Source organism: Papio anubis, chromosome 5, assembly GCF_008728515.1.
Source record: "Papio anubis isolate 15944 chromosome 5, Panubis1.0, whole genome shotgun sequence".
Taxonomy (NCBI): Eukaryota; Metazoa; Chordata; class Mammalia; order Primates; family Cercopithecidae; genus Papio; species Papio anubis.
In genome coordinates this window covers 56161-198394 of record NC_044980.1, presented here as the reverse complement: position 1 = coordinate 198394, position 142234 = coordinate 56161, and the positions used below count along the sequence as shown (strand labels likewise).

At 54.8% G+C, this 142234-nt stretch overlaps 2 protein-coding genes across 4 annotated transcripts; both read right to left on the bottom strand.

Annotated features, from left to right (window-relative positions):
• Positions 1-9731: 9731 nt before the first annotated feature.
• SLC6A3 (solute carrier family 6 member 3) lies at positions 9732-59932 on the bottom strand. Its single transcript, XM_003899462.4, has 15 exons — positions 59850-59932; positions 57440-57770; positions 55879-56010; positions 47643-47877; positions 39148-39286; positions 37520-37654; positions 32781-32884; positions 31383-31507; positions 28129-28241; positions 26590-26718; positions 25870-25969; positions 23046-23146; positions 19799-19966; positions 17819-17890; positions 9732-11518 (listed from the first exon to the last, which is right to left on the bottom strand). Exons 2-15 carry the CDS (start codon positions 57723-57725, stop codon positions 11495-11497), a joined length of 1863 nt encoding a protein of 620 aa, XP_003899511.1. The 5' UTR covers positions 57726-57770; positions 59850-59932; the 3' UTR covers positions 9732-11494.
• A 14976-nt stretch (positions 59933-74908) lies between these two features.
• LPCAT1 (lysophosphatidylcholine acyltransferase 1) lies at positions 74909-136532 on the bottom strand. Of its 3 annotated transcripts, none has more exons than XM_003899463.4 (14): positions 135999-136532; positions 115408-115550; positions 108452-108666; positions 103225-103337; positions 101407-101467; positions 96313-96371; positions 93915-93949; positions 92608-92662; positions 90557-90639; positions 87791-87916; positions 86840-86993; positions 83797-83895; positions 79708-79849; positions 74909-77328 (listed from the first exon to the last, which is right to left on the bottom strand). In XM_003899463.4, the coding sequence occupies exons 1-14, from the start codon at positions 136131-136133 to the stop codon at positions 77144-77146; spliced, it is 1605 nt and encodes a 534-aa protein (XP_003899512.1). In that variant the 5' UTR covers positions 136134-136532; the 3' UTR covers positions 74909-77143. The 3 variants fall into 3 exon arrangements, with proteins under 3 accessions (XP_003899512.1, XP_017814910.1, XP_021794909.1); XM_017959421.3 differs by lacking the exon at positions 135999-136532 and adding an exon at positions 116988-119142; XM_021939217.2 differs by lacking the exon at positions 135999-136532 and adding an exon at positions 116708-116981.
• Positions 136533-142234: the final 5702 nt, after the last annotated feature.

Below are 142234 nucleotides of genomic sequence, written 5' to 3'. Positions count from 1 at the left end.
TGCGGCTGTGGACTCGGGACTTTACTTCCTTGTTGGCCAGAGGCTGCATGAGCTTCCAGAGGCCACCTGCTCTTCCTGTCACCTGGGGCTCCCCAGCCCGGCCATGGGCTTCCTCAGAGCCACAGGGGAGGGACAGGCTCCAGAGAAATGAGCGTTGCAGTCCCGCATAACACAATCACGTTCCTCCACTCCCCTTTGCTGTGTTCTGTGGGTTAGAAGGTGGTTATCACTGGGACACCAAACAAGGGTGTCACCAGCAGGAGGTGGGGGGCCTTGGGAGTCTGGCTGCCACACAGGAGGAAATGACAGCTCCACTCTGTCACTGAACCTGAGCTCAGCAGTAGCCTTGAGTGTCCTGGCAGCCACGTGGGAAAGGGACTCTGCTCAGAACACACATGCGGGAGCAAAACACACTCCTGCTCTCCAGCCCAGCACCGAGCCCATCACAGGGGCAGGTGTCCTGGGCCTCCGGTCTCAAGGGCATCATTTCTGTGCAGGCAACAGTCACTGAACTGTCCTTTCACACCCTCTGGACACACAGACAACACAAGTGGTTCCCAGAAGCCTCTGTGTCCTGTCAGGAGGTAACAGGTGGGGGTGGCTGTCCTCTGTGTCCCATCAGTGGTGATAAGCAGGGGTGGCTGTCCCCTGTGTCCTGTCACATGGTGACAAGTGGGGATGACTGTCCCTCTGTGTCCTCCCAGGTGGTGACGGGGGGGTGGCTGTCCCCTCTGTCCTCCCAGGTGGTGACAGGTGGGGGTCGCTGTCCCCCTGTGTCCTCTTATATGGTGACAGGTGTGGGTGGCTTTCTTCTGTGTCCTCCCAGGTGGTGGCAGGTGGGGTTGAGTGTCCCATGTCCCATCAGGTGGTGACAGGTATAGGTGACTGTCCCTCTGTTGTCCTCCCAGGTGGTGACAGGTAGGGTGACTGTCCTGTGTCCTCCCAGGTGGTGACAGGTGGGGCGACTGTCCCCTGTGTCCTGTCAGTTGGGTGACAGGTGGGGGTGGCTGTCCTCTGTGTCCTGTCAGGTGGTGACAGGTGGGGTGACTGTCCTGTGTCCTCCCAGGTGGTAACAGGTGGGAGTAGCTTTCCTCTGTATCCTGTCGGGTGGTGGCAGGTGCAGGTGGCTGTCCTCTGTGTCATGACCCCACCTGTGTGATGGCAAGGCCAGGCTCATCTCCAGAAACCTCAGGTCAGCGATCCCCACTGAAGCCTTTTAACATCATGGCAGAATCTGGAAAGTCTGTTTTATTTCATTATCTGAAATACTTTTAAGAGCTGATAACAGTAGCATTAGACTGTTACATGGATCTGGGACATCTGTAGCACTGGTGCATAAACGTCAAAGCCATTTCCATCATTTAACTTGTCCAGTCCTTTCAGCAACCTTCTGTGCTGGGCGTGATGACCTGCTGTCTGCACAGATAAGAAAACTGAGGCACAGGTGCCAGGACCCTTTCCAAAAAGTGAGGGAGCCAGAGATTCTAACCCAGGGCCCCGGCCCCGAGCTCGCCCTTGCCCTCTCCCATCCACCTGCTCCCTCCACAACCCTGATGCCTGGCCCTGGGTGGAGAAAGTACAGGGAGGGCCTGCAGCTGCCCAGCAGTGTCCCAGCAACAGGACCCGGAGCAAACCAGGCCTCGGCATGGGTACGGGATGAACTCAGGGCACCGGTGGGCCGTTGGCTGTTTTTGGGTAACTGACCTACAGGTGATTTCTTTTTCCTCTTCTTTCTAAGCTTTAAAAATTACCATTGTGATATGATAGAACTTTTCAGAATTTTAGATACAGTTTCTCTGTGTGAACAAGGCTTAGAGGATATGAGAATGTTTCTGTAGCTTACAGGTCATAATACTATCTTTGAATACACATATTGAGAAGCCACTTAAATATTAACCTTTGATTCTGAACTAGGATGAGCTTAACGGTGGGGATCTGCAGGGCGTGGCTGGCTGGAGCCCGGGGCCGGCAGCCATGGCTGAGGGCATGTACTTCAAAAGGGGCATTTCTGTCCCACTAATACTGTGTAAATATGTACGCCATCCAAGTTTTAATCAAATAAAATGTTCTGTCTGATGGATCCCTTCATCTGTATGACAAACAGTTTTAAGTAAAGAGGATCTCGGCTTGCAGAATAAGTAAAATTGTTTAAATTCTAGATGAATGTGTTCAGTGCTTGATGGGCTAATGCTGGCTGGATTTGTGAAGGTCAGTCATATACATGGAAATTCTTCTGCATTCACCTTAGGAGAGCGATATTTTTAGGCAAATAGAGCTTGCAATATTTTCTTTCTATGCCACCTGCCCTCTTGGTGCCCGGCCCTGCGTCCTCAGAGGACTGTGGTGGGCTGGTGTCCTTGGAGAGGAGGCCTCTCCAGGACCACCAAGAGGGGGCTGTGGCCTAGGGTGAGCTCTTCTAGTGGCATGAGGGCCACCCTTTATTCATGTAAGCATTGTGAGGTGGGAAGGGAGGCCAGGCAGGGGAAGGGTAGAAGAACGCCTGTTGCTTGGGTTGGACACTCGATGAACTTTCACCGCTGGACATAGTGTGAACATCGGAGAGGCACGTTCAGCTATCACGTTCCACTCTCCCATTCCCCGGACCTCGAATTCAAGCCTGTGTAAGCAAAGGTTCTGTGCTGCCAGGCTGGGCCTTTGCCCAGGGAAGGCACAAGAGAGTGAACGCAGGGCCGGCCGCTGGGCCTGGTGACTGGGCTGCTCAGCAGTGCCCACAGGGCGTTCCTTGGGGTGTGGCCTGGGCCGAGGCAGTAGGCTCCCTTGGACAGGGCTGTGTCTGGCTCACATGAAGCTGCCCTCATGGAACGGAGTGGGGTGTTTGTGGTCCTGCTGCCGTTGGCTGGGCGCAGCCATCCCTGCCAGCTCCCCCGACCTGTGCCCTGGGCCCTGCTGCACCTGGATGGGTGGGGCTCTGGGGCTGGCGGGGGAGTGAGGCCACCAGTCTCCTCTGCTGTGGCTGGTGTGGGGGCCAGTGGGGCGCAGAGCTGCTCACCCGGCTGACTCCCCCTTGTGCCCTGCTGGCCTCTGAGCCGCTTCTCTGGGGCCTCTGTGAGTGCCGTGGCCATGAGGACCAAGTCTCTGCCCAGCCGGGGGGCGCCCCTGCCCCTGCCCTGCTGCAGCCTGGGCCACCAGGAATCCTGACGGATGCGGGGATGCAGCCACTGACACCCAAACACTGGGGCGTTTCACCCAAGTGTAAAAGTCTACACTTCCGGGCTTCTCAAACAAAAGAAAACAAAGGAAAACTTCAGATGCCCTGTTGATGGGCGTGCGTGGCCGCGCTGAGCCGCTCTTCAAAGCCAGCAGCATCTGTCTGGCCTGTGCTCTGCCCGCTGCCCACAGGTCCTGTCCTCTGGCTTGCCCTGTCCTCCCTGGCCGGCTGCGCTGGTGTCTGTGATGCTCTGTCCTCTCTGTGGAAGTGCAGGGCAGCACCTTAAAGGCTGAGCGCGTCCCACACAGTGGGGCTGGAGCTCGGCACCTGCGGTTCACCCCAAACACCGCCCTCCCGGTGTGCACAGCCGCTGCTGCCCCTGCTGCACCCCGACACGTGGGGAGCTGGTCTGAGCCTGCCGCACCTGCTCCCCTGTGATCTCCCTCTGCCACCCCCATCTCGGGCTCAATGCCCCTTCCTCAGTCTTCCCTGCCCGGGGCTGCTCTCCCGAACTCAGCAGAGCAAGGCTGGCCAGGAGTAAGGACAGGGGCGACCACAGGTCCCAGAAATCCTGAATCCAGGAAACCCCTCAGTCCGGGGCAGACTGGGATGGCCGACCACCCTGCCTAGGGGAGGGCCCTCCAAAGTCTTTGACTCTGAGCTAAGTTCTCTCTGCTTCTCTGAGTCTCTTTCTGTCTCTCTGCCCCTCTCTCTGTCTGAATATCTGCCTGCCTCTCCCACACACACCTGAGACACAGGTATCACAGAACAGCCCTTGGCCCTCTCTGCCAGTAGGGTGGTTCTCGGAGGTTCCTGTCCTCTGTGGGGATGCTGACAACTGTGGGTCATGGCTGGTGCCACGGTTCTCACTCTTGGCTGCACAGAGCAGCTAGGGGCTGCAGGTCAGGCCCTGCCTAGCTCAGCATGGCCCTGGTTCCCTTAAGTGACAGGCTGGGGTGAGGGGAGGAGGAGGCCAGGGTGTGACCATCGGTTTCATTTTTGCTTTCCCCCAGCTCCCTGAGTCAGGCACTGGCAGAGTGGCAGCTGGTTTGTAGGACACCCATCTGTCGGTAGGGCATGAGTACCCTCGGCTCTGTCCTGCTGGGAATCATGGGTCCTGGCCGTGGCACCAGGGCCGGCTGTGTTTGTGACCTGGTGCATCCTCAGGAGAAGGAGAGCAGGCGAGGCACCAGGGAACGTAGGATTTGCTAATGAATTGTGTTTCAAAAAAGGTGGGTTTTTTTCTGTTGTCAGACATCAGGAAACAGGTAGAGGCTGTGACCTTTGAGCCAGTCAAATGAATCCACAGAGATTAAAGGAGGATTGTGGAGTGAAAACCAAAACAAGCCAAACAGAGGAATCCGTTTACCCTTTCAGCCGCGTATTTCACTGTTGCCGAACCTTTATTAAAATGCTTCTCTCAAAGGAAACATTGTATAGTTTTTTCCGGCTTTAAAAACCCAGGCCGTGTGTCTAAAGGTCACTTGACGAAGAGCACAAATCCGATGGTAAAGTGCAGGGTGTAGAGGGTGGGCCTCCCGTCCAGCACCAAAGCGGGCTCTGGCGGGCTCATCCCTCCCAGGGAACTTGGGTTCTGCACGGACTTAGTGTGAGAAGAAAAGACTTCTTCAGACATTTTGAAGTTAACATATTTCATTTGTATTAAAGAGCGCAACCCTCCTTGGAGAACGAGTGCTAAATGCGGCATCCACACAGCCAGCCCTGTAGGGGAATTTGAGATTGGACCAGAATGGTAGATTTGTACATGTCATCCAGGACCTCCCATCCATCTGCAAATCTATCTATCCCTCCACCCACCCATCCACTCATCCATTCCTCCATCCATCATCCATCCGTCTGTCTATCCATGCATCCATCTATCCATCCACCCATGCATCCATTCCATCCATCCATCCATCCATCCACCTCCATCTATCCATCCACCCATCCATCCATCTATACATCCATCCATCCGTCCATCCATCCACACCTCCATCCATCCATCCTCCATCCATCCACCTCCATCCTATATCCATCCCTTTCATCTTCTTCATCCATCCATCCGTCCATCCATCCACACCTTCATCTATCCATCCACCCAAGCATCCATCTATCCATCCACTCATCCATTCATCTATCTATCCATCCATCCATCCATAACCTGCCCACACATCCATTCACCCATCCATCCATCCATCCATCCATCCATCCATCCATCCATCCATCCATTGCGTCCGTCATCCATCCGCCGTATTCATGCATCCATCCATCCACACCTCCATCATCCATCCCTCCATCCATCCATAACCTGCCCACACATCCATTCACCCATCTACCCATCCATCCATCCATCCATCCATCCATCCATCCATCCATCCACAAATCCACTGGTCCATCCATCCATTCATCCATCTATCCATCCATCTTCCATCCACCTATTCATTCATCCATCCATCACATACCCACCCACCCATCTGCCTATCCATCCATCCATCATCAACCCATCCGCTCATCCATCCATTCACCTACCCATTCATCTGTCCACCCATCCATCCATCTATTCATCCAGCCATCATCTGCCTGCCCATCCATCCAACTATCCATTTATCCATCCACGGCTGTGATCAGCCGTCCATGCCCCGGCCATCCTGCTCCGCCTTTTCCTGCTCATCGGCATCGCTTTCTTTAACAACTTTGTCCCGTCCGTCTGAGGGTGCTCCTCACCTGCTCCTCGGCGTCCATTCGTTCCATTTGCCCATCCATCCGTCCGGCTATCCACTCGTCCGTTTTGTTCGTCCAGCCATCCCGCCATCGTCCATTGTTAACCCACCTGTGCATTCATCAATCTGCTTATCCCTTTCTCTCTCTCCCACCCTTTTCTCTCTCTCCTTTCATCCATCCAGCCTTCCATCTATCCATTCATCCCTTATCTATCCACCCGTCTATCCACCCACCTGCCCCTTCACCCACCCATTCATTCATCCATCTGTAAACATATATTAAATGCCACTGTCTTCCATGTACCGGGCCTGTTCAAAACACTGGCTGAAGTGAGTGAGACTAACACAGTTCCTGCTGGGAAAAGAGACAATGAGTCATCTGCCTTCAATATGACACCTGCTGGAGAAGACCTGGGGAGAATGGGGGTTTCAAGGAACACTGGCCAAGGGCCAGAACCCGGAAGCTGGAGTGGGAGCAGACTTCCAGTGGTGATGTCTAGGGGAAGCTGACATGGCATAGGAGCTAGTGGGTTAAGGTTGGAAAGTTCATGGTGAGAACAAAAAGAAGGTAGTTCCAGATGAGGGAACAAGAGGAATTACAGGATAGGAAGGAGAGTGAAGCCTGGGAAGGCGTCCTAAGGGCTGGTAGTGTCTCAGATACCCAAACACCCAGGCAGGATGGACGTGCTTTCTCTAGCGCCCTGGGAACGTCCACCACAAACTGGGTGCTTGAAACAGCAGAAGTTTGTCATCTCACAGCTCTGGAGGCCAGAAGTTTGAAATCACGGTGTTGGCAGTGTTGGTTCCTGTTGAGGCTCTGGGGCAGCATCTGTTCTGTGTGTGTGTCTTCAGCCCCTGGTGACGGCTGGCAGCCCTCAGTGAGCCTTGGTTTGCAGGCGCATATCTTGATGTCTGCCTCCATTGTCACACGGCGGTCCTGTCCTGGTCTCTGTTTCACTGTCTGTCCTCCCCTTCCAAGGATACCAGTTGTGTTGGATTTAGGGTCTCAGTGTCTCTCCTCTTCTCTTATAGGGTCCCTGTCATATTGGATTTAGGGCCCACCCTACTCAGATATGACCTCGTCTTGTCTAATTGCATCTGCAACGACCTTATTTTCACATAAGGAGTCAGGACTTCAGCCTTCTCAGGGGATACAATTCAGCTTTTCCCACCACCCCACTAGCCAGTGCTGCAGCTCACGGACCCTTCCTGCCATGAGCGCCCACTCAGTGCTGGCCCTTCCTGCTGTTCCTAGTCTCGGCTTTTATGGCCACTGCACACGCCTCTCCATGTGTCTCCGTCAGGCATGCAGAGAGAACTGTGGGGCTTGTGATTGTCTCCCTTAGGTTGGAATCCTGCAGACTCTTGAGTGGAGATTGTTGTACTCCTGCCTCACTGGGACTCGCAGGAGAAAACCAGAAGGAGAGAGCGGGAAACAGGCCAAGGGAAGGGAGAGGCCGGAGCAGACGTGGTTTCAGGTGGGGTCCAGTGGTCCTGACGGGGACTCTGGACATACATCAGACTGCAGGTCTGGATGGGGGCTTTGACCTCAGGGTGGTCAGGGTCTGGCCCTGGGCCACCCTGGCACAGGCTTCAATTCCAGGAGCCCCTGAACGAGGGCCCAGCTGCCCAAGGCAGGCCCTGGGGGCTCCAGGTGTGAGCTGTTGGCATGGCACCTGCAGCAGGGGGGCGTGGCCACCCCCGAGGGTAAGGGGCACCCTATGTGACAACAGGGAGGGTGGGGAGCAGCAGTAAGACTGCAGGCAGGTTCAGCCCTCGTGGTTCTCCTGCCACGGAGTTCACTCACCCATCTGAAAGGTGCGAGTGTCCTTCCTGTCCACACACAGCCACACGGGGGCTCAGACTTTCCAAAGCCTGGCTGCTGTGATTGCGCTTCCGCGTCCTGTGGCGGCTGACTGCATTTCCAGGACTACCGGTGAGGTTGGGCCTCTTTTCATAGGTTTGTCGGCCACGTGGGCATTTTCCCTTGCTGGCAGTCATTCAAGGTTTCTGTCCACTTTTCTGATGGGGTGTCTGCCTCTTCCTTATGGACTTGTGGAGTTCTTTCTACATTCAGGGTGTAAGTGCCCCTCCCTCACCTGCTCCCTCAGCCACTCCCTGAGTAAATCACTCAGCGCGAGGACCCCGTGTGCACCTGCAGTATGTTATTCTGGTTGCCTGCAGAGCCTGCAAGCTCGCCAGCAGCCAGCGGGCATGGGGCTGGCACCAGATGCCATCCACAGCTCACATGCCAGAGAGGCGGGATCCCACATGTGGGTCCTCACTCCTCCCTGCTCGGGGACTGCTGTGCCTTTGTTTTGGGACTGGGGGAGGTCCTCAGCTGGTTCTTCCCCTGGTGCCCTGATCCTGGGTCCACCTGTGACCAGTCCCTGCAGACCCCACACCTCTGAGAAAGGCTTCAGTGGCATGGGCCTAGGCTGGACCATGACCCACTCAGCAAAGCCCAGCTGTCTCTGTGACCAATGGCCATCTGGGCCGGCCCCTGCTGCTGAGCTGCTGGGACCACAGGCAGAGGAGACCCACCCAGCCCCGGAGCCCACCTCTCCAATTGCTGGGGCTTAATACAGTTGCCCATGATGCTGTCAGAGTCCTTCAAGTCTCAGCCCACGTAGTGACTTATGGCCACCCACATAGTATCTACCAGGACCCCAGACCTGAGTTGTCAGCAGGGATCACACCTGGGGGCTCCAGGTGTGAACTGTTAGGGCAGCACCTGCAGCAGGGGGGTGTAGCCGCCCCGAGGGTAAGGGGCATCCTATGTGACAACGGGGAGGGTGGGGAGCACCAGTAAGGCTACAGGCAGGTTCAGCCCTCGTAGGCAGCACAGCACTTGTCCTGCCACAGAGTTCACACACCCACCTGAAAGGCGTGAGCGTCCTTCCTGTCCACATGCAGCCATGTGCGTGTGGCACCTGCTACAATGCAGCAGTAGCAGTGCTCCACGTGCTGCTGGGCACAGAGCCCTCGGTGTGGGGTGTGCCCTCAGGCAGTTCGGGGCAGGGCTGCAGGTGGGGCTGGCAGGAGTGGCACGTCTTATCACAGGTCACTGCCTGGAAGGGGTGGCTGCCATCCTATCACAGGTCATGCTGAGGGCACTGGCATTTACTCCAAGCACCAGGATAACTCTGGGGTTTCCTTGGGATGTGGCCTGATCTGTTGGTATCTAGAAGAATCCTTTAGGCCACAGAGCAACGAAAGACACTTGGACTGAGGGCCAGGAGCCACTAAGATCTGGGACGGGGCTTGGAAGGGGCTCTTGGGGTGGGCAGCGGCAGTGGCCAGGCAGTATGGTTGGAGTCTGGACACGTGGGGAGCCCACAAGAATGTTGACAGGCAGGTGAGGGGCTGGGGGAGAGTGGTGCAGGATGGCACGGAGGTCCAGCCTGAGCAAGTGGGCACAACATAAAGCAGGTGCCATGACCTGCCACAGGGGACCCTGCAGGAATGCGGACCTGGGTGAGGGTCACCACTGCACCCAACACTGTATGGGAGCCCAGGGAAGGGGAAACAGGTCACACCCAGCACATCTGCATGGGAGCCAGGGGAGGGGGGCAGATCACACCCAGCAACCTGTGTGGGAGCCTGGGGCGGGGGGCAGGTCACAGCCAGCACACCTGCGTGGGAGCATAGTGGATGTGTTACCTCTAACATCTAGGCTTTAGGGGAGGCCAGAAGGAGAGATGGGCAAGGGGCATCAGGTGAGGAAGGGCTTGCTTGGGTGGGCTGGGGTGGGGCGGAAGCTGACCTCAGGGTGTGAGCAGGTGAGCTCGGCCTGTGTAAATGGATGGCGCCCAGAGGAAACAAGGCAAGGAGGCTGAGGCAGTTTTTCCATTGTGGACGTCTTTTATTGTGCTTAGGGACCCACACGATGCTGACTAGAGAGAGGTCGACAGACACGGACAACACCTGGGTCGCTACACGGAGCCCCTCCCCAGAAGGCGATGGGGAAGCCATCCTCTGTGCTAAATGCAGCCGCCTGGCACTTCACAGGCTGACGGCTCCCACTGAGCATCACACTCCAGCCCCTGGAGCCCACGTCCACTTGCAGAGAACAGCCATGACTGGCCCTGCACGGACCCTGCCCTTGGGCAACACGCAGGCAGGCCCACCGACTCGAGGCACGAATTCAAACTATGGCATCCACCTTCCTGTCAGTGGCAGAGGGCAGCGTGCCGTGGAAAGCAGCTTTTGGCCAACATCCTTCACTCAGTATTGCTAATTATTCTTGTAAACAAAAACTGCAGTATCAGCAGGCAGGTTTGCAGATACTGCATTCTTGAATTTGTTTTGATTCACAGGTAAATATGATTTTAAAAAGCCATTCCCAAACATAGAAACTGTTGTTACTGATGTGACATGCACCTGAGAGAAATAAAATTCCAGTGGGGTCTCTTCCTGGAGGTCATGGCTCAAGGCCAGGCAGAGTGTGGTCTGCAGGCTGCCTGCATGGGGGCTCTGCATGCATCCTGGGGTAGTATACGCTCCTGTGGGGCCCTGCGTGCATCCGGGAATAGGACACTCTCCTGTGGGGTCCTGCATGCGTCCGGGAATAGGACACACTCCTGTGGGGCCCTGCATGCATCCGGGGATAGGACACACAGCTGTGGGGCCCTGCATGCATCCGGGGGTAGGACATGCTCCTGTGGGGTCCTGCATGTGTCCGGGAATAGGACACGCTCCTGTGGGGCCCTGCATGCATCCGGGAATAGGACACACAGCTGTGGGGCCCTGCATGCATCCGGGGGTAGTACACGCTCCTGCAGGGGCCCTGCATGCGTCTGGGAATAGGACACGCTCCTGTGGGGTCCTGCATGTGTCCGGGAATAGGACACGCTCCTGCCAGGGCTTTCCCTACACCGAAAGGACCCACAGGCTGCCCGAGTGGCAGTAGCCTGAGCTGGTTTCAAGGAGTTTTATTTCTCTCTGCTACAAGAACATAAACAGAATTTCCTGGTGAGACGTACCAGGACCCCTGTCCTCCAATGCCTCTGAACAGACTGCGACGTATCAACTGAACGCTCAGTTTCCAGCCTCTGCTGGGAGCCACGCGTCAGGAAAGGACTTGGCGTGAATCCGTGGTTTCCTCCATTTCACCTTCTGCACAGCTAAACCAAGCGGAACACTTGGCTTTTTAATATGGGCAAAGTAAATGGTCCAGGAAGCTACTGTGAGCACAGGGATTCTCGGATTCTCAGCACAGGTGCGTCTACAAGGATCGTGATCCCCGCCTGAGAACACAGTGCCCCTGGGGCAGCCTCGGAGCCGGGAGCCGGGAGCAGGGAGGGAGGGAGCCAGCCTCACACAGACGGCATGAAGTTAGACATTTTTCTGCCCTGCAGGGACGGGAATGGGGTGGACCTCACTGCACGGATCTACGTCTTTATTACAGCAACACAAGACACGGCGAGGCGCTCCCGGCACGGAAAGGTGTGAACAGTCAGAAGCGTCTTCTGCTTGGTTGTGTTTTCAGTAGAGGTTGAAGAGTAGAAGTTGCCCTCCTTTCTCTTGAAACTCAGATTTCCTTGGTTTGTTCGTGTCTCTCCCACTGCGGGATGACTCCCCGGGGTCTTCGTCTCTGCTCCCTCTACACCTTGAGCCAGTGGCGGAGCTGGAAAGAAAACAGGTTTATTCCGAAATGGAGAGTGTGGCTGCTGGGAGAAGGGCAGCCCTGGGGCGATGCCCCGTCTTGTGGCTAAGAGCAGCTGAAGGCAGTGAGCAGCCTGCAGCCTCCCGGCCACGTGCCCTGGGAGAGGGGGAGGCTCGTCGGGGGCCTGGACCAACACGCCCCTGACGGGTGCCAGGGACCCGATGCCTCGCTCAAACTTCTATAAATCAATTATTACTTGATTTTTTAAAAAGCTGTGAGACCGTGGTTGCCGTGGTGGCCATGGTGGCCTCTGGGGCATATTGATCAGCTGCTGAGCCTGAGAGATGCCGGGCACCCTCAATCCGAGGCTGGTTCCAGATTGTACCCCAGTGACTTGGGTGTGATGTGGTGATGTCACCTCTCCCCCAGGTCACCCCACTTTCCTGGGGGCCTCAGATGCTCCATCCAAGTGACACGCTACCTCTGCAGCTCCGTCTTGCTCTCTGCGACCCAGGCGGGTGCAGGAGCAGGGTGTCCTGACTGCTGAGGGACTGACGACATAGACAAGAGCAGTTATTTAGACCGCCAGCAAATGTCACTGCCTGCTATTATGCAGCCGTTAGTTCAGCCTGTTTGTGAGCACAAGCCCCTCGATAGCACTCAATGGCAAGAAGTGTGCTTCATAAACATTTCCAAACAGGGGCACGCAGGGCTGCTTCTGACAAAACTGCCAGCCATGGAAAGCCACTGAAGCTACCACTGGCCACATCACAGGTTCCTCCGGCCCCTCCACCGAAAGCCTGCAGGGACCTCCTCAGCCTGGGTGGGATCACACTGCAGGCCAGGGGTCTACCGGGGGCCTGGAGCAGCCACAGTTGACGCCAGCACAGGCAGCATCCAGGTGCAGCTCGGGGCTCAGTGAAGGAAGCTGGGGCAGGGAGCCTGGCCGGGACCCACAGCCAGGGGTGGCCCAGCGGCTGCAGCCCTAGAGCAGAGGTTCTGGGTGGCAGCCCCACTTCAGGCCAGCGATGAAGGAGCCATGCTTGGGACTCCGGCTGTGAGCCCCGTAGCCCCGGGGTGAAGCAGTTCTCTGTCCTGCCCTCTGACAAAAGCAGAAGGTCCCCCTCTGGAGGGAGGTGTGCTTGGGGGCTCCCAGATTCCCACAGATTAAGATCAAGCCATAAATGTAAAATAAAGACTAGAAACAGAAGACAGCAGCCCACTCTACGTGAGTCCCCAGAAACCAGACCTCAGTTTGATCCCAAAGGACCGGAGCTGTTGCAACAGATATTACAAGGGCCACACAGGGGACCCTTGAAAAAGTGACACATGCACATCACAGTGATGAGAATTTCACAAGAAACAGCAGAGCACACGCGGCTTCCAGAGATGAAGTAGGAAAGAGAATGGCCGGGATGCTGAACCGGGCAGGGCAGTGGGAAGCGGAGCATCCATAGCTGAGCTACGGTTTGTTTACATGACGGACGGTCAGGGACCAGTCACAGCAGGCGAAGCGTAGCTATGGACACAGACATTTCTGACCTAGACAGAATAACAGGGACCGAACAACCCCCAAATAAACAAAACACATACACCAATGGCCTTCCAGACTGTTGGCACCAGACCATAAGGGTCAGTGGTCCCTGAGGGGAGACAACAAGGAGCGCCCCCGACACCCTGCTCGCTGCCTCAAGGGAGTTTCCAGATTGCAGCACAGTGAGGGTGCAGCATGGTGCACTCCCTGGGTTGAGAGGCTGGAAAGGAGAGCGAGGGAAATGGAGGTGGCTGCAGTTTGCAGGCCAGAGCACCAGAGAGGAGGTGGCCACACAGAGAGAAGACCCGGGACGATGGCCCAGGACCCCCACTGAGGGTTCAGTCGCGCACACCCACTGTGTATGAGGAGGCTGGGGAGAGAACCACCTCTGATGCCCACACAGGGCTGGGCACAGTGCCTGCTCCTCCAGCCAGGAACAATCACGATTCTCGGGGATTTGCATGGAATGTGCACAGGGTCTTGCTTCAGTAGGGGTTGGTTAGGGCTACACCAAATGTTGAAGCCAAATAATACACTTTTTAGGAACCTAGGAATATCTAGAGATGTAACAAATGAAATTGTAAGAATGGCAAGGGAAAGATCAAGCTAGACTCAGAGACAGATGGGTGCAGGGCAGGCAGTTTCCACAGTGTCTACTTTTCCTGCTGTGGGCTCACAAGGGTCTGTTTGTTATGTAGACAAATTAATAATTTAAAATGGCCACATGTGGATTAATGATAAGAGTGTGCTACTCAACTGTGCACCTAAGATTCGAATGAAAACAAAATCTAAGTGAGGTAAGAGACCTGGAGGACCCGGGGCAAAGTGGATACACCAGAGCCTCATAACGGAAAACACAGAAAGGCAGACGGCAATCTTTCAACGTGTGGCTGCAAAATTCACGGAATGACAAGATTTGTGAATCCGCAGATGTGGCTACACAACATATCCAGAGAGGATAAATAAAAAAGAAACCCAGGTCCCGACACTCCACAGTGAACCCGCAACACGGAAATTACAGGAACTTTGGCCGTGTGCAGGGGTGAGGACAGAGCCCACCACAGAGCAGGCTCACAGGTCCACACATCTCAGCACAGCCGTAGAACACTGCTGCTTCCAAAACGCAGGGAGAGTCACCGTCAGCCTGGACCCCTGAGCCCACAACAGTGCTCTCGTGAATGAGAACAGCATAAAGATGTTCCCAGACACCAATAGCGAGGGAGGTTAGCAAGAGACCTCCTCAAAGGAATGTCTGAAGGATGCTTTTTGAAAAGCAAGAAAATGGTCCTAGAAGGAAAGAAGTCTATAACAAAAGTATGGAAACCAATAAATACCCAAGCATGCACATTAGTCCAAGGAACAGGATGAGTCCATACAAAATAATAACAGCAACGAGAACAGTAACAGTGTCTAATAACAGTGGGTTAAAAAGACAGAAATAGATCTCAGCAACCGTGGCATATTCATCAGTAGGAGGAAGATTTAAGTCCTCGTAATGGGATGGGGTTAAAATACGGTTTAACTGTAGAGTTTAAGTGAAATATGTATGGTACAACCTCAAGAGTAGCTATTAAAAGAATAGAATAAGGCCAGGCACAGTGGCTCACGGCTATAAACCCAGCATTCTGGGAGGCAGAGGTGGGCAGATCACTTGAGGTCAGGAGTTCGAGACCAGTCTGGCCAACACGATCAAACCCTGTCTCTACTAAAAACACAAAATTATCCAGGTGTGGTGGTGGGCGCCTGTAATCCCAGCCATTGAGAGGCCGAGGCAGGAAAATTGCTTGAACCCGGGAGGTGGAGGTTGCAGTGAGCAGAGATCACACCACTGCACTCCAGCCTGGGTGATGGAACAAGACTCCATCTCAAAATAAATAAATAAATAAATAAATAAATAAAAAATAAAGTATATAAGTTCTAAGCCAAGTAGAGAGAAATAAACAGAATAACAAAAATGAGTGAACCAAGAAAGAAAAATCAATCTATAAAAAGGCAAAAAGGGAGAAAAATAAACACTAAAAATGGGACAAATAGACTAGAAAGATAGTAGAATCAAGTTCAAATATATAAATAATCATAACAAATGTAAATGGATTAACCTGCCCAATTGTCAGAGTAAAAAATTCTAGGTGTATGCTGGGTTTGCAAAAGACACTTAAATCTTAAGATCGCTGCAAAGGTGAAAGTTAACAGATTGCAAAAGATATTTCAGGCAAACTCAAAAGACACCTGGTGCAACTGTATTCATCCCAGACAATCAGACTTTAAGACCAAAAGCATCATTAGGGGGCGAAGATGCGTTCACGTCAGCAGGAAGAGATGGTCATTCCAGACACGGATCAACCTCAGAAAACAGCCTCAGACTACAGAGAGCAAAACCAGATAGAACTGAGGGGAACAGCAGACAAATGTACTATCGAGGAAGAATATGCCACAGGCATCTCTCAATTACTCACGGTCAAGCACCCCTAAAATTGAGAAAGTGTAGACAACGTGGGTAACACGATATACAAGCCTACTCAAATGGACAGAAGCAGAACTGTGTATTGACAATTAGAGAATAGCACATTCATCTAAAAGATGTGCAACGTTTATCAAAGTTGATCAGGTGCAAGGCCCTAAAGAAGTCTCAATACATTTTATTTATTTGTTTATTTGTTTGTTTGTTTATTTTGAGATAGAGTCTTGCTCTGTCGCCCAGGCTGGAGTACAGTGGCGCGATCTCAGCTCACTGCAAGCTCCACCTCCCGGGTTCCCGCCATTCTCCTGCCTCAGCCTCCTGAGTAGCTGGGACTACAGGCGCCTGCCACCATGCCCGGCTAGTTTTTTTTTTTTTTTTTTTTTTTTTGTATTTTTAGTAGAGATGGGGTTTCAGGGTGTCAGCCAGAATGTTCTGTGATCCACTCGCCTAAGCCTTCCAAAGTGCTGGGATTACAGGCGTAAACCACCATGCCCGACCAATACATCTTAAATAATAGGTATCATGTGTGTTTGAGAACAATGAAATTAATTTGGAAATTAAAAACAAAAAGATGAGTAAAACATCCCCATATATTTGGCAATTTAAAAACAGACTTTTAAGCAAGTTATGAGTTGACAAAGTCACAATGGAAATTAAAATATACTTAGAACTAAAATATAAAGAAAAACGCTATGTAAAAAAATGTGGAATGCAGCACATGGAGTATTTTGAGGGAAATTCATAGCCTTGAGTGCTTACATTAGAAAAGAATAAAGGATGAAAATTAATAATCTAAAGTCCAAATTAAAAAGTTAGCAAAACTACAACAGAGTAGATCCAAGAAAAGCAGAGGAAGAAATGACAAAAACAGTAGCTGAGATTAATGCAACAGGACGCACAGCGAGAATCCCACATGAAGTCAAATTTGGATATCTGAGAAGACTAGCAAGATCCTATACAAAGTGTAAGACCCCCAGGTATAGGACTCTCAGAGGAGAGAGGCTGTGGTGGAGCTGGACCGGAGGCCAGTGGAGAAGGGCTGGCATCCCCTGGACGGATGGGGTGGGATGCCTGGACACTCCTCCTGTGTTTGGAGCAGGCAAGTCACTGAGAGGACAGAGGAAAGGGTGCCAAGGGAGGGAGGCAGAGCCCACACCAGAACCTGACTTGCTGGGAGGAGGAACAAGCTGGGCAGATGTGTGCCTAGAGGTGGCTTCTCCCCACTGCCTCCTGGCCTGTTCCCTGCTCAGCGTCTTGTTCTGCCTGACATCACCCCCCACCTCCCAGGCACACAGTGCCCCCTCCCTCTGCCTGCATCCTTGCTCTTGCCCCATGCTGGGCTCCTCAGGCAGGTCCATGCTGGGCTCCTCAGGCGTGAGCTCATGAGACCCCTGCTGGGAGAACTGTTTACAAGGACGAGGTGCAGAGAGGTGGCCAGAGGGAAGAGGCAGGTCCAAGGTGGGGCCGTGGTGCCCTCCACACTACGACCTTCTCTCCCCTTTGCTGTGCATTGGACTCTGCTGTCAGCATCAGGCTGACTTTAGTGTCTGGAATCAGGTCGGAGCTGAGGCCGCTCTGGGGTGGAGGAGGACACTGCCACAGGCCCAGGGCACAGCCCAGGCTCCTCTCCTGCTGGCCAGCTCTGTGATCTTGGGCACATTCCAGGGCCTCTCTGGGTCTCAGGGACCCTTGTGTAGAGAGAGTGGTGGGCTACCTCTTAGGGTTGTGGGAGTAAAAACACATCAAGTGTTTACTCTGTGTCTCAGGAATGTACCTGCTCCACTGCGTGCCATGAGTGTGTGCGCACACACCTGGATGGCTCCCAGGGTGCAGGAAACACCTGGTGTGACCATCCTCTCACTTGAAGCCCGCCCTAGGCTCCCAGGCCTCTCCCAGCCCCTCCAGGGCTCCCTGTGGCTCCCCATGGCCAGGCCCAAGCCTCCCCTCCACTGTCCCTCGTGCCCCCATGAGGCGGGCAGGTCCCTTGCTGGTCCTTAAGCTGGCTCAGCCGGCCCCACAGGGCACTGCTCCCATGGTCTGGGACATGCCCAGGTCTTTGCAAGGGCCATGCTTTCCTCAGGGGTGCGTGCAGACGCACCTCCCGGGGCCCCCGTGTCATGCGCCCCCGTCCCAGGTGCACGTCTCCATTGTCACCTGCCACTGCTGGCAGCCTGTCCTCATAGAGTGCATGCTGGCTGAGTAAATGAATACCATCTACACCAGCCTCGTCTACACCAGCCTCGGAGCCCTCTGGGGGCTAAGTACACCGAGCTTGGGATCATTCTGAATTCCCCTGAGAGAGGCCCAGCGGGGACCGCGACCTCACCGTGAACTGGCGCACCTCCCCTCTGTCCACCAGCTCGCGGTCCTTCTCGGGCGCGATGGCGTAGGCCAGTTTCTGAAAGAGAAGGAGAGTGCGGGGGCCAGTGCAGACCAGCACCCACCGCCAGCACCCACCACTGACTCACACTGCCAGGACCCTCACCTGCCAGCACCCTCACCACCAGCCCTCCTCACCTGCCAATGCCCACCCGCCAGCGTCCACACCACCAGCGCCCACCACTGACTTAACACTGCCAGTGCCCACACCGACCGGACAGCGGTCAGGCCCGAAGCGGACATCCTGACAGTCCCCTTAAAGTCTAGTGCAGAGCAGGACATCAGCATTTGAGCCCTCGCTTGAAATAAAACATGGTCCTGGAGATGGCCCTTGTCTCTAAGTCATCACATGTGCTGGGCTCTGAGTAAGAAAGTGCTCACACCCAGGTGGGCTGCGTCGGGGCCACCTGCAGCTGACATGTTCCAGGAGCACTTGCTTTTTGTCACCTGCAGCTCCTGGGGAGTGAATGCGGAACCTGCCTTTCTTTCACTGCCTGCCGCAGCAGCTCCTGGGGCCTGGATGGCACCAAGTCCTCCCAGAGCAGGCAGCATCTTCAGGAGCTCACACTCGGAGACCTGGATGTCTGTGTCTGGATCTCTGAGGCCAGGTGAACCTCTCCCAGGGACCCCTGTGTGTGGCTCCACCCTATGTCATCACCACAATTCCACTTGCACCTGGCTCAACTGCTGAGGTTTTACTTGGCTTATGTTCAGAGTTTGGCTGTGCGAGGGGTAAGGGCACTGGCTATTCAGGCCCACCGGGTTGCAGGCGTCCTCCAGCTCTGTGGTGACCTGGGCCCCGCCTCCCGAGTCCATCCAGCCTCCCAGAGGAGCTCTCTCCCTGCAGGGACTGCCTGGCTGCCCGCTCTTCCCCTGCGCTGGGTCCTGGCAGGTCAGCGCCTGGGGGTCTGAGAGGGACCGTCCACAGCAGGGTGTCATCAGCTTTCCTAGGGCCATGGCAGCCCCAGAGCCCCTCCCACTCCACAGAAGCCCCCAGCCACACACTGTGCTTTGCCTGCACTGGGCCCTGGCCTGGCCGGGCTGCTGGAGAGACGGGTTCAGTGCCAGCCTGGGAGCACCTGTGCATGTCTGAGCCCAGGGGACACCGTGTGGCCCTAAGGTGGATTCTTGAACACAGCAGGTGCCACTCCAGGGTTTTGGGGCTCAGGGCCAAGCCAGTTCTTTCCGAGAAAGGCTGGGATTTAAGGAAGCAGCTTTGGGGAGCTCCCAGTGGTGGGCTCTCAGGTGAGGGCAACCCTCTTCCAAGCAAGGCATGTCTTTGTGTCTTCCGGGAACCACAGAGCAGGGTGTTAAAGGAGGACCGCGTGACTGGTCCACCTGCCTTTCCTCCACACAAAGGTGGCAAAACCAAGCGAGGAAAGGAGATGCGTGTCAGGGACTCCACAGAGCTTCCTCCACTGCCTGGGGCTCCAGCTGCCCCTGTTCAGCCAAAGTGGGGCTCGGTCCTGGGGGGAACTAGGTCACCCCTGATTCTACTGCCCTCAGATGGCTGCTGTGTCCGCCCCACCACACACCATAGTGTGTAGGCATGCATGCACTCAGTACACACAAACACTCGGACACACATGTGAGCACAGGCGCACACACACGTGCACATGGAGACAGCACATACATACACGGAGATACAGTGGACATACATACAGGTACATGCACACATAGACACATACACACATAGACACATACACGTGGACATACATAAAGACACACACATGAATACACATACATATACACACCCATGGACACAGGTGTGCAGGTGGACACACACACACACTGTTGTGGTGGCCACCTCCAGTCTCCTCCTCTTGGTCACAGATGACCCAGGCAGGTGAGGACTGGGGCCACGGACAGCCACGGAGCCTTTCTGGTGGCCTCGCACTCAGGTGAAGGTGCCGCGTCCAATACCCACCTCTCGAAAGGACCCAGGCAGGCTGCAGAACTTGTAGGCCGCATAGATGGGCACCATGGCCATGGAGGACGTGGCGATGACCCAGCCCAGCGCGTTGGCCCAGTCGGGGAAGATGTAGGCTCCATAGTGGGGGGGCCTGAAGGTCACGATGCTGACCACGACCACGAACTGAAACCAGCAGACACAGGTCAGGCAGCTTTCAGCCGGCGGTGCCAGGACAAAGCAGGGATGGGGCAGGTACTTCATGGCAGAGGGTCTCTCAGCCCCTACAGCTGTGCACATGCAGAACCCGGCCAGGCCTGCAGACATGGCAGCAGGGCATCCCAGGCAATCTATGTCCTCCTGAGGCATGATCTAGCCTGTCCTGTCCTATCCTGTTCCCTCCCCTCCCCTCCCCTCCTGTTTTGTCCCCTCTCCTCCCCTCCCATCCTATCGTGTTCTATCCCATCCCATCCTGTTCTATTACACCAGATCCTGTCCTACCCCGTCCCATCCCATCCCATTCCTTCCTGCCCTATCCCACCTTGTTCTATTCCTTGCTTGAAATCACAACAAACACAAAACTGGCCACCAGCCCATCCACTGAATCTATGATCCATGGCCTGAAGACACAACTGTGACCGATGCAGGACCACCCTAGGGCCATCCGGGCTCCGTATCTCTACTCTTTCTAGAAGCAAATCTGATGAAGTCACAGACCTGTCTCAGAACCACCACCACGAAGGTAACACAGAGGGTGGGATGGATGCCACTTGGAGGGGCAGCTTCCCCCTCTCCGGAGGCTTCTCCTGAGGCAGCTCATGCATTTGTTCCTCCACTCCACAAACATGCACCGCCATCTAAAAAGATCCTCCACATGCACCTCACACCTGAATGTGTTCTGTGCACTCACATGTGTACTGCGTGCCTACATGTGTGTTCTGTGTACCTGAGTCCTTCCCAAGGAGACAAGGGAAGTTCTGATAGATATGGTTTATGATGTAGCTCAAAATGCATTTTTTTCCAAATTGTCCATTTTTCCTCAATTTCAGAAAAGTTAAAACATCCAAGCCTTGCACACGAAAAGCATGTTGGATGCATGTCTCATGCCAGTCTCAGCATCTTCTTCACACGCTGCTTCGAGCCACCTGCAGGTTTGGAGCTGGGTAGTGAAGGACTGGGATGGGGGTTAGGGTTGTGTCTGTCACGTGACCAAGGCCAGGGTGCGCAGCAATTTGGCGAGCAAAGCCAGCGTCCTGGGGCATCTGGGATTGGGGGCCGGCCTCCGCTGCGCAGAGAGCCCTGAGCACGCTTTAAAGACCACGCGTGCATCCCTGGACATGTCGGTCTTGTATATCTCACATGTAGGTATGGCTGTAACGTGCTTTCTTGTACTGTTCAACTTCTTGCTAGATACTGCTTTTCTTAGAAAGAACTATGCCTCCCCAGGCCACAGTCTGCCCATGTGAGTTGCCTTTGCTCCGGCATAATTTCCCTTTAGCAGTGCTGTGGCGTCATCTGCCACAGAGTCATCTGAACAAGTCTGGAGCGTGTACACCCCTTACAACCAGAGGCCAGCACACGCCAGAGGGCAGGGGACGACGCCACAGCCTGAAGAAATAGATGATAATACAGACATTGTGTTTCTGCTAAAATCAAAACTTCATAGGACTTGCACTGTAATACTAAATATAAAATGACATAGAGCAATGAAATGGTCATGTTTCTCTCAAGTTGGCAAAATGAAGTCCTGTTTCGTATAGTTTGTAGGTTTATCTAAAACTGTACAACATGTATTTCTGTATGAAGTTAGAAGATTTAGTCTAAGATCAGTAGAACATTTTATCTCCTAAGATCGAGGTCAGCCCTCTGGGCGTTAAGAGGAGACACCCCCTCAAGGGGAGCCGACGTCCTCATGCAGAACGGCTGTTTCAACTAAAGGCGGGGGAGAGCGGGAGGTGGGCGGGAGTCTGACTCTCTGGGAGGGCTTCCTCACTTTCTGCTGTGAACAGCCGTGTAGTCTGTGTCCTGTTAAAAGGCTGCCCCGTGCATCCAGGAGCCTTCAATGGGAGCCTCACAAGCACAGTTAACTGGGCTTGGAACACTTACGTGCAGTCATGCCACGCGGCCTGGAGCTCAGATACGGTGGAATTTCTACAAGATGCCGGGCGGCTTCTGTCACACTATGTCGAGCTTTTCCGGGATAGGGCCTGTCTCTCATCTCTTTCCTGTACCCTGGAACCTCTCTGCTTGCAACTACGGGGCTGTCCCACCTGCTGTGTGCAGGTGACGAGGGATCTCCACGCACGCAGGCCCTGCTGACCCCGGGACCAGCCTTGGTCCATGAGCGGGTGCGGCCTGAGTCCCCTGCCCTGTTTCAGGCCCCACCTCGTGCCTGCTGGACTCGGGAGGTGCTTCTCTCTGTGAACAGCTCACGGATGCTCTGCTTAGACCTGGGCAGTTCTTAGGTCTCCTGCCCAGACCAGGCGGCACAGCTTTGCTTTGTGAGCCTCTGGGCCTCTGTGGTTCAGCCGGGGAAGCACTGCAGGCAATCCCTAACGGATGGCCGTGGCCACGTGCCAACAAAACTCTATTTACAAACTCCCACGGCCTTGCCCGGTGGGCCCTGACTCAGCGGCCCGGCCCAGATGATAGAAGTAAGTGCCTACTGGACGCAGTGATGCTGCTGAGTCAGAGGGAGGCAACGGGACAGGGCCGAGGCCCCTGCTGAGCCAGAGGGAGGCCTGCGTGAGCAACGGGACAGGGCCAAGTCCCTTTTACTCTCAGGGTCTCTAGCACTCGGCACCCTCTGTCCCTGCCACCCCGGAAGCTCTAACTTCAACCTTGATCCTCACGGGTAGACGTGAGTGGATGGCCAGACTCACCTCCAGCTTCCCCTCCCAACACAGCGGCACAGCCCAAGTGCAGGCCTCACACGGGCTGTGGCAGGGGTCCAAGACCACCTGGGGCCACACCTGAGGTTTTCTTGGTGGGTCTAGAGGGTAGGGCGGAAGGCACCTTCAGGAGACTAGAGATGAGTTCGGGGACCAGCCTGCCCTTTTGGGCCGAGTCCTGAGGCCCCTGACTCCAGCCACGGTGAGCTCAGTCTCAAAGCAGCCTTTAGGGGCCCACCCCAGGTCCTGCCCGCAGCCTCCTGTGCACACAGTTTGCTCAAGCAACAACCCACATGCGGGCGCTGGACCTCGGGGCAGGTGCCAGAGTGGGGGCAGTGGGCAGGGGGAGGGGCAGGCGACCAGAGGTCCCTTACCAGGAGGAAGCAGGGGCTGACCAGCTTCCAGCACAGCCGCCAGTACAGGCTGGGCCGCTGCCCGGTCATCTGCTGGATGTCATCGCTGAACTGCCCGACGCCTGAGGGGAGAAGAGGCAGCATCAGCGCCCATCAGGGCAGTGCATTCCCCTGATGCTAGACACACGTGGGGGTCCTTGCTGACCCCCAAGGGTCCCACCTACCAGCCCCAGGCTCCGGCTGCACCCAGCCTCCTGTGGAAGGGGCCGGGCCACACCCCAGCCCACTGGGTGCCTCACTGACGGGTGGGAGCTCACATGTCCGCTCCACCCTGGAGACCCACCAGGAAGAGCCGCACCCCGGCAGGAGCTCCCCGCACCCCAGCAACAGCCCCTCGGGTCCTCCTCCTCATCCCACGGCTCTCCCTGCCTCCCTCTGCCACCGGTACTCCTTGTTCACTTAAAAAGATTGTGGTAAAATACATATAACATAAAACTTCCCATTTTAGCCATTTTTATGTGTAGAGTTCATAATGTATTAATACATTCACGTACTGTGTAACCATCACCACCACCATCTTCAGAACTCCATCTTCCAAAACGAAATTCTGCCCCCATGAAACGCCAACTCCTCCCGACCCCCAACCCCGGCCAGACCCCGGCACCATCTGCTTTTTGTCTGAATGAATGTGACTCCTGTGGGCACCTCCCGTCAGTGGAGTCACGCAGCACGGGGCCTCTGCGACTGGCTTACTCCCTGGAGAGTGTCCCTGAGGCCACCCAAGCTGCAGCCACCTCAGCATTCCCTTTCGTTTTAGGGCCGAACCATATTCCGTTGTGTAAGTATACTGTTACTGTGTCTTCAGAAAAGCTATTTCGAGAAACATAATAAACATTTTTTTCTCCCCAAAAGCAATTACCAGCAGTCTGCTTTAGAAAGGCCTATTTTTCTTTCACTGGTATCATCAAAGTTCTAGGAACTGACCATAAGACCTTAAGAGTGAGCTCTCCCCCCACATCTGGCCTGGTCTGTGACTCGTGTGCCCGCAGCTGATCTGCTGAGATCTGGGGCAAGTCTGGCAGTTGTCCCGTGTCCCCTCAGAAAGAAGCCTCCACGCGGAATCCCCTCTGCACACCCCACCCCGGCATCCGAGCCCTGGACATGAGAGATGGACGTGGGAGGCAGCGGGGATGCAGAGAGGTGAGGCCAGAAGAAGCCAAGGGGGGCGTCCCTAAGGCCCCTCAGCCCCCAGACCCTTCCTCCCGGGCCCCTGCCGGAGCAGGAGTCATCAGCTCCAAGACCTACAGGACCGCGGCGCACTGGAAGCCCGGCGTATTCCGCAGCTTACTAGAGCACAGATTGTGTTTGATTTAGATGAGAGGGGTGTGGATTTCTCTTTGGAAAAATAACACAGATCTCAGTCTTCGGAGGCTCAGTTCACCAGGGCCAGCTTCTCCCCATCTCCCGTGGTTCCAGAGGCCATGGCGCTGGTGAATTCCAGGCACTTTCTCCCTTCCTCTGTGAAGGTCTATGTTTTGTTCAGGGAACATGACAATGAAAGCGATAGACAAAGTATTGATTCCAGGCACCTGTGAAAGTACGACGACGTTGATATTTCCCTTTTCTGTACAGCAACACTGAAAACCAGCACTGAAAACAACATTCTCAGAATAGGAGCTATTTCTCTGATTTGTCTGAAAGCCAGGGCGTTTATCTGGCTATAAATTCCATGGCTCTGAGGCATGACCCCCTTGTTTGCAGGGGAGCTGGGCGTCCTCCAAAACTGGGGCTCACGCAGCACCACAGACGTTCAGCCGGATCCCCACATTTTTTTTTATTTTTTGAAACGGAGCCTCACTCTGTCGCCCAGGCTGGAGTGCAGTGGCACAGTCTTGGGTCACTGTAACCTCCGCCTTCCGGGTTCAAGCTGAATCATATTCTGTCGTAAGTACACCATCGCTGTGTCTTCAGAAAAGCTGCAGCCTCCCGAGTGGCTGGGATTATAGCCGTGCGCCACCTCGCCCGGATATTTTTTTTTTTTTTTTTTTTTTGGTAGAGATGGGGTTTCACCATGATGGCCAGGACAGTCTTGATCTCTTGACCTCGTGACCTGCCCACCTCAGCCTCCCAAAGTGCTGGGTCACAGGTCACCGCACCCAGCCTGCACGTTCATGGTGAGATGCCCGGGTTCAGCCTTGCCACCTCCCCGGAAGCGACCTGGCCAGGTGAGTGGAGCTGGCCCTCCGGCCCGTCTTACAGAAGAGAGAACTGAGGGGAGTCGAGGTGACTTGTCCAGGTGAGCACGCAGGGAAGGGGCAGCCCTGGCTCCAGGCTGGGTTTTCTGTTGCTGTTTAAACCCCTCGTGGACATCCCAGGACCCAGCTGGGGCAGACCAGTGGGCCAGGAGCTGCACCCGTTGGGGCATCCGTTGGAGAGCCGCCTGCTGGCCATCACGCCCCGACTGCTCTGGGGCTCTGGTCAGCAGGCAAGGCCATGACGGCACCTTTGAAATGCAGCATGTCACATCCCTGCTGAAACCCCCAGCATGGATCTGATTGTGTGGGATGGGCTCACCAGTGCCTCCAGCATGGAGGCGGAAGACGCCCGGCCACTGTGAACACCTCTGACCACAGTGTGTGTCTTCCGGCCGCCATCCAAGCTAAGCACCTCACTGATCCCATCGAAAGGACCAGGGCCAAGCCTCTCCCCTGTGCGGAGCTGTGATGATCACAACCCAGGCTTCCGGCAGCTGAAAGGTGTGTCCTCACAGCGGCTTTGTCAGAAGGGGAGTGGCACAGCCACCAAACAAGAGGGCGTGGGCCTGGCTCCCTCTCCCCAGACTCACCGTAGAACCAGGCCACTCCGATGGCTTCGATGAGCACTCCAAAGAGGATGGACGTGCCGGCTGCAAAATGGTCCAGGAGTGTGAAGACGTAGATGCCACCCTGGAAGAGAGGGAGTCTGTGGACCTGCAGAAGGGCTTTCCCCAAAGGTCAACCTGGCCCGGGACTCACTGTGCACACAAATGGTTTCACTCAGTGCAAACTCTGCTTTGAGTCCCTAAAATTCAATCCACATGCAGCTACTTAGGGCCACGTCCATCACAAAAAAATAAAAATAAAAATGACCTCTCCTTTCCCTTCCCAGGGCTTCGTGTGCAATTAGAAATAGAAGCAACCAAACGTGGAACTTGGCAGTGCCTCCCTTGGAGAGCACGTGGCCTGGGCTCCCCCTCCCATGTAGATAGGCTCTGCCACCCCCTCCCACATAGATGGGCTCTGCCACCACACCCCCAGTGTCCCCCAGTCCCCAAACCCTAGAGGGAGGCAGCTTCAGCCTCGGGCGCTTCTGGGGGAGCTGTCCCGGTGCTGAAGTGACTCTGGGACCAAGCTCCCATATGCAGTTACCCTGTGCACTGCTGTGAGTCACTCTCTGGGGTGGGTGGGGACGCAGCTTCCTGAAAGTGCTGTGGTTCTGTCTGGCCTGACAGTCCCAGCCAGGGCGCCCCGTGCCACATGTAAGGAGACATGACCAGGAGAAGGCGAAGCCGGCAAATGGTACGTACATTGGTGACACAGAACAGGGAGAGAAGGAAGGTCGCCAGGACGATGAAGAGCGTGAAGAGCTCACGGTGTCTATGCAGCAGCTGGAACTCGTCGATGAGCCCGGTGATCACCGACTCCATACCACCCATCTGCACACAGAGCACAGGGTCGGGCTGCAGGCTGGCAGCGCTCCTGTCCGCAGCCTGGGCCAAGATCTACTTGTCACCCAGGGGATGCACACCCAGAGAAGGACACGGAACAGGGGCCATGCGGCTGTCCAGGGTGCAGGACGCCTGGTAGTGAGGACAGCTATTGGTGAGGGCTTCTATGGCGGCACGACCACAAGAGAGAGGACCCAGAGGGACCACTCTATCCACGGTAGAGGGTTTGCAGCGTCTTCGATGTCTCTGGGTGGGTAAGATGCGGTGTGGCTAAAACACCACCACCCCGACCACTGCTGCTGCACAGGCTCGGCTCAGCCAGATTTTCCTGAGCAAGACGCGCCCCCCACGCAAAGCTTTTGGGTGCACCTGGCCCGGCCATTGGCTACACCTTCTCGATGGAGCCTCCCAACTCCAGGCATCCTCCTGTGAGATGCCATCCAGGCACCTGACTCCTACGTAGTGACCTTCTTCACCTTGCTCGGTCTCGGTCCAGGCCCCCCCTTCATGCTCCCATGTCAGGAACACGAGGCCTGTGGTCAACCCAAGAGCTGTGGCCGAGCTGGATAGGATATGAGTGGGGGCCAGGTGCATGACCCGCGTTTATAAGGAAAGGGATTCTGGGTACTTAGGTCCCCTGCAGCTGACAGGGAAGAAGGAGCCTGAGAAAGTCTAGCAGGCCCAGGGCTGATCGAGGGCTCCACCCGCCACCCCCAGCAGCTGGAGGTGCAGGGGCCACACACAAAGCATTCAGGGCCAGGCCTGGGGTTGGTGGGTGCCAGGAACTGCTGTTGCCCTCCACATTCCTCGTGGGGTCGCCGAGGGTTCCAGGGAAAGCCATGAGATATGAAGGACCTGCTGTGTGCCCTCCAAGGCCCCACCACTCTGGTGTCCTGAGCCAAGTCTTTGGTGGCTGGGGCCCTGCTGCACGTGCGTGCATGTGTGTGCGCATGTGTGCATGTGTGTGCGCGCATGTGTGTGTGCGTTTGTGCGTGCGCATGTATGTGTGAGTGCATGCATGCATGTGTGTGTTCATGTGTGTGTTCATGTATGTGTGTGCGTGCATTTGTGTATGTGTGTGTGCATGCGTTCGTGTATGTGTGTGTGCATGCATTTGTGTATGTGTGTGTACATGTATGTGCACATGTCCAGGATCTGTAGGTGGCTCAGGGCAGGTCACACGGGTACCCCAGAGTAGAGGGATAAAGGAAAAGTTAAACTCCAGTCACCACTCACCCCAGCCCCAAGAAAGGTCTCCCAAATAATCGCAGGGCTCGCCCAAGTTGAGCACAGGTCTGGGGGCCGTCCGTGAGCCCAGGGATCTTGCCTGGCCCTGGGAGGGCGGGGCCCCCTTGGGTGGAAGGAACCCAAGTGCCGAGCACAGGACAGGTTACTCACAGCACTGTCGATACCCAGGGTGAGCAGCATGATGAAGAAGACCACGGCCCAGGCCGAGGACAGCGGGAGCGTGGCGATGGCCTCCGGGTAGATGATGAAAATCAGCCCCGGCCCTGAAACAGAACCCACCCTGCTTGCCACAGAGCCCAGGCTGTGCTCTCCCCCCCATCCTGCCCCACCCCGCCCCGAGAGGCCAACACGGCCTGTCACAGGCCTGTAGAGACTAGGGCGGTGTGGCCCTGCTGAACAGCCTCCCTCCTGTGCATCCAGCAGACCCTGGCCTGGGACTCAGGAAAACAGAAACCCAGAACCGATGGGAGAGCTTTGGTTCATGCCCACCACCCAGCAATGGAGCTCCTGCAAATTACCTGTGTCCTCGCGGGTTATGGGGGCGCGGGGAGAAGGAGGGGCAGAAACAAGGGGAGGGCAGGAGGGATTTCCAGGCTGGTCCTGCCCTTCATCCCAGGGACACCTGCTAACGTCCTTCTAGTTAGTTTTCCCTGCACATATCATGTGATACACACGCAGGCACGTGCACGCACATATTTGTGCATTCAAACTCATCCATGCAAGAACACATCCACGTGTACACACACAAATAGACGCACGCACGGGCATGCACACACACACACACAAGAACACACACATCACACACGTCCACACTATTCAGTAGCCTAATTTCTAAATTTAGCAAAACATTAGGGATACGTTCCTGACCTCCGCCTTCCAGGCACACGAGGAAGCTGAGGTCCTTCCACCCTCCCATGAGGTTAGACATGGCTGCACTTGGCCAATGCGGTGTGAACCCACGATGAGCGGGTCCCTGTGAGTGAAGCTTGGTAGAGGAGTGTGTGGTTCCTTAACCACTGCCCCTGCCACGGCATCCCGGAGGCCACATCGAGACGGGCTCCTATCAGCTGGGGCCCTGAGGGCTCAGAGGAGCAGCACATCCTGACAGATACAGGGGCCCAGATGGTGGCTTCGAAGATAAGAGATAAACCTGCAACCTTGCTATCCCTGCAAGCTAGGGGCACGCCAGGTGAGGGGCGGCATGGCCAAGGTAGAGGAGGTGTCCCTGCACAGCTCTCTGGGGAGCTGACGCGTGCTTCCCGCTACCAGCAGGCAGACCTGAATGGAGGTGGAGGGGATAAGAGCGTGGCAGGCACGCGACCAAAGTCAATGCAATTTGGTCTCCGATGACCCCAAAGTAAAAACCAGTCCCATAGGCAATTGACCATTGACCATTTCAGAAGCCTTGCATCCTCCACTGGCTGGCACTGTCTCCAGAGCCCAATCTGCCTGCAACAGAGTCCCCTGTCCTCAGCAGGCACATGTCTGGCCCTAGCCTGCGGGAATAGGCCTGGGCCTGGCCTTTTAAATAATCAAAGGCCAGAGCCAGGGGCCGTTCCCAAAGGTCTTTCAGGGGCCTTACTGTCAGCCAAGCAGCGGGGTCAGACCTGGGCTCTCACAGCTCCCGGAGACCCTGGTGGACGGGGACAGTGTCCATGTAGGGTGGGGGAGGCAGGCTTGCCTGAGACGTTCCGGGGCTTGGATGGAACCAGCCAGGAGCCTGGGAAGATATTCATCAGCTCGGGGAACGTAATGTCAACACCCTTGCCTTCATTTCTGTACCTGAGTTAACATTTCACCCTGTTTTCTTGAGAATTACGCCTGTAAATGACATTTACTTTGCTTGTTATGCAATGCACAGAACATTCAACTTTATTTTCAGGGGTTAATAGAGGTTTCTGCAAACTATGCTAATTTATCATAATAAAGGGCAAAAAGAATGGAGAAAATGCATAAATGCGGCACCGAGTAAATTTCACTGCCCTGCATTTATATGCATGATGCTCCCTTCCTCTCGCTTTGACTGAATTTTTTTTTCCTAAAGGAAAGAACACGGGCTTCGGAGGCCCACCTCTGAGCTGCAGCTCCAGCCCCGACCCAGGCTTCCTGTTGCAAGCACGGAGGGGCTTTCAGGTCTCCGAGCCTGTTCCTACCTGCGGTGCGAGGGTCCTAGTGCCCCCCTCTGTGAGACTCAGATGGGGTCAAGGCTGCCCCCGCTTGGTGCTTGTGGCTCCCTGCCCTCACTGAGCCCCAACACCCAGGCAGAGCTCAGTCAGCGACAACACCCACACCAGACGGGCTTTTCTGAGCACAATCATTCCTCACAAATGTAGCCTCCCCACTACCCCCCACCCCCACCCCCAGAGAAGACAGTCCAGAGGAAGCAAGGATGGGGACGCAGGATGGGAGCCCACCCAACCCAGGGGCCCGTGTCTGGAGGGAAAGGGCCTCCTCCACATCCGTGTGGCAGAGCAGGCCTGGAGGCAGGTGGGGGTTCTGCTGGCTGACAGAGACAGAGAAGCCTCGGGACTCCCTGGAGCCCTCGGTTGGCCCAAGTTAGGGCTGCCAACGCCACAGCTTTCCACTGCAAGCACCAGAGCCGGGCAAGTGGCCCCGAGTGCCTGGACCTGCCCTCAGCCCCTGCATCTGTGCCCGTCCTGCCGGCTTCATCCTGCCTGGCTCACTTCGTGCTGTGGCTGAGGCCTCCCCGCCCTCAGCCCCTGCACCTGTGCCCGTCCTGCCGGCTTCATCCCACCTGGCTCACTTCCTGCTGCGGCTGAGGCCTCCCTGCAACTCACCTGAGCCTGCCCAAGACCTGGACCCCTCCCCACCCTCTCAGAGACAACTCGAGGCGTGCAGGGACACTCAGCGTCATGCATCGGCCTGGGCAGCAGGCAGGGCCACCCTGTGCTGGAGGCCTCAGGGATCTCCTGGCTGCTCTGTGGCCAAGCTGACGTTCGCGCCACCCCAGCCTGCCTCCAGGTGTTGCTGGAGCAGCTCATTTCTCCCCTTCCCTGAGCTGCACGTTCCCACACCACGTGGCAAGCAAACGTCTAGAGGGCCTCAGTGACAACATCCACGCCAGACCCTGGTGGCTCAGCCCCATGTGGCATCTGCAGGAGCAGCCGAGGGACCAAGGCACCAACCGTGCTGCTCAGTTGCATTTGGGCTTGAGGCTCCGCAGCCCAGGGTGGAGGGCCCGCGAGGGGCAGGGCAGGGAAGGCGCTGGGTTGGGGGCAGGTCTGTACTGGGTTGTGCCTCCTTCAAGAGTGAGGCAGCAACTCTCACTGACGTCGCTCAGGGCCCGTGCGTCTCCTTCCTCTTTCACAAGGAAAAAGGCTTTGCTGAGAGCTCGGCACCGGGGGCTACGCGGAGCAGGCCCAGGCGTGGCAGGAGGGGCTCACCGTCCTTGGCCACATCCCCGATGGGCACGCTGTGCTTCTGCGCCATGTACCCCAGGAAGGAGAAGACGACGAAGCCGGAGGAGAAGCTCGTCAGGGAGTTGATGGAGGTGGTGACTATCGCGTCCCTGGAAGAACAAGACAAGCCGTCTCAGGAACCAGCTGAGCTGCAGCAGCTGCAATTTTCCAGTCATTATTCTTAATTTACTGTGTCTGGGGAAGGGGGCGGGAGGTCTTTGGAGGGGCCGCTTTTCTCAGTGAGCACGGCCTTAGCAGCCTGGCAGAGCTGTCCTTGGACCACCTTGGCCCCCTGGCTGAGCTGCTCAAGGCTCAGCCATCAAGGCTCAGGGCGGGCAGAACAGACGACTGCCCCTGTGCCCCGCGAGTCCTGCTGTGGGCGCCTCACCCAAGGCAGAGCTTCCAGAACCTCCAGGAGCACACACCTCCTGGGGACCTTGCTAAGATGCAGATCCTGACTGGGGGGTTCTCATGGGGTCTCAGGGCCTGCGTTTCCCGTAAACTCCCAAGGGTGCTGGTGCTGCAGGCCTGGGGGCCCCACTCTGAGGGCTGAGAAACCAGAGGGCTGGAGGCAAGCAAGGGAGGAACAGGGAGGGTCCTGGGGTCGGACAGAGCACCAGCGTCCTCCTCCTGGGTTCCTGTGTGGCCTGTCGCCGGGGTGGAAGGACCCCACACACTTCATCTGCAGAGCACCTGGACCCAGGTGGACGGAGGTGGGCTGCAGGCAGGGGCTGCCTCGGGACCTGCCCTCCAGCGCCCACTCTCGGTGGAGCTTGTCTGTGGTCTCTGGCCATTCTGCTGCAAACACTGTCCTTGTATTTTTACTGTGTTTCTATCCGCATGATGTGGAAGAAAGTAAGCACAAGTCCATAAAGGTCAAAGAAAGCAGGTCCCAGATAAAATTCTGTTTCTGTTTTTAGGAGGATTTGGGGTCCAGCACGGGGCTTCAGGTGCCTGCTGGTAACACAGGGTGCACATGGGATGGGGGGACACACTCAGGGAGTTGTGAAGCTGGACCCTGAGCGAGGGGGGACAGAGACCCCGCTGGGGCTGGTGCGAGGGAGGAGGGTGTGTCCTTGTGCCAGGAGGGGCTGGCCTTGCTGCTCGGGGTCCTCAGTGGGGAATCTGGCCGCAGGTCAAACCTTGGCAGGTCCCTCCCTGGAGGCGACACACCCACGTGCTTCAGTGCCTTCTTTAAAGCTGAAATCAAAATCGTGTTGGGGGCTCCCTCCCTGTCGCTTCTGTCTGAAAGGCCACGCAGCTCCCACGCTTGCGGGTTCCGTTGATCCGCCCTGTCTTCATCCAGGAATGCGCTATTTCTGGAGGTCAGCGACCCGTCCCCAGTATCGACGAGGCCCCTGCCTAGCCCTGCTAGGGGCTCACCTGTAGCAGTTGTTGGTGAACTTGTTGTAGCTGGAGAAGGCGATCAGGACCCCAAACCCCACGCCCAGGGAGAAGCACACCTGGGTGGCCGCGTCGATCCAAACCTGCAGAGCCAGAGGGCAGTGAGAGGCTGTCCCAGGAGAACGCAGGACCCGAGCACCCTCCCCATCCCAGCCCCACGCTGAGGCCTCTAAACTCAACACCATCCTCAAGAGGCAAATGGCAGCAGCGCGACTGGTGGAAGACGCAGCCTCAGGAAGTGAACCCTCCCGGGTCAGCAGCCTGGAAGAGCCTGAGAAGCAGGGCGCTGTCCGTGTTCACTGATCTGGGATTCCCCATGGAGTGCCAGGGCAGCGATTCCACAGAACCAGAGATGCCCTGCTCCACAGCCCTCAGAACAGCACGGACCCATCCACACAGGACAACCGCAGCGTCCTAAAACCCTCAGAACAGCACGGACCCATCCACACAGGACAACCGCAGCGTCCTAAAACCCTCAGAACAGCACGGACCCATCCACACAGGACAACCGCAGTGTCCTAAAAACCCTCAGAACAGCACGGACCCATCCACACAGGACAACCGCAGTGTCCTAAAAACCCTCAGAACAGCACGGACCCATCCACACAGGACAACCGCAGTGTCCTAAAAACCCTCATAGAACAGCACGGACTCCATCCACACAGGACAACCGCAGTGTCCTAAAACCCCCAGAACAGCACTGGACCTATCCACACAGGGACAACCGCAGTGTCCTAAAAACCCTCAGAACAGCACGGACCCATCCACACAGGACACGATTGTGGAGCCATGATAGCCCTCAGAACAGCACAGACCCATCCACACAGGACAACCGCAGCGTACTAAAAATCCTCAGACCAGCACGGACCTATCCACATGCTGCATCATGGCGGCACCCTGATAGCTCTCGGAAAGTCATGAACTTATCCACACACGACATGCTGGCGGCGTCCTGATAGCCCTCAGAACAGCATGGACTCATCCACACTCACACCAGCCCTAGCGGGGTCTCCATCCTCCCTTGATCAGGGTCCGGCTTCACAACCCCCTGAGTGTGTCCCCCTGTCCCATGTGTGCCCTGCTGCATGACGGCAGTGCTCCGAAACCCCCAGAACAGCATAAACTCATCCACACGCTGCATGATGGTGGTGCCCTGATAACCCTCAGAACATCATGGATCAGCGACACACTGCATGATGGCGGCTTCCTGATAACCCTCAAAAAGGCATGGACTCATCCACATCCATATCCACGCTACATGATGATGGTGTCCTGATTGGACGCACACCAGCAATACCTGCTTTGTATTTTTCCCGAAACACGAGCAGTATAGGTGCACAGCGGCACCTGGGCATGGCCAGGAGCCCACCTGCAGCTTAGACGCTGGTGCTGTGCCTGCCCAACTTGGTGGATGGCACCCACGACTCTGGATGTGAAAGGAAAGGTGGGTGGGTCCATGATTGGACCACTGTGTATTTTAAAAAGTCAGCCACAACCTGCTAAGGTGAGGGCACTGTGGAGACCATTCAGTGACTCACATGCCCACCTTGCCCCTGCCTGGGCCTCGGATGGGGGAGAAGGAGCAGCCAAACCCCCTTGGAGGCATTTGAGGGACTAGTCAGCCAGGGCTGTTCCTGCAAGTCCATGAAGCCCATGGTACAGGCCTGTGGGCCAGGATGCTGAGACAGAGGCACCAGGTGCTCCTGCTGGGGAGGTCAGGTGGGTCTCAGGGCATCCCAGGTCCCAGGTCAAGCTTGCCTGAGCTTGACTGAACGAGGGAACTGGGTGCTGCAGAGGGGGCGGGGCCCTCTGTCCATCGGGCAGCATGTCATAGCCTCAAGGCCACCCCAGGTCCTGGGACAGTGGGTTTGGGGGCAGATGGCCATACCCTGCAGTCAGGGCTGTGCAGATGGCCAGTGTCTCAGCATGAGGGGAGGAGCCAAGCCAAGAGTGGCTGGGTGGGCAGTGGGTGGAGAGGTTCATACCCTAATGTGGCTCCCATGCTAGTCATCAGTCACCTGCCTGGCCAAGTGACTGCAGGCTGGATCAGGTGTCACAGGGGAACACCTGCCTCCTCCTCACCCTGAGCTGTGTGTGCAGCTCAGGCCTCTGCCCAGTGCCACCCCAGAGCCAGTGCCCACGGCTGCCTCCCTGGGCCTCACCTCATGCACTTACACTCCAGGACCTGGAATTGTCTTTTCCTTCCATTTCTTTCCTGATTTCTCTTCACTATACATCAACCCATCATCTAGTGTCTATCAATCACTCATCCATCTATCTGTCATCTATCACTGTCATCTATCAATCAATCACCAGTCTATCATCTATCTGTCATCTCTATAATCTATCAACCATATATCATCTATGAATATATGAAGTACATGCGTGTGTACATATCTATCGCCATCCATCCTGTTGTATATCCATCCTATCTACCTACCTACCTATCATCCATCCATCCACCCATCCATCATCCATCCATGCTGTCCAGCTACCTACCTATCATTCTATCCATCCACCCATCCATCCATCATCCAGCAATCCATCCATCATCCATCCACCCATCCATCATCCATCCATTATCCATCCATCCATCCTATCTAGCTACCTACCTATCATTCATCCACCCATTCACTCATTCATCCATCCATCCATCCATCCACATCCATCCATCCATCCATCCATGCTGTACAACTACCTACCTATCATTCATCCATCCACCCATCCATCCATCATCCAGCAATCCACCCATCATCCATCCACCCATCCATCATCCATCCATCCATCCTATCCAGCTACCCACCTATCATTCATCCACCCATTCACCATTCATCCATCCATCCATCCATCCATCCTGTATAACTACCTACCTATCATTCATCCATCCACCCATCCATCCATCTTCCAGCAATCCACCCATCATCCAGTAATCTAATCGACATCCGACCATCCATCCATCCATCTCGATTCAGCAATGCAATTTATTTCACCATCCAATCTATTCTATTCCATCCATCCATCCACCTACCCATCACCCATCCATCATCTATCCATCTACGCGATCCAGCTACCGCATTTATTTATTCATCTCATACACCATCCATCATCTACCAATCTACCTATCCATATCCATCCATCTTTATCCACCCATCTTATCATCTTATATCCATTATCCATCCGTCCATCCTATCCAGCTATCTACCTACCATTCATCCACTTATTCATCCATCCATCATCCATTCATCATCCATCCATCCATCTATCTACCCATCCATCATCCACCCATTCTATCCACCTACTTACCTATCAGTCATCCATTCATCCATCCTATCTATCCATTTTATCCACCTACTTAACTGTCATCCATACATCCATCCTATCCACCTACCTACCTACTCATCCATCCATCCATCCATCCATCCATCCGTCCATCCACCCGTCCATCCATGCATCCATCCACTCTATCCACCTACCTGCCTATCATCCAGCCAGCCAGCCAGCCAGCCAGCCTTCCATCCACCCATCCATCCATCCAATCTATTCACTCTCTCCACCTAATTTTTGACATCTCATCTGTGTAATTTGTTCTCCAATGGACATCTTTTCACATGCACTGGTGTTTGTTTTGCCTTCTCATGGGGCTGCCTATTTTTCCTGGCTGGAGCATTGTACTTGTGGCATTTTTGTTTGATTCTATAACACGTCCTGCTCCTGCAAATGCACCCCTTGACTTCACTTTGGCCTTTCTGGGGTCCTGACACACTGCTGGCTTCACGGTTTGTCCGGCTCCAGCTCTGCACTTGTGGGTCCCTGGCCACGACTGATTTTGCTGCCCTGGTTGTGCTCCTCTCTCTTCTGTGGCTCCCGTGGACCACATGCCTGCTGCACCTATGGCTCCTGTCTCCACAGGGGCTTCCCCTTCAGTGCTACAGACACACTTCCACCCCCACCCCCACCCAGCTGCTTTGCAGGCTCATAGGTGCCATGTCCAGGTGCCTTCTCCCACTGGACCTGTCAGCTACTACCTCCCTGGGGCTTCCTGGGAGGCTTGCAGCCATGCCTGCCTATCCTGTCTCTCTTCCTTCCCACTTCTGCCTTGGGTTTACACTTGCCTCATGACCCCAGACCTGGCACCACCGGCCCACCCACATAGGGCAGCACTTCTCAATGGCCTCCTGCCTCACACTCCAGCTGAGATGGCCCCACCCCTCTTGCTGCATCGTCCTCTCACAGCAACATGGACGCCCCTGGGTGGCTTTGGGGCCTGCCACCTCCTCCACCTAGTCCACCTGATTTCCAACAATGCCCGAAGTGAGCTGCCATTTTTGTCATGCCAGCCTTCCGCCAACGGCTGCTTCTGTTTCTGGGCCTGTTGGTCAGAAATGGTGCAGCCCCTTCTCTTCCCTTTCTTGACAAGGGACCCATCCCCCATGGCCCAACCAAGTCTCTCTCCAGGAGGCCTTCTCCAAACATTTTAACCCCGAATTATTTCTTCTTTTGCTGACCAAATCTGCAGCCTGACTCTAGATGGAGTTTTCGATGTAATCTGATTTAGATGACTCATACTGTATCATGGGTATTTGAGATTTGGCTTCCTGAGGAAAGAACCCTGGTTTCCGCAACTCTGATACATCTCAGCCCTGGCAGGCAATGAATATGGAAACCTGGGAACGTCAGAGCCCCTGTGGACTGTGAAGCAGTGAGCGGGTTGTACTCACAGACGCCTCGCAGAGCCGGTAGAAGTCGACGCTCAGGTACGCTCTGATGCCGTCTATAGCCCCAGGGAGGGTGACCCCACGCAGGAGCAGGGCAGTGAGGACCACGTATGGCATGGTGGCTGTGATCCACACCACCTGCAGGAGAGGACAGTGTCACCAGGCTGCACAGGTAGGGCCCTCGGTGGGAGCAGACACCGGCACATGGGCACTAGGTTGCCCTGACAGCTTGTCCTCTGACTGGGAGGCCCAGTTCCCAAACATCTCCTGGGACGCCAGCTCAGCAAATGCTCATTGGAGTGAGAAGGTCAAACGCTTTCCGTCCCGCACACCCTCCCAGGGATGGAATGGGAAGAACAGCTTGGCAGGGAAAGCACATTCCTTTTCTGCATTCGGTCCACCAGAGTAGCTGGGAGTGGCTGATGGGGGTTTTCTGATGCGTGGGATGAGTGGATTGACACTGGTGAATGGCACTGTGGGACGATGAAAGGTAGCTCTGGGCTGTGTCCCTGCGGGAGGCTCCCATGGCTGGTGCCATACTACACACACTATTCCAAGGGAGGGGCATACCTTGGTCAAAACTGGTTTTAAGAAAAAGTATTTATTTTGGCCGGGCGCGGTGGCTCAAGCCTGTAATCCCAGCACTTTGGGAGGCCGAGACGGGCGGATCACGAGGTCAGGAGATCGAGACCATCCTGGCGAATATGGTGAAACCCCGTCTCTACTAAAAAATACAAAAAACTAGCCGGGCGAGGTGGCGGGCGCCTGTGGTCCCAGCTACTCGGGAGGCTGAGGCAGGAGAATGGCGTAAGCCCGGGAGGCGGAGCTTGCAGTGGGCCGAGATCGCGCCACTGCACTCCAGCCTGGGCGACAGAGCGAGACTCCGTCTCAAAAAAAAAAAAAAAAAAAAGAAAAAGTATTTATTTTATTTATTTTTTTTTTTGAGATGGAGTTTCGCTCTTTTTGCCCAGGCTGGAGTGCAATGGCATGATCTCAGCTCACTGCAACCTGTGCCTCCTGGGTTCAAGCAATTCTCCTGCCTCAGCTTCCCATGTAGCTGGGATTACAGGCACATGCTACCACGCACGGCTAATTTTGTACTTTTAGTAGAGACAGGGTTTCATCATGTTGGCCAGGATGGTCTTGAACTCCTGACCTCAGGTCATCCACCTGCCTCAGCCTCCCAAAGTATTTTTATCAACAAAAAAAACCACGTTGTGTGTGCCCTCCTGCCAGAAACACTGCCGTGGGTGCTTCCCTCCTGAGGCCCTTCCCCAAACACAGCCACATATGGACCCAAAACCCGACGGTGCCCTGTGTCCACCCAGCCCAGCCACGGCCACGTGTCCACCTTCCCCCCACCCAGCCACGGCCATGTGTCTACCCAAGCCAACCCAGCACAGCCACAGGTGTACCCCCAACCATGGCCACGTGTACACTCCCAACCTGATCATGGCCACAGGTGTCCCCCAAACTCAACCATGGCCATGTGTCCACCCCAACCTGGCCATGGCCACATTTGTAGCACAAAACCCAACTGAGGCCACATGTGCATCTCCTGGCCAGCCACGGCCACATGTCCACTTGGTGGCCCCATGTCTACAGGCCCAGTTGGTGACCCTGAGCCTCACCTTCCCCGAGGTCTTCACACCCTTCCAGAGGCTGAAGTAGAGCAGCACGATGACCAGCACCAGGCAGGCTGTGAGCTGCCACCGTGGAGGCCCCAGGTCGTCGATGCCATGGCTCTGGTGGAGGTGCAGCACGCCACGCCTGCAGAGGGGAGTCAGCGGGGGCCTCTGTGGGTGGCTGTCAACCCACCTGGAACTGGACGGCTGAGCTTGCCCAGGGACCTGCCCTCCCCATCTCAGCAGGGCAGAAAACATCCAGTCTGATGGACAAGAGATGCCCTCCAGGGAGGTCTGGCCCACAGGCCCTGGCAGAGGTGTCAGGGCTGCCCTTGAAACCCGCGGAGCACATGGGAGGCCCAGGAAGCCCCGCCTCACCCTCTGCCCTTGGCACCTTTGCTCATTGGAGCTGGGGAGAGAAAGGGCACCTTGGGTTTTTGAAGAAAAGGAGCCACAGAAACCAAAAGAAAGTTGCTGAGCAATGCTGGGTACCCACTGCTGCCCACAGGATGGCCCCAGGGTCCCGCTCCAGGGATGAGGCTGAGCAAACTCTAGCAATAATACCAAGCACACAGCCTCCAGCCAGCACTGTTTTCTGAGGGGACGGTTCACGACACCTGCTCACAGCCCCTGCTGCTATGAGGATTCAATGAGGAACAGGTTTAGTGGATGACTCTGCTCCAGCAGGAATCACTCGCAGTTCCACTGTTTTTTGCAGGATCCCTCACAAAGGGCAGAACAGAGGGTGAGGGATGGAGCTGACCATCGGCCGTGCTCCTTGCTCCAGGCACAGACCCTGGGCCCCCTTTCTGTGGGAACTCATTCCATCCCGGTGACACTCTCTACGGGAGAACATGCACCAGGCTACGTGCAGCAGGCTGCGTCACCATTGCAGACGGTGACTTGAGGCCAAGACGACTGTAACAGCCGTGCCGCTGCCACCGTCGAGTCAGGAGCCGCAACACCCAGGAGCCGCGTTATGAGAGGAGCTCCCACTGCCCAGGTTTGCTTCTGTTGTGGGTCCACTGAGGTCCCCGGGAGATAACACCGGACACCCATGAGGGAGCCCGGCCGACTGCAGCCTCGGGAGCTTTCCACCAGCTGCGAGGCATTCCAGGGCCATGTCCCAGGAATTTGGCTCTTCACACTCCAGAATCATACCAGACACCCTGGCTGCTGCCAACAGGGAAGGCCCCACGAGCCCTGAAAGGGCTGGACAGTGCTTCCGTCCTATCCTGGAGGGTGTCCAGGCACAGGCCCCAGGTTGGCCGGGTGGACAGATGGCTGCACCACTGAAACCGTCACCACCATTCTCTGCTCTTCTCCGAGGGCAAGTCGCTCAGTCAGGAGGCTGTCTGTCACCCACACTGTGCAGGGGAAGTCGCCTGAGCCGGTGGAGGTCACGCCTGCCCTTCCTGGGGCAGTGGAGACTCCCAGGGCCTTCTTCTCACTCCGGCCACACACTAGGCTCTGCCCCTGCTGGCCGAGTCCCCATCGCTCTGCTCCCCCAGCAAGGCCTTACCACGGACAGCCTCTGAGGCCTCACAGCAACTTCATGCAGCCCGGACCACTCCTCACTCACTGCCCATGGTGTCACTGACCCCAGCATGCCACCAGCCCATGCCTTGGCAGCCTCGGTGCCTCGCACACACACATGCATGGATTACACACTCAGACCAGACAGCACACCCTCTCCTCTTTCCCATGTGCCTGGAGAAAAGGCAAACTCAGCCAATGCCCCTACGTGGCACAGGCCCTCCTGAACCTGAGGCGGAGGCCCAGGGAAAGTGCGCTGCCACTCTCGGGGCCTTCTCACAAGGTTGCGTCCACAGCATGCACAGCTGGCTCAGCATCAAACATGAAAGCAACTTCAGAAGCAGCACCTCAACACGCTGGGTCGAGCCCCTTCTCGAGATTAGAAAGTCACTGTGCTTTGAGGTTATTTGAAATCCCACAGACAATTTAGAGAACTGGACACTCCTGAGTGCTGTCAACCTGAGAAGAGGGGTCCTCACAGCTAACCACAGCATGGGAATCAGCCATGCCAGGAGCCGGGGAAAGCTGTGTGGCTCCCAGCATGTCCATGCTTCTGAGGGCAGGGTGGGCGAGACAATCAAAGGACGTCCGGGAAGGGGCATGGGGCTCACATGCAGGCATTTCATAAGCCATAAATAGTTGGGAGGACCAGAAAAGCATTGGCCCAAGGATGTTCACTGGGAGTGGAAAAGGCACGGCACCTCCCAATTTCTGCTGGGCTCTTTTTCCTGGTGAATTCTTCAATTGGGTGACAGTGGAGCCACTGGTGGTGATCCAGGCATGCTCGGGCCTCCCACGCATCATTGTGATGACCTCACAGCAGCCCTCTCACCCCGTTTTACCAAGAGGGAGCCAAGGCAATGAGGGGGTGAAACAAGCTTCCAAAGGATAAAATTGTGCCAAAGCACATTAACCTCCCATTAGAACAAATCTAACACTCTCTAAACAAGGACAACAACCACCAAGTACCCATTAGTATAAAACTCACCAAGTCTAGCATCTAATAAAAAATTACTAGACATGACAAGAAGCAAGAAATGTGTTCTACAACCAGAGGAAAATCAGTCAACAGCCACTTCACATGATATACAAAAATTAAACCAAAATGGATCAAAGAGCCAAATATAAGGGCTAAAACCATAAAACTCTTGGAAGAGAACATAGGGTAAATTTTCATAATCTTGGACTTGGCAATGGTTTCTTAGATATGACACAAAAGATGAATTGGACTTCATCAAAATTTAAAACTTTTGTGCATTGAAGGCTGCTATCAACAGAGTGAAAAGGAAAACTACAGAATGAGAGAAAGTATTTGCAAATCATCTATTAATCTGATAAGAGAATAATATCTAAAATATGTAAAGAACTCCAAAAACTCAACAACAAAAAAAACTGACAGCCCAATTCAAAAATAGGCAAAGGACTTGAATAGATATTGCTCCAAAGAAGGTATACAAATGGCCAATAAACACAAGAAGAGATGCCCAATAGTCTCTAATCATTATGGAAATAGAAATCAAAAACACAGTGAGAGACCACTTCACACCCATTAGGATGGCTATTATCAAAATAAACAAGCAGGAAGTTCTAAGTGTTGTCAAGGATGTGGGGAAATTGGAACCCTTGTTCTGATTTGCATCCACAGTGGGAAACAGTGTGGTGGTTCCTCAAAAAATTAAACACAGAATCATCACATGGCTCCAGCAATTCAACTTCTGGGTATCCACTCAAAAGCAGTGAAAGTAGGTACTCAATACTGAAGTTCACAGCAGCATGTTTTCACAGTAGCCAAAAGGTGGAAGCAACCCAAATGTCCATCAAGAGATAAATAGATCTGGCCAGGTGTGGTGGTTCACATTTGTAATCGCAGTGCTCTGGGAGGCTGAGGCGGGAGGATTACTTGAGCCCAGGAGTTTAAGACAGGCCTGGGCAACATGGCAAGACCCCACTTTATACAAAATTTTTAAAAATTAGCTGGATGTGGTGTCACATACCTGTAGTCCCAGCTACATGGGAATCTGAGGCAGGAGGATTGCTTGAGCCCAGAAGGTCAAGGCTGCAGTGAGCAGTGATCATACCACTGCACACTCCAGCCTGGACAACAGAGTGAGATCCTGTCTCTAAAAAGGAAAAAGATAAATGGATAAACAAAACATGATATATCCATACGATGGAATTGGAATATTATTTGGCCTTAAAAAGGAATGAAATTCTGGTTCTGAAATTCTTCAATAAACCTTGAAGACATATGCTAAGTAAAATAAGCCAGTCACAAAAAAATAAGTGATTCTACTCAGAGGAGGGACCTAGAGTAGACAAATTCACAGAGACAGAAAGTAGCTGCAGAAATGGTAGCTGCCAGGGGCTGTGGTGAGGGAGGATGGGGACTTAGTGTTTAATGGGGACAAAATTTCAGCTTTGGAGAAGGGGAAAGTTCCAATGGATGATAGTCATGGTTGCACAACATGTGAATGTACCTAATGACACTGAACTGTGCACTTAAAAATGGCTAAGATGGTAAACAATGCTATGTATAGTTTATCACAATAACCCCTCAAGAAGACAAAATATTTTTGTGTAAAGTCCAAGCTGAATCATGGCCAGCAAGTCTACACTACAAGAAATGTTAAAGGAAATGCTTTAGATGGAAGGAAGATGGTCTTAAATGGAAACCCTGATCTACATACAGGATCGGACAGCACTAAAGATTGTGACTATGCAAGTAAATATAAAAATTTAAAAAAAAAACTTCTTTTCTGTGTTAGATTTGTTCAAAATGTAAATGCTTAAAGCAGAAGCAGCAGCAAGGTGTCATGGAGTTGATACATACTGTAGAAATAAAATCTATGGCGACAATTGCACAAAGGACGTGAGGGAAACAGAAGTCTACTGTTGTAGGCCCTTCTGTTCTGTGAAACAGTATCACGTCACTTGAAGACAGACTGTGATAAGTTAAACGTCAATGTTGTAAATCCTATAAAATCCACGAAAAAATGAAAACAGAAAGCTATAGTTTATTAGCTAATAATGTTGATAAAATGAAAGCCTAAAAAATTAATTCAAAACAGGGAATAAACAGAGGAAACAAGAAACAAAGAAGAGATGGGGCAAAAAATTAGCACAATGAAAGACTTAAAGCCAGCCATGCTGACAATTATTGAATGGAAATTCTAATTTAAAAACAGAGATTGCCATATTGGATAAAAAGCACAACCAACCCGATGGTGTCTACAATAAATCCATTTTATATATAATGCCCATATAGTTTAAAAATAAAAGGCTGGAAAAGATAATACCAGACAAACAGCAATCATAAGAAAGTTGGGGTGGCCATATTACTGTCAGACAAAGTAGACTTCAGCATGAGAATCTAACCTGCAAGGATAGTTCAAATGGTCAAGTGGTCAATTCAAAGACTAATAATAATAAACATGTATGCACTTCAGAGCAGAGTTTCAAAATACATGAATGAAGCAAATACTGATAGAAGTGAAAAGAAATAGACAAATCTACAATTATAGTTGAGATTTCAGTACCCCTTTCTCAGTAACTGATAGAGTAAGTGGACAGAAAACCAGTAAGGATGTAGAAAACCTGAACAATACAATGACCTAACATGACCTCTCTGACATTTATGCAACTCTCCAACCAGACAGCATAATACATATTCTTTCTAGGCGCACGTGGAACATTCACCAATGTAAACCATCTAGTAGGTCATAAACAAGTCTCAATATATTTTAAAATATTAAAGATGTATAAGCACATCATCTTGCCAAAACAGAATTAAATTAGAAATCAATAACAAAAATATCTAGCAAACCTCCATACATTTCAAATTAAAAAACAAACTTCTGAAAATGCCCCATTAGTCAAATAGAAATCAAAAGAAGGATTAGGGAATACTTTGAACTGAATGAAATGAAAACACAGCATATCAAACTTTGTAGGATGCAGCTAATGCAGTCCCTTTGAGGCAAATTAATAGCTTTAATTTATAACTTTATAATTTATATTAGGCAGTGTTGATAAGTATTTATAGAAGTAGGGAAACCGTAAACTGGTCAGAGTTATGTGGTCCTGTGTTGGGGTTTTGAAATGAAAACACAGCATATCAAATTTGTGGGATGCAGCTAATCAGTAATCTCCAGGTTCCTACAGGGAAGGGGTTCCTTTCATTTCTCTGCAGGAACCATTTCTGCCACCTCCCTCTGGTGGGTGGGCTGCTGCCCAAGAAGGAAGTGGCAATGCAGGAAGGCTGGCTGGGACCCCTGGGGGCCAGGGGGCCAGCAACTCCCAAGGATACGTTTCATTTGCCAACCCTGAGGAACACTGGGTGCAGGAGCCAGCACCGCACATGGCATTCGTGGCATGTGGAGGAAGTGCTGTCAGTGGGGTAGCTCAGCAGCCTTTTCTGACTTAGGGCCCAGAAGACATGGCCAGCGTCTCACCCAGGCCTCACGGTTACTTCCTGAGGACCTGTAGTAAAAACGCACGATAAAGCCCTTTCAGATCTACTCCTGCTAATATCTTAGTTGTCAAATTTATGACACGGCATGTTTGGTACATTGTGTAGGAAACTCAGTCCCTTTTGTGGTTACCGACAAAGTCAGGCATACCCATTATCTAGGACAAAGAGCCGCACCACCATGCATCACAACCACTCTGGCCTTTGTGGCCTTTCATGGTGGAACATCCACTCCCTGACTACATGCGCCAGCAGGAACCTGACATCCTTCGTCCAGTGATCTGCTTTATAAAGTGGGTTCGAAATCCAGAAAACCCCCAGCAGACCTGAGCACGTTACGACTGTCCCCCTTGCTTCCCAAGAGTCACTGGGGCCTGTTTCAGGGGAGCCTGAGTCCCACTGTTGGGAAAATCACCTTCGGAAGGCGTGGGAGGAGCGCCAAGCGCCTCAGTGCCCTGAGTCATTAATCATTTGTGAATTGATCTGAAACCTTCTCCAACTCCCCACGTCTGCTCTTGGGCTGCCGCCAGCTAGAGTATACCACGTGCCAGTGCGGACAGGGCTTCCGAGTGAAGGACTGGGCACCTTTCCGTTTCCTTCCTTCCTTCCAGACTGAGAACTTCCAAATAGACTTCACTAGTCTGATCGTTTAAAATAATAACACGTTCTTTCCTTCTAGCATTCTTAACAACGGATCACTGGACTAATCATTACACTAAATTTTCCTCTCCGATTTTCTTACCTGAACATCACTTAGGTGAGTCAACATTTCCCACACTGCCCAAACAAAAGGAAAGCAGTCCCCATGTGGCGGTACTTGGCAGCTTTAACAGGGCATTGGGTACTGGGAACTCTCAGGCTCTCGCCTTGGTGGCGCCTCTGCGGCCTCCGCCCCTGGCTCTGTGCGCCCCCCACTCTCTCCTGCTGGCCCCTCTCTTTGATCATACACTAACCCTGAGATCTGGCCACACAGCAAGGGCACATGCAGCCCGGGCCTGGGGTGTCTGTGGGGTGTTTAATTAGGGAAATGTAGGTGTGAACAGGCCATCCACACGCAATGGGAATTTTCTCCCTCAAGAATGTTAAAATCTACTTGGACAAATGGTGTGACTGCGTTATTTGGACGATTTCATCATTTCCTGCTTGCCTGTCACCACGAGAGTCCTGTCAGACGCTCCCACGACCTTGCCTGAGGCTGTGCTTCCTATGGCGATGCTCAGGTGTCTTCAGGCAAACCAACCGGGACTCATCCCGGGTGCATCTTCTCTCCCGCCTGCCCACTTCTGAAACCAGCCCTCCTCCCACGAACGCCTTCCTGGCGGCCCGGCCTGGACTCTCTCTCCTTCTGACGGGAAACAGTGGATGTAGTGAGAATTGCACAAACGTCCTCTCCTCCTCTCCGAAATGGCGGCTGAGTTTAAGAGTCCGCCTGTCAGAATGCGACCCAGCACGAGGCCCCAGGCCCAGCTGGAGGGGGCAGGGGAATATGGATGGCACCTGCCAGGTTCAGATTCCAGGAGGGGTCCAGGGGAAACAGGGGACCCATGGGGGGCAGTCACAGCCCTTCTAGACTGGGCCAGGCCACGTGATGATGAGGGAGGGCCAGCAGGAGCTGGCACGGGGCCTAAAAAGACTTTATTGCAGACATCGGGGTCCAGGAAAGCAGGTGCTGCAGGTGGATGGTGGGGGCAGACCTGGCTGGGGTGGACAGTGAGGGATGGGCCTAGATGGGGTGGACTGTGTGGGTTGGGGCTGGCAGGGGTGGACGGTGAGGGGTGGGCCTGGCTGGGGAGGACTGTGCAGGTCAGGCCTGGCTGGCGCAAAGAGAGAAGGAGGCAGAGGCCCAGGAGGCTGCTGGACATGGGACTCACCAGCGTGGGAGGTGGAAGGAGGCCCAGAGACAGAAATAAAGCCGTGCATATAAACAATAAAACAAAGTCTCACGAAAAGTGGACGGCTGGAGCACCCTGGAGACAGGGGCTGCCTACTGAAGCCATAGACTTCTTGAGCAGTGAAGCCCAGAAAGGTATCTCTTCTGGAGAGGGCAAGGGCCCAAGTGAGGCAGTTTGGCCCCAGGCTATGCACAGAAGAAGGGCAGGGAGGAAGGGAACCCAGACACCGGGCTGACTCACTCCAGAGACGCCGCTGCAGCTCCCAGAGACCGGAGCTTGCCAACCTTCCGCACAGGGCTGCTGTGTTCCCCACCAGCCCCCTCCCACCCCGAGCCGCTGCTGGGAGCAGGATCACAGCCAGCGGAGCTGCTCAGTGCCCCATCCCTGCTGAGGGCTTGCCCTGTAGGAGCTTTGCTGAGTCCCTGGAGACCATCACAATGATTCAGAAATGTGCCCCTCCACAGCACTAAAGGGATGGAGTGCAGGAACAGGTTCCCACTCCCCGCACCCTGGGAGTCAGCAAGGGCTGGTGGCCAACCAAGGAGCGACCATGGGGACCCAGCTGCACCATCTCTCCCATTCCCGAGGACCTGACTCCCACTTACTCGAAGTACTCGGCAGCAGGTGTGGTCCCAAAAGTGTCGTTGAGGCCTGAGCCGTTGCCACCGGAGTCGCCAGAGTGGGCATCCGAGCAGTTGGGGCTGTTCCAGGAGTTGTTGCAGTGAATCCAGGGGAGCTCCGTGGTGAAGGAGGAGAAGAGGTAGTGCAGTGCCCAGGCGATGATAACGTTGTAGAAGAAGCCGACATACAGCGAGATGAGGATGACCGTGAAGCCCACACCTAGCGGGAAGGGGGTGGCCGTGGAGCCCACGTGGGCGGAGCACAGAGCCACCATCAGCAACGCGTCCCTTCCGCCTCCCCTCACAGGAGACATTACCCTGAGCACAGATCCTGAGGACTTTGAGGGTGTCTCTGAGGGACATCCAGGGCCAGCAAGGTCACCCAGAGCTATGGCGAGTATCCAGGGCCACCCTGATGCACCCAGAGACCCCCAGGGACACCAAGGTCACCCCCAGCCACACATGGTCATCCATCCCCACCACAACCACTCAGGATCCATCAGGGTCATCCAGGATCATTGAGGCCATCTAGGGGCTACTCTGGGTGATCCAGGGCAACCCAACCCATGGTTAACCAGGGCTGTCAGGTCCATGTGAAACCATCAGAATCATCCACAACCACCCAGAAGCACCCAGGGCTACCTAGGGAACCCATGCAAATAGGGCCATCAAAGATTGTCTAGGGTTACCCAGGAACACCCAGTGTCTCCCAGAACCATCAAGACTGCCAATAGTCACTAAGGGACACCTGGGGTCCTTGACAGACATCCACAGCCACCCACAGCCACCAGGCTCATTCAGGACTATGGAGGGCACCCAGGACCACACATAATCAGCCAGGCTAATCCAAGGCCACTTTGAGTCACAAAGGGCCATCCACGGCCATCCACGGCCATCCACAGCCATCCATGGCCATCCACAGCCATCTCCATTCATCCACAACTATCCACAGTCATCTATAGCCATCCACAACCATTCATGGCCATCCATGACCATCCACATCCATCCACAGCCATCCACAGCCATCCACAACCATCCATCCATCCATAGCCATCCACAGTCATCCATGGCCGTCCACAACCACCCACATCCACCCCTGGCCATCCACGATAATCCACTGCCATTCACAACCATCCACAGCCATCTACAGATATCCACAACTATCCACAGTCATCCATAGCCATCCACAACCATTCATGGCCATCCATGGCCATCCACATCCATCCACAGCCATCCACAACCATCCATCCATCCACAACCATCCACAACCATCCACAGCCAACCACAACCATCCACATCCATTCGTAGTCATCCACAGTCATCCATGGCCATCCAAAACCACCCACATCCACCCCTAGCCATCCACAACAATCCACTGCCATTCACAACCATCCACAGCCATCTACAGACATCCATAGACATCCACAGCCATCTGCATTTATCCACAACTATCTATGGCCACCTATGGCCATCCACAGCCATCCATGGCCATCCAGAGCCATCCATAGCCATCTATGGCCATCGGTAGCCATCTATAGCTGCTCATGTCTCTCCCACAAGACTACTCAGAAGAGTCATCTGGGCTTATTTACAGCCATGTGGAGCCATCCAAGGTCACACTACCCAGGCATGACCATCCAGGGTTTCCTAGAAACACCCAGGGCCACATAAGACCACCCAGGGCAAGTAAGATCATCCAGGGCTTTCTTGGGCCACCCAGAGTCTTGCATGACTATCAAGGACTACTCAGAGCCATGTTTGACCTTCCAAGGCCTCCCAGGGCCATGCAAGACCATCAAGGACCAGTCAGGGCCATCCATAGCCATCTAATGCCATTCAGGGTCTTTTAGAGTGTCCTTTCCAGGATCACAGACCTGGAATTTGGGATCCATTCTTTATGGGGGCTCCTGGCAAACTGGAACAGAACTCAGTGGTCAGCAGTCTTTGGAGCAGTATCAGCCTGACTGGTGGGCAGATGGGCCTGGTGGTCAGACGGCTTCCTCCTTGTTCACTGCTGGATGGGCACCGTCACGTTCTCGCTACTGGGGTTCACTTTACTAAGCTCTAGGAAGAATTTTTCTCATTTCCACATTTCTTCTCAGTTTGCTGACATGATTAGTTTAGGTATAACTTTGATTTACTTTGTTAAAATCCAGTAGGCACCATGCCCTGTCTTGCATGCTCATGGCCAGGGTAGGAGCATACCTTCAAGGTGACTTTTGCAGGGAGTGGCCTGGGTTGCTTTTTATGGTCTCAATCCTTAGGAGAAGCTGTTCTCATGCTCAGGGCACCTCAGTAAAGTTCTCTTCCTATCCTGAAAGCAAAGAGAAGGCTCAAAACTTTGTTTTAAACAGATCCAGGACCAGGAATGCAGGTAATCCTTCTTGGAAAGCATGCTCAGTGGTGGTGACGATGAAAGTCAAGCTGTTGCTGTTGGAAGGCCTTCTCCCACGTGGATCTGGTCCACATTAAATAATTCTGTATTACAGTCGGCCACGGATTGCCTTTGGAAGGCCTTCTCCCACATGGCTCCGGTCCATATTAAATAATTCTATATTACCATCTGTCACGGAGTCCCTTAAGAGAGAGGCTGGGTTGTGATCTACAGTGAACTCACCCAGGCAGCCACGTTGGGAGCCACGCTTTGGGAAGCCACACTGTTTCCAGAGAGCACTGTGGAGGGTTTTCCATGGTGGTGACTGACAGCGGGTGCCCAATTTGAAAATTTTTCAAGGTTAAAATTTTCTGTACCAAGTCCTTAGCTTGAAACCCTGGGAAGTCTTTGATCAAACAACACCAGAGTGGATCCCAATCCAGAGTCTGAAGGAAGGGCTGACTGTGCCCTGGGTCCTTCCAGAGCCACCGCTGTTGTTTCCTGCCCTGCACCACAGATCGGCAGGGCTGCCATGGGATCATGACGTCACCATGGCCACAGTGCATGACATCACCATTGGCCATGCTGGCTGACACGGCTCCTAGAGCAAATGGGTCTGCTCTGATCCATGGGACAGTGCAGCCCCCACACCAGAGTCCCCCTTACCAAGAGGACTCCTCCTGGATGCTTCCCTGGGCACCTGGGTGGGGAAACGGCTCCCTTGAAAGGTGGTGGCCAGTGCCAGTACTGGCCAGTCATTTGGTTGCTCCAAGCCCTGCCCTTTGGGAAGGCAGAGCCCCTGACCTGGGTCACTGACGTGTAGCCCCTCACCAACTAGCCAACTTCACCATGAGCTCCTCAAGCTCACCGAAGGCCCAGACACACGAAACCCACTACCCTGTTCGCTACAGAACCTTCTAGTGGCCTCTGCTCACGACATCACTGTGGGCTCTAGATGAAGCTTCACCTGACATATTTCTTAAACACCATTTAGTGGCACGGGAGGCTGTCTCTCCAAGGAGGTGGCAAAGTCCCTGCTCGCGTTTCCAGGGAAAACGTTCATGAGAACGTGAAGCCGCCCTTCCCTCCTGTCTGACTCCCAGGAAGCTCAGCGCTAAGCGTGAATTTCAAGCATAGCTCTTAAGGTCTATTTCCTTAAATTTATTTTTGCTTTGTACCTTTTTTTTATATTAACCTTGTGTGTAGTTTGTTTTGTGTTTGAGAAATCACACTAAAATATGATTGACTATAAAACATTTTATATTCAATACAATTGAATGGTGGGGTTTCCAGGGCGTCTGTAAAATGGGGTTGCCCTTGGCAATGAAACCGAAACCTGACAAACAGAAGCCGGCTGAGGCTCCTGCCTGCAAATGGTGCTGAGGCTCCTGCCTGCAAATGGTGCTTCGCCCACCAGAGCACGGCCGCCCTGCACCATCCCTGAACACCAGTACACCCCAGGGCAGCCATGAGAGCTGGCTTCAGGAGAGGGTGTTGTCAACGCATGCATGGATCCCGCTGGAGGAAGCCTCTGCTGCAGCAGCCCCGCCACACCTCACAAGAGGCATCAGCAGGTCTTCGGAAGAAAGATGGGAGAGGGCCGGGCGCGGTGGCTCACGCCTGTAATCCTAGCACTTTGGGAGGCCAGGGCAGGCGGATCACGAAGTCAGGTGATTGAGACCATCCTGGCTAACATGATAAAACGCTGTCTCTACTAAAAGTACAAAAAATTAGCTGGGCGTGGTGGTACGCACCTGTAGCCCAAGCTACTCGGGAGGCTGAGGCAGGAGAATCCCTTGAACCCGGGACATGGAGGTTACAGGGAGCCAAGATCACGCCACTGCACTCTAGCCTGGCAACAGAGCAAAACTCTATCTCACCAAAAAAAAAAAAAATAGTCGGGAGAGGACGCCTCTCTGTGTCAGTCTGGGTGTCTTTAGTACGTGCTTGTTGTGTGTGCAGGTACCAGAGAGACAGAGAGAAGAAGACAGGACAGGAGAGACACAGAGAGGAAGGAGGGAGAGAGACAGAAAAGACACAGGGAGAGGGAAAGAGAGAGCGAGGGGAAGGGAGGAGAGGGAGAGTTTTAAAGACCCGCCTCTCAGGACCCTGGGGTGTACCGCGGGGCCTGAAGGCCCCAGAGGCCCCTCTGGCTGTGGTGCCCACCCCAAGCTGCCCTGGCGAGACTATGGGAAGCGCAGGTGAGTCACGGCCTCTGAGCAGCTGGGCCTCACCATGAACTCCACCCTCTGGCTTTCGACTTATGAGCAGGAAGCAGCTCGCAGGTCTGCTGGAGGGGAAGGGCCAGGGACAACCAGGCTCCCTGGAGAGCTGGGCATCGTTTTCCCATGGAATTGCCACCTGCTCAGGGCTGGATGGCCTTTCAGCTCCATAATGATTGTTTTGGGCACTGTAGCTGGTGTCTTAATTTACCATGTGGCACTTCTATTCGATGAGACATGAAAATGCATGCATTTTATTAACTAGATTTTTAAAAAGGACAAAGGAAAGAGAAGGAACAGTATCAGGGCATGGGAAGCATGGTGCACATCTAATTTCATGGGCACTGTCAATCTTCTCTAAACTGGCATCCTGCAGTTGACGGGCAGGCAGAACGAACGGGATACTGGCACTGGGACCTGCAGCGTTACTGAGATTCAACAACTCAAGGTGTCTCGTCTCTAAAAAGAAGTCCAGCTTTCTTGCACCAATTCGTCTATCCCTTTGTGGGTCGAACACTTCACTTTCTGTGATTTGCAATTTTCCTTCCTCACCAGGACTAGGTGGGTGTGAACAAGCTCTTCCCGAGATCTGCCCATGGGGCCACAAGCCTTCCTTCCTGTGGCCACGCTTTGCAGCCCACCTCTGGGACTAGTGTTCAGAACAAAGCCGGCGTGGAATGCGGGATTGTGGGCACAGGGGCTGTGACACGGAGGAGACGACTGCCCAGCTTCCCCCGGCTGTGCATTGCGGGAAGCACAATGAGATGCCCGCATCCGCCGGCTGCATTTCTTCAGAACAAGGTGCCACCGCTCACGCTGACGGAAGTCAGAGGCTCTCTACTAGCCCGAGTCAAGTTGGTGCTCTGAAATTCTCAGAAATCACTTCTTGGCGTTCTATGGACTGCATCATGAAGACCCACACCAGCAGCTTTGTTGGTGAACATCCTTTCCGTGTGACAGACAGAAGGAAATAAGCTCTTATCTGTGGACCCACAGGTCCTGCCCTCCTCACCTGAATCCTGCATGTGAAGAGGTGATTTAACTTGCTCCAACACCAGGCCCACTGGCGGGAGTGGGGCATGGGGCTGTGCCACGTAAGACACTTGTGACAGGCTCCAGGGTGGCTCTTGAAAATCCAGCAAAGCACAGTTTGACGTCGCTGCAGCCTGTGCCAGAGCACGATGTCATCTTTCCTCAGTTTCCCCACCCCAATGGGCCGGCACCATCTCTGACTCAGCATCCCAAGGCTCTGAGCACTCAGATGCTCTCCAACACAGACCACGCTGCAAGCTCAGCATCGCTTACAACTGCAGGCTCAGAGGCAGCATCTCCTCCCCGAAACATGTCCATGCCACTGGCCAGGGCTGGGAAGGACACAGGTAACGTGTGTGTGTCTTGAACTGTTAGCCTGGGTTCACTGCACCTCCCGATTTGACACCTGTCTGTCTGTAAGGACACGCCTGGGTCTTCCCTCAGCTGCTGCATTCCTCCACTGGGGACCTGACGATGGGGACGGAGGCATGTTCTGAGCAATCCTTGTTCGGTTTGACTTGGACCTGCAGATCCCGCCAAGGGGTCATCTGGCACCGGTGCGTGCCCAAGGTATCTGTCTCTCACTCTGAAGATGTGTGTGGGGTGGGGGTGGGGAGGGAGGCCCCTTTTTGTAGCTCCATTTCAGTGCAGTTCAGTGAATATGGAGCCTAGGAAGAAATGACTGAAGTCGTAAGATTCACTAAGTAGCCCATTAGGAATGAAAGAGTCTCGTGTCTGGGAAGAACCATCACACCTGTGTCCAGTCTCAGCATTTCCACGGCTGCGAGAGTGACTTCTCCTCCTGGAGCCTGACCTCGGCAGCTCCCTCTCCTAAGGGAGGTCAGCGGCTCGCCTCCGAAGGCCCAGCCCTGACCCACTGGTAAAGCGTCCTGGGGCTGTGCTAGGCTCGGTTGTCTTCTAAACACACAGCTTTTCCGGAACTTCTACGAGTATCCAGAGGCTGACCTTCTAGTAGTCATTTTCTTAATGCCAATTGTCTGAGTGGTGCCTCTGAGTAAACGCCTGAATCCTCCCTGAACCACCAGCTCCTGAGAGGTGGCTCTGGCCCACTGGGCAAGCGTGACCTGTGTGCATGGACTGGGGAGTCAGAAACATCTGGGATCAAATCCCACTCTGCTCTGATGGCGACACCAGGGGGAACGACCCCAGCCCTCTGGTCCTCAGCATCTGCATCTCCAACACAGAGACATGGTGTGTGCCCTTCCCAGGGTTGCATGAGGATGGAGTCAGAAATGCCAGGAGAGGGCCTGGTGCTGGGCAGACCACCTGCACTCAACACGCGGTGCATCTACTTCATGGTGCCAGAGCAGGACACCAGCAGCCAGAAAGGTTCAGTGACAGCTAGATGGATCAATAGCTAATAGATAGGTGGATAGGTCTATAGGTGGATGGATGGATGGATCCATACATAGATGAATGGATGGATGGATGGATGGAACAATGGATAACAGATGGATGAATGGATAGATCAATAGATAGAAGATGGATGGATGGATGGATCCATAGATAGATGAATGGATGAATGAATGGATGGATGAATGGATAGATGGATCGATAGGTGGATAGATGGATGGATCAATAGATAATGGATGGATGGATGGATGAATGGATGGGTGGATGAATGGATTGACAGATAGGTGGATGGATCAACAGATAATAGATGGATGGATGGGTAGATGATAGACAGGTGAATAGATGATTGATAGATAATAGATAAACAGAGTTGTGGGTTGTGTCCCTCCCCCAAGTTCATCTGTTGAAGTTCTAACCCCCTAAACCTCAGAATGTGACTTTATTTAGAGACAATGTCTTTACAAAGGTGATCAAGTTAAAGTGAGGTCATTAGGGTGTCCTTAATCCAACAGGACTTGTGACCTCATAAAAAGGGGGAATTTGGTTACAGAGACATGCATAGAAACAAGCAGTACGAAGAGGCACAGGGAGAAGACAGTCTCTGAGCCAAGGAGAGAGGCTAGAACAGATGCTTCCTCACAGCCTCAGAAGAAATCAACCCTGCTGACACCTTGATTTTGGACTTCCAGCCTCCAGAGCTGTGAGACAATAAACGTATGCCTTTTAAGCCTCCCAGTTTGTGTCATTTGTTACAGCAGCCACAGGAAATGGATACAGATAGATGATGATAGATGGATGGATTAGGTAGATAGGTAGATAGATGAGTGAATGATTGATATAAAGATCAATAATAAAGATAGATATAGATAAATAATGGATAGATAGATAACAGATGATTGATGGATGGACGAATGGATGATGGATAGATGGCAGATCCACAGATAGACATGTGTTTTATCTTAATTACATTTTAACATCTTGACAAAGTAATAACACAAATGAACTGCAAGACCCTCACCTAGAGCAAGGGAATTAACTATCAAGTCCTTGTCATCACAGATCTTTAAGGTAGGACCCAAGTTCAAGTGGCGTGTGCCGTGCCTGTGTCTTAGCAAAGCAGGGCTGGATGCCCATGATGCAGCTGGCTTGCTTTGAAAGCTCCAGCATCACCAACATGGTCTGTGCTGCACCAGGGTGAAGGGAGGCACCCGCACATTACCTTTCAGTACAGGGCAGATCTTCCAGACGCCAGCGGCCCCTTCCCTGTTGAACTGGCCGAGGGCCAGCTCCATGTAGAAAAGTGGCATCCCAGCAATGACCATGAAGAGCAGGTAGGGGACCAGGAAGGCACCTATGGGGCAGAACAGCACCTCGAGTTTGGGGCCGTGGAAGGACCCATCTCTCCTCATGGGAGCTTGGGCTGCTACCCCAGTCGACCGCCCATGTCTTGGCCTGACCCCTTCACCCCACTCTCCAACGGGAAGTCCCAGGCTGGGGTAGATGAGTCCCGAAGCCCGCCCTCCACGGCTGTGAGTGCCCAACACGTCCCTCCTGGATCCCCTTGTCATTGCACACCCTGAGCCGTGAAGTCAAACCCAAGAACAGCGCAGGGAGGCCCTGCCCATGCTCGGCGGTGCTCTAGGTACTGTCCTTCCCTGTGGTGGTTCGGGGTGCCCTTCCCTGGCCTGCATCCCCCCACTTTGCCCTGATCCTCTTTGCCTCTTGAGTTGTGAATCTGTGACCCCCCAACTCTGCACCTGAGCTGAGTGGGCCCTGCCGTCCTGTCCCCAGCTTCCGGGCTTCAGGGACTGCCCCCATCGACAGCAGCTGAGGGTCTTTGCTGCCCCAGGTGCTGGGAGCCCCTCCAGGGTAGGGCCTAGTTCCTCTGAAACCTGCACCTCCCCTGCCCCTGGCACAAAGCCCAGGGCCCCTGGTCTCAACCTCCTAAATCCCCTCTGCTCCCCTGGTCTGACTGGAGTGGGGGAGAGCTTTGCCACTCTCTCTCCTGGGGAAGGGGAGGGGGAGGCATGGGGCCCCGCAGCTCTGTCTTTGGGCAACTTCCTGTACCTGCTGAGGCCTCTGTCTTCCCCTCTTCAAGATAGGCATAAAAATGCCAACCTCCTCACAGGCATCCTGTGAGGCTTCCCCCGAAATTCTTCCCCAGGCCTCCCTTCCCAGACTAGCATAGAGGCCGATGAGGGAGGCCAGGCAGGGAGGCTGGGAGGCCAAAAGAGGCTCCTGGGAAGGCATCACCAATGTTCTTGGATGTCCCTGGTGGCTCTGCCTCAAACTTTGTTTTCTGGCTCTGTGGCTGGGTTCTGGAGGGTGCAGGGGACACAGGCACTTTCCAGGGGCCTCCTCTGCCATTCCAGGCTCTAGGACCTCCACATGCTTTGCAAAGGCTGCCAAAGTCAGTCAGAGGCTGTTCTTTGGGCCTTTGAGAACTTTCTTTCCAAAATGAAAACAGCCTCTGGAAACAGGAGGCAGAGCCAAGCTGCTCCATCCCCCACTCCCACCCCCCAGCTTCTTCGCTGGCCCCCCTTTCCTGAACTCTGAAATGCAGGCATGGGACCAGGCAGCTCTGAGCCCTGCTGTGTGGTTTTGTGACGTCCTCTGGGAAGATCTGCACTGGCCGTGAGCTCTCACAGGGAGCTCTGTCCTCATGCATGGGAACAGCTTTATCTTGTTCGGGTGCACGCCTTTCCTAAAAGGCCTAGCCCCGGCTGCCCCCATGACCCCCGCCTGGCCATCGTGCTCAGAAAGGCTGACATGGGACTTACCCCCGCCGTTTTTGTAGCACAGGTAGGGGAACCGCCAGACGTTGGCCAGGTCCACAGCAAAGCCAATGACGGACAGGAGAAAGTCGATCTTCTTGCCCCAGGTCTCCCGATCCTGGGCCTCCACGGGGCTCTGCCGTGGGTTGGTGAGGGTGGAGCTGGTGAGCTGCACTCCGTTCTGCTCCTTGACAAGGATGAGCTCCACCTCCTTTGGGCCCATGGCGTTGGGTTCCTTAGCCGGGGCCACCACGGAAGACATGAGTCCCACAGAGCATTTGCTCTTACTCATGGGCACACCGGGAATTGAGGAATTCTGTGCTTCTTCCCTCTTGGTCTTCAGCCAATATGAAAAATAAACACACAACAGGAATGCAACAATTCAGCAGCCAGGGCTAGGGACGCGCCTGGTATGGAGGGCAGAGCCCCGAGGCATTCATGGGCATTCCTCTGGGAAGGGATGGGTGCATTCCCAGGGCCTGAGATGGCACAGCTGGGGCGCAGGAGCTGGGAAGTGCCAGCCCTCACCACAGGGCTGGGGCACTGGCCCATGGAGGCATCAAGACAGACACTCTGGTTTGCCCCTCCTTCCCCTGCACCCCTCCTCACTCTTATCAATGTGGAATGCTATGTGAGCTCTAGCGTGGCTTTCTAATAACAGTGCATGGATATTACCTCCACCTTCCCCCACACTTACAGAGAGCAATTTTGCAATCTTCAAAGAGCATTCAATAATGTCTTTGTGCCTGTTCATCTGTATTCTTTTTTCTTTTTCTTTCTTTTTTTTTTTAAGATGAGGTCTCACTCTGTCGCCCAGGATGGAATACAGTTGTGTGATTACAACTCACTGCAACCTCAAATGCCTGGGTTCAAGTGCTCCTTGCACTCCAGCCTCTTGAGTAGCTGGGACTACAGGTGCGCCACAGCACTGGCTAAGTTATTTTTGTGTGTATTTTTTTTTTTTTTTTTGTAGAGTCAGGGTCTGACTATTGTTGCCAAGGCTGGTTTTGAACTCCTGGTCTCAAGCGATCCTCCTGCCTCAGGCTCCCAAAGTGCTGAGATGACAGGCATGAGCCACCAAGCCTGGCCGTGTATTGTTTATACTCAGTAATAAAGAGCAAAATTTATATAAGCAAAATCAGCCACTGTAAAGGAGAGTTTAGACATAACCATCACAATCGTTTCCTCAAAGAGTGTACAAGCCACATCCACCTAGGGCAGGTGGCACCACCCCACCTGAGAGAGCTGGGCAGAGGATGGACAGGGCTTCATCGCGGGAACCACCTCCTGGGCCAGCAGGGCAACCCAGGAAATCCTGTCCAAAACCCCATAAACCCCCTGCAACGCAGCGCAGGAGAGCAGGAGCGTCTACACCTCCCCAACCAGGGCGACTTCTGGCATTTGGATCCAACAGCAGCGTGTTTCAGTCGCGCGCGCGCGCACACAGACACACAGACATACACAGACTCACAAACACACACACACACACACAGGCGCGCACACACAATGACTGAAGCAGGTCACAGGTAGAGGCTCTAACAGGCAACTTTCCCTGCATTCAAGTTTGCACAAAACCTCACCCACGAGCTATCACGAGCTACACCACGCACCGTTGCTGGGCGGCTTCTGTACCTCCCGGTGACAACCCCAACCCGCACGACCCGTCCTATGGGTAAAACGCCCGCCGAAGGGGTTCCGCGGCGCGAGCAGGAGGCCGCGTTGGGAGAGGGCGCCAGGTGCGGAGCTCGAGAGTCTCCGGGAAGCCGCCGCCGGGAAGCCGCCGCCGCCCTGGGGCCATCTGACCCCGCTCCTGAACGCGGGGCCTCAGAGGCGAGTTTTGGGTCTACACAGCCAAACGTGGCCCATTAGAAAGCGCCCTTCCTCGCCGCGCCCAGAACAAGAAGCGGCCCTGCCTGGTGAGCCCTCGCCCTGCCTCCCCGCCCTGCCCAGAGCACCAGCCAGCGCGCAGCCGGCGCCCGCCACTACCCCAAAATCAAAGCCCCCGCGAGACGGAGCGGCGGTGTAGAAAACCCACTTCGATAGGATCTGGGGTGCGCCGCACCCCTAGTAGGGTTAAGTTCCACGAGAAGAAACCAGGACCCCCAAGTCACAGCCATAGATACCCATGCGTCCCCTAAGCCGGTGACGGTACCAGGTGCCCACGCGATCCTGAGCCTGGGGCGGGCCAGGGGGCAGCCCTGCACCCTCCTCGCGCCTCGGACGGCCTCAGGGTCCCATGCGGCGCTATCAGGGGGCGCTCGGCACCTGCGACTGTTGGCGACTTTGGAGACGGCGCGGTCTGCGGGACGCGGGGGCCCCAGAGTGTGCCCGGCCCCCGTGCCCTGCCCCTGCGCCCCACTTCGGGGTCTGTGGAGGGAGCGGCGCGCCCCGATGCCGGGAGCGACCCTGGCCTCACCTGGCCGCCCGGGCCTGGGCTTTGCACGCGAGTCCTGGTGCCGAGCGCGGTTCACGAAGCCTCCCCTCTTGCTCCGCCGCGCTGGGCGGTCTCGGCCTCGGCCTCGGGCTCTTATCCAGTCGCCAGGGTCCGCCCCGCTCCGCCCTCCCGCCGTCGGGGTCGCCCTCGCGTCCTGGCTCCGCCTCCCCACCTCCCCGGGCCGCGCCCCCGCCCCCGCCCCCTGGACGCAGACAGCTTGGAGCAAGCGGCGGCCACCGCTCCACTGTCCTGCGCGTCCCGCAGCCTCGGACACGGGATGCGGGGACCTGTGGGTCCTAGGCGTCGCGGATCTAGACGGGCGCCTTCCGCGCGAGAACTGTCTGGGCCGCCCTGCGCCCTCGCTCGCACCCCTCGGGGCTGCCCCGGGCACCCGCTATCTTCGGACGCCCAGGGCTGGAGGCTCCTAGCTGGACGGGGAGGGAGCCGAGCGGCGGCGCGAGGGGAGCTGCTGGGATCCCGTTGGACCGACCCTTCCCTCCCTCCCCGTCCGGGGCCCCTGCGGTGGCCCCGCGCTCCAGGGACCACGTCCCTCCCAACCCGCCGCGCCACGCCCTGACCAGCGGGCTCAGGACCCCGCTGAGGACTCCCCACGCTTCCCGGCGTGCGGGCTGCGGAGACGCGGGTCCTTCCGTGGCTTTGGGGTCTCCACGACCTCGAGGCGACCGGCCGAGCCTAGTCCTCCCCTTGCCGGCATCTAGTGCGCCTACATCGGAACCGAGGGGCTCGCCTCGCGGTTGCATGAGAAAACCATTTCCCAGGACTGGCCTGAAAGCACTGGCGATTGGTATCCGGCTCCAGGGCCGAATGGACTCCGAGGCTTTCCCTCCGAGATGTCCGGGCGGGATTTCTTCCATTCAGCTCGCAGAGGAATGAAGCCCCCGGGCCGCCAAGGCCCAGGATGTCCAGGTCCTTAGAAGGCACGGAGGTGAGTGGCCGCATCCAGCTCTGCGTGTCGCCCCTAGGGTCACCCAAACCCCGGCGTTCCTCCCCGTGTACCCTCCGTGCTCCGGTGAGCACCCTGCCCTGGGCGTCCAGGCGAGCCCTGGGGCTCTCCAGCCATTCCAGCCTGCAGCCTGCGCTCAGCCGTGAGGGAGGCAGGGCCCCTTGGTGCCTGACCCCGCAGTACCCGCCGACAGCGCAGTGCCCCGCACTCTCCGCATCCCTCACCCCGGGGCTGGCACTCAGGATTGTGCCTCCATGCTGAGTTGGAATCAAGTGGGAACCTGGGGATCCCCTGGGGCTGCTATGACAAAACTCCACAGCCTGGGGGCTCACACAGAAGCCTTTAGTTCTAACAGTTCTGGTGTCCCCAGGCCAAGGCCAAGGCCTGGCCCACAGGGCCGCTTCTGGGTTGCAGACAGTTCTCTCCCTGTATCTCCCCATAGTGGGGACTGTGGAGAGCTCTCCGGAGTCTGTTTTATGCGGGCACTGGCCCCATTCCTCAGGGTGGAGCCCTCCTGGCCTGACCACCTGAAGGCCTCCTGACACCACCTCCCATCAGGGGTGGGACTTCATCACCAGGGAGGTGAGGGGACTTCAGGAGAGGGGGATGTGCCACCTCGAAGCTGTAGTGTGGCGGTGGCCCCCACAGAAGGAATCTCTCTACCCTATAAGCTCCATGGCACAAGTTTCAATAAAAAGGAGGGAGCAGGGGCTTGGCCCCGGAGCAGCAGGGTTGAGGAAACAGTCTCCCAAGGGAAAGCCTTTGCAGGTGACTAAGGGAGGCCATTAAATAAAACACACAGAGAGAATGGATGTTCAGGTATATTAAAAATACACAGGCCAGGCATGAGGGCTCATGCTTGTAATCCCAGCACTGTGGGAGGCCGAGAAAGGAGGATCTCTTGAGGCCAGGAGTTTGAGACCAGACTGGGCCACATGGCGAAACCCTGACTTTGAAAAAAATATTAGCCAGGCATGGTGGCCCACGCCTGTAGTCCCAGCTACTCGGGAGGCAGAGGTGGGAGAATCGCTTGAACCTGGGAGGTGGAGGTTGTAGTGAGCCAGGATTGCACCGTGGGCCACAGGATGAGACCCTGTCTCAAAACAAAACAATACACAGAGAAACAACATTTCGGAAAGGATTGCAAGCACTGCAGGAGTGCAGAATTGTGACCCAAAGCTAACAGCATACAGGGCAGGAAGGAGCAGGGACCAGAGGTCACACAGACCCAGGCGGCCACATCCTTACTCACCTGTAGCACACAGAGAATGCACCTGCCACGCTCAGCAGGGACCACTGAGTGATCACACGCATGCAACCTGCACTCTGTCAAGACAAAGAGCATTCCTTCATCCCTGCCTCAACCCTGACCTCCAACCACATGAATTAGGATAAAGGAGCTTTGGGTATTCTAAGAACAAACCAACTGTGGGAGTTGGGCTCGTGGATGACACAGAGAAAGCGCAGCTGCCAGACCCATGGGTCTCCATCCTCCCCCAACAGGAATGCTCTTTGAACTGCACTGGTGGAAGCAGTGTGATTATGAGCTGATCAGACCTGATCAAACGGCCGACCTTTGCATGCTTGGAACTTTGCCCTAAACGCCAAACCGGCTTTATTATCGTTGCGGTCGCTGCTGTGGCTGCTGTGGGCTCAGGGCATTGGGTGCAGGCAGGTGGAGCCCCTCTGCCTCTGCACTTCCTGCCCATGCTCTGTGCCTCTCCCCACTGGCTGAGACCACAGCTGCAGAGACCACAGGGAGCCCCCGGCTGCTGACTGATGTCTCCAAAGCAGCCTTGCCCCACGGGTCTCCCCCTTCTTGGGTGCTGCCTCCTGGGAGGCCCTCAGTGCTGGACGTTGCCTCGTGTCCCCCCTGATTTGGAAGACAGCGTTGGTGCTCCCCCCATGAGTGCTCTGAGAGGGGACAAGGACAGTGGGCCAGTGCGCTCTCAGACAAATGGCAGTGAGGTGACAGTCATTTACCTGCCCACGTATTTACTCCATTGAGGGTGTCCTGTGTGCTTTCAGAGGAAGTCCCAGGAGCCCAGCTCAGACTTGAAAGACCCTGACCTCTCACTGGTGCTGGGAAGGCCCTGGGGGCAGGGGGCTCGGGGAGGGCAAGGGTGAGGGGCCAGTAGGCAGGAGTGGCTTTTGTCCAGGGGTGAGGGAGGTCAGATCCCAGACCTTGTATGTCCAAGTTCTGAGAATGATGGAAGGCTCTGGCCCAGGCAAGGAGGCCCTGCTCACTGCTGCACCCCTGTGCCCTCCCGGGGGCCACCTCAGGAGGAAGACAGTGTCCTCTCACACAGCAGGGACAGCAGTACACTTCCAATGTCTTCTCTCAGAGCCGTATCATTTTCCCGCTCACTGCTGGTTTTAATCACAGACATCATGATGGTCTTGCTACTGCACAGTATGTCACAGTGGTCTGCCACAAGGATGACATCCGGCTGGGGAGCAAAAAAATGAAAAATGCCAAGATGCTTTGGTAAGACACATGCTTGCTAAAAATTGAAAGAAAAAATAGCACATTTTCAAAGCCTGCCACTTTGGTGAAGTTTCTGTGGGTCCATTGGTCTGATTGGTCAAAATATATATCCAAAATGAAAGAAAGCATGCTGCCTCTGGCAAGCCTACCCCTAAGAAAGAAGTATCGTACCTGGTGAGGCTCTTCGGATTTGCGAGGCGAGGTACAAGACACTCAGGGATGCTTCTCTGGCCCGTTTTGTGTGTTATTCATAAAGTGTTTGGTTTCGAGTAGGGCCCAGAGTAAGAAAGGTTCTGCTGCTGTCCCGGGAGGCCACACAATCTGGTGTTGTTCTCAGATTTTAGCTGGCATCAGAGTCACCTACATAAACCTTTCCATGCACAGGAGGCACAGATCACCTCGCTCCATCCTCAGAGTCGCAGGTTCAGTAGGTCTGAGGCGAGACCTGAGGACTTGCGTTTCTAGAAAGTTCTCAGGCGATACTGACGCTGCTGGCCCAGGAACCACACTTTGAGAAACACTGATCTGCAGAACCAGTGGGGCTTGGAGGGTCCGTGGCAGACGGAGATGTTGTAGGCAGTTGAGTAAGAGCTGAACCCTTTCCTGAAAATACGTCTTCTCCTTTGGAATAAGAGTGCCCCGAGCCACAGCAGAAACTCAGGGAGCTCTGTCACCATAGCAGCGGAGTGGCCCCGCAGAAGCTATTTGTTATCGGACCCACAGAGGTTGTGTAGACAGCATCCTGCCTTCATCAGGTGGAATGTTTACGACACAAGACTTGAACAGGTCTGGAAGGCGCGGTAAGTTCCACAAACAAGCGACCACTCTTGCTGCGTTGAGACCCCTTCCTTAACCCAGACCTCTGGCTACATGAGAGTTTCTTATGACATTGAACAGAGGAAATGCATGCATTGGGGCCTGGATTACATGTGTCTGTACACAACATACTGCCCCCAGCTGAAAGTGAAAGGCTGCGTCATCATGGCCTTCTGTGAAAGACCAGTGAAAGAAAGCTTCCCAGTGGGCACATATTCAAACCATGCGTCAGGTTCGTCATTTAGCCAAGGAAGGATGGCCGGAGGATGGCCCTACATGTAGTCATAGGCGGTGGCAAATGGCTTGGCTACAGAGCAGGGGGCTTCAAAGAAAAGTGAAATATTGATGACAAGATTTTCTTGGTAGATTTCATGTTTGTAGACAATCTTGAGGAATTTACAAAAAAACTACTAGAATTTATAAATGAATTTAGCAAGGCCATGGGATCTGATAAAAATCAATTCTATTTCTATGTATTGGCAGCAAACAATTGTAAAATGAAACCTAAAATAATTTCATTTACAATAGCATCCGAAACAAAATGCTTGGGGATAAAACGTATCTGAGACTTGTGCACCAAAAACCTAGAATCCATTGCTGTGAGAAACTTAAAAACCTAGACTAGCAGAGGGGTGTCCATGTTTGACTGTAAGGCTCAAAATTAATGAGATGTCAGTCTTCTATAAGTTGACATACAGATTCAATGCAATCTCAATCAAAATCGTAACTTGGTTTTTTGAAGAAATTAACCAGCTGGTTCTAAAATGTGTTTGGAGATGCAGGTGACCTAGAGTAGTCAAAAGAATCTTGAAAAAGAACAACATTGGAGGACCTAGGAGATACCTAGCACGATTCTGCCATCCTAACAAAACTAATTGGACTTTTTTCTGTAATTATATTGGCATTGGTGTCTTTTTAAAAACAGCCTTACCGAGGTGTAATGGATATGCAATATTCCAAGTAGTACGATTTGGTGAGTGACTGATGGGGTCATGGCAATGCGATCACACGCAAGATGACGGCGGTGCTTATCACTCATTGACTTCCCTCCATCTGTGTCTCTTTACCTTGCCCCATCCCCAGGCAACCACTGATTTGCTCTTTTTTTTGAGATGGAGTCTCACTCTGTCACCTAGGCTGGAGTGCGGTGGCACAATCCCAGCTCACTGTAGCCTCTGCCTCCTCAGTTCAAGTGATTCTCCTGCCTCAGCCTCCCAAGTAGCTGGGATTACAGATGCCCGCCACCACACCCAGCTAATTTTTGTATTTTTAGTAGAGACAGGGTTTCACTATGTTGACCAGGCTGGTCTTGAACTCCTGACCTCAAGTGATAAGCCCACCGTGGCCTCCCAAAATGCTGGGATGATTTGTTTTCTATGATTATAGAACAATGTGTTTTTAATAGAATTTTATATAAATAGTATTATACAGTAAGTACTGTTTTCTGGGTCTGTTCTCTTGCATTCATCGTATTTGAGAAGAATCCACATCATTGCATTGGCAGCTAATTCCCTTTTATTTATTTGTAGTATCCAGTGTGTGGATATGGGATATGATGTACTTGGTTTTTCCATCTGCCTGTTGATGGACATCTGGCTGTTACAAATAAAGCTACTATGAACATTTGTGTGCAAGTCTTTGTCTGAACATAGACTCTCACTACTTTGGGGTAGGTAAGAAGTACTTAGTTGTGGAATGACTGGGTTGTTTGGTAGATATATGTTTAACTATTTTTTTAAAACTGTTAAATTCTTTTGCAAAGTAGTTGTATCATTTTATATTTCCATGAACAGTGTATGAGAATTTTAGTTACTTCCTATTCTAATGAATACTTAGTATGGTCAGTCTTTCAAATTTTAGACATCCTAATATGTTTACAGTAATATCTCCTGTACTCCTCTAATGAGCACGATCTTTGAGCAATTTCTCACGTGTTAGCTGCATCAGTGCCACTTCGTGTCAAGTGTCTGTTCAAATCTTTTGCACCTTTGGGTTGTTTAATTGAGCTTTGAGAGTTCTTTACTATTCTGGATACCAGTCCCTTATGAGATAGGTACTTTGCAAATATGTTTCCCAGTCTTGGACTGTCTTTTCATTCTCTTAATAGATTCTTTCAAAGAGAAGAGTTGTTAATTTTGATGAAGTCTAATTTATCCATTTTTCTTTCACAAATCCTGCTTTTAGTGTTGTATTTAAGAAATCTTTACCTAATTCATGATCACAAAGATTTTCTCCTAAGTTTTCCTCTAAAATTTTTTAAATTATTGATTGCATATTTACACATAGAATGCATTTTAAACTAGCTTGGTGTAAGACACCATTTGAAGTTCACCACTTTACCTCTGAAGAGCCAGTTGTTCCAGTGGTTTGTTGAAGGCAGCCCTTTCCCCACTGAGTTGCTTTTGCACCTTTGTTGAAAAGTCAGTTGTGTGTATGTGTGTGAGTTTATTTCTGCGCTCATTGTTTTATGATCTGTTAATCCATTTTGATGCTGATACCACACTTGCTGTGGACTGAATTGTGTACTCCCAAATTCATAGGTTAAACCCATAACCCTTGAAAGGTGACTTTATCTGGAGATAAGGTCTTTAGGAGGCGATTAGGTTACCTTAAATTGTAAGGGTGGAGTCATAACCCAGGAGGACTGGGACATTATAAGAAGAGGAAGCTCTCTCTCTCTCTCACTTTCTGCCATGTGAAGATAGAGTAAGAAGGTGGCCATCTGCAAGCCAGGAAGAGAGGCCTCACCAGGAATCGAATCAGCTGGCGCCTTGATGTTGGATCTCCAGTCTCCAGAACTGTGAGAAACAAATGTCTGCTGTTAATTCCCCAAATCTGGATATTTTGTTGTGGCAGCCTGAGGAGATTAAAGTAGCACTATCTTCATTATGGTCCTTTTGTAATACATTTTTAAATCAGGTAATGTAAGTCAGACAACTCTTTTCGTTTTCAAAGTTGTTTTGTGTATTCTCAGTCCTGTGCTTTTTCATATGAATTTTGGAATCAACTTTTCAATTTCTTCCAAAGTCCCACATGGGATTTCTTTGGGTGGTGGCTGCCATCAATTTTTCATCATTATTCCTTTCTGAGGCAGGCTTCATGTCTAGATTTTCTTCTAAGTTTTGATTTAGCCAAATTCCAAAAGGTTTGATATGTCATTTTGTTTTCATTCAGTTCAAAATATTTTCTGATTTTCCTTTTGATTTCCTCTTTGACCCATTGTTATTTAGATATGTGATTAGTTTCCAAATATTAGAATATTGTCTGGATATGCTTTATTTTTTGCCAAATGTATTTTTCGTTTCAGTATCAAATTTATTTGCCTCTTCATTAGAGAACATGCTTTACATTACCTGAATCCCTAAAGGGAATTTTATGGTCTGGACTGTGGTCTATCTTGGTAAGCTTTTCACATGCATTTGAAAAGAATATGCACTCTGTTATTATTGGGTGAATTATTGTATAAATATCAAATAGGTTAAGTTAGTTCATACTGTTTTTGAAGTCTTCTGTATCCTTAAACATTTCTGTGTATCTGTTCTATCAACTATTGGGAAAGAGATATTGAAATCTCCAAGTATAATTGTGTGAACTGCTGTATGTCTCCTTGCAGTTCTGTCAGTTTTTGCTGAATTCATTATGAAGCTCTGTTATTAGGTACATAAACATTTGTCCTTTTGGTGAACTGATGCTATCATAAAATAACCTTGTTTAGACACGATCTTTTTTGAGGATTCCCACGACTTGCATATCAGGTGGCTTGAAGTCCCACAGTTCTCTGATGCTTGGTTCATTTTTTTGTCTTTTTTCTTTATTTCATTTTGAACAGTTTGCACTAACATCTGTGTCTTCAAGTTCATGTATCCTTTCTTCTGAGATGTTAAATCCACCCCTCATCCCAACCAGTGCATTTTGCATCTGAGACATTGTGGTTTTCATCTCTAGAATTTGGATTTGTGCCTTTTAAAAAATATCTGTCGGCCGGGCGCAGTGGCTCAAGCCTGTAATCCCAGCACTTTGGGAGGCCGAGACGGGTGGATCACAAGGTCAGGAGATCGAGACCATCCTGGCTAACACGGTGAAACCCCGTCTCTACTAAAAATACAAAAAATTAGCCGGGCATGGTGGCGGGTGCCTGTAGTCTCAGCTACTCGGGAGGCTGAGGCAGGAGAATGGCATGAACCTGGGAGATGGAGCTTGCAGTGAGCTGAGATCCGGCCACTGCACTCCCGCCTGGGCGACAGAGCAAGACTCCATCTCAAAAAAATAAAAAAAATAAATAAATAAAAATACCTGTCATGCCTCTATTAAACATGTTCAGTCTCGCCTTTGGCTAGCTCTTGGAATGAGGTAACAGTTATGATTGTCAAGGCCTCTCTAATTCTATCATTTGAGTCATCTCTGGGTCTGTTTCTATTGACTGTAGGTCACATTTTCCCACCTTTTCGCATTGTGCTAATTTCCAGTGGATGCCCAGCATTGTGAATTTAACCCTGTTGGTTTGTGGATAACACTGTACTAATGAGAATATTCTGGAACTTTGGCCACTGGTAAGGTCCCTGTTGTAGTTTGGTCATTCTTTTAGGTTTCGGTTTTAAGCTTTGTCCAGGAGGACCAGAGCAGTGCTTTATTCAGGGCTGATGCTTCTTCCCTGCCGGGGCAAAGCCCATCTTAGTTTCCTGCCTGATGACCACATTTCCCAACGAAGGGTAAATCCAGTCTCTACTCTTCCATTTTGACTGGAAGCAAAAATTGTGGACCCATTAACTTTTCTTTTCTTTGAGATGGAGTCTTACTCTGTTGCCCAGGCTGGAGTGCAGTGGTGTGATCTTGGCTCACTGCAACCTCCGCCTCCTGGGTTGAGGCAATTCTCTTGCCTCAGCCTCCAGAGTACCTGGGATTACAGGCGTGCCCCACCACACCCAGCTAATTTTCATATTTTTAGTAGAGACAAGGTTTCGCTGTGATGGCCACACTGGTCTTGAACTCCTAACCTGAGGTGATCTGCTTGCCTCAGCCTCCCAAAGTGTTGGGATTACAGGCATGAGCCACTGTGTTGGGCCCCCATTCACTTCTCTTACATTTAAGGGAGTTAATCTGCACCTTGCCAGCCCTTGACAGTGTCACATGTCAGACAGTGGCCTCCTCATCAGTATTGCTGTTTCTGCTGTCCTTCCTCAGCAAATGTTTTCCAGTTACTCTTACAGCTTCTCTGCCAAGTAGCTCAGTTCTGCCCTGGGGAATATGGGCAGAATTCATGACATTTAGCTTCATTTAGATGAAAGAACATACTCTGTGTTATTTAAACATCTTGAAATTTAACTGTGGTCAAGCATATGGTCTATTTTGTCAACTGCTTCACGTGCACTTGAAATGGCACATCATTTGGTGAATAGAGCTGTTTTTCTACACAACTACATTTTTCCCTGATGGTTGTATCAGTTACCAAGAGATCTATGTTAAAATCTCCAACTATGTTTGCAGATTTATTTCTCCTTTAAATCCTGTCATTGATGCTCAATATATTTAAGCTCTGTGATTAGATACATGCACTTTTAAGCACTGTGTCTTCCAATTAAAGTGAACTTTTATCATCATGAAATGTCTGCCTTTAACTCTGCTAATGCTCCTAGTCTTTAAAGTACACTTAGTATGACAATCTTGCCAAATAAACTTTCTTAAGGTTCTGTTTGCATGTTATAAATATTTCCTATTATTTTACTTTCTTACCTTTTCATTTTTTAATGAAAATTAAAAAATAATTTTTTTTTTTTTTAATTCTCTGTCTTGCTCTGCTGCCCAAGCTGGAGTGCAGTGGTGCTATCTTAGCTCACTGCAACCTCTGCCTTCAGGGTTCACGTGATTCTCCTGCCTTAGCCTCCCAAGTAGCTGGGACTACCGGCATGTGCCACCATGTCCAGCTAATTTTTTTTGCATTTTTACTAGAGATGGGGTTTCACCATGTTGGACAGGCTGGTCCTGAGCTCCTGACCTCAAATGATCCACCTGCCTCGGCCTCCCAAAGTGCTGGGATTACAGGCGTGAGCCACTGTGCCCAGCCTATCCTTTTACTTTCAGTCTATATTTAAACAGCATATAGTTAGGTATTTTATTTTTTATTTAGTCCAACAAATGTCATTTAGGAGTTTTTAGTCTATATTTAATGTAACCACTAATATGATTGGATTTAAATTTACCATTTTGCTATTTGTTGTATATTTATATTCTCTGTCCTTTGTTCGTTCCCTCTCACCTTCCTTCTTAGTTTGGGTAAAATTTACACTTATATTAGTCATACTTCTTTGGTCCTGTTTTCTATTGGGGGGGTGTGTCTTACTATGTGTATTTTTTTTTTTTTTTTTTGAGATGAAGTTTTGCTCTGTCACCTCAGGCTGGAATGCAGTGGTGCGATATCAGCTCACTGCAACCTCCACCTCCGGGGTTCAAGAGATTCTCCCATGTCAGCCTCTTGAGTAGCTGGGATTACAGGCACCCACCATCATGCCCAGCTAGTTTTCATATTTTTAATAGAGATGGGGTTTTACCATGTTTGCCATGAGGTCTCCTGACCTCAGGTGATCCACCCACTTCCGCCTCCCAAAGTGCTGGGATTACAGGCATGAGCCACCGTGTGCATACACTAGGTGTATTTTTAACTTACCACAATCTACCTTCAAATGCCAGATTTCTGCATGGTGTTCTCATACTTCTGCCTGTAGAACTCTGAACATTGTTGGTCATTATGAACTACTGGCAGTGAATTATTTCAGCTTTTGCTGATTTCAAAATGTCTTTATTATGCCTTGATTTTTAAAAGATGTTTCATTTAGCATAGAATTCTAGGGTGACCACATTCGCCTTTAGTCTCTTTGAAGATGTCATCAGTCATCTGGGTTGCATAGTTTCTGCAGAGAAGTCGACCGTCATTCTTATCTCTGTTCCTTGATAGTATGTTGTTTTCTCCAGCTGCTTTTAAGATTTTCTCCTTTTCAGTGGCTTTCAGCAGTCTGTGATGTGTGCCTCGCTGTGTTTTTGTTGTATTTTTTCTGCTGGGTGCTTACTGAGCTTCTTGAGTATCTTAGTTTATAGATTTGGAAAAAAAATTCTGGCCATTATTTCATCAAATAATTGTTCTGTCCTATCCCCCTCCAATCACATGGGATGGGCCTTGTGGCATTATTCCATGGCCACGTGTGCCATTTCTTTCCATCTGTTTCTCCCTGTACATCACTGGGATCACACATAGCTGTATTTTCAGATTCACTAATATTTTCTCTTGTTGGGTCTAATCGACTATAGTCTCCACCAGGGTATGACACAGGCAGTGGATGTCAGTCTGCCCCTTTCCCAGCCCACCCAGTGTTTACCTAGTAGAACCATTGACAAACTGGCACTGGAAACAGGTGGAGATAAGTGTGGATCAACAACACAGCTGACCCGTCAATAGCAGCCTAGGCCGAGGCAGTTATCACTGGACTCCCAGCGTGTCGGAAGCAGGGTCCCGTACTTAGCTGCAGGTACCATTCCTGGGAAGGGGACTAGCAGCCCCCTGGAGGCAGGCTGATCACACCAGACTCTTCCATCATTGAGGGGAATATCTCCTGGTTTGCTTCCCTTATTCCAGATATGGATATGTCTTTGCTGTCAGTGTTTCTGCCAGTGCCATCTGTGGGCTTGATGAATGGCTTATTCACTATTGCCCACCTCCTATTGCATTGTTAAGGAATTTATTTTACAACAAAAGCAGCATGGGAACAGGTACACACTCGGAATCCCTACGTTTCCCATCACCCAGAGGTGGCGAGTCTGATAAAGCGTGAGGATGACTTCTTGACACTTCAGGTGTGCTGCCCATGGGGAGGCAGTGCCCTAGAACATTGGACTGCCATCCTGATGGAAAACACAGAGCCTCAAACTGTGGACCAAGACATGGCACAATTTCATAGCCAGAATAATGTCTGGAATGTCAAATGGGTGGAATTAAGACCGGCCCTGCTCACCACCACATCCAACACTTACTGCAGGGTGGCTGGTGCTGCTGTTCAGAAGATCCTTCACCTCCTTTGAGGGGCTCCCTTGCAGGACTGTCCATCCCTGGCTGTTGAATTTAGCTGTGGCCGTGTGGCTTACTGTGGCCCATGAACCAGGAGTGGACCTGCTGTATTTTGCATCTGTGCATAAGATTTACCATCTAGGCAGGCTTGTTGCCGCTCTCTTCCCAAAGTCATCTGACTGGCCAAGTCCCAGGAGGGGCTGCTGTGCAGGGCTGGAGGCAGATGGTGACGTGGAGCAGAGCTGCAGCTGACCTGCCTGGGAGAGACGGGTGAGGACCACATCTATTTAGCTTACCCTTACATTTTATTGGCTTACGTTTGTTACTGCAGCATCAATGATCCCAGGTGGGCTGATAAACCCATTCACATATTTCTGCTTTTCTCATCTGTGACGCTGGGCTCTTTTGCTTTCAAGGTCCTAGTTCCCAAGGCTGGAATGCTCTCACCTGGGACCTCAGCGATCCATCTGCTGAACTGAAAGTTCAGACAGTCACCAGCTATTTGGGGCCGCTCATGCCACTTAGCTAATAGTTCAAGAAAAGCCGTCTCAGTGGGGATCGCTAACGCCAGTGAAAGGGCTATCTTGGAGCTCAGTGGATTCTCTAGGTACTTCTCAGTGTTTTCACGACTAATATTGTGACTAATAAAGGCAAGATGGCAACTGCTTCAGAAACACTGAAATGAAAATCTGAGTCCTCTCACTGGGTAAAGACCCCTGACCATCCCAAGTACTGCTTAGGGTCAAGAAAACGTGGAATGGATAGTGGAAGAAGGAAGGTGTAGCTGCTTTTCACAGCGTCACAGCTAGCCACAGCATGAGGACAGTAGGCTGTCCTCTTTGCTTGGTGTGCGTGTGTGTGTGAGCACGTGTGGGAGCATATAAGTGTGTGTGCATTAGTGTGAGCATGTGCATGCATGTGAATGTGTCTATGAACATTTGTGCACATGAATGTGTCTATGAACGTGTGCACGTGAATGTGCTCGTGAGCATGTGTGTACGTGTGAGCATCAGCATGAGTGCACGTGAGCATGTATGACTGTGAGCATGTGTGGATGTGAACATGTGTTGTGCATGTGTATGTGCACGTGAGCCTGGAGGCACACATGCCATTTGTTAATTGATTGCTCCTTTTTCCACTTCTCAGTATCCCCACTATTTTACACAGGGAATATTAGTGGCGGCAGATGGTGAACTTTGAAACTTAGATTTTCGTGTCAGAGAATATCCAGACGGGTTTGCGGCTGTACCAACCAGCATCCCCCCGAGATGGCGAGGAAGACTCCTGGGTCTTTACTGTTTCTGGGGAAGGTAAAAGCACCTGTGTTGGGTGGTGTGAGTACAGCACTGTGTCGGGACATGTCCGAGTGTGTGGCTTATCTGTGGACACAGAACAGCTGTGTGTGGGCAGTGCTGGTCCTTCACTACCCCGTTTGCCCTCAGCCCCACTTCCCACATCCCAAGCTCTGCTTCATGGCCTAGGGGGCCTCTCCTCCCAGCCAGCTTCTGGTTAGGATCAGCACACGGCAGCAGCAGCAGCTGGCCGGGAAGACGAGCCCATTCTCTCTGCCCTGGTTCTGATGGAGTCTCCGGCACGGCAGGTGCAGCTGTGTCAACTCTTGCGTGAACACCAGGGGTGGGTTCGCTTTTCCTGAGGGCCCCACCTTCATTTCTCCTGGCTCCAATGCTGAGTGGAGAACTGAACACACAGAAGCAGAGCATGTCCGACGACAAACACGTGTGCCCCCAACCACACGAGTTACCCTGCTGTGCACCTCCCCGTGTGCACATGCCAGGCATGGCCACCCTGCCCACAGCCTGCGCCTGGAGCCAGACACTCCTCCTCCTCGGTCTCACGCCAGCTGCATCTTAGCAGCGGCTGCCCCGTCCAGCACTGAAGTGAGACGTGCAGAGCTAGTCTTTGTTTTAACCCTTGCTTTACTTAAAAACTTGGACATATTTAATCAATTTCAAAGGTAGTATTCATTTATTAAAAATGGCAAATGCATACAAGCATGAAGAAGTAAAAATTGCTATTGCTTGAAATAATGTCATTTTGGTGCATATTCTGAGAGTGAGGTCAGACTGCACAGCTCACTGGTAGCCCACGTCTGAGACTTACCTTCCTGAACAACAGAACGATTCCTTTTTCACCCTCTCAGTATCCCCCATAATTGTACACGGGAAATGAGTGGTGGTGGATGGTGAACTTTGAAACTTAGTTTTTCAAAGTATTAAAAAGGAGAAAGGCCTGCAGATTGGCCGTTTGCAGGCTTTGCTCCTTAAGTTTTCTTCCATACTTGATGCTGGTGGAGACACAATCTTGATTCTTCACATGCAGTTTTGGGGAGTGTAACAGGTGAACTCCGTCTTTTACCTCTAGTTCCAAACCTTTTACTGATTCAGTAGGACTAAATGCCAGATCCATTTTCCTCTTTGCTTGACAAAACATGCTTAAGGTGCACGTGCTTACAACTGAGAAATTACGTAAGTCAACCCACCAGGCAGGCAGACTCTGTAAAATGTCTGCTACCGTCCACAAAATACCAAAACACTCCAGAGCATCCCTTTGCCACCAAGACAGCTTTTTCTATAGAATTTCAATTCTTGTGTTTTCCAAACATGCTAGAACCACACTAAGAAAATCTCATCTGGATTGGCTGTCCTCTCACAAAGCCTGTTGTTGTCTTTCTAATAAAAAACCACACAAAACAACAACACTCACAAGTATAGAATACTTTATGTTTTATTTATTCCATTGAAAATCCCAAGTTCCTTCGTGGTGACCCTCCCTCTGCCCTCACACCTCAGCAGGTCCCTGCAGGCCAGGGCCCATGCCCCACCTGCCCGTGGGTCTGGCTCCCAGGCCACCAGGGGGCCCACTGCGTCCCGTCGCACACACGAGGGATTTAACTCAATGCTATGTACATTCACAGTTCTGAATACCCGCCAACTCTAAGTCACCACAAAGAGAAGAGAGAATCAGGAGGAACAAACATCCATTCAAAGTCTGTTTATCAGAGATTTTTTTCTGAAAATGCACAGTGGCATTTCATTAAAAAAAAAACCCTTCATCTGCAGACCTGCGGGAAGGGAGACGGCCTGGGTCCCTTCCCTCGGAATATCTTAGTTTATTTACCTCCTTCATTGGCCATTTGCAGGCTCTTCTCCTTGAAACATGAATCTTTACGCATTCTCCAATTATAAAATCAATGACTGTTAGCTACCAAAGGCTGCACTAGAATTTCTTCTGTGTCCAACGCCGAGAGCCCTGAAATTGACTTCGGTTTACTCCGTCCCTGTCTGTCTGCTGGCAGTGTCCATGCTAGAAACAAGTCGAGGTGATTGATTGAAACGGAGCTGAAGGTTGTTTGTTTTTAAATGTCTGTCAGTGGAGAAACGCGTATCACGAATCTCTGAGGAAGTTAGTAAACGTTTTTCCTGTACTTACTGGCCTTGGTGGTCACTTTCTATAGAGATGCCCCAAATATAAAAATCAATTCATTTCAGAAATCAAAAAAAATTTTCAAATAAACCCGGAGCCTTTGCTTTAGGAAGCAAACTAAAGTCTGTGATGATGATTGTGCTTGAAGGATGGGTTTCTAATTATGTCATAAAAAATGATGAAACAAGGTGACGTCATGGGGACTTCAGGTGACACCAAAATACCCCCTTCCCAGGGCCTGGAAGTCCCTCTGCCTTTGACTCTAAGATGGGGCAGGACCCCTGCTCTCAGTGGGATATGCCCGCGACCCTGGCGCCGGGAGGCAGTGCTGCAAAGAGGAGTGGTGTCCGCGCAGCTGTCACCAGACATCCTCGTCACCCTCTGCACCGCATGGCCCAGCGTCTCCTTCCACAAGCAAAAGACTGCAGCTCCCCTCTCTGCAGGAAGGTCAGCCACACTCAGGCGGCTGTGTCATGCCAGTCACCATGGAAACCAGGGCTGAGAGGAAGATGCAGCCGCTTCCAGCAGGGACCCGGCCTGAGAGCAAGGGAGGAGCGGCATGGTGGCGGCTGCCTTGAGCTTCCAGCTTGGGCCCTGCTCATTTGAACAATATTCAACTTCGGATTGGAGTTTAGGCTACAGTGAAGTGGATTACGTTATGCCGAAACAAAAACACCAAACTGCCAACGTTTATAAAAAAAGAGAGGACTGGAAAAGGATTAAGAAAAGCAGAAAAAGTGTTTTGGGGCTAGATCCTTGAGTTCACACCTCCCCAGGGGACCCAACGGAAGGAGAGGGATTACCTGCTGGAGAGAGGCCTGATGGAAATTTAAGTCAAAGCCCAAACAGCCTCAGATTCTATATTAAAAAAAAAAAAAGGCCTATAAATAAATATCCTTTGACCCTAAAAGGAAAAATGAAGTAGAAAAACAATTTTCATTTTTTAAAAAATGCTGCATGTTTCCTGAAGTACCTAAATGGAGTTTATAAAATACTCATGAGCTCCAGCACACAGGTAGGAACACTGAAAACTCAGGCGACGGCTCTGCCAGGCTGCGGAACCACAGAGGCAGACGGAGGTTTCGTGCCACAGCGACACGCAGGCGCACGCTCCGTGTGGTAGGCGTGTGCTGAGTGTGCACGGAGGCCCGCCCGGTGCACGCTGCCGCTGCAAGAGGCTGTGACAGAGACTCGAAATCAGGACCCCGTGGGAGAACACGGGGCGGCACCGGTGCCCCCCGCCCAGCAGGGAACCTGACCCCATGGGGTCCAAGCCAGGCGAGGAATCCGCGTGCGCGCCCTCTGATTCTCGCACAGTACGCGCCGGTTCTGCAACAGAGACTCTTCACAAAGGAACAAGACACAAACAGCCCCCGAAGCCCTTGGAACTCGGGCTGAAGACAGTGCCTGGACAGCAGGAGTGAGGAGCGGAGCCCAGAGGTCACTCGCAAAGAGGCTCATGGCGGTGATGGCCACGCGGGAGGGGCCGCGTCTCTCCGCAACCCTTGGTCCTAATCCAGCTTCTTGCGAACGGGCTTCCGCCCAGCGTCCGAGTTTTCCGGGCTGAAATCGGCACAGAAGCCGTTTGGGATCAGCGCAGGCGGGGTCTCTGCACAGCTTTCGAAATGTGTCTGATCCGGGTACAGGTATTCCTCCGCAAAGTCAGGGTACATTTCTGCAAACCTGTGGAAGTCAGCTGGAAAGACAAAGGCACCTGTGGTTATGGAATGGGGAGCCGCAAATGTCTAGGATGTGGAGGCTCTTTTCCCAGGGCCCTGGTGGGTGTCACGCTCGCGCCCTTTGGGGAGCGTTAGAATCGTCTGTGAAATGGATGCTTTCAGGGTGGAGACAGGAACTTGCACTTACTTTCTTTGCAGTGCACGAAGTCACCCTGACAACGGGGGCAGGCTGAGTGTCCTCCTAGCTACTCCTGCTTTGGGAAAACCTATAGAAAGCTTCTGGTTTTGGATTCGACAGATACATCCTGGGGACTTAGCGCTTCTGAGGCACTGTAACCAGAGCAGCTGGCTCAGGGACATGACCAAGTGTCTGGGTAGGGATCTGGCACTCTGAGGGGTTGCCCTCGCCCACACCGGAGGAACCGGCAGGCAGGGGGCCGTCCTCACAGAGCCTCGGACTGCACTTCCTGGCCACTCTGTGCCTGGTTCTCGGGTGAGCGCCCTCGGCTCCTACCGATGGCCCCGTGGAGGCTTCTGGCGGGGCTGGAAAGATGGTGCAGGGGGCTGGTCATGCTAGGCAGCTCCAGAAACACTCAGAACCCTGGCCACCCGGCGAGGAATCCAGGGATGGCTGTTACCAGAAATTGTCTGCAGCTGGTCGGTGCCCGCTACAAACATCAAAGAGCCCAAACACACAAAGGGGCGTTGTGTGCTTTCAAAACTGAAACAAGCGCGCGCATGTGCACATGCAAACACACGGTAACTAAACACACATGCGTGCACACACACAAAACAAGTGCACGCACCAAACTAAACACACGTGCGCTTTCAAAATGGAAACAAACGCACACATGAGCACACACACAGAAAAGCACGCACATGTGCACACACACACAGTAACTAAACACACGTGCGCTTTCCATACTGAAACAAGCACGCGAGCACACACGGTAACTAAACACACGTGCGCTTTCCATACTGAAGCACGTGAGCACACACGGTAACTAAACACACATGCACCCCTACACACACAAACAAGCACACATACGGTAACTAAACACACGTGCTCGCACACACACAAGTGCATGCACCCACAGGGTAACTAAACACACATGCGCACACACAAAACAAGCACATGCACACACAGTAACTAAACACACATGCGCACACACAGACACAAAAGTGCATGCACACACACAGTAACTAAACACGTGCACACACACAAGCACACGCACACACGGTAACTAAACACACATGCACGCACACACACACAAAACAAGCGCATGCACCCACAGTAACTAAACGCACACACGCACACACAAAACAAGCACACACACACACGCACAGTAACTAAACACACATGCACGCACACACAAAACAAGCACAAGCACACAGACACGGTAACTAAACACACATGCACGCTTTCAAAATAGAAACATGCACACACATGCACGCACACACAAAAACTAAACATGCACACTTTCAATACTGAAACAAGCGTGCACATGCGCACACACACGTGTGCACACACGGTAACTAAACACACATGCACTTTCAATACTAAAAGCACGCACACGTGTGCACATACACGGTAACTAAACACACATACGCACTTTCAATACTGAAACAAGTGCGCACATCTGCACTTCTGCCTCCAGACCCCACGCAGACGCTGTGCACGCAGCGCTCTCGCGTGTCTTCTCATTTGCTCTGAGGCCACACTTCAAGGTGGGGATTGCGGCATCCACCGTGAGGAGCGAGGCCAGAGGCTGCAGCCCTCGGAGCCCCGGGTGGATGCAGCGTGGCTCATTCACACTGCAGGAGAGGGAGGCGCCCCGGGCTCGGGTTTGCGGATTTTGCACAGCAATTTAAAAATATCAACCGCCATTTCCCAGACACCGACAGCTCGTGCTCTGGAAACAGCGGTGTTACCAGTCACTTCATCAGATGTCCAGACAGGTGAGTTTTCTCGGGAGGAAGTCGCCCTGGGCGGCACGGTGGTCTGCGGTGCCCCTCCTCGTCTCTCCTGACAGACCCCTCCCCGGCCGGCAGTGACAAAGGCCACAGCCAGTGGCCTCGAAGGCTGGTGCGGGTATCCCCCACCTCCAGGCACCTGGATCCCAGCCTGAGGCCACGGAAGGCTCAGAGCTTCAGAACTGGGCTTGGAGTTTGGTTGTATAAATCACCAAAACAAATCAGATTGGAAAGCTCCCTATGAACTTTGCCAGGTCTCCAGAACCTTCCTTCTCAGGGGTTTCTGTGATACACAGGGCAGCCTGGTGAATGGAGGCATGGCAAGGACTCCACTCCCGTCCTGGACTCCCACGGAGACTCGCCCCACACTGCCTGGCCCCTGCCCAGGGGCCGCGAGCACGACCCCACTCCTGCCGGCTCACCGAATGTGATCTTCCCCTTCTCCTCTTGGTCAATGGCTCGGAACAGGTCGGTCACGGTGAGCTCCGCCACCCCCAGGGCCGTCTTGAGGATGCAGGACAGGTCACCTTCGCCGACGCTGCCATCCTCCTGCGCTCCATACATCTGCAAGGCAAGCTGGGTGTCACCTTGCGGCCTCCTCCCCTGCCCACCAGGCCCCGCTGTCCAGGGACACGCCAGAGGCCCTGCCCTGCTTTCTCAGAACTGCTGGGCACCTGCAGGGTTGGCGGCTGGACACGGGGGACTTGAGCTTCCGTGTGGAGCCACGCGGCAGGGCCCTGTGCCTTGGATCTGGCCCCTCCAGGTGCCTTGTGGACACACAGCAGATGCTTCTCGGGCAAGGACTCAGACGCTGCCCACCCCACCCGTGATAGCTCAGCAAAGCAACCCGCACCTGTGGCTGTCATTGGGAGGCCGCAGAAGGGACCTGCCTGGGCCATGGGCGACTGCGGCGCAAGCCTGGGCTCCAGAGTCTCCCCACGGCCCTCTGCCTGCGTAAGTGCAGGCTACGGCGGAGGTGTTCACAAGCATCAGTAATAACATTTAAAAAGCCCCGATGGTTAGAAATCGACAGGGCAGATCAAGAGCAGAAATGAGAATGACCTGGGAAGGCCCCGGGCGGAGCGGAAACCAGGACTGGGCTCTCTCCTGAGCCTCACACGTGAGGCCTTCTCTCTTCCTCCTGCTCCAGCTGTGGAGGCGGAGGCTCCGGCCCTCTCTGTGCAGGGACCAGGGGCGAGGCACCTGCCGCCCGCACCCCACAGCTCCACGGTGCTCCCCTCCTGGCTTCATACGGACCCTGTGACCTGGGGATCCCCCAGACCCCTTGTTCAGGGCCTGCCCGTCCCTCTGTCTCCTCGGAAACACTTCAGCTCCCTGTGGGGTGTAGGGTTCTCCCCCGCCCTTGAGGCTCGAGCCTGGCCCACAGGCTCTGTGGCAGCACCTTCGTCTCAGATCCTGACGCCGCCGTGTCCTTCCGCTCCAACCCCTGGGCTCCCTCGGACCCCTCCCTGCCCCCTCAGATGGGCCAGCTCTTCTACCTGGTTCCTGCCCCCAGTCCTCTACCTGGGGATGCACCATCCCCCGCCGCCCTCTGGTTCCCGGGACTCCCGACAGGGCCGTCGCCCTGACTCCGATTCCCTCCTCCCCTTCTCCTGCTCCAGTGCGCTGTGATCTTGTGAGCGTTCACTCCACGCTCCAAGAAGCCGGCTGCACGTGAGGGGCGTTGCCCTCTCTTCAAGGAGGGGCTGCGCGTTCACCTCACCCGGCTCCTCCTCGTGGTGCTCAGGGAAGAAACGCTGACGCCTCCAGCCCGCTGGCCTGGCAAGCTGTCCCAGGGATCACACCCTCTTCCCGAGGCTCTGCCTCTACTCCCGCAGCCTACTGCCGCAGGCTCTGGGGGCCCCATCCTCACCCTCCACCCTCCTCCCCTGGGCCTCATCCCACAGCGCTGGTGCACGCGGCCACCCTGTCTTCTGTGGACTACGTTTCTCTCCTGCTTTTAGATTTCCTGAATCAAACATCTGCAGACAAAATCCACGCTGGTGCTGCTAGAGCCTCAGCACAGGCCGGGTCAAACCCTCAGGGCCATGGCCTCCAGCTCCTCGATCAACCTGGATCCCACTCAAGCCCCCAGAGAGCAGTGCCTCCTGTCCCCCAGTGGCTGCAAGGCTGCTTCAGAGGGGACGACCTGACATCGGTGTCCGTTTGGACATGAGAACTGCAGGTGCGGACTTTCATCCTTCAGCCTGGTAGATGCTGCACGGGAAATGCAGAGGTAGGACCGAGGCTACTACAGGCCACAGACTTCAGGTTCTCACTGTCCATTCTCTGAGCCACTGCAATTTTTACCAGGACATCTTAAGGGTTTACACAGTAATAATAATGAAAAAGAACAAAAACAAGGGGCCCCAAGGCATATGAAGCACGTCTGTGCGTTGCACATCTGGAAAGTTGAGCACTGGCATGTGCCTCTGGGGTCCTAGGTGCTAGGAGTTCTGTGGCCACAGTCAGCCTGGGAGGCAGCGTCCTGCATCTGTATGTCCCAAGGGCAGCACGCTGGTGCAGCTGCCATGCTCTCTCACACGAGACTGCTCTGTGGAAGCCCTTCCTGCTACACGCAGCCCCCCTAGAATGTGCCAGGGTCCCAGGGCAGCAGAAAAGCACAGTGGCCATGACATCAGGAAATGACACCATGGAAGGTGTAGGCTGCAGAAAGGGACACGGGGAGGCAGCCCGCAAGAAGGTGGGAGGAAGGCAGGTAAGCTGAAGAGCGACAGGGCATCTCCTGTCAAGGCAGAGCTGCTGAGGGTGGAGGTGAGGCAGGACCCAGGCGTCCTTGCCGGGACGCAGACGCAGCCACATCAGCCGGCCTGGAAGCCTGTGAGACGTGATCACCCATCCTGCCCCTAGGGGTCACTGTAGGGCAGCCTGGGCCTCACCCATCGCCTGGTTCACCTGATAAAGACCTCCCAGCCCACCCCAAGCAGGGACCCCGTGCACACTGTCCTCCCCGGCAGGCGTCCTCAACCCTACCACAGCCAGTTACCCTGCCCACCTGCAGGTGGGGCCTCTGCGGGGGGACGGTTGGGCTCCACAGCCCACTGTTTATGTTGAGAAACAAGGCAATGCCACCCCCACCACTGCTATCATTCAGTTCCAGATTATACTTGTAGCTTTAGAGCAGGGGCTGGTGGGGCCAGCAGAACGGGGGGCGGTGGCTCATGCCTGTAATCCCAGCACTTTGGGAGGCCAAGGAGGGCGGATCACTTGAGGCCAGGAGTTTGAGACCAGCCCAGCCAACATGGTGAAACCCTGTCTCTTCTAAAATTACAAAAATTAGCCGGGTGTCATGGCATGAGCCTGTAATCCCAGCTTCTTGGGAGGCTGAGGCACGAGGATCGCTTGAACCTGGGAGGCAGAGGTTCGTTGCAGTGAGCCAAGACTGTACCACTGCACTCCAGCCTGGACAACAGAGTGAGACTCCGTCTCAAAAAAATTTAAAAAAAAACAAAAAACCAGGGCACGGTAAAAGCAGTGCCAGCGGGGGCCGTGAGGCCACAGGGCCTGGCTGGGACCAGGGGCCCTAGGACGCAGGCTGCCTAGGCCTGGAGGAGGCATGGAGGTCGGGCTTTCTTACACAGGGCCGCCAAATGTGGAGGTCATCCAGTTCATCCTGCCTGGGGTGACCCCCACAAGCCACCTTTGCATGTGGGGACATTCCCCAGTGTTGCTATGGAGAGGGTGTGCTGGCGTCAGAAGCGAGAGAAGGGAGTTCTTGGAGCAGTGAGAGACAAGCAGCTTCCTGACTCACACATCAGGCCCTCGAGAGTCTGGCTGATGTGAGTCACACCCTGTGAGAACCTTGGTAAAACTGTGCCTCTGTACAGGAAAAGCCGGCCCCGCTCTATCCCAGATGAAATCCACATTGGTGCTGCTGGAGCCTCAGCATAGGCCAGGCCAAACCCTCAGGGTTACTTAGCCTCCCGCCCTCCAGGCCTGACCCAGACCCCACTCAGCCCCCAGGGAGCAGCGACTCCCTTCCCCCACCCCCTGCGGTGAGGCAAGTCCTAAGGGCTTCCCAGGAGTCTGCAGCTGGGCTGGGACCCCAGACTCCGCCAGTGGTGAATGACTGGGCTCTGACATGTAGCCCCTGGGGTGAGCCGAGGCGGGCAGCTCCTAAGCCATGCTTTCTTCACCAGTCCACAGTCCGAGGGGGAGAGAGGGCGAGGCGTGTAGCCCCTGTGTTAGGTGCCCTGCAGTGTGTGATGGGGTGTGACACCACCAGCCCCACCCAGGTGCCCCAGGACCCAGGAAGAACCTCACCCATGCCTTTCTGATGAGTGTGGATTGCTAATTCCAGCAAGAAATAAATCTGGGAGTTTTTTTGGGCATTTTACAAACAACAGCTAGCATTAAAAGCTTATGTAAAAATAGCAGTTGGGCAAATGATCAATTAACTGATATTATAAGGAACTAGAGAAATGAACAGTGGTGCTGACGTGACTGTTCCGACCTACCCCCAGTCAAATCCATGTGAACTGTGCACTCACCTTGAAAGCCAGCTGGATGGTGTCCAGGGTCCGGGCCGGCCGGCAGACGACAGACAGGGCAACCACGCACTCTCGCAGGTCCACCTGGCCGCTGCCGCTCTGTGGAGAGAGGCGCTCTCAGCCACAGCTCGGCCGCCGCCTTTGGCACTGGAGAATTGCCAGGGCTTCCCACGGCTCCTGGTGTTAATTAAGGGCCAGTCCCGCTCTCACTCGGGAACGTCTGCCCACGTGAAAAGGGAATCTTGGAAGGACATTCCACCAAGTGGGTTCTCCAAGGTCACTGTGCTGCGTACACTTTTTGGGGCCATTACAATGAATTCCCAGAGTTCACAAGGCTGCCACAGGAAGCACCTCAGCAAAGCACACGCAATGCAGTGCCTGCCACCTGCCGAGACTTGCATTTGAGAAAACCCCACAAGCACCAAGGCTGCTTCTGGGCTCTAGGAATTTAGTCTGTTTATGGCAACCCATCCATCCTGCAGAAAGAAGGTGAACCCGGAGCTGTGAGGTGGAGCTAAACGCGCAGCCCGGGCCAGCTGTGGAAGCCAGTCGGCCCCGCGCTGACCATTCTCAGTAACTCCTCACACCCAGCGTCTCCAGGGACATGCTGTGAGTGAGCAGGGTGGTAAGAGGCACAGGTCAGGGCTGACAGGGTCTGCACTTCTGATGATGATGGGGACGATCTGCAGGTGGCTGCAGGGTGTGCCCAGGCCACAGGAAAGAACCTCCCAGGTCAGGGCTGGAGGAGGTGAGGAGCACCCTGGACAGGGGGAGGACTCTGTTCAGAGAGCAGGAGATGAAGGGCAACCAGGAGTGTAGGGAGGACTCCCTGGTCATAGAGCAGGAGGAGGTTCCAGGAGGACAGCAGGAGGAGCAGGAGGAGAACCCAGGGATAGAGGGAGGACTCTCAGGTTGGAGAAAACAAGGTGGGGAGCACCCAGGATAGGGGGAGGACTGTGGCCAAGAGCAGGTGAGGAGCACCCAGAGGCAAAGGAAGGACTCCCTTGTTGGAGAGAGCAAGAGAAGATGAGGAGCACCAGGACAGGCGAAGGATTTTGGCCAGAGAGCAGGAGGTGAGGAGTACCCAGGACAGGGGGAGGACTCTGGCCAGAGAGCAGGAGGTGAGGAGCACTCAGGAGCAGAGAGAGGACTCTAGTCAGAGAGCAGGACATGAGGAGCACCTGGGGCAGAGGGAGGATGCTCTGGTCAGAGAGGAGGAGGTGAGGAGCACCTGGGGCAGAGGGAGGATGCTCTGGTCAGAGAGCAGGAGGTGATGAGCACCCAGGATAGGGGGAGGACTCTCTGGCCAGACAGCAGGTGAGGAGCACCCAAGAGCAGAGGGAGGACTCTGGTCAGAGCAAGAGCAGGTGAGGTGAGGAGCACTCAGGGGCAGAGGGAGGACGCCCTGGTCAGAGAGCCGGGGGTGAGGAGCACCCAGGAGCAGAGGGAGGACTTTGACCAGCAGGTGCCCCTCTACGCTTGTGTCAAACACAGGCCGTAGGTGCTAGGGGTGAGGCGCACACAGGTCCCTGAGGGTCTTCTGAGGGAACTGACAGCTTTCTCTGCGCTACGCCACACCCTTTGCAAGGCATGGGCACCGGGACTGGGGCTTGGGTGTCTGGCAGGTGGAAACGATGACAAGTCCCTGGCTCTGGGAAGGTCTCAGCCTGGGGGTCTGAGGTCCTGGGTATAAACGGAGAATATTCCTACCTCGTAAGATCATGCGCATTTGAAATTGCAGAAAATAAAAAATTAACCGCACCGTGTCATAAGTGACCTCGGAATGCTGCCTGTGAAACCAGCATTCACTATTTCGCATTTCAATTCCAACACTGTGGTAAAGCCCTGGGTGCAAACGCAGCCGCAGCTGCACGGACACCAGGCAGGCCTCGCATCCGAGACGCCATTTCCAGCTGCCCCGTAGCAGAGGCCCGTGGCTGGGGCCCCGTGGTGCGTGTGGGAGAACGCCCCGAGCCACGCACTGTGATCCTTGGTTCACACTCTGCACACGCGCGGGGCGGCCTCCTTCCCGTCCTGGGTGCTCCTCATCTTCTCCCGCTCTCTCCAACCAGGGAGTCCTTCCTTTGCCTCTGGGTGCTCCTCACCTGCTCTCTGGCCAGAGTCCCCCTGCCCTGAGTGCTCCTCACCTGCTCTCTGGCCAGAGTCCCCCTGCCCTGAGTGCTCCTCACCTGCTCTCTGGCCAGAGAGGCCTCCTGCCTGCCCGGGCTCCACCCAGGGCGGCACTACAGCTGCTCCGTGTTGGTGCAAAGCACATATCGCACTGTCACACGGGGAATCCCACGACGCTGTAGCGGGACAGTCAAGGCTGACGGAGCCCTCTACACATACCTGGCGTGTCACCGGCTCCTCTAGGACCACAGCGTAAGTGTCCATGCTGTGACACTGACACCCAGAAAAGACCAGGATTGGCCGACCTGTGGCTCGCCGTGGCAGCCTGTCCCGCCCCTGCATACCGCCTCGCACCTTCCGAAAACCCCAAGGCTGCCCACATGTTCAGGCCCAGCTGGCATGACCATGGATGCCTCATCAGTTACGACGAGGACCTGGGGATGACGTGTGGAGGGCGGAGGGGAGTGGGCGGCTGCGCCAGGAGGAAGCCCTCCCACACCCACAGGCTGGCGGGGGGCCTCCAAGCCCATCATAGAGGACGGGCGCATTACTAGAAATTGTGACGCTGCAAAGAGCAGCTCTGGTGAGCAGGGGCCCTGCAGGGGGTCCCTTTGGAGACCCCAGGCTGGGCGTCACCATTTGATATTGTTAGACTCCGTAATCAGACTAAAAAAAACCCCAAAGCACAGGCACGTTCATCAGTAAAGGGCAATTTAAACGTCTAATGTGTACATGTATTTAAAAGCACGGGAGGAAACACCCTCACGATGACAGGGTGGGGTAGTGAGGGGTGGTTTCCCGTCTCTGCTTTCAAATTCGTGTGAAAATATATTTATATTAGAATGAGAACAATCTATACTTCAAAAAGCAGGAGGTTTTGCGGAGACCCCGCTCCTCAGGCGACAGCCCCTACCTCGTCGAACAGTGAAAACATGTCTTCCAGCAAGTCAGAAACAGGGACTTCCAGGGAGGCCGCAAACTCCGCAATACCCATCTTCTCTCCTCCCTTCTTCCTGGCACTTTCTGAGTATTTGTCCAGATCTTTTTCAAGTTTTTCTGGTTTTAGCCTAGACAAAAAGAGAGGGAAAGCTTTCTTTCTCAATAAAATGGCGCACGCTAACACTAGATTTAGTTGTCAGACGCATCAAAATATTAGAATTATTTACAGAAGTAGCAGCAAGTTAGTTTTCTTTTTTTTTTTTTTTTTTTTTTTTGAGACGGAGTCTTGCTCTGTCACCCAGGCTGGAGTGCAGTGGCCGGATCTCAGCTCACTGCAAGCTCCTCCTCTCGGGTTCACGCCATTCTCCTGCCTCAGCCTCCCCAGTAGCTGGGACTACAGGCACCCGCCACTTCGCCCGGCTAGTTTTTTGCATTTTTTAGTAGAGACGGGGTTTCACTGTGTTAGCCAGGATGGTCTCGATCTCCTGACCTCATGATCCGCCCGTCTCGGCCTCCCAAAGTGCTGGGATTACAGGCTTGAGCCACCGCGCCCGGCCAGCAAGTTAGTTTTCAAGAAAAGGCATTCTCCTCTCCTAACTGGAAGGTGTGAGATGTGTTCTGTCCAAGTGTCAAGCCAGGTGCCTGTGCCCCTGAGACCAGTTCCCTTCCCCAGGGCGGGTCTCGCAGGACACAGGGTGGCCCTCCTGGGGCGCCACCCACACAGACAGCTGGTGCCAGGCACTAAGGGATTTAAAGACACTATGTAGGCTGAAGTTGATGTTTGAAAAAAGCCAAGCAAACGCCAGAATAAACATCATTAATAATTACTTCCTTAGCTCCCCCCCCTGCAACCCCAGGGATCCCCCGCCGGCCTTGGCAGCACGGGTTCTAGCTAACGCTCAGGTAAGGAGAACCAGGTACTCACCCGAGGCCCCGCACGAGCCTGGCAAATTCTAAAAGGCAAGTGTCAGCAGGGAGACGGAGCTGTCCTTCCGCCAGGGCCAGCTGGCAGTCCTCGAACGTGTAGTCCGTTACGGAGACGCCCAAGGCCCTGCAAGGAGGGCAGCACCCCCGTCAGCCCAGCCCCATGGCGGCCAGTTCCCACTGCCCCACCGGAGTAGCCGCCGATGGCTCAGGGGAGAGGAGGGCTGAGGAGAGGCAGTGAGACAGGGGAATGGCCTGTTGCTGGGGCAGTCACACATGTATCGATGAGCTTCACTCTCATAGGGGTGCTCTGAAACAATGGCAACAGTCACACCAACGGTCACCGATCACAGACTGCCATCACACGAGAACCGTGAAAAAGTTTGAAACACTGTGAGAATTACCAACATGTGATGCGGAGACACGACGTGAGCTCATGGTGTGAGAATTACTGAAATGTGACCCAGAGGCGCCAAAGTGAGCTCACGGTGCTGGAAAATGGTGCTGATAAGCTCAACACAGAGTTGCCACAAATGTGAATCAACTGTCTGTGAAGCACTGTAACATGAAGCAGAGTGAAGCGGGGGGCGCCCTCACTCCCACAGCTGCCCTGGCCGTGCTGTGTGTGCTCAGGTGATGAGAAATCGGTGCCTCTCCAGTCCTATTTGAGAGCCGCTCAAGTTCCCCTTGGCAAACCTAGGCATCACCATTTGGGAACAGGAGAGTCTCAGGCTATCCACAGGAAAGAAGGACAAGCCTAACTGAGAGGCTGCCCATGAAGCTCACAGGAGCCCTGGCTGGGTGAACCACCCACCTCTGCCAGCCACACCTGGGGCCATCCCCGGCCTCTCCTGATGGTCCGTCCTGGGTGGCACCTCTCTCCAGGCCAGCACTGCACATGTGTCATTCATCTCAGAACCCTGAATGACACAGAGGCCAGCCCCATTCCAGAGGAAAACCAAGGTCAGGGAAGGATGTGTGCGCTCTGCCACCCTGGGGTGCCGCTGTCCTCGCAGCGGGCAGGGGAGGAGAACGTGCTTCCAGCACTGCCTCCTAGGACCCACTACGGGATTGGAAAACCAGCCGGGAGGAGGCACCGCCAGGGTCCCTCTGCTCGTGACTAACTCCACTCCCCGAGTGGTGCTGCACGGGGCACCCGCCCAGGCCCAGGAGTCCGAGGCTGCTTCTCCCTCCCATGTTCCTTGGTGGGGGTTTTGCTGATGGTGGTAGACCCCCCAATGGCCCTGACGTGATGAACACAGCTCCTGGTAATTCAGAGTGGGGTTTTAAGAGAATTCTGAATTACTACAATGGAAATGGCGGCACTCTCGTACCCTAAAAAAAGGTGCAGGTTCCTCAGAGTCTGTTTGAAATGGAGGGCTCTAAAATAATCAGTGAGGCCCATAGGCGATCTCTCCTTGAGTTCTGTAAAATGTGTTCTCCTCCTCCCAAGTCCCCAAAAGTAGCAGGTTTGGCAGCAGTCCGGATCACAGGTGCTGGGCTTGGAGGTGGGAATGCATTCCCCTGGCTCGGCACCTACTCAGCTTTTTGTATTGTTCAGAGCGGCCTGTGGTGCGGTTGTGTGGAGCTTTGGGGGACAGAGACTGCCGGACCCATTTTTACTCTCGGGTACATGCTCTGGGAGGGAGAGGACGGGAATGTGAGGGAAAGGGCTGCCCAGCTGAATCTGCAGGGTGTCAGCCGAGTGTGAACAAAGTGACTGGGAGGTCAGAGCCAGGCACACTCTGCTGGCCCACTCATGGCTGTGTTCCCCTCTGGGCTCTCTGGAGAGGCAAGTTCCCAGCCATGCCCCATCTGCTGCAGCAGGAGCCTGGGGGTGGGGCCGGCGGACTGAGGTGGATGTGGCTCCCAGGTGGCTCCTGCAGCTCAGGTCTGGCAGCCGCCTGGTGGAGGGGAGGCTCCAGCTCCACTGGACAGAGCTTTGCAGGAGGAAGCACTAGGGAGGTGTCCAGGTGGGGGTAAATTCAGGTGGGAGGACCTGGTTGCAAGGACAAGTTTTAGGGGAATGGGACCCTGAGGGATGGAAGGTGTTGAGGGAGGGAGATGGGGAGGGCGTGTGAGAGAGGGAGGGGGGAGGGCGTGTGAGCTGATGGCACTGAGAGAGGGAGGGGGAGGGCGTGTGAGCTGACGGCACTAAGGGAGGAAGAGGGGAAGGGCGTGTGACCTGACGGCACTGAGAGAGGGAGAGAGGAGGGTGTGTGAGCCGACAGCACCGCTGGCCATGCAAGCAGGGGACCTGGGACCATGGGAAGCGAGGACATTCCCTCTTCCTAACTGCATGCATGAGAATTGTGTAAGTAGCACAAGTCACCTTACAAGATTAAATGTGCAGCCACCACTCTGCCCTGCCAGATAGGGTAAGGGCACTGGTAAGTATCACACAGGCGGATGAGCAAAGGCAGGCATGGAGGCCACCGCACAGATGTGAAGTTGGCCCAGGCCAGTGCCCCGTTGGATCATTTAGGGCACAGGGAACATAGGGCCTGGGGTGACCAACAGCTGCAGGAAGGTCTGGAAAAATCAGTCATGCATCTTCCAAACATCAAAGACGGTGAAATGCCATCAGAGGGAAACAAGGGACGTGCAGCCCAAGGCCAAGCACACTTCACCAACATGCATGGAGCTGGTTCCTGTGCTTCAGCAAGAATGCCTTTTCCTGACACCGTTGGCTATTTTAAATACACAGGGAGCAGCACTCCGGGAGACGCCCCTGACTCAGCGGCGGGGCAAGGAGCTGCTCACTTACTCGGCCATGACTCGCCGCACGTTGCTGGCATACAGTGCGGGGTTCCTCTTCTCCTCCTCAGAAGGGCTGTACACAGGAAGGAACTGAACACACAGAGAAGCTGCGTTAGTATCACAAGATGCTGACCTCAGCAACATACCATAACGACAACTGGGAGGCTGACAAAATTAAGATCTGTCAAAGCAATGCCCATTAGAACCGTCTTCAAAGTTGTCATGCGCACACGCGTGCACATACACACTCACCCCAAGATGCATGAACTGCACATGTGTGCACCTGAACACTCATGCCCGTCAGTGCTCCTAGGAGCACCTGCTGCCTACGGCAGAACATCCAGCTCCCTGATGTACACTCACCCCGTCAGTGCTCCTAGGAGCACCTGCTGCCTATGGCAGAACATCCGGCTCCCTGATGTACACTCACCCCGTCAGTGCTCCTAGGAGCACCTGCTGCCTACGTCAGAACATCTGGCTCCCTGATCTCACAAAGGGCTTATGCCAACTTCTCACGGAATCCGTTTTGTAATGGGGATACTGCAGCACGTTATTCCGACATTTGGAACAGATTATTGGCACCTTGTGCATTTTGAAATTAAAAGAAATTGTCCAATGAACTTGTCCTTGCCTGAGTGACACTTACACAGCATTTTAAATGAATGTGACCCACAGTGCACACGGTGCAGGAAAGGGCAGAAGACCACCCTGGACGTCCTTTTCTCTCATACGGAATATTTCAGAATACAGGAACATCCTGAAACCCCAGTTCTCGCTGTTATTTCTAGAACTTCCGTAAACTGCCATGGCTCCTCGCATCAGCATTTGCATCTTGCATGAACAACGTAAGGACAGAGCAGTTTTGCAAAGCCATTCACTTTCTTTTCAACTCTTAAAATTAGAAACCAGGCCTGTAACACAGCCGTTCAACACCAGGGAGCCCTCAGGAGCTCAAGCTCAGTCCCTGTGTTCTGTGCTCGAGTCCTGGCCTGCACCCTCCCAGCCACTGCCCATCCAGCCACATAATCCTGCTGGGTGGGGGGACTGCTGCCCTCAGGCCTGGGCCGAGGCCCTTCAGCCCAGTCCTCTGTAATGAGAGTGGCTTATCCTCTGTGGAAGTGAACAGCTGGGCTGAAAGCCGGGCTCATCGGTATATTTCGTAATGCTCTGCAATATTTAAAGCAGCAAATTGTTTTATTAAATATTTAAGTTGCATGTGACTTATCTTTTTTTCCAGTTGCAAGAAGTGCATATTAATTCCCCTTTCAAACAAAAAAAGAACGATTCCTCATTGACTTAGATAAAATTGTGCAGGCTACACAGAGGTGACTATTTAGCCCAAGGTCTTGACTCTGGAGACCTGGGTCAGGCTGAGAAGGGGATTCTTTGACTATGTATTAAACAGAGCAAGGTGCTATGACAAGCTCAGCAGTATTAAATATGTCAAGTAAAACTAAAAGCCAAGTGAATAATTCTTTGCATGTGGGCCAGCTTCATATGCCCTTAAGCTACAATACCCATAATAACGAATGGTAGGTTTAAAAACTCCTACACAGCTGGGTGTGGTAGCTCATGCCTGGGATCCCAGCGCTTCAGGAGGCCGAGGCAGAGGACTGCTTGAGCCCGGGAGTTTGAGACCAGCCTAGGCAACAAAGCGAGACCCGTCTCTACAAAAATTAGCTAGGCATGGTGGCATGTGCCTGTGGTCCAATTACATGAGAGGTTGAGGTAGGGTGATCGCGTGGGCCCAGGAGGTTGAGGCTGCAGTGAGCCCAACGCTACACTCCAGCCTGGGCAATAGAGCAAGACGCTGTCTCAGAAAAGCAAAAAACAAAAACCCAAATCGCATCCAAGTGGTTCAGACTCATACAAGAGACATAAAGTCATTGATGTAAAGTAACCAGAGGCTCCTCTGTGGAGCCCTGAGAAATGGAAAGATGGGAAAGCAAGACAGGTGCTACGTCACATTGTACAAGGCTTATCTGGGCATCCTGGTGTAACCCTGTGTCTGCATCAGCCACTGTGAAGAGCACTGTGTAACTCCGTATCCATACGAACCTCGATTTCCACTTGGTTGTGAAACTGACACAGCGTGAGCCACAGGATTTCCAGCCTTAAAAACAGATTGCACAATGTTGAGCAGATTTACAACACAGGTTAAGAAGTAAATTAGTTCTAATTCTGGAGTGAAACCTCCAGACGCGCCCTCCAGAGGGCACTACCGGGCAGTCAACGCTCCCGCGGAGGGGGTGCTGTGCCCACCCAGCCCGAGCCCCAGTGTGACATGCAGCTGTAGGTGGAAATGCTGCTTTTCTGATTCAACACCTGCTGATGTCTTTGGTTCATCTAGCAAGACACCATCTCCTGCTTGTTCTTCAGCTCGTACAGCCCACACCCATCCCTCCTCCCTCCACACCTGTCCCTCCTGCCGTCCCCAGGCAGCACAGGCCCTAAGTCATGCGGCCCCTCTAGCCTGGATCCAGAGTTCCCAACCTCAGAACCAGGATCGCCATGCCTCTGCTGCAGGAGTTGACATGGGAGACATTCGGAGCTGCTCCCAGGGCCACACGCCCCCAACAGACAGCCCACCGCCCCAACCCTGTTTTTGCCCTGTCATGCCAACCCCAGCCCTAGGCCCCAGGGACCCCAGAGCCCCCATTCCCCCCAGAGTCCCTTCCCAGCTCTGCTGCCAGCTGGGAGCCTCCACACGCCAGCCTGGGAAGCACGGACCCAACACCTTCACCTGAACGCACCAGCGGACCCATGTCCTCCCAAGCGCCTGGGATGCAGCTGCTCTCTCTTGGACTTCCCCGCTCCCTCTGCCCTCCCTCCCGACGTCAGCTCAGACATCAGCACCCAGGAGGCCCTGACGAGCCTGTGGCCCCGGCTTCTCCTCTGGGGCTCATTCCCGTTTCTGTGGGGTTGTTCATTGTTGCATAACTGACCTTCAGTGTCTGTGCCGGGGGACAGGGACACTGACTTACAATAGGGGCTGGCCTCCCACCCAGCACTACTCAGTCCTTGCGCCTGTGCAGACGGGGTGCCCCCAGACACCCCTAAATCTCCACTTTCATTACCAGGGGCCGCCAGGTGGACGACGGCAACTACTGAGCTGGTGAACTCAAGAGCAGAACGCGAGACTCACCATCCCCTCCCTGCTGGTGCTGAGGACGCAGAACTTAAGACCCCAGAATCCAGGAGTGTCAGGACGGGGCCACATCTGTGCATTTAGTTTTCACAATGGGCTGAACCTAACGGCTGTCCCACAGCTGCTTTCACAACTGCAAAAGTAACTAGTGTGCACAGCAGACCCTACGTGTTCACAGAACAACAGGACAAAGAGGATGACATGGCGTTCGACTTACGCTCCAGGTCCTTGCCACGTCCACGTGATGGTGTCCTGGGGAGGAAGAGGCAGGGTCAGTCAGCACAGGGCCTGAACCCGGGGCTGAACCTGAACCTGTGTGCTGGTGCCAGACTCTCCCTGCACCTCCTACCCCACAGAGGTGCTGCAGCCAGGGGAAGGGAGGAGGGTGCTAGAGCTCCAGCTTCCCGGAGCCCCTGAGGATCCAGGACTCAGACCAGCCCCCAACCTGAGGTCCCCAGAGCCTCTAAGGACCCAGAGAACTCTGGGTCTCTCTTGGACTTCCCCACTCCCTCTACCCTCCCTCCTGACATCAGCTCAGACATCAGCACCCAGAAGGCCCTGATGAGCCTGTGGACCCAGAGACCTCCTTACAGGTCCCCAGAGTTCCCCCAAGGTCCCCAGAGTCCCTGAGGACTCAGAGCCCCCTCTTACAGGTTCCCAGAGCCCCTAGGATCTGGGAAAAGGCTCCTCCCTCCCTGCTTGCTCTCCTCTTTCCTCACAGGCCTGGGGACACCGATTCCAGTGTGCGCCCGGGACCCCAGCCCTCCCTGGCTCCCCGTTCTCTCCAAGTGCTCTGGGTATTCCCCCAGCCACTGTGCATGTGCAGGGCCCCCCCACCCCGGGTGCTCTGGAAGTCCCATCTTCAGCCTCAGCGCCACCGGGCAGGGACCACACAGCAGGGGCCCTGATGGCAGAGGACCGGACACTGTCACCCTGGGGTGGACCTTCTGCTCCCCTGACGGCCATGCTGGGTGCTTCTTGGTGTGTCCAGTAACAGTGTGTTGCTTTAAACACACTGATGAAACAATCTTAAAAAGTGGAAAATCCAGAGTTCTGCACAGATCAGAGTCTGTTGTCCTTGGGTTGATTTTTTTGCCCATAGGAGTTGCACTGGGGCATGGTTTCTGCAGCAGAGGCAGGAAGGGGCCCTTGGCCAGGAGCCTGGCTGACAAACACACGCCTCAGTTAGAAGGACGAGGCCTTTCAGTCGTGTGACTACTGGCCCCGACTCCATTTTATTACCTGACCATCAGCCCTCCGGGCAGCGTGAAATCCACAGGCATCGGATGGGACAGGCCCTGAGGCGGATGGGCCAGAACCCCGGCACCCAGAGGTCACCTGTATTTCTGCCCCGCTGTGTCCTGACCCGCGAGATCTTTCTTTCAGTGCTTTCCTTTGCCATCACAGAGGAACTGCGATAGACGGGAAGCTCCCTGTGATGGACAGGCCCTCCTCGGCGCTCTCCCAGGTGGGTGCTCTACCAGGAACCTGCAGTGAGCCCAGCACCAGTGGGCTGTGGGGACCCTGAGTCCGCCTGGGCCGTCTTTATGCTCCAGGAGCCCATGAAGGGGTGAGGACGTGTGGGAGTGATTGCAGTGGAAGGGGAAACAGCTGGCACCAAATGAATGCCCTGAGCTCAGCCGCAGCCCGTGAGGCGAGGTCGCCTAAATGGGGGGCCGATGGAACCGGAAGTATTCTGAGCATCCAAGAGCACCCAAAGGAAGGTGTAGCAGCCACCTTACAGGTGTGGAGACTGAGGCAGGACGTGGGCAGGGGCGGGGCCAGGGGGTAGGGCTGAGGCCAGGGGCGGGGATGGAGCAGGGCCTGGGTCAGGGGTGGGGTGGGGCTGGGGCAGAGCCAGGGCAGAGCCAGGGCAGGCTGGGGTGGGGTGGACCAGGGCAGAGCCAGGGCAGGCTGGGGTGGGGTGGACCAGGGCAGAGCCACAGCAGGCTGAGCCTCCTCCAGAGGCAGCAAGTCCCCATGAGGAACTGCTCTGAGGCCTCATTCAGGCTTTCTCCCCAAAGGTGGGGTCCACCACCTTCACCCCAGGAGCTCTGGACCCCAAACGCCTTCTTAATTTTGTTCTCTTAAACCAACACAAAACCTGGGCACTAAATGATAAAACCACAGAAATGACAGTCACCTCCTTTCTCTCCAGCTGCCTCTGCCTTCCAGAACTGAAATGTTCTTAATTTTTAAACTTCCTGGAGCATGAACTGGGTACTGAAAACTGCCGGGGACCCTGGCCGATGATGTGGGGTTGGGGGGTTCCCTCTCCAAAATGTCAGGTTTGGCCACACAGAGGAAAGGGCAGCTGCTTCAGGACCTATGGAAGCAGGGCTCTGGGATACTGGGGACCACTGTGGAATCACGGGGTTGATCAGGGACACGTGTGTAGAAAAGGCCGCACTCGGGAACACGGCGCACCAAGCCCAGGGCCCAGGCCTGTCCTGCCCTCTCCAGCGCTGAGGCCAGATGGACTCAGCACAGCCGAGCGTGGGCCGTGGCGCAGATAAAGGGTGTGGAGAGGTGGAGACACAGGTGCACAGAAGCAGCTCGCAGTTCCCACTCCCAGAGAATTCCCTGGAAACCGACCCCAGGAAAACACAACTCACCAGTTTATTTGGATATCGTAAAACCACAGGCTGGACGGGTGCTCCCGGGATGAACGCACCTGCCGAGAAAGGAACAGTGGTGTGACCCACGGAAGCCCACGCAGGACAGCATCTGCTGCGTTTCTCATGCTGCTCTCAGGATAAAAACGAGCTTTTCTGTCTAGGCCTTCCTGGTCAGCAAGGGCACTCCATGCCTGGACTATCTCAACATCTGTCCTGACCGTAAACACCCAGCGCCACAGCACGGATGGGCGGGAACCTCGGCGGGGGCGCTCCCTGGCCAAGGGACACTTTCTGTTATAACATCTCGCACCAGCTGGAAGGCGTCGGTGGGAAGTGAGGGTCCTCATCACCGGCCATGCCCATCCACCTGATGGGGTCAGGGTCTGCCCCCACCAAGCACACACATCTGCCTCGGGGCCCCACCCACCACCCTCACCTGCCCTGGGGCTCAGCTCGAAGGATAGGCAGACTTCGTCACAGCTGCAGCAGGACCTGCCTGGGACCTGCCTCTGTCTCTGAGCGGCTGCCACCTGATGGGCTCCCAATGAATCAGGAGGAGCCCCAGCGAGGCCCAGCTAGAGCCACAGGCCATGGAGGCTCAGGAACCTTCCTGTTCCCAGTGGAACTGTGGCCGCACCCAGCTGCCGCTCCGCCTTCTCACTGGCTGAAGCTGTGCCCTTGCAGACTGGAGCAAGGTACCATGGACTCTGTGGATTCTGTTTCTATTTTAAATTCTATTTAAATGTCTATCGAAAGATTTTGTTTTTAACTGGAAAACTCAGGCATTAGAAGTACTCAAGTTTTAGAACAGGACAGGCGGTCTGAGAAGGGCTCCCCTGCCTGACAACCTGAGGCCACACAGGTCAATCCCCAGGCAGCACATTCCTCCCAGGCTGCCAGAGAGTGCCACTGTGGTCAGGAATCTGGGGTTGGTCCTGGCTGTGGGATTCTGCACGATTCTGGGAGAATGCAGCCCATGTTTGCCCCTGGAGCTGCCAGGAGCATCTGTCCCCAGGGCCATTTCTCCTTTCGCGGTGGCCTGAGGCCAGAGGCCCGTGTCACAGCTGAAACTTCGAGCTGACAGCCCAACCCACTCAGCTTTCGTCTCATGCAGGACATCCGCCTGCAGCCTTGGTGTCCAGCCGGCACCCCAAGTCCCTGGCCTGTGTGCCGTAGCTCCCCCATGTCCAGTGCTGGGTTGCCCCTTTCCTGCTGTGGGCTCAGCAGCATCTGGGAACGAGCTCACGCAGTTCACCCTGCACTTCTGTGTACCCAGGTGGACGGCTGGCTGTGTCAGGGGAGGCGGAGGACGGCAGGGCTGGCACAGACCCAGGCTCAAGCCTCAGCTCCAACGCCTGGCAGCCGAACCCCAGCCCCTCAGACATGCAGTGTGGAGAAAACAGTCCTCACTGCCCAGGACCGAGCCCAGGAGCACACATGGAGTGGCGAGAGCTGCTGCGGGTGATAATGGCTTTGCTGCTGCAGCTCAGCTGACCGTCTCAACCACGTGTCAAGGGGACATCACTGAAGAAACTCAGTAAGAATCAAAGAACACCTCAACACACTGGGGACCGCTTGGGAAAGTCCCCAAGAGCGCAGAAACCCCCCCAAGAGCCTGAAAGGTCAGTGACTTCATGGAAATCCCAGTGGGAAAGTCTGCAGGGGTCTCCGGCCTCCCTAGTCTCCCAGGGGCCCCTGAGGGTCAGCAGCACCCAGACCCCACCAGCACCAGGCACCCAGGGCAGGCTGCACAAGGGTCAGGCTGGGAGAAACCAAGACGAGGGAGTCAGAGCCCAGGGCTCCTGAACACAGGAACAAAGCTGAGGGGAGGAGGCGCAGGCTTCTAAACTGCGCAGAAACCTCCATATTCACACATACCTTGTGCTGGGCATGGGTCTAACTTCACTAGTTGCAACAATGAGGCTGGAAGATGGCTCAGCAGAGATCCCTGAGGCCCCCAGAAGGCCATCACCCCTTACTCATAATGCCCATCCCCCACAGCCCACCCCACAGGAAGAAACAGTCCACCATGGCCCAGGGAGAGCCATGTCCACATTTGGGCACAGCCCGTGCAGGGAGGCCACCGCGGCCCAGGGAGAACCGCAGCCATGTCTGCCCACAGCCAGTGCAGGGAGGCCACTGTGGCCCAGGGAGAGCTGCGTCCACTCCCGGCAGCCACATTCGGCAGGCCCAGCCTCTGCATCCTCAGGCAGTCGGTGCCATCGCTGGACCCACGCAGCATCCGAGGGCCTTCTCACTGTCTGCGTTCTGCTCTGAGAGCTCGGAGCTGGCAGGCAGGTGGGGTGTGGGCATGTGGAGGGTGTGGGCCCAGGACCTTCCAGGAGGGGTCTCCAGGCACCCAGTCAGCCGATCCTGCTCTAGTGCCCTCTGACAAAGAGGGTGAGTGTGGACACTGGAGAGGAAGGCCCCACATGGGCCTGTTTCAGGTGCAACTTGATCCCTACAGAGCCTGAGGGTCCCAGCCCTGCCGGAACCCACCACATCCAGCAGACCCCACGGGGCTCTGCCGAGCTCTGTCACTCCCACCTCAGAGGCGGCCAAGCCCAGGGACTCCCTGGCACCCCTGGCCTGGGTCTGCAACGGGGGACTCAGGTGGACAGCACAGACAGGAGACGCTCAGGAGAAAGAAGGCCCCCGGGCCCAGGAGGACCCTGGCAGAGGCTCCAGGAGCCTGAGGCTGGAGGCTGGGCCCGATGCAGGAAGGTCTCCGGGGATGAAGGCGGGGAGTTGGCAGTGGTGCCCAAACAGGGGTGACCCCAGCAACGTGACCCCAACATCAGGCGATCTGATGGAAGGTGGAGGGAGGGGTCTGAGTGGGCGGGCCACCATGGAGCTGGGGCAGCTTGAGCCCAAGACACCAGGGAGGTGTGGGTGCCTCTGGTGTCAGGCTCAAGGCAGGAGACCCCCACAGCTCTGGAGGGCTCCCCCACGAGGCGTCAGGATCACGCACCACACACCAATTTCACCTCCAAACAGGAGGCTCCAAACCTCACTAAAAAGTACCCAGCTAAGACGCGCGAGGGCCTGCGAGATTCCGAACACGTGACTCGAGGCAGCCGGAACCCTGTGCCTGAGGGTGACATGCGGAACTCACAGCTGGACCCACTGGAAATGGAGACGGGGATGGGATCAAGCTGCCGTGTCGTCTCCCCAGACGCCGTGGAACCCACCTGGGGCACAGTGAGCGCCCTTCCTGGACTGCACGCAGTGGGCTCCCGCCGGGCACCCCCGTGACTCCCCTTGGTTTTGTGATATGTGCTGAGAGGTGCTCACACGCCCTCCTCACGTCTACACGAGGGCTGCCAGCTCCAAAGGGCAAGGCGATGGCCCTCCCCAGGGGCCTCCCCGCAGGCACGAGGCTCCACTCCCGAGGAACGCCTGCCCTTGAAGACAGGGCCCGGCATGGACCCCGGCCCCACACCTGCCAAGGAACAAGACCTGACGTACTTGCCAGCTGTCTTCTGCCGGGAGCCTTGGAAACACAGCCCCCTTTCAGCCTTCATCAAGGTTGCCCACAGACCATGCCCAGGCATGGGCCCAGTGTGGGGGGAACACGTGGATTCTTGGTCACTGGGTGCCGCCTCCACCCTCTGCATCTCTGGTTCTGATCAGAATGACTCAGAACCACACGTGGTGAAGACAGTGGAATGGGAAGACCCAGGACCTTCCATGGAGCTGCACTTCGAAGGCTCTGCTAGCAACAAAACCTGCCATCTGCCTGCTGCACCAAGGAGGGTGGAGGGTGATAGCACGCGCATCTGAGCAAGAGGAGGATGGCCACAGGCCCGGAAACCACGGCGGCACACATAGGCAAGCGACTGCACACTTCCTCGACCCAGCTCCCATAAAAGCCCAGACACTCTGTACGGCCCCAGAGGCAGGGCGGCCGGTGCCAGTCCGAGCGAGGTACTGGCTTTTCCACGTGGCTCTGACCCAACCCCGGAGAACAGGTCTGCATGCCCCAGTGTGGGCACAGTTGATGAGAGCCGCGACTTTCTAAAGTAGCCCAAGGGAGACGACAGGATCCAGGTGGACCCTCTGACATGCCCAAGGGTATGCAGAGTTCCAAAGAGACTCAGCGCAGAAAGAACAGTGGACTCTGCTGCCTGCTCACTGCCACGCTTCCCACATCACGGGTGCAGACCCCAACACTAGACCCGGGTGACCACTGCGGGAGAGACCCAGTGCCTGCTCACGGCAACACTTCCCACGTCACGGGTGCAGACCCCAACACTAGACCCGGGTGACCACTGCGGGAGAGACCCAGTGCCTGCTCACGGCAACACTTCCCCTACTGCCATGGGTGCAGACCCCAACACTAGACCCGGGTGACCACTCATGGAGAGAGACCAAGTGCCTGCCTTTCAATGCAACACTTCCCACGCCAATGCAGACTCCCAACACTAGACCTGGTGACTACTGCGGAGAGGACCCAGGCTCACCACGCAACACTTCCACTGCCACGGGTGCAGACTCCCAACACTAGACCCGGGTGACCACGCGAGAGACCCCAGTGCCTGCCTTAACACTTCCTACGTCATGGGCAGAGACAACACTAGACTCCAGGCAAGGCCATGGAGACCCAAGTTCGATAATGCATTTGAGTCCCCCCTTCCCAGGGAGAAAGAACTGTCTAACTGGGGACCTGGGGACCTGAGGCCCTGGGCATCTGAGGATGGCTCACAGGGATCTGCACCTGGGATTCCCAGGCGGGTGTTGGGGGTGAGCTGCAGGCCAAGAAGGGCACCCTGAACCATTCAAAGGCAAGGAGTCCCCTTGTGGACCCAGGACTCCCCTAGCCTGGATCTCAAAACAGAGGCAAACCTCTGTCTCCACCTCACTGGAAACGACCTGAAACCATAACTTCTCCATCTTCCTGTAAACACGATAATCCGTGACTCAAATTCTCCTATTTATTTTGTGACTTTTCTTAGGAATACCTTTAAGAACCCCAGCATACCGGATAAAAGCAGAAACTGTTCTTGTGTGCACAGCACATTCTTCAGAAACATTACTTTAACATTTTCCTTTTCTCTAGAAGAACAATAAACAATTAAGAAAACTACATACCAGGTTTGAAAGTAATTAGGCAGGTCCTGTTCGTACAAGTTCCTTCTGGAAAAATCATTATCTGGAAGCGGGAGAAAGAAAAAGATCAGCATTAAAGTGTACATAATTATAATTCAGAGCTTACAGACGCCAATCTTCGCAATATATTTTCTTTGCTACTGACATAAGTTAGACACTGGAATCAGATTCAGTATCTAAATTATTAAAAAGCATTCTGGAAGCACACACTGACTTCTGCTCTGCTCGTTTTCTGAAACTCTGGCAGCAGCGTCCACGCACAAACGGCATCTGTCTTCTTCAACTACAGCTCCTGGAAAGCCGGGTCATCGCGGCGCCCACCTCTCAGACACTGTGAGAACCAGGTGCAACTAAATAGAACCCACGGTTGGTACAACACAAACCCCTCCTGGGGGCAGCACTCATTCTCCTCAGGACGAAGGCGGAGAGGAGAACAAAGACCCACGCATGGCAGTGCCTGGCTGATGGAGCCGAAGGAGGGCTGGGACCCCAGCAACGGGCTGGATGAGCAGGGGAGCTGAGCCCCAGTCAGGCAGCACCCCCCACACTAGGGTTTTGGTTCCTCCCATTCACACCGGCCTGCAGAAGCAGAAACTGCACTCAAACTCCCAGCCCTGCAGGCTGCTTTCAGTTCCGGCCCCGCGAGGAAGACAGACCTCAGACGGGCCGGCGTAGGTCCACCCAGACCTCAGGCGGGCCGGCGTAGGTCCACCCAGACCTCAGGCGGGCCGGTGTAGATCCACCCAGACCTCAGGCGGACCATCATAGGCTCACCCAGACCTCAGGCGGGCCGGCGTAGGCTCACCCAGACCTCAGGTGGGCCGGCGTGGGCTCACCCTGGCAAGCCCAGGGCCAGGCAGGCCAACTGGGTGGGGGATGAGGCTGCCTGTGCTTGTGGGGGCAGAGCTGGGGCACCCTGGAAGTCACAACCCTCTAAGGGGCTAGCTCCAGCCAGACCCTGCAAAGCTTCCTGAGCAGCCGGGCGCGGTGGCTCAAGCCTGTAATCCCAGCACTTTGGGAGGCCGAGAAGGGCGGATCACGAGGTCAGGAGATCGAGACCATCCTGGCTAACACGGTGAAACCCCATCTCTACTAAAAAATACAAAAAACTAGCCGGGCGAGGTGGCGGGCGCCTGTAGTCCCAGCTACTCGGGAGGCTGAGGCAGGAGAATGGCGTAAACCCGGGAGGCGGAGCTTGCAGTGAGCTGAGATCCGGCCACTGCACTCCAGCCTGGGCGACAGAGCGAGACTCCGTCTCCAAAAAAAAAAAAAAAAAAAGCTTCCTGAGCAATCAGATCCCAGACAGTTCTGTGAGTGTCCAGCTTCTAATGCTGGCTCAGTCGGAAGGAAAAGAGCGTCCAAGCTCATGTCGGCCAAGCTGCCCCTACAGCTGGGGTCAGGGTTTCTGAATGATGCCTGGGAACCGGCACACAGACCAGGAAGTTTGCTCCGGGATTTCTGGAACCACCCAACACACAGCAGAGGCTGACACATCAACTCCAAAATCAGACTGCAACAGGAGGGTGGATGAGCAATGCTCTGAGTCAGAACTTAGTTCAAAAAAGGTGACTCAGGAAGCTGAGATGCGTCTGAGAATTGTTTTTCCTTACTTTAACTTTAAATTTTGGGTGCCAAAACCAAATGTGCCTGGCAGCACCCTCCTGAGTTCACGTACTCACTAGGAGAAGAGATTCGGAATCCAGCCCCAGAGGAAGGGCCCCGGTTTCTTCCTCCCCACTCTCGAAGTTCGCATCTTTCAGAATAAAACCACTGAAACACAATCAGGGCTGTGTGCGTTACCTGGGGCCACTTTCCATTTGACTGCGCCCGTCTCTTGATTTCTTCTACTGTTTTCCTGCGAGAATCCTGGTCTGACCGGGACACGAACACAGGCCGTATATACCGGATCAGAGCTGGAAGAGAGGAGGGGAGACGGATCACGTGGAATGCATGGCTCCTGCCAGGCAGGGCTGGGTAATGAGGGGGCTGCTGCACGGTGCCCAGTGGGGCAGGAGTCTCCAGATGCCCCAGGGGCTATGCCACGGGTGGGCTGTGAGTCCCTGACTGAGGGAACGGGAACAGCACCTGGCCTTCCCACATCTGTGACAGCAGGAAGCCCTGTATCCTCAGTGCCACAAGTAACAAACACCAAGTCCACGGCACCCACTGAGGACACGGAGCACAGAACGCAAGTCAATGAAAGACAACCGCCAGGAAGCAGAAAGTCTTTAGTCCTGGTCTTCACAGAGGACAGGGTTGAAGGTGCCGGGTCGCGTGGATTGGGCCCCACCCACCCCGTGTGGCTTGAACTGCATCCCCTAAAAGACAAGCTGAAGTCCTCACTCCTGGTACCGGGAATGGGACCTCATTTGGAAACAGGTGGCAGCAGATGCTTAAGGTCCCGGATGAGAGTCCCTATGAGAGGAGGAGACAAAGCAGACGATCAAGCTAAAAGTCCCAGATGAGGGTCCCTGTGGGAAGAGACGAAGAAAGGGAGAGAAGGCCAATGATGAAGGAGGCGATGGGAGGATGCGGCCACAGCCAGCATCTTCCCGCCAGGAGCCGGGAGGGCTGAGGGAGCTTTCAGAAGAGCCCAGTGCTGCCAGCACTTTGTTCTGGCGCTTCTGCTTCCAGACGGGGGAGAATACATTCCTGTTGTTCTAAGCCACCAGTTTTGTGGTGCTTTGTGGCGCAGCCCCAGTTCTAACCATGGCACCCCACGGCCTCCTGGAAGGTGCGGGGTTGGGGTACAAGGGACACCCTGCCATGAAGGCTGGTGCTCAACCAGGGCAACACGGCCACGGCACCTGTCTTTCTGCAAAAGGATTTGAACGTGGAAACGCAATTCTCAGAAGAGCAAACTCTGAAGACTTTAAAATGAAACTACCCGAGTGGAGCTTCCTTTTTGAGGACGGTGAGCAGGATCCACGCACAGCGCCCCCCAGGCCAACTGAGCGGGTCTCCAACCCCACCATGGGCTCCCAGGCTGCTGCAGGTCAGTTCCACCTCCCCACCCCAGTTCAGTTTCCAGTTCAGCTTCTTTTCTTCGTGTTTTTATTACTTGTAAGGAGTAGCATTTCATGACTTTCATTCTTTCTTGGAGGTTCTTTCCTCCAAGAACAATGAGAAAATTGAAGCCAAAAAAAGAAAATTCCTTCTGTCCTGTGGCTGCCTGTTGGGTCTGTGGGAACCTCCTGTAAAATCAAACACTCACGAGGGTCTCTGTGGTCTTTCCTATGTCTTGAATCATTTTGCTTTTTCACGATTCCAGGACTATTTCATCTTTACTCATTGGTTATTCCCAACTCTGCCAAAAAGGACGAAATCAGAAGAAGGGAAGAATGACAGAGTTGTCTCACAGGATGGTGCACGCGTGAAAGAAATGGCCCAGACTGCGTGGTCTTTAGGTGCCCACTGTTTTGGCCAAAGCGTCCCATGGTCATCCCGAGGGCACACGGGGTCTGGAGATGCCACCCTGCCACCTTCGCCATCTTGTCAGCTGGTTTGTTTCATGAACAGAGTTAAAATTTCAGAAGTTGTCTATAACGGCGAAGAAAAGAACAGTGGCATGGGGGCATTTCACACTCCTGTGGGGTCCGGGGTAAATGTGGGGGACGCAGGGTGAGGACTCTGCATCCCAGCGAAGTCTTGGGCCTGCATCTTCGGGTGGGTTGCTTGGGGTGCGTTTCACACTCGAGCACCGAGAACTGGGCGGTGAGGACAGCAAGGAGATGCAGCCCCTCCCCGGGAGCCCTGAGGAGCGAAGGGCGTCACCATGCCGTGTGCACACCACACTGGGACTGGCGCACTTTGCTAGCAAGAAGGTGACAGCGTTCTGCTGTCTTTTGGGCATTTGAGCCTCAAACTTTCCTTGACAAGGTTTGTAAATGGATGGTACAGATATGAAGGTCACTGAAAGGAAACTAACAACGTGAAAATGAAAAAAATCCACTTGGTTGATCACTCTAATTGGTATTGATACATCTAAAAATGAAAATATTGGCCGGGCACGGTGGCTCAAGCCTGTAATCCCAGCACTTTGGGAGGCCGAGACGAGTGGGATCACGAGGTCAGGAGATCGAGACCATCCTGGCTAACACGGTGAAACCCCGTCTCTACTAAAAAATACAAAAAACTGGCCGGGCGAGGTGGTGGGCGCCTGTAGTGCCAGCTACTCGTGAGGCTGAGGCAGGAGAATGGCGCGAACCTGGGAGGTGGAGCTTGCAGTGAGCTGAGATCCGGCCACTGCACTCCAGCCTGGGTGACAGAGTGAGACTCCATCTCAAAAAAAAAAAAAAAAAGAAAATATTTTGAACATTTTCAACACTCATGTCTTCAACAAAGTTGTGAGCTGTCAAAGGGTCCACGAGAGGAACCAGAAGTCACTGGGATTCTGGGACCGGGGAGACGTCTCTGAGCTGGGACCGGGGAGACGTCTCTGAGCTGCGACCGGGGAGACGTCTCTGAGCTGGGACCGGGGAGACGTCTCTGAGCTGGGACCGGGGAGACGTCTCTGAGCTGGAAACCAGGGAGACGTCTCTGACTTGGGACCAAGGGAGATGTCTCTGAGCTGGGACCAGGGAGACGTCTCTGAGCTGGGACCAGGGAGACGTCTCTGAGCTGGGACCGGGGAGATGTCTCTGAGCTGGGACCAGGGGAGATGTCTCTGAGTTGGAGCCTGGGGAGACATCTCTGAGCTGCAGCCTGGGGAGATGGTTCTGAACTCCCGAATCAGAGGGTGCTCCAGGTGCCCGGTAGAGGAGTCATCAGCCACGCCCCAGGATGATGGCCCTTTCAGGCCAGGACAGCAGGGAGCAAAATGTGGTTCCTGCTAAGTTTGAATTCTAACAAAAATTTCTGACAAGCCTGTTTGTCACTGTCCTTTCCCTCGCAGGTCCGTGGATTATCTCTGAAATGACGAGAAGCACACAGGGCTCCACGAGGGCCCTGCACACGGCAGCACGGCTGCGGCCACTCTTCCTGCTGCGCCGAGATGAAGGGCAGTGCTGGGCCACCTGGGTTGGTCCTGAAGAGGGGGAATCCCGGGCCTCTAGAAAGATGGGACTACAACGTCCAGCATCACCGCAGCAAACACTCCTTCACACTGGCGATCTCCACAGGGAAGCACCAACGGCACGGGGAGAGCCCGGCCAACGCTCAGGTTCACTCTGGGTGGGCCAGCCCCCCTACCCAAGGACCCCTGCAGCTGTGAGGGTCCCTGGGCACACAGCTCCACAATCCCCCTCCCTGAGCGGATGACGAAGGACCACGGGCCTTTCGGTGGGGGCACAAATGTGGTTTTCTGTGTGTGCCGGAACCACAGGATGCAAAGGGTGCTGACTGGAGCTGGGGCTGCCCCACGGGCCAGTGGAGCTTGCAGAGCAGGGTGCATGTGAGAGCCAAGGCCATCACTTGGATGGTGCCTGCAGTCCAATCTCCCTCCACTGCCGGCCTGTCCAGCCTCCTCCAGGCTTCCCCAGCCAGCTGAGTGCAGCCAGCCCTAGAACCTCCAGTCCCACCAAGGACCATCCCCGATTTCCAGGCCTGTCCCAGGCAGACTCAGGCCACCCACAACTGCCCAGCTGCAGGCACAGGCTGGACACCCTCTGGCTGCTGCAGGCCCAATCTCCCACCGGCCGTGCCGGGGCTTCCTCACCCCACTTCCAACCTTCCTATCCCAGCTGTGGCCGCCACTCTCAGTGGTCAGCACCACAGAATGTGTCCCCCCCAGATACTCTCTAGAAAACTGTCACATGAACGCTCACGTTAGGTGTTGCGTGGAAACAGAGCCGGCAGGAGCGCCCAGGTGAGGGCCCCGGCCACAGACGACGCCCCTCCTCCCTGCAGCTCCTGCCCGCAGCACCGCCCACTGCCAACCCAGGACCTGCTGTGCCCCAGAGCCTGCTGTGCTGTGCTGATGGCACCTGTGAAGGAAGCATGAGGACAGAACAGGCCCAGCTGCCCTGAAGAGCACCGAGGACAGAGCTCTGGCGGGTCAGAGCTGCACACAGCTGGGTGAGGGGCCACGCAGGGCTCCAGGGCTCCCTACAGTCCTCCCAGAGCAGTGAGTCCATGGGATGTGGCCCCCAAAGATGGATCCACATGCTGACCCTGGAACCTGTGAATGGAACCTTATTTGGAAAAAGCTTTTTACAGAGGAAACTCGTTAAGGATCTCAAGACAAGAGCATCCTGGATCATCCAATGACTGGTCCTTATAAGAGACACATGGAGGAGAGACACTTGGAGGGAGGCAGGCCAGTCGACCACTGAGGCAGAGGCAGAGCGATGCAGCCACAGCCCAGGATCGCCTGCAGCCCTCAGAATGGGAAGAGGCAGGAAGGGGCCCCACAGGGTCTTCGGCCCAGAGACGCCTTGATTTTGAACATCTGGTCCCCAGATGACGAGAGGGTGGGTCTCTGCTGCAGTGAGCCCCCGGCTTTGGTGAGGGGTCACGGCAGCACCAGGTGCTCAGGCCCCTGGGTTCACGGCACAGCCCGGGTGCACAGGCAGCCCTGCCGACCTGCTCCCAAAGACATCCAGAGCTGCCATCTGATAAAGGAGAGCCACCCTCGCCAAGCAGACCTGGAGCAAGCACTATAGCCTGTTATGATGGTGAGGGCACTCAGGTGCCAATAAAAATAATTACAACAATGAAAATCACACAGGAAACCACAACACAGAAAATGGGGAGAAAAGCCAACGTGCCCGGCGGTGGGGGCTCGATCACTCCCAGCAGCGTAGGGTGGTCCCTCACCCCTAGCAGGGGGGTCTCACTCATTTCCAGCAAGTGGGGTCCCTCGTTCCTAGCAGGGGAGGGATCTATCATTCCCAGAAGAGGGGGGTCCCTCACTCCCAGCAGCAGAGGGGGTCTCACTATTCCCAACAGAGGGGGGACCCTCACTACCAGCAGGAGGGGAATCTCTTATTCTCAGTGGCAGGGGGCTCTCTCATTCCCAGTGGAGGGGGGGCACTCTCATTCCCAGCAGGGCGGGGTCCCTCACTCCCAGCAGGGGGGTCCCACTCACTTCCCCAGATCGGGATGTCTCTGCTCTCTGCCTTCATCACGATGGAGGACATCGTCATGGTCACAGGGATGGCGTCGAAGTAGGATGAGTGAGGTGCGAGCGTGAGGATGGCCGCCTCGGTGGGCAGCGCCTGCCGCCCCTTCACGGCCACCCGGTGGAAGCCGCCGGCGAACCACATGGTGCGCATGATGGCCTTCAGCAGGAAGTCCACAACCCTGCAAAAGAGGGCACTGCGTCATGCGGGCACACGGGCATGGGTCCGCGGTCTCGGAGGCTGTGTGAGGCACAGGGGCAGTCCCACGGGAGGGCCCTCCACGGCGCAGTCCACGGCGCAGTCCAGGCCATGGGCTTCCTGCAGTCGCCGCTCGCTCCTGGGACATCTGCGTGAGGGAAGACAAGACGCCGCGCCTTCCTGGCCTCCGCCGTGCCCTCACTGGCTGCGCTGTGTGGCAGTCACGGCCACGCGACAGGCAGTGCTAAAACAGCATGAGACTCCCGAACACAGACAGCACAAGCCCCAGGCCAGAAGACCTCGGACCTTCATGTTAGCAACTTATTTACCAGCATCCCATCATTTTGAAATGGGAAAAACATTAAAACCCCTAAAATGCATATCGAAATATGGAGGGGCTCAGAGCTGGCAGCGGAAGCTGAGACCTGCGTGCGAATGTCCCCACCTCATCTCCACAGGAAGCCCAGGGTTCCCACAACCAGGCGTTGTGTTATTACAGTGAGCTGTTTCTGGAAGAAATTAGATGGCCAATAAATTTGGAAAATAAAGTAAAAATCAGCCTAGGTTAACTGAATTCGTGTATCCTCGATCTCTTTTTAAAATAGATACAAATTTAGCCTTTTAAATGTGTGTATTCGCTTTCATATGAGGTTACAGATGAGGCTGTTATTCCACACGTCAGGGAATTGACAGGCAGCAGACAGCCATGGTGTGTGAGAAGCCACAGGCCACACACACCTTAGTCCACGAGAAGCCACAGGCCACACACACCTTAGTCCACGAGAAGCCACAGGCCACGCACACCTTAGTCCACAGAGAACATGGTTCACCCTCGTGAAAAGCCACGTCTCACTCGGCCACTGGGTTAAGTGGGGATCACACTGGGTAAAACCACAGCACAGAGAAGCAAGAGCCTGAAGCCTTACTGGATTCACATTCCCCTGGGATGGAGGAACCTCTCAGAAGACTTCCAGACAGGGGTCCCCATGGATCTGAGCCAAGGCGGTCGCTAGGAGAGCACGGAGCCTCTCGCGGGGCCACCCTGGAACGGCCTTTGTGTATGCGGATGATAAACAATGGTGTAGTTACGTAAGGAGACGCTGGGGACCAACCCAGGATGCTGCTTTTCTAAAGGAGAGGGATTACACAGGCTTGCACTTCTCCACCACCTGTTCAGTTGAACATTTAAAAATGTACTTTTCTGGCTAGGCACGGTGGCTCACGCCTGTAATCACAGCACTTTGGGGAGGCCAAGATGGGTGGATCACCTCAGGTCAGGAGTTCAAGACCAGCCTGGCCAACATGGTGAAACCCTGTCTCTACTAAAAATACAAAAATTAGCTGGGCATGGTGGTGGGCATCTGTAATCCCAGCCACTCAGGAGGCTGAGGCAGGAGAATTGCTTGAACCCAAGGGGCGGAGGTTGCAGTGAGCCGAGATTGCACCACTGCACTCCAGCCTGGGCAACAGAGTGAGACTCCATCTCAAGAAAACTAAACTAAACTAAAAAATAAAGATGTACTCTTATGTACGCATTTATTTTCCACAAAAAAAAAAAAAAAAATACAAAAACAAAAGCCAATAGACAGCAATTGATGCCTAAGATGGAAGAAACAAGGCAGCAGGAGAAGGAGAAGTGAGGCTGCAGAGGAGGCTGCGGCAGGCACAGGAGCCGGTTCCGGGCAGGGTCAGCTGCAGAGGAGGCTGCGGCAGGCACAGGAGCCGGTTCCGGGCAGGGTCAGGGGCAGGAGAGGACAGCAGAGAAAAAGGGATCCAAACCTGGGCAGCCCTTGGAGGAACACACCTGCCAGCCCCCAGATCGAATTGCAGGGTCAGACCGTGCTCAGGGGAAATGTACTGGGTGTCGGGGAAGGGAAAAACAGCCTCTGCTCGTCTCTAAAGATCTTGGAGGACTTTTATACCTAAACCATCCACGTGTGAAAACCCGGACTGCTGGTGCAGATGACGGCCTTAGAGAAAAGCTCCGCTCGCTGTGAGGTGGGGGACCCAGGACCCACTCACCCCAAGGCAAAGGCAGCCAGCGCAAGCCCAAGGTGCTCAGGTGCCTGGGCAGCCCGTTCCCAGGCGAGTGTGAATCAGGAGACGGATCTATCTGCATACACAGGAGCGGGGATCTCCATCAGCACCCCCGGGAAATCCACTCCGTCCTACCGTCCTCACACAGACGACACCCAAGAATCCTGAGACGTGTGAGCAGAGCGGCTGCATGGCAGAGAAGCAGAGGCCTGACCCCAAGGAGACAGAAAGGGTGGGCATCAGAAGAGGGGTGCAAAACATCCACCATCGCCAAGAGAGTCAGGAAGAACGGGGTGCTCTGAGGGGCATCAAGGAACAAGAAAACACTCTCAGAAACCAAGACTCTCACTGGGGAGACAGCAACTCACCGGAAAGCCTGGGAAATGAGGAGGAGGAAATCTCCAGAACATGCAGGGGGAAAAGGAGAAAGACCGCTGAGGCCTTCATCCCCTCAACCCAGCCGGCGTGTGGAGGTGGGCGGGGGAGGCCCACACAGCCAAGCGTGAGGGGCATGCGCAGGCCGCGGCTCTGCAGGTTCCAAGTGTTCTGCTGCGACCGGAGGCAAGAGGCGGAGAGGGTGCTGGAGAGGACCTGTACACTTGTACACAACCTGACTGCTGGCTACAGTACTGGTAGGGCGGGGCAAGGGAAGGGGCCCTGGGGCCATGTCTGGCAGGGCCTCAAGGAGCCAAGTCTGGTGCTGCATGTGGACCGGCCTAGCTGGGTCAGGGACAGCCCCTGGGCAGCTGGTGGGGGAGCTGTGTTGGGCTGCAGGTGTGGAGGGGCAGTCCCAGGCTGAGACGCAGGTGGCAGGAGCTGCTGGCTTCTGGGAGACTAGATAAAGTGGACCGACGCTCAAGTTCAAGCTCCAACCTCTAGGCCAACGTACGCGGAGTACCTAGAGTCATCACGGGGATGGCATCCCCAAACTTGGGAACGGACATTCCCACACAGAGCATTCAGGAAAGGGCACCATCATCTGAACTGTCCAGTCAGCCAAGGGACAGCCCCTGGAGGGCCTGGCCCAGCTCAGGACTTGGCCAGTGGTCAAGGATCCAGCCCCAGATGGTCGGGTTTTGCAAAACGATGCTACGGTTTTTACAACACTGTGTGTTTTGAAAGTAACTTAAAATAGTGCCTTTCGCGAAACTGTGTCATTCTTTCACTGAAAGCCTAAGATTTTTATTTTAGGAAGGTTTGAATGACACTAACTTACATTCAGCAAAAATGCTTTAATTCAACATCAATCTATTCAAAACTGCAGAGCAGAGCATAACGTGAGCCAACTGAAGTCCCCACCGACTACGTAATTATTATTCAGCGGTACACTCTGAATATGCTACTTCAAATCCAGCTTTCTCCTGATCCCCTGCGTCCCTAACTACGGTGCTTTTGTGACTAGGTTTCCCTTTGGGGAGTTCAGAATTCAGGGTTTGTTCTCTCTTCTGTTTCCCTTCAAGCACCAAGCCAAGCCCAGGACTGTGCACCAAAGAGCTTTCATCGGTGCTGCTGAAGGAGACGCCAGGAGCTCCAGGGGTGGGATTCAATGCCAGGCAGCACGGGCAGCTTGAGTACCCACGAGCATCCGTGCATACTCTCTGACATGCACACACGTTCACCTGCACACACACAGGCACACATTCACACACATACGCACACGTCGCTCTCATATATGCTCATACACACATGCACACACACTCATACATATGTACACACATATACTCTCATACACATATGTACACATATGCATATGTGGACACCTGTACACATGTACGCTGCACATATACACACATACACACATGTACACAGTCACAACACTCATACACACGTACATGCCATCATACACGTACATGTGCACGATACATAGACATCCATCCATACACATGCACTCACATGTACACACATGCAATACACACATGTACACAGCACACACATATACACACTCTCATACACACGCATACTTGCACCGGCTGCTCTCATACACACATGCAACCACACACCTATGCACATGTACCTACTCTCGTGCATGCACATACACACGTATGCACACTGACATGCACATATGTACACACAGACACACACGTGTGCACTCTCACATACACCCTCTCTGCACACATACACAGAATGATATACAGTGAGTCTCCACAGACCCAGATGCCCAAAGATCTCATGAAGCAGAGGTGACAGGAATCCCAGCGTGTCACTGTCATGGTACACTGTACATGTGCACGAGATGTACACAGGAAAGCGTCTCTGAAGTAGAATAAGAGTCCGTCATGGTCCATTTACCGCCTGATGAAGCCAAGTCAATTATTCATAGATAAGAAAAGCCACCAGGGTCAGTACGGGGAAATGGAAAATTGCCCCAAGCCGTCTATTTTTGAAAAGTGGAGCCTGTGCTTGCACTGGGCTGCTGCCTCCCGAGATAGAACAGAGGAGGCGGGGAGCTCAGCCCGACAAGGACACAGGGGTAAAGAGAAAGGGTGCCAGGAAAGCACCATGAAGCCACTGCGACCCACAGCAGCACACTCAGCCAGGTCACCTGCAGCTTAACACCACAGAACCCCCACTTTCTAGCTGTGGCTTCTCAACTCAGCAAAACTCAAAGCCTGACTTTGATATGGCCTTGATCTATTTTGCTTGGTTATATATTTGATACCCAATTCCTATTTTATGGTTAAAACATTTCAAAAACAAACCTCAAGATAAAGCATATTCTTCAAAGAGAATTTTAAAACTCTAGAAAGGCAAAATGAAGAACCAAAGCCAGTGATAATCCCATCGCCCTAAAGAACCCAGGCTGCCCCAGGTTACCACCACCCAGCGAGCTGCTCAACGTCCACCCGCTCAGCAGGGCCCGGAGTGAGGGGACCCCAGCGCCCAGGCCGCCCTCAACTACGACTGCACCATGTCTGCACGCAACGGGGCGGCAAACCTGGGACCCTAAGTGGCCGTCTTTCCCCTGCACCTAACTGTGTGTCTGAGTGCAGCCCTGGGTATCGAGGAGAACCAAAGCTCAGGCAGATGTCAGCTCCCGTCAGCCTCTTGGCCATGAACACTTTGGTGCACATACAGCTCACAGATCAGACACCTTCCAGAGAAAGGAGGGGCCTGGGCATGTCCACTACACCTGTCAGCGGCCAGGCAGTGAATGCATTAGGCTCTACGGCCACATGGCCTCTGTCCCAACCACCTGGCCCGGCTCCCCACCAATGCAGCCTGAACATCACGCAGGCGAGTGGGCGTGCCCGTGCTCTGGTAAAACTTTATTTACAGTCAGGCAGCAGCCTCCCGTTAACTACTAATAATCCTCTTTCTGAATAAAAGATTCTGGCGTGAACCCGGGAGGCGGAGCTTGCAGTGAGCTGAGATCCGGCCACTGCACTCCAGCCTGGGCGGCAGAGCGAGACTCCGTCTCAAAAAAAAAAAAAAAAAAAAAAGATTCTGGGAGCCCCTTCAGGACGATGAGAGACGTTAACAACACATGGAAGGGTTGTCAGAGCTGTGGTTATAGGACATGAGTGATAACTTCTAAGACACTGAAAATATTTATCAAAATATTTATGATATCTCAACATTTTCATTTGCTAATGGCAGATACTTTTAGGAATTTAAATGAAACAAGAAAATATTGTGATTTAATTTTTTGTGGTCTGTTTTGGATCTTTAGTTTAGATGTACTCCTCATCGGGTATCTGTGCTTTATTTATATTCTGTGCTTAAAAGCAGGAAGAGTTTAGGTCCACAAAGCAAGGGGAAGACGGCCCTGGAGGGGCGGTGCCAGCAGGCAGCAGGCCAGGCCAGTGTTGGCTGACATGCAGGCTCGGAGGGTGGGGAGGGCCCGGGCCTCCTGTCCAAAGGCAGGGCTGGGGCCTGGCTCCCGCCAGTTGCTGGCCCTGGGGAGCAGTTTCTGCTTTTCCAAGCCTGGCCGGAAATGGGGATTCTGATGTCAAGTCACTGGACCTTTATGATGCGGCAACCTGTTCCCACTTAGCCCACATTTAATAAGACCAGGTTGGCAGGAGATGCCACGGCGGCCACCTGCCTCCTGAGCAGCCGTTCCCCTCACTGCTGCTGCTCTTACACCTGGAAGACGGCCCCTCCCGGGCCCACAGCAACCGTACCAGGTCCAGCTGCCTCTGCATGGGGGCCACTCAGGTGGGGACCTCCCTAGGCAGGAGGCCTATGTCACCGTGGTACCCTGTCAGTGCAGCCCAAGAGGTCGTCCACTCACAGCCTGAGGGTCTGGGGGAGGCCACCATGGACAGGGCCAGAGCTGAGGGCCTGAGGTGGGAGGGGTAAGGGGGCTGGAGTCACAAAGCCAGGAGAGGGTGTCCAGAGCCTGACTTCCATCAGCAACAGGGAGCCCCGGCAGGTTCCGGAGCAGAGAAGGCCACGGTGTAGGGGATCTCTGTGCTCAGGGATGTGAAACAGTGGCCACACATCCTGCAGAGCACTGGAAAATGAAGCCTCAGAGCAGGACTGTGGCGGAGGCGTGGAAGAGGGAGGCAGCAGGGAGGTGGCCGAGTCCCCACTGGGAGGTGGCAGCCCTGGTGGATGCTGGGCTCGGAAGGGAAGGACGGATGGGCTAGGGTGGGGAGACACAACCCCACTGGGAGAATGGGTTCCCACTGTTTGGCCGCGTGATCCCCCCCAACGAGGAGAGCACAGCACATGCTCAACTTACTTCCTCCACAGGGCCAGGGGCTGCTCGGGTTCCTTCTCCGCAGAGCCCAGGGATGCGACAAGTGCGAGGGGCCAGGCCAGCAGCATCATGGCGGCAGCAACCAGGAGCCGGACCGGGAAGAGTGTCAGTGTCATGAGGGCCACCTGCGGACAGAGGGGGGCGTTATCCAGAGAATCCATGAGGGACACCAGGCAGCTCCTCACCCGGCGGAGGTCAGACCAGGGGGACAGCACGCCCCGCAGAGTAGAGAACTGGGGAGGGGCTACAGCCGGCACACAGCTGACCAAGGCTGACCAGCACTGACCAGCGCTGACCACGGCTGACCAAGGCTGACTGGTGCTGACCAGCCCTGACCAAGGCTGACCAACAGTGACTGGCACTGACCAAGGCTGACTGGTGCTGATGCTGACCAGCCCTCACCATGGCTGTGGACACTGACCAGTGCTGACTGGCACGCTCCACGCCCACTGCCGGCTTCCTACCTCCTTACTGGAGCTGTCAAGCGAGTGGCTTGGGAACAACACAGTGGAGCTTCTCCTGCAAATTCAAGGGCCACTCTGACCCACGGGACACATCCCCAGGCAGCTCCGCCCCCCCAGGATATAGCCCCCTAGGGGGCTAGGCCTCACTCAGTAGTGTCCCCTGAAATCGTTTATGTGGGCATGAGAATGCACACGCCACCCTAGGCAGTGTTGGTGATGTGGGGAGGTAGCTGGTCCAAGGTTGGACCTCGGACCACAGAGAAGACGGCAGAATGAAGCTGTGACTTTCCAGCCAATGAAGACCCGGCGTAGGAGAGTGGACTGGCAGGAGTGCAGGGGTGCAGGTCAATATGGGGGCTTAGGAAGGCCCCCCATGCCAGGGCAGGCCCCCACGCCAGGACAGGCCAAGGCTGCGGGATCCCAGGCAGCCCAGGGGCCGAGGATGGAGGTCCCTCTGGGCGGCGGGCAGGACTCCATGCAGAGGGGCCGGAGGCTTTGGGTGAGGGGAAACACCAGTCCTGAGGTGCAGGTTTTGTGCACAGAGACAGAAAAGACCCAGGAGACACAGATTGCAGTCGGCTCCCAAGCAGCAGCCATCCCTAATTTCTGATGCCTGTCATGGGAGCGCTCCCACTCTGTTTCCTTGGTTTGTCCCTAGATTCTTTTGGGTTCTCAACAGAGACCCAACATAGTCCAAGAGAAACATGCCGGCCACATGCGTCATTTTAAATTTTCAAGGGGCCACATTTAAAGGGAATGACAATTTAATATATAGTTCATTTTGCCCGATATATCTGAAATATCATTTCAACACGTACTCAACATAGAAGTTGCTACTGGCTAGTTTGCATTTTCTCACGCTGTCTTGGATATGCAGTGTGCATTTCACTCTCATGGCTTCACGCCACCCGTGTCTCCACCCTGTCAGGGTCCAGCGGTCAGGTCAGCCTGTCGGGTACGCAGATCTAGACGATGTTTGGTTTGCGAGAGGTGGCGACCTCGAATGTGCCCCTCCTTCCCCCGCTTCCAGGGGCTCCTCCTCACCCCAGCGGGGTCCCCGTTTCAGCATGGCCCTCGCTGCGTCAAGCAACCACAAACCTGTTACCCCGCCACTGGGGACGCCTGTCACTGTTCCACGTCGTGTTATGTTACTGGCGTTCAGCAAACGTTCTTTACCGCCGAGAAACCTTCCCAGGCCTCGTCCTCCACGAGCTTTGTCTTGCTTTAAATCATGAGTGGGTGCTGAGCATTATCAGAGGGTCTTTCCTGCATCTGTGGGGGCAGCCACGTGCTGTTTCCCACTTTAATCCGCCACTGTGATGCTTCACGGCCACAGTCTCTCTAACACTAAAAGCCAGCTTCAGTACTGTGCCACTACCTGTGAGGACTGTTTTTTAAAAGGAATTGCTAGGTCTGTTGGGTAACAGGTGCTTGGGACTGTCACCACCTGTTGAGTAAGACGCGCCTGTCACTTCCTCCCGGCGGCTTCCTCATGCGGTCGCTCTACGAAACCAGCATGCGGCCATGCCTGCCGGCAGCTCCTGACCGCTGCCTCACTGTTTCCAACCCTACTGCCCAAAAGTCCCTCTTTTTCCTTGGGTTGACCTCACTATTTTTGTCAATGAGGAAACCTCTTCCTGGAAGCTTCTGGCATATTTTCCCCTCCCACTACCAAGGTCTCCCTCCCGCTGCCTTTAAGATAATTGAGTCAAGTTGCCCACCACACTCTCCTTGGGTTTACACCAAGGCTACTCTCTGGTTTCATTTCTAACGTTATCTGTGCCTGCCAAAACTTCTAAACCCACGTCGCCAGATATTTTTCTATTTTATCAATCTGCTTACAGAACCATTTCAGATTTGTTCATTCTCTCTGTTGTGACCTAATCATATTAATTTTGGCTCTTATGAGTTCCTCTTTCTTCTGCTTTGAATTTAGTCAAATGTTCTTTTCAACTTTCTGAGGGAAAAGCCCACGTCGTTATTTTCAGAAACACCTTATTTCCTGATATTCACATTTAGATCACAGCTTCCGCTAAGGACCACCTCGATTTAATCCCACAAATCTAAGGGGCAGCTTTTTCCTTTATTTGTAAAATTTAGTTTTAAATATTTCACCCATTCCCATCTACTGGCACTGTTTCATATTTTGTTGCAGTGGAGGAGAGCACAGTGGAGGAGACCGTAGCCTTGGCCTTCAGCCCGCCTGGTCCTGGGGCTCCAGGGCCACTGGCTGGGAAGAGGCCACTCCGGGGTACACAAGCCTGGCTCTGCTGTTAAAGCCGACAGCTGGGCCGGGCATGGTGGCTCACATCTGCAATCCCACAGCCTGCTTCACTCCACCTCTGGCGTTCCTGAAACAGCACTGCCGGCCAGGCCATTCCATACGGGACCCCCACTGGAAAAGGCTCTGGGGCTGGGGGAGCAGCGCCCATCCCCAAACAACACGGGGCATGAATGAGCCCTGGGTGGGGAGGCTCTGCCTGCATCCAGGGTAGTCAAGCTGCTGGTTCCTTAGCACGTGGGGTTCGCTGGGCCACCCAGTGGGGGGACACACTGTGCGACCAGGTGACCCTAGGCCCATGCACCCCTGCGCCTGCTCCTGCACACATAGGGGAGACGGGGCGACCACCCAAGCCTCAACTTACGCATCCCTGCACCTGCTCCTTCGTGCACGGGTTAGACTGCATGACCACCTGACCCTCACCCCACACGTCCATGCATCCCTGGCACCTGCTCCTCAGTGCCTCAGTGCACAGGGAAGACTGCGTGAACAAGTGACCCTCTGCGCCAGCTCCTTCCTGCATGGGAAAGAATACCTGACCAGGTGACCCTCCCCACCCGTCAGTGCACCTGCTCCTGTTGGCGTCCCAGAAGGCGGCGTGACCATGTGACCCTCAGCCCATGCATCCTTGCGCCTGCTCATGGTGCATCAGGGAATGCAGCCTGCGCTTCTGAGCTTAGCGGCAGCAAGGAGAGGGGCCTGTGGGCCACAATTGCAATCGCTGACCCTCGGCAAACAGGGCTGATGAGTGGAGGGTGGAGCGGGAACACGGCCAGGGAGGCGCTCCCCAGGCCTCCCGGAGATGGGGAGGGCGTGGCTCTGCTCTGCAGTGCCATGAAAACTGCTTGGAGAGGGGGCCTCTGGGAGCCCCAGGTAGGAGGAGGAGCAGTGCACCTAGTGAAGAGCCCAGGCATCTCCACCGCTCTGCCTTCACTTCACCCAGCTCTGGGCCTGTGCGCTCTTTCTCTGCCAGGCTTGGCCCGCCCACAGGAGCCCAGAGCCCTCGCCAAGGAGAACAGGGCTTGGGAGACTGCTGTGGCTCCTTCCAGAAGCTTCTATGCCCCCGCACCTTCTGCCCACCCTCCTCCACAGGCCTCACCCCTGCATCCACCCATTGGGATCCTTCCATTCCTCATGCCCCCACACCCTGGTGCAGATGGGTCTGGATGGACTCTGGCCCCCCCGGGAGACGCCAGAATGGCAGAGCTGAGAGAGAGAAGCTGGCTGGGGCAGCTGCGGCAGCCAAGACCTCAGCACTGGCAGGGGTGGCCAAGGGAGGTGCTGGGTAGGCAAAGAAATTCTTAGAAAATCCTGGCTAGACCTGAAACTCCCAGAACAATGGCCCTCTAAGGAAACGGGCCTGGCCGTGCGGTCTCCCAGGCAGCGTCGCTGGAGACTCAGGTCACTAAAGTGGAGGCACTGGGCACAGCTATTCCTTCCTGAGGCAGCTCTACAGTGTCCACAGAGAGCAGGAGTGCGTTTTCAGACCTGAAGCCACAGGGACACATGGCAGAGAGGGCAGGTGTCTGTTCTCCTCACCTAAGCAAGGGCCAGCACCCTGGCTCAGAGGCTCCCACAGAAGCTCCCTTGGCACCTTCACCAGAGGCAGCAGGGGCAGCGTGCGGCCCAAGACATCACTGCAAGTCACGGACAGGGATAAGCAGGCTGTCTCATGGACAAGGCGGGCAGCCGTGGGGAGCCGGAGCAGCCTCCAGGCAGTGTGGCCAGAGGCTGGATGTGGGGAGGCAGAGGAACTCAGAGAGGAGAAGATGGACCACACTCCGGGTCACCACAAGTCAGGCCTCCACGCGGCAGCTAAGTGGGGAGGACACTGTGGACGCCTGCAGATGCTGAGACCTGCAACCTGGCCCTCCTAAGACAAGCTGCTGATGGCTGTGGACCGGCTGTCACCATAGGACCCTGATTACCCTGAGAAATGCCAGTTGGAGGAAGCAATATGGTCACCCTGTGTGTGAGCCATAAATGAGGGTTTATAGCATAATCCTATGAGGAACTTTGTCTGAAGTCTGAACTATTTGAAAGTTGGCTACAATAGACCAGGGCATCCAAGCAGTGACCTGCCCACATGCATGGAGAGCTTTGGTGCAGACTGTGGCCGCTAAATACCACTTCCCAGCAGAAGGCCCGGGGGTCCTCAGCCAGGCTTACTCCAGGTCACGGGTGGGAAATGCAGAAAGGAAGATGGGACAGCACGGCGCAGCCCACATCAGGGAAGCTGGCAGGGGCCTGGCGCGGGGGCTCACGCCTGCAGTTCCAGGAGCATGGTGCAGCCCAAATCGAGGAAGCTGGCAGAGGCTCATGTCCTGAGGGCTGGCTCGAGGCCTACGCAGCTCACACACACTCACGTGGCAGGGGTGCAGCAGCAGCCAACCCAGCCTGGTGCAGGAGCAGCACAGCAGACCGGTGGGAACTGACCCTCTCTGGGCCTAGATGCAACCACCAGCTTCCAGAAAACCCCAATGAAAACAAGGAGATGCAATCAATCAGAAAATGCAGAGAACTCCACAAAACACAAAACTCCACAAAACACAGCCCAAATCCATTGCAGCAAACAAGGAGGAGCTGGAGGACCCTCCTGATCCACACGCACCAGAGGCCCGAGGCAGCTCGCTCACCCCTCCACCTTGTGGGGACACAGAGGTGCCATCTATTGACCCGGGGGGGGCCCTTGGCAGACACCGAATCTGCTGGCATCTTGGACTTCAGCCTCCAGAAGGGTGAGAAATCCATGTCTGCTGTTTAGGAGCCACCTCGTCTGTGGTCCTTTGTGACAGCAGCCGCACCAAGCAGGGCAGGCGCAGTGGGAGTACACGTGACGCCGGCCTGACCACACACCGTCATTCTCCAGGCTGGGGGCAGGTCCCAGGCCCACCGTATTATCACTGCTTTGGTGTTCTGGGTTGAATTTTGCTCCCCTTCCCCAATTCCTGTTGATGTTCTGACCCCCAGGACTCCAGAGCGTGACTGTATCTGGAGATGGGGCCTTTACAGAGGTGATGAAGGTGGACTGAGGTCATCTGGGGGCCCTGAGCCAATCTGCCTGGTGTCCTTATAAGAGGAGATGAGGACACAGACACCCACAGAGGGACGGCCCTGTGAGGACGCAGGGAGAAGGCGCCGTCTGCAAGCCCAGGAGAGGCCTCAGGAGGAACCAGCCCTGCTGCACCTCTGTCTCGGACTCCAGCCTCCAGGATGGTGAGAGAACAATGTCTGTGGTTTAAGCCCCGTCTGAGGCATTTTATTAGGGAAGCCTGAGCTGAGAAAGACATTTGACCTATGTTTGAAATTTCCCATGACAAAAAGTATAAAAGTGATGACTCTTGGTTTAAATGTAAACAAGGCCATCCTAATGTTGGCCTGGAACTCTCTGGAAGTCTCTGAGTGAAGGCACCGGTGGTCACAATGCCCAGGCCCAGGCTCTCTGATGTCAGGCAGCTGGCAAACCCCTCCCTCATCTCTGCCAAGGCCACCAGGGCCAAAAGCAGCCCCAGGCCCCAGCATTGCCCGGTGTTTCACAATCACTGCTGAACCCAAAGACACGAAGGTCTCCAGAGAACATGTGGTCCCTCTCGTGTGCACTCACACCATCGTGGTGCCCGGCAGGGGAGCTGGTGAGGCGCACCAGGTGCACTCATACCATTGTGGTGCCTGGCAGGGGAGCTGGTGAGGCACACCAGGCGCACTCACACCATCGTGGTGCCCAGCAGGGGAACTGGTAAGGCCCACCAGGCGCAGTGATGCTGCGGCCCCTCGGAACCCACGTGTTGGGGATGTCACACTGCAGTGCCCCAGTCAGTGAGGGGCTCCAATGCACCTGCAACAAGGCAGGGGTGGAGGGGAGTCTGCCCGAATGACAGGGCCCGGAGACTCGAAGGACGCGGGGCTGCATCACCCCGCACAGGCGGCCGCAGGAGATGCTCAGTGCCAGCCACTCCCTGGCTCTACGGTTAGCGCAGTGGAGGCAGCTCACAGGAATCCTCCCTCCTGAAGGTGCATCCCGACACTGCTGCTTTAATTCTGGAGAAAAAATTATCCCGACTCCACAGGATATGTGACAGTGCACTTTGCAAATCCACGAAAGTACTTTCACTCCTCGCATGGTGAGAGGGCGAGAGCCAGCACACACGGGCGCCTGCTGTCCAGGGGCTGCTGCCACAGCCACATCCTGGGCCGTCTTTGCTTCTCAGACGCTTTCGATTTGTTCATAGAAACAGAGGGAGACTGTGTTCACAGGCGGAGTGTTCAGTCTACCCCATCTCCAGAGGGCACCGAAAGCACAGACCCGGAGATGCGGAGGAAAGATGCTCCTCTAGAGCGAAGCAGAAGGGAGGGGAGGCACGGGGGTGGGGGCTGCAGGCCGCTCCTGGGAGCCCTACGGGTCAGGGCTGATGCCCTTATGCCACAGCATACGACCTGGGAGTCCAGGTGCTCCACAGCCGGGGAAGGAGGGAGGTGCTCAGTGGGAACTGGGAAAGGTGGGCTCTCGGGAAGGTAAAACAAAGATTCTGGTAAAACACCTTGCTGCCAAATTCACCTGGGCTGGGCTGGACAGACTGGGAGCGCCCACCCTTCCGGGGAGCCCTGGGAGGCACTCCTATGTCCGAGAGGGCTCTGCATCCCCCTCCTTTGAGAAATTCCACCGGCTCAAAAGAGGAGGAGAGCAGGTGTGTGGAGGGCGGGCACCGGCCTCCTGTCACGACCCATCCAGGGCACCATGCTGGTGATGTCCGGGCTCAGCAGAAGACCGCCTCTTGGGGCACCTCTCTCTAGTGGGTTTTCCACCGAGAGCCCAGGTACGACCTGTGCCGCTCAGAGCAAAGTGCCTCAGAGGGGCTGGAGGGGAGGGAGGCCCTCGCTGAGGCTGGCAGCAGGCATCCCAGGAGCTGAGCACACGGGCTGGGCAATCGGGAAGGCGGCCCCAGGCTGTGGATTTCATCACTAGTGGCAACAGGGCAGGATGCTACCCAGGGTGCCATGGGGGACAGGTGAGTCAGGGGTCACCTGTGCAACAAGCACCTCGAGCCAGTCGAGGGAGAAGCTCCGAGCCACACAGGGCACCAGAGATGGATTCCGAGGTGGTTGAGTTGAGGTGAGAAGCAGCACAGGGCTGGTGCCTTGTGCCACTGGGTCAACGTTCAATGGCAACCCAAGCATCTTCGAGGCTCCCGCAGGAACCTCGCAGAAGTGTGTGACTGGGGAGTGAAGTCACACATTAGGCGGGGCCTGGGTGGGGAGAGGCACAGCACAGCGAGGGGCTGCCAGGCCCAGTGCCCGCCGAGCCGGCCTCCAGGTGGCAGCACCAGGGCCCAGGGTGTCCAGAACTAGCAGGTGCCCTGACCTGTGGGCTCCCCCACCCCTGAGGACACTGCAGGCCAGGGCACGATGCGGCCCAGGGCACAGAGGCATCGTTATTGTGGCCACCCTCAGATGCTGAGGGGACGCACCAGAGGCCCGGAGGCCCCAGCCTGCACCCCAGTCCAGAAACCCAGAGCAGTGGGTGGCAGCCAGCCAGAGCTGCTCATGGACAGTGCCAAACAGAAGGAAAGGCCGGTGATACCCAAAGACGCGGTTTAAGGAACAATACAACACATTAATAGCCAGCCCCAAAACCAGTTAACTCCACACCCAGAATGGAGTGCACACGACATGCTAGAATTTGCTGAGCGAGATGTAGAGATGGGGAAGGCCAGGCCACACTTCACTTCCTGCACCACCCAGAGGGTCACCTCACTTGCCAAGGGAAAGGCAGAGAAAATCCTGCCAGGGGATGTGGCCGTGTGCCCCAGGAGCCTGTCCAACCCCAGAGAGCAAAAACACCCACCCACTGTGGGAGCCTTGTACAAGTGGGGAAACTGAGGCCAGAGGGGGACAGCAGGGCAGCCTTCCCAGGTGGCCGGCAGGTCAGCACACAAGCCACAGCTGCAGGGTGGCTGGAGTCAGGGGCCGCCCTGGGGGAGGTGGGTAGGTGGCAGGGGATCCACAGGCCCGGGACCCCCTCCGCTCTGTGCACTCTCATGCCCTTGGGTGGTGGCCAATACCATCACATTGATGCCCTCAAGCTGCTACTCAGCCCCCTCCAGTGTGCAGGGCCCGCAGGCAACCTACCATCCCACCAGCCTACCCGGGGCCCGCTCCAGCCTTCCCTTCTCAGGGCACCGCCATTCCTACGGCCCACTTTCTCTCTCACCAACTCCTGTTGGTACCCCCTGCACCCACTCCCTCAGACAGCTTCCTAGCCTTCTGCAACTGGGACCGCTAAGGACGGCTGGCTCTCCTGCAGGGGAGAGGGGGCCCAAACCTTCATCGACCCCTATCCAGCAGGGCAGCTGGAGAACAGTGCAGTCCCACTGGGGAGGCCAGGGCTCCTCGGGAAGCGAAGGAACGGCAGCTTCTGGGGCTGTGCAGTCCTTGAAGGCCACCCCGGGGGCCTGGCCTCAGTCATCTCCAGATCCTCCCAAGTCCTCAGGGGGCACAGGCTTCCCGAAGCAGATTAAAGAGGCGAGAGGCAGAAACTGGAAGACCTCCAGGCTGGTGGGGGTGGGCAGGACCCACTGCTCAGGGAGCAATCTTGGTTGCTCTTGTTGTTACTTAGGAATTAATAGAAAGCAAGCATTTGTAACCTGATTTAGAGGAGACACAATGCCCAAAAACCGGGAACGAGCGAAGGACTCTGGGTGGTGTGAGGCCCCACACGGCCTTCACAGACTTTCAGCAGACCCACCTGGGAGCACTTCAGATCCGAGGGCCACCCCCGACACGCGCAGGAGGAAAAAGGTACGTCTAATTTTACTTTGCTTTCTCCTTTTAGAGAAAGAACAACTTTTGAAAGCACAGCAGTTCTCTGAGGCCTCCCGTCGGACGGAGCTGGCACTTCCACCAGCAACCACCACCAGCCCGCCCTCGGCACCTGAGAGCTGGCGGGAGCTTCGGGAATCACCCACTCCCGTCCAGCACCCACAGACACACCCCGAGCAAGGCAGCGACAGGAAACGCCCTCCTCTTCTGTCTCCCCAGCCACCAAAACACCTTTATTCATGTAACGTGCCTTCTGGTCCAAACCAAACGCTGCATTCAAATACAGAATCAGCGGTCACGCCCACAATCAATTCTCATAGTTACGACGCCGAACGCAGACGCGAAACGTGAGAAACTGCCATCGCGAACCACTGCTGTGGGCTCTCTCTCCACACACAACCGCTCTTAGCTTTGCAGGTACGGCCCACACCCCAGGCGCTGCAGACCCCAGGTAAGACCTGCAGGAGGCGGGAAGGGCTGCCAGGAGCACAGGCCACATCACGGGGACAGTTTCATCGGGAGGAATATTTGATGTTTAGCGGGTATTCCCATTTCTGTTTGCGTCATTTGCTCATTTGTATAAATGTATATACATCTTTTGCCAAATTTATGTTGGGTTTCTTTTCTTTTTCTCACCCCTGTGAACACCCATTGTCTCCTTGACCTTAAATTTCGGTGAGGTCGCACTCTGGAGCTTTTCACCCCCACCCCGTGCGACTACAGGAGGATCTGCGCCTCCCCGCAGGAACCCCTCTCCCCCAGAACCCATGCTGACTGCTATTTATAAAGCTGTTTCTTCTTCGCTCTCCCACTCAAATCTAAAATTAAATATAGCTTTTCTAAAACTGAACTATTTTTCCTTTCAAAGCCTCAACCAGCCACACCGCCTCCTGCCACTGTCATCTCTACTCCACCGTCCTCACCAGAATCCTCGGCACGTCGCCTACCCGAGGCTCTCGCCTGCGAGATGACAATGTGTTCAGTGATTCCCTCTGAATTTGCAAATCGGTCCTGCAGTCCCACAGCACAGCGGTTCCCCTAGACCACTCTATTTACCATTTTCAACCCACTCCAGTCCATGGGTGTCTTACGAGGATGCTGCAGTGTTGAATGGGATCAAAGCCAGTCTGGTCTTGGCCATGCCCTAAACCATGACACCCTGTGACTGGGGAACCCCCATCAACACCCAACCAGCTCCCCTGCGAGCCAGCTTCCGGGATACAGGGAAGGCCCCGGGACCACTGGCACCAGCTACGTATGGCCCACGCCTTCACCTGGAGTCTTCCTCCCGTCAGGGGGCTCTGCTGTCTGGACTAAGGGCTCCCTGAAGCCTTGGCACACACCCATGATGCCAGCACAGGGCACAGTGCTCACGCCCTGGTGCTGTTGGTAAGTAACTAGTAAAAAGGTGTGTGAAAGAAAACACGTTTACTCATTCTACAGACACTTCCTGAGCACCTGCGATGTGCACTCTGGACAAACGGTGTCCAGGTACAGGGAGAACGAGACCGACAGAGACCGCAGCACCGCTTGGCTCAGACGGCACGTGCAGGCGTCCAGGTGTGGGCCTGTGGGAAAAGGGCGTGGGGTGGGGGTGCAAGCTCATCTAAGAAATCAGGAGTAGAGAGTGCAGAGTCCCATGGAGGAAGGGCCCAGGCAGGGTGGTTATGTGAGCATCACAGCCGATGCCCCAGTTCCTGCTTCAAGATGACTGATGGCAGGCAGGTGCCGGAGCCGCTCCTCCGGTCCCCAGGCTGGCCTCCCGGTCCTGCCCACACGCTCTCCTGGACAGTCCTCATGCCTCCTCACCCGCAAAGCTCTGCACAAATCCCCCTTCCCTGAAGTTTTTGGGACTCCCAGCCAGAGTTCTGTCCCTCTGGTCCCTACATATGAGGTCCCCCATGTCCAACCTGCAGCCCCACACTCTAGAGGTGAGATTCCACCATAATCCAGGCTGCAGGCTGGGAGGCCCTTCCATCGCTGCCTGGTCACCCCGAGGACTCAGCTCCTATAGGGCCTGGCTCACAGCAGCTGCTCGCAAGAAGAACACAGGAGGAAAGGGAGCAGAAACTCTGAGAGGTGTAAGCTTCTGGGCTGCACACGTTCCACTGTGGGAACAGGCTAAGCTCCAAAAGCAGAAACTGGCTGCAGATTCCTATTTGGAGGCTGCAGGGACTCAGTTACACTTGACCTATTTCCACAGGCTCTCACCCGTGGGGCAGGACACCTGTGATTACATTTCCTTGGAAGGCAGCTTTCAAGGTATCAAGCTCCCACGTGCAGAAACGGGCCCTGGAGGCGGCAGCCCCAGGAGCAGGACCCCCACCACCAGCAGCTGGGGAGAGGCTGGAGATGCCAGGGCCCTCCTGGGAGGTACCAGCTTTGTCCTCGAGGCCAAGGGGAGGAGAAGCACAGGAGATGCTGAGGACAAGGGGCCTGGCACAGGCCAGGCACAGGGAGGGCCCAGCCTCATCTGCCCATTGAGCGATATCCAAAAACAACAGGGTCAAAATGCCAGCACTGCAGCCACAGCAGCACGAGGGGCTATTGCAGGTGCACGGGCTCACAGCTTCACAAAGCAGAGCCATGCCAAGCACTCGCTGTGAAAGGCAGCCTATTTCTTAAGTACTGTTCCTTCAACAGGTCATTCCTGAGCCCCAGCCTGTGTCCCAGGACACTGGGGGTCTGCTCCACACTGGGGGACTCAAAGTCCAGACGGGGCCCACAGGTGGTAAGGTGAACCAAAGGCCCACACCCTGACTCCCAAGGTGCACATTTTGCACATTTTAATTCCGAGGTTGGGAAAGGATCTTACAACACGGCCAGGCCGAGGTTTGCAGCAGCATTTCGCTCTGTTGGTATCCGAGGACCTCGGGGGCTGGGGACCATGGGGGTGCTACAGATAGTGACACATCGTGGGGGGCTCAGGAGAAGCAGGCTCCTGGGACCATTCCAACAAAAAGGTCCACCTGCGTGCTCCGCCAGGACCCCGCCTTCCATGTCCAGCCAAAACAGGACCGTCACACATACCTCAGAACTGCATCTCCCTCAGGGGACCCTTCCCCAAGGCAGCACGCTTCCCATTCAGCCCAGGCTCTGAGACAGACCCTCGGGAGCTGTGGCCCAGGGAAACGCCAAACTCCCCGGATCTCCCGCATGGCCTGAGTAAAAAGAATCCTGAAATTCAAGATCCCCGGCATTTCTAGCTGCTCACATTTGTTTAACAAACATCTCCAGATAGCCCTGATGCTTTCTGCCTGTAATGAGGCCCTGGTGGAGAGCACCTCCCAAGCCCCCTGTGGTGGGAGCCCCACCCCCAACACATCCTGCATCAGGGGATCCTGCTGCAAGAGTCCCCAGTTGCCTGGCCCATTGTACTCCGAACTGCCCACAGATATGGGGAGCCCCCCCAGCACATCCTGGCCCAAGCCCGCAAAAGCTGCAGGAGCCCCCAGCCTGCCCTGTACACCCTGCCCCACACGACCTGCAGATACAGGGACCCCCCAGAACATCTTGGCCCAATCCCCTGGCCTGCCCTGTATACCCTGCCCTGCACTATCTACAGATACTGGGACCCTCCCCCACCTCCCAGTGCCGCCCGCCCAGAACATCCTGGCCCAAGTCCCGCCCCCTTAGCTGCAGGAGCCCCCGGCCTGCCCTGTACACCCTGCTCCACACTACAGGCAGATACAGGGGGCCCCCTGGAACATCCTGGTTCACCTCCACTTCCCCGAGTTGCAGGAGTGCCTCTGTCCCCACAATTCTGGGTCTGTGCCACCATCTCCAGGGAGCCCACCAAGCACATCCTGGCCCTGTCCCCGGCTGTGGGAGACCCTCCACCCAGGACATCCTGCTCCCCCCAGCTGCAGGGAGCCCCTGGCCCACCAGTAACATCTGTGTGGCAAGGCTGAACCCTGGTGCTGGCCAGCAGGTAGAACGGGAGTGGGCAGGGGAGTAGGCCCTGGCAAGTATGTCCACTCCTCTGAGTGCAGGGAGGGACAGAGGTGACCAGCCTGATGTGCAGCTCTGGACAGAGCGGGAGGGCTGCTGGGGGCCGGAGGCCACTGCCCGGTGGCCGTTGTGGGAGAGGCAGAAATGACCCGGATCGCTCTAAGGTGAGGGACAGGAGAGCCCACTCTTTACAGAGACCTCCCCACGGCACGGGCGCCACGTGGTCCTGGGGCCACTGACTGGGCAAAGACAACCTGGCACAGGGACAGGTCGGGTCTAGTCTGGGATGTGCTGAGCTTGGTGGACGCACGGGACCCATGAGGATGTCACAGTGATGACTCACATGGCACAGAGGTGACCATGACCCTGCCCTGATGGGGGCAATGACTTGCTGCTGCAGAAAGGTGGATCTGACCCCTGCGGGGTAGCCTAGGAGAGCAAAGGGACTTCACCCTAAGGAGCCCAGGCATGCCATGTCCGATCCACGCCTGCCCAGCCTGGTGGCATCCCCGCTGTCTGTACTCGGACACCAGCCCTCCCCGGCTCCAGGGCCCTGGCCCTCCAGTACCTTGGCCCAGCCTTGGTTCTACCCCAAGGATTTTAAAACATTTAGAACTGGGAGACTGTTTTCTTTCTTTCCTTTTTTTTTTTTAAAAGCTTATATGTGGCAAATACCTTCTTTTAAGAGGAAATAACTCACTCCTCTGGCTCTAAGAGGGAAGTGTGAAATTCAAGAGTAAAATCAAGGTTTGGAAAAGGCTGCTGTCCCCAGGTACCAGCCCCACCCCGGCAGTGCCTCCCCACACAGGGGACGAGGGGAAGGGGACGAGGTTGGAGGGCCACCAACCAAGCAGAGGAAAGACCGCACTGAGGGAAGCTGGGAGCTGACTGTGGTATAAGTTCAAGAATAGCCCTCACCTTTAACACACTAAGCTCACGCTGCTGGAACACGGCTGAGAAGCCAGGGATGTGCTGGTTTTAATACAACAAGTATCCCTCAGGGTTGCAGAAGGACATGGGTTTCAGAGAGACAAACACTGATCACATTAGAAAATAGTGTTATTTCCAAACACAAGCCTAGCATCATGCTTTTTTCCCGGGCTCATTTTCAAAATGATTTACACCTAGACTGAAGGTTTACACTAGCAATGCTGGAAACAGTAACGGGGAATGGTAAGCATGCCCCAGCACCCACAGGAGGCCCACAGGACTCGGAGGCGATGGTAGTGGCCCCTGGCCATTCTGAGAACCATGGTACTTTTGTCATGGGCCGCGTGGGGATGAGGGCCCTGGAAACAGGAAGAGGAAGGTCAGAAGGGCTCCTCCTGCGGTCTCTGTGTCAGAGGCAGGGACATGGCTTAGCAAGACGGGTGACCTCGTGGAAGCCTAGCTTGGACATTCCCAACCAGTCATGCCCAAGCAGCACAGCCCAGGGCGCCTTCTTAGACAAGAGCGGTGAGAGGGAGCCACGTCCTCCACTGCCTGGGCCCTCCCAGCACTCGAGGGCGCTCTGCCCGTGCAGGCACAGGAGGCACTGGGCATGGGCCAGACACCCAGCAAGTGTGGTAGTCGAGTCCCACACCCGGTTCCTGCAGCAGGTCTCCTGAGTGGCCACTTTTTTAGGCACAAAATTCTAACATTTTTATATGAGAAACAAATAATTCAACTGCAAAAAAATACCAATGTTAGGAAGAAATGATTTAAATGAAATGGAAGCAAGTTGTGATCGCAGCTTGACATTTTCTACAGACTACAGTTCATATAGGAACAGTGGGGACGTGTGAAATTCAAGAGTAAAATCAAGGTTTGGAAAAGGCCGCTGTTCCCAGACAGGAGCCTCCACCCCCTGCCAGTGCCTCCCCACACAGGGGATGAGGGGACGAGGGGACGAGAGGACGAGGTTGGAGGGCTCAAAAGAGCTGCATCCGGAACGCTCTGAACGCAGTTGTGGGCCGCCTGCCGCCTCTTATTAAAGAAACTGGACATCAGAGAGGAAGGGTTTGCAAAGTTTGGTGACGGCTCACACGGACTAACACACAAGTGAACCGCGGGGCTGACGGACGCCTCAGGGTTCCCACCCCACTCAGAGCACAGCCCTACAGCCTCTCCTCAAGCCTACCCACTCCTGAACCTGGGTCCCACAGGGCGGGGGATGCGGCGTGGCCCCATGCATGGGATGAAGGGCTTGGGCTGGGTGACTGGCTGGACACCTTCCAGAGAAAAGGCAATGCGTGGTTTAAAGCGGGAAAAAAAAAACACAGCTGCAAAAAAAGAGAAAAATATAAGACAGAGCTGATGTCTTACCCCAGGTTTTTTGTCCCTGGCATAGTAAAAACTTAAAATGCACCTGCTGCGGCCAGCACCGACCACAGCTGTGAACAGCAAGCAGAGATAGGAGCGGAACCCACGTGGCCCCATGTTCCAGTGCGAGGAAGGAGCGGGCCCCCAGCGCCGACGATGACAGGGGGCCGGCTCCAGGCAAGAGGCCAGCATCATTCTGAAATGTATAAAAATATGTGCTCCTTTAGAGTTCCGGAGCCACGACCACAGGCAGCAAAGCAGGCGCCCTGGGTGTCATCTCCTGTCTGGGAATGGGAAGGTGCCACCTCACTTGTCTGAGAAGGGAACCGTGCCTGCAGGAAGTGTGCAGAGCAGGGTACATGCGTGGGGGAAGAAAGCACCTCCCATGGCTCACGCCAGCCTCGCGTGGAAGAAAGCACCTCCCGTGGCTCACGCCAGCCTCGCGTGGAAGAAAGCACCTCCCGTGGCTGCAGAGTTTTAAAAGTTGGCACAGATGAGTGCTGACAATATAAAGATAAAGGACTCTTTCTCACGATGAAACAGGAGTGCAAAGACAGTATCCATTTAAGACGAGCTTTGGGCCACGATCACGGGCTTCCGCGTGAAACTGATGGTGCTTTGCTGTCAGCTGTAAAACAAAACTATGTGTGTGCGTTTCTGTGTGTATGTGGGTATGCTTACGTGGATGTCTGTGTACACTTGCATGTATATGCGTGTGTATGCACTCACATGTATGTGTGTATGCGTGTGTGTACACACATATTCTCATACACACACTCATATTAGAAATCCAAGTTTTAGGACAGAATACTATAAAAAATGAAGAGTAAAGTCTTTTCCAATTTTGAATCCCCTTTCCCATTCTGCAAAGTTAACCACAACTGTTTCATGAGTGCATCATTCAGCAAATTAGACAGGATTACAGGAACGCTCTCGATGGCTTTGAGAAAAAAAGCCAGTTTCCTAAGGTCAGGGCTCCTTGTGAGGTCAGGGCAGGCATCCACGCTAAGACAGCCCATGCTGCCCTCCCTGCCTGGGAGACGGCATAGCACCTGGGCTTCTGTGTCCTCACCTGTGCTTCCTGGGGCGAAGGATGACACTGACCAGAGGTGAGGATACGGGAAAATGATACATGGGCCTCTACTGGGCCAGAACAGTTGGCACCATCACACCCAGGTCATCAGAAGGCAGCTGGGGGCCATGGGCCTGGCACCGTCTCCAAGGCCTCTGAGGCATCCAGGGAGGGAACAGGCCCTGTCCAGCCCTGGCCTTCTCCACCCTCCCCAAGGGACAGGCACTCTCCTGCACATCCTCCACAGGGTGTGGCTGCCCTGTGCTCCCGCCGGGTACGCTGCCCAGGGCTCCTTGGGCCACCCCACCCCTCCACACCCACTGCCCAGCACTGGGGCTGAGCCAAGAGCTGGTCTTACTGAATCCAGGCAGGCAGCAGCTGGGGACCCCATGGGCAGCAGGAGCAGCTCAGAGAAGCTTGAGGAACCTCCATCCCTGTGCATGTGTGCCTGGAGGGCACCACGGGTCAAGAACACACAACAAACACAGCCATCCACATGAGGAACCTGGCAAGGTGTGTGGGCACATGATTTCCTGCTCGGGAGTGGCCACGCTGGACTCAGAAGCGAGGATGAGACGGCAGAGTCCTGCTCCTGAGTTTGTTTAAAAAAATCACAACTCAGGCATTTGTATAAAAATATGGAGAAAAAGATGGCCCACTTTTGGGTAAATTCCATGCAGGGCCACCAGGCAGGGAGGGGCAAAATCTGTCCCTGGACTCAACCCTCATCATAATCCTCTCTGTGGATTAGCCAGCGTGGGCAGGCGGGCACCCAGCAGCCTCCTCCACTCTGAGACAGCGACGCACGTCCAAGGGCTCTGCCACAAGGTGCACAGGAAGGCGTTATGCTTTCCAGAATGTAAGTTCTTGCCGACTCTGGTTCTGAGCAGCAGAAGACTTCAGAAATGGGGAAAATGCATCAGAACCAGGGTGGGAAATACTCATACCCACAGCCTCCAAGGAAAGTACCGAGAAAACCCTGAGTGATAGACAACCACTCACGACTCCAAAACAATACATGAATGTGTGACTACAAAGAACTTCAGCTGAATTCACCGAGATCCTACAATATACTATTCACTGCTCTCTGCTAAATCTATATCCTTGCTTCAGCCCAGGGATTAAAACATTGCACGCATTACAGACCCTGATGGCTTTGATACCTCTTTTCAGATCTTAATGTGCTGTTTTCTGTCCAAAGAGGTAGTTAAGCTCCTCATTAAATCTGTAGTTAAATGACAGATGGCCTGGCTGGGGAGGTGTCCCCGCATGGTGTTAATCCGAAGCACACAGCAGCCCCTCCCAGGAGGCAAATGCTCACAGGTAAATGCAGGTAGTCACTGGTTTATCTCAACTGGGAACTTAGCTGGGTTCCTGAGGGTTCTTGAGTATGTCAGCCACTACTGGACCCATTTCTTTCTTTGGGGAAGAAGGCTCTCTTGGCTTAAAAGATAGGCTATTTCACTCTGTGGAAACTTTACAAGAATATATTACATAAAAGTAAAAGCTTTGCAAAGCAATGCTTGGTGAAAAGCAAAATGTTTCGAGAACATTTACAAACTATACCCTCGAGCCACACATTGCAGACACCCAGAAGAAACAACTGGATGTACAAACACACCCAGTTACTCAGATGGGGCCTCTGAAGTGACAACGAAGCAAAACCCCTTCTTCTCAGAGGCCCCAACACCTAAAGCCAGGATCTCTGAATGGCTTCGGCTCAAGGGAGAACAGCTGCCCGAAGCCTTCAATCTTGGGACCAGGAGCCTCTCGATGACCCCCTGCCCAAGAGCCACTGGGAGCAGCTTGCACCCTGAGGTCTCGGGGAGGAAAGCAGGCCCAGGGGCTGGGCACTCTGGCTCTGTCCTGACATCTGTACCTACCCATGAGAGTCTCTGCCCTGCTTCTCACCAGGGCAGTGGGTGCACACTTCTGGACAGAACACACCTCAACCAGGGGCTGCAACTAGGACAGGGATGACAAAGTCGCCTCTGGGGACCTCCAGGGAGGAGGGGCTTGATGTTTCCCCCAGGGAGTCAGAAGAGAGCAGGAAAGGCAGCAAGAGAGAACATGCCTGATGCAGGCAGAGCTGGGGCAGGAGCAGGGCTGGGAAAGCCCTGGAAACCACAGCGGGGGTTCACATTTCATCGAGGCGTCAGGGCTGAGGGCTTCCGAGCAGCAGAGTGCAGGAGAAAAAAGCCTGCTGGGAGTGATCCAGGTAGAGAGCCTGGTGGCTGGGTGGGGGTGAGGACTGAAGAGGAGGAATGGTTGAGGGGCACAAAATGAGCGACCGTGTCCCAAGCCCTCCTTTGAGGGGCACAGCACACGGCAGCTGACAGCATGTGGCAGAGGGAGGGCCAGGCAGAGCGGTGGCCGAGGGGTCTGCACGGCCCCAGCCCCAGAGTCCAGCTGCGACACACACGGAGCCGGGGGTGCGGGGGGGCGGTGGGGAGCGGCAAAGGGCCTGGGAGCCAAGCTGGGGATGACCTCGCCCTGTGGGTCACCAGGAGGGGCGGCACCATCGGGCTGTCTTGCTCCCCGTCCCCTTCCATACCCTGAGGACCAGCCGCATCAAGGGGCTTTGACCTAAAGCAGGCGTCCTGGGAAAATAACAACCTCAAACTGGCGTCAGTAACTTTTCACTTTAGTGTTCTTTCAGATAAAGTACTTTATGCATGAACACATCTCCATCTTCCCGGAAACTGTATTCTCACAATTGGAAGTGTGCTCCCTATAAACCGGACAGCCCCATAGGCCCTGAAGCAGTGCTTGCTTGTAGGAATTATTCTGGAGTCAAAAGTAAGGTCCTCTTGAGAGTGGATCTCAGGCAACTGCAAACCCAGCTGGCAGCCAGGTAGCGGGAAAAGCCAGGCTAAGCCAGCACATCTCCGGCGCAGTTTCCTGCAGCGAGCGGCCCCCTCCCCACGACGCCCCCGGGTCTCCCCTCACCACTGTCCGATCTCAGCAAACCGTTCCCTCCCACGTGGCAGCCCAGGCTGCATAAAGTTGATTCTGGTCACAGACCAGCCCCGAGAAAGCATCCCTTACAACAGGAGCGAAGCATGCACCCCAGAAGGCAACGTGCGGCCGCAGAGCAGGGGGACCCGTGCGCCTACAGGGGACCTGCACCGCCTGCGCGCCCCGTCCCGGGCACCACCAGGCCCCGCACACGAGGCTCACCCAGCGCCGCGGTCCCCTCCCGCCCGCGGGCCGCGTCCAGGGAAAGCCGCTCCGGAGTCCCCGGGCTGCGCGCAGGGCCTGCCAGGGCGGGCGGGGCCCGGACCAGGGACGAGCGCGGGGACCGGCGATGCAGGTCCAGGCTCCCGCGGGGGCCGAGGTCGGGATTCTGGGAGGCAGAGAAAGGGTTGTGGGCCCGGTTCAAGGTGCGGGGGCCTGGGGGGAGGAGCAGGACGCGGGGCGGGGATCGGAAGCGGGGACCCCGAGGAGGGCGTTGAGGGACCAGGATGCGCGTGCGGGCGGCGGGAAGCCGGCGCAGGGACCGAGGCATCGGGTGCGGGCAGCGGGGACGCGGGCTGAGGGGCGGCCGCGGGGAGAGAAGGCGCCGCCGCTCGCAGGGCCGCGCCGCGCCCCAGGCCCCCTCCCCGGCCCCTCCTCCGCCGCGCCTCCCTGGTCCCCGCATCCCTGGCGTCCGCGCCGGCTCCTGGGGCCGCGCGCCCGGGGCACCCACCTGGGCCTTCTGCAGGGCGCTGAGGCGCAGCTCGTGCACGAAGGGGTTCCGCCCCGGGGGCGCCAGCAGCCGAGCATCGCCGGCCCCTGCGCTGGAGGCAGGGGCGGCCCGGGGTCTGCATCCCCGCAACCTCATGGCCTCGCCGTCCCGCCGCGAGCGCAGCCGATCTGCCTGGGGCGCCGAGCCGGGCCGCGGCTGGCTGGGCGCGGGTCTCTGGGCGCGAGCCGAGGATGCGCGGCGGCTAGAGCGGGCCGGGCGCGCAGGCGCGGGAGGTGACGTGGGCGGGGCGGGGGCGCCGGCCGGGGCGGGGCCGGGGCGGGGCGTTCCTGGAAGCCTCGCCTCCCGCCGGCCGGCAGGGGCGGCACCAGCGTGAGTTCCGCGCCCGGGAGGCTCCTCTGGGGTCGGTGGGGGGCCTGGGCCGTGGGAGGCCGGGGGCGCCTCCTGCAGCCACTGGAGCACAGGGATCCCCGGCGGGGTCTGCGCCGGGAGAAAGGGAGGTCTCCGGGGCCCGCGAGGCTGCCACGTCGTCCCCTTCCGCCGCTCGGCCCGCCTGCTCGCGGGGACGGAGGAAGGGGCGGGCACGCGTCCAGCTTGCGCGCAAGGCGGGCCAGGCCCTGGGTGCCGAGCCCCGGGCTGTTCCGGCCAAGGCCCCGCCATTCTTCTTATTCGTCGTGCTCCTAGCTCGCACCGGCGACCCTGGAAGCTGCCCCGGGCTGAGGGAGGTTCTTCCAGCCGCGCCTCGGCCCTGGCGACTCCCGCCTGGGGGCCACTCGACCTTAGGACCCCTCAGACCTCAGGACCCCTCAGAACTGAGGAACCCCCAGACCTCAGGATCCCCTCAGGCCTCAGGACCCCTCAGACCTGACGACCCCTCAGACCTCAGGACCCCTCAGGCCTCAGGACCCCTCCGATCTCAGGACCTCCCAGGCCTCAGGCCCCGCAGGGATGGCCCAGGCAGGAGGTGCACACAGGGGCCCTGACTGTCCCTGCTGGTTCTGCGGGGGCTGCGATGGGATCCCAGCCCTTTTCACCCATAGCTCCTCTGGCGCGGGCATTGCCTCTGGTGCTCGGGAGCCTTGTGCGGAGCCCCAGGGTGGGGCCCATAGTTAGCCAGGGCGAGAGTGGGATGGGCTCCTGCCTCCGGGTGAACACGCATGGATTTAAGAACCCACGCAGGCGTTCGGTCACAGTGCTCACGGCTTCCTCACCCCGGCTGGCACTGTTGGTTCCTGCACGGCCACTGGACCTCACCCAGACAGAGCCGGTTTGGGTCACCTGGCCAAACCCCAAGGGTCCTGGCACCTGGGGGTGTCACTGCTCTGCAGGCCTCAGCTGGGCCCCATCCTCAGCAGATGCCAGGGAGTGCCCCGATCCCTCCGATGACCCTGCCTGCGCCCTTGTGGACCTCATAGTGCAGTGGGCAGGCAGAGACCCTTCTGTGTCTGAGACCTGGGTGAGGGCCAGGGGTCTGTGCCATCCACGTAACATGCAGAGAGAAGGCCCTGGCAGGCCAGACCCGCTGCATGGCCTTGTTCCTGCCCCGTAAGAGTCCCAGCCTATGCCTAGCAGCAGCACCTGTCCCAAGTGCCACACCCACAGAGATGGGGTGAGCTCTGTGGCCCTGCCACCAGCGTTGCACCCACCTCCTGGGCTTTTAGTGGCCGCTTGCTCTGATCCCCGAAACCAGAACCCAGCACCCAAGGCCACGCAAGGCTCCTCACAGAACTGATCATCAAGAAAGCCCAGGACACAAAGCCTGCCAGCCACAGGGCAGCACCTGCACCCCAGCGATCCAGGCGGCCCCACATGCTGCCTGAGTGCTCTGGAGAGGAGGGGCCCTAGGGTGTCCCAGTCCTGGGATGAGAGCAGCCTCAGGATCAGGCTTGGAGAGCCATGAAAGTGGGGTCCTTCCAGGAGCACAGGCCAGGAAGTGGTGTGTGGTGGAGGGGAAGCCTGCTGGAGATGGTGTGGAGCCAGATTCAATGGGGAGAGCTGCCAGAGAGTCATGGCTGTGTCCCCAGAAGAAGCACAAGTCCTAACCCACAGCACCTGTGGCCTCGACCTTATTTGGAAAGAGAGTCTTTGCACATGATCAGGTTAAGAGGAAGTCATTAGGGTGGGCCCTAGTCTGAAATGGCTTGTGTCCCTATGAAGAGGGAGATTCGGACTCAGAGACAGACACAGAGAGCGCTCCACGGGAAGGCCGGGGTTCTGCTGCTACAAGCAAGCAGCTCCCAGGAGCTGGACAGCCCTGGGGCAGGGCCTCTCTAGTGTCCTTAGATGGAGCCTGGCCGTGGGGCACTATGATCGCAGGCTTCTGACCTCCAGACTGGGAGAGAATAAATTTTTTCTGCTTTAACCTGCAGAGTGCAAAGTGAGTCGGACCCCAGGGAAGGAGGTGGGGAAACTGGGGAAAGAACCTCATACTGCCCCACAATCTAAGCAGGGTCGGCAGGCTGTCCTTGAGCCAAGGTCAGTGGAAAGAGGAGTCCCTCTCCCAGCAGAGGTCTTTGGTGGAGCCGCTATGGGTAGCGTGGCCTTGGTGTAGAAGCTTAGTGGATCCTTGGGTCACTGAGGCACCATTTGGAGGAGGCCCAGAGGCCCAGCTCTGGGGTCAGTACACAAGGGGGCACAGCTGGGAGGGTGGGTGAGACAGGGCCAAGGGCAGAGCAAAGCAGGGGGCAGGACTGGGGCACACTCTTCCTCATCAAGGAGAACCCGAGGAGGCCCCAGAGAGCAGCCAAGGAGCAGAGGGCCCCCAGAAGGGCTGAGTCCACAGAACTGCCCCTTCCAGGAGGACTGGCCAGGAGAGACCTGGGAAGGCCAGCCAGTGGTAGTAGCAAGCGGTGGAGACCACCACCTTGCAGGGTGCTGTGGAGTGGACAGGAGTTACAGAGCTTCTTTCCCAGCTACTCGAGAAAGGAGGAAGCGTGAAGGGCAGGAGGAGGAAGGTGGAGGCTTGGCAGGAGGCTGGGATCCAGGGCAGCAGCTCAAGGAAGGGGCCCAGGACATGTTCCTGGGCGGAAGGCAACAGGCCAGCCTCACAGGAGATGTTGAAAACCCCTATGAGAGGGGGTGTGATGGGCCCATCTCAGTCAGGAAGGAGCCAGCGCTCAGGGGAAGGAAGGGCCTGGGGTCCGGAGTAGGGACTTCTTTGCTGCTGCAGCTGGAAAGGGGTGGGATGGTCCACAGGGTATGTGCCCAGGGGGTGGGGAGCTGGGGCACTCTTGTGTGCAGGAGTCAGTTTTCTCTTGGGGACTGTGAGGGGTGGAGAGGCGGGCCTGATTATGGGGAAATCAGTGCAAGCCTGGAGGAGCAGCAAGGAAATTCCTCAGCCCACACCAGTCCTTCACACTTAGGCTTTGGTTCTTCTGTGTGATGGAATGTTCTTAAGACCTGGAGGGTTCTGGAAGCTTGATTAAGAGAAGCTCGTCTTGGGCGGGGAGGTATAAGCAGTTTTCTCACTGTAGCAGGGGAAAAATGAGTTTATCGTTAGGACTTAGTTTTGGGAAAACTACCCTAAGGGTCCTTTAACTACAAAGGAGTCCCCACTGTGGTTCCCAGGAACCTCCTGGAAGCCCCCCAGAGCTCCCTGGGGCTGGTAACCACACCCTGAGGCTTCTGGCTCTGGTTTTGTTTCTGTTTTAAGAGTGTAGATTCACGGAGAGGTGTTTCCTACACTCCAAGTGCGTTGAGAACACGAGGTACCTGCTTGTTCTGGCGAGGCTGGGTATTTTGTGTTGTTGGTTTAATTTTTGAATTTTAGAGTTATCTCTAGGACAGAAAGAGATGTTCTCCTTCATTTTCTACTAACATCTTTTTTCAGTTCTGCCTTTCATGGTTGTATTTTAATCCATTTGAAGATTTTTTTTCTCTGCATGGAGACCCGATATTCTCAACACCAGGTATCAATCACGGACTGCCTCTTGTGGGTCCACTTCCAGCATGAACAGAAGGGTTCCTATAGCTCCTTCTGGCTGCCCCATCCCACCCACCGGTCTGTGTACTCATTTACTCCCGTGGTGGCATCTGGCTGCTTCAATGACTACACCTTTCAACCGTGTGCAGAGGGGGTTCCTTCCTGTTGGCGCTTCTTCCCAAGAATTGTAGGAATTCAGGGAATTTTATTTTTCCATCCAAATTTTGGAAGCAGTTGTCCCCATTGCTAAAAATTCCCACTGGAAGCTTCCTTTTGAATCACATTAATTGTACAGGGTACTTCAGTAAGAATGTTACTTCATTCTTAATGTTCATTCTCCCCGTTCCATAAGAAAGTTACTTCAGTAAGAGCTGGCTGGCCCTGGGAGGGGCCCTCTGAGGACCAGCAAGGCTCCAAGGTTTCAAAACACTAGAAAATACAAAAAACGTTGTTTTAAATGGATGACGTGGCATGGACACTTTACAATTTTGAGAATTGTTTTTCATCAACATGGTTATTCCACCATTTATTTAGATCTTCTTTCATGCCCTTTGACAGCATTTAAAATTTTTCTACATAAAGATTCTATATTTTTGTTAATTCCTTGATGCTTCCTACTTTTGCAGTGGTATAATAATCATTTCAAAAATTACTCTTGGGCCAGGCATGGTGGTTCATGCCTATAATCTCAGCACTTTGGAAGGTTGAGGTGGGCAGATCATCTGAGGTCAGGAGTTTGAAACCAGCCTGGCCAACACGGCAAAACCCCTTCTCTACTAAAAATATGACAATTAGCCAGGTGTGGTGGCACACTCCTGTAGTCCCAGCTACTTGGGAGGCTGAGGCAGGAGGATTGCTTGAACCTGGGAGACAGAGATTGCAGTGAGCCAAGATCACGCCACTGTACCCCAGCCTGGGCAAGAACAGAGCGAGACTCTGTCTCAAAAAAAAAATTACTCTTGACACTATGGATTATATGGAGAACCACTATTGACTGTGTTGGACTTGTAGAGGTTGTATGAAGACAGACCCCAGGGTACAAGAGGACCTGTGGATGTTCCAGCTGAGGAGTGCACAGCCCCAGAGTGAGGGACCCCATCATGTACAGTGGATGGACTTCCTAGAGAACCCAGAATCACGACAAACAGAACATTGTGGTGGTTTTCAGTCACTGAGATGAGTTTGTTAAGCAGTGATAGTGTCTTTCAAAGAGCTGATATTTTAAATTTTGATGAAGTCCAATTTATCAGTGTTTTCTTTTAGGGATCATGTTTTTGGTATCCTCTTTTATAAATATTTACCGGTATCAAGGTCATTAAGATTTTCTTATTTCAGAAGTTTTATAGTTATAGCTTTACCATGTAGTTCTGTATTCCATTTCAAGTTGACATTTGTACATGGCATAAAGTAAAGTAGAGGCAGAAGCTTTTTTAGTTTCAAATTTTTTCGTCTGAGTATTCAACTGTTTCAGCACCATTTGTTGAAGAGAATATTCTTTCTCCATTGAATTACCTTGACAACTTTGTAAAAAAATTACGTGGCCATGTATGTATAGTTGAGTCTATTCCTGGACTCCGTATTTTGTTCCATTGATCTATACGTCTGCAACTGCCAACATCACGCTATCCTGATTACTAAAGTTTTATATTAAGTCTTGAAATTAGACTGCGCTGCCCTGGAGTGCAGTGGCCCGATCTCGGCTCACTGCAGCCTCTGCCTCCTGAGTTCAAGCGATTCTCCTGTCTCAGCCTTCCGAGTAGCTGGGACTACGGGCATGTACCACCACACCCAGCTAATTTTGTATTTTTAGTAGAGATGGGGTTTCACTATGTTGGCCAGGCTGATCTCGAACTCTTGACCTCAGGTAATCCACCCGCCTTGGCCTCCCAAAGTGCTGGGATTACAGGTGTGAGCCACCATGCCTGGCCAAAATTTTAGAATCATTTTGTCAACAAACTGAAGTATCCAGGAACAAATGAACAAAAGGTTGGTGGGCTTTTTAATGAGATTGTGTTGAATCTATTGATCAATCTGGGAAAATTGCCATCTTAGCAATTTTGAGTTATCCATCCATGAGCATGGTATAGAGCTCATTTATTTAGATTTTCTTTTAATTTCCCTCAGCAATGTTTCATTATTTTCACAACATAGGTCTTACATAGGTTTTTCTAATTCTGTTCCTGTTTCATGTTTTGATGCTGTTGTAAATGATACTGCTTCTTAATTTCAATTTCCAGAAGTTTGTTGCTTGTATATAGAAATACAGCTGATTTTGTATATTTACTTTGTATGCATTAACCTCGCTAAATTCATTTAT

Coding starts and splice junctions, on each gene's coding strand:
- SLC6A3 (XM_003899462.4), bottom strand. CDS start 57,725: ATGAGTAAGAGCAAATGCTCTGTGGGACTCATGTCTTCCGTGGTGGCC. Junction 39,287..47,642: donor CCTGCTGCCGAGTACTTCGA/GTAAGTGGGAGT, acceptor TCCCCTCTGCAG/GCGTGGCGTGCTGCACCTCC. Junction 32,885..37,519: donor ACCGGCTCTGCGAGGCGTCT/GTGAGTACAACC, acceptor CTGGCTCTGCAG/GTTTGGATCGACGCGGCCAC.
- LPCAT1 (XM_003899463.4), bottom strand. CDS start 136,133: ATGAGGTTGCGGGGATGCAGACCCCGGGCCGCCCCTGCCTCCAGCGCA. Junction 86,994..87,790: donor AGGCTCGTGCGGGGCCTCGG/GTGAGTACCTGG, acceptor CTTTTTGTCTAG/GCTAAAACCAGAAAAACTTG. Junction 77,329..79,707: donor GAAGGGGAAGATCACATTCG/GTGAGCCGGCAG, acceptor TTGTCTTTCCAG/CTGACTTCCACAGGTTTGCA.